Below are 121603 nucleotides of genomic sequence, written 5' to 3' on the forward strand. Positions count from 1 at the left end.
TAAACTCCCAATAGAGTTTGTGGCCAACATAGCGACTATTAAGTGAAGATAATGTATAAAGAAATAGAGATAGGAGAGGAAACACAGAATGTACGTGATTCACCATATTTTGCGCAACGTCTACGAGGATAAATGAGTTCTCATTAATTGTGCTGAGTTTTCATGATACAAAAGTTTACGCATAATCGTGACTGAGTTCTAATAATGGATTAGAGAATCTGAGATCATAAGAAACCTAACTGTGAAAGAATGATCTCTCTTTATAGTGAGGAGTCATCTGTTTTCGTCCACGGTCGACAGGGAAATTGCCCTAAACAGTAACTAAATTTGAAATTGAGGCAAAAAAATAGTGCCAAAACTGGTTTTGAATCAAGCAAATGAAAAATGAGTACGTGTTAATTTCTTTTATAATAAATCCCAGTTTTCTTTTCTTTTCTTTTCACTAATACATCAATCAGCTGCGCTTGTATACAATTTATACATAAACCATAACAATTTCACTTGGTTCTTCCATTTCTCCCACCTTTTCTGCTAACAGCTTCGCAGAGCCTGCATGGTAACGTGTCAAGGCTCAATGCTCGGGTTTTAACGTAATTCGCCATTACCCCGCATCTTCGCCAGGCATGGTACTCGGCATACGCAACTGGGTCACTGGCGAGGGACTTCACGTAAGATGCCAATTCCTCCAAGCTGCTAAATTTAGTGCCATCGATTATCGAATGGGGAGGAACAAAGTCCCAGACATTAGGGGCACCAAAATAGATTGGAACTGACCCAGAGTCTAGGGCATAAAATAGCTTCTCCGTCACATAACTCTCTGTCATTGTGTTTTCGATGGCAAGAACAAACTTATAGTGAGACATGGCACAATGTAAATGATCCCACCATTTTTGGGTGACACTAGTATCACTAGCACACTCGGGGTAGAAAGAAAGGGCCATGTCCAAGCCGCCGACGTTGTTCAAGCACTTGCCAAATGAATGGTGGGGTAGTAAGCTGAGAAGCTTGTGGGCAAGCTTATTTCTTTGAGGTAGGCAGCGCGATGATGACCAATAAACAAGTGTGTCCTTCAAATAGAATTCCATAGAAAGTCATGTAACTAGCGGTATATATTTGAAAATGTACATCATGCGACAGAGAGATGAACAGAAATAAGTATAAAGAACAGAGAGTCAAGTCCTTACTTTTTGTTTATAAGGAGACACGTTGTAATTTCGACCATTGTGAAAGAGTGCACCAGCATAGGTGGACTGCACATCATCTTCGGCGTGATAACTTATAAATATATCCTCAACACCAGATCGCTTCCTGCCAGCCTCAAGATCCATGTACACACGAAGTGGATCTCCAGTGCGTCTCTGTCAGAACCAATTTTTTTTAAGGAGAATGGAGTAGACCTTGAAAACGACATACCAAAACAATGTACATAGATAATGCGCAAGATAAGGCTGTAGCAAGATTACTGCCCAGGTTAGCTTTCTAACCCGGTACAATCATTTACAGAAGAAGGAATGCTATTGAATTAAATGAAGATGAACACAAATATAATGCCAGAAAAGGAAGAAAAAGAAGTCCAAAACCAAAGTAAGAAATGAAAAATGAACTAAAATAAAAAGGTCATTTATATTAAAGGCGTAAACCCTTATCAAAATTCCCCTTGAACATACCCGAAGGATCACTTTACCCCCTGCTTTTGAAATTTAATCACTTTCCCTCCCTGGACTTTCACTTTGTGTCTCACATTATTCCGGGTATGATGGAAAAGGGAATGAAATCCAGGTGAAAAGTGATATGGTTGCAAAAGCAAGGGCTAAAGTGATCGCTATGTGCACCTAATTCGCCTCACTGGGTTATGTCGACCCCACGTGACACTTTTAACTTCATAGCATGAGACTGCCACTTACAGCTAAATCACTTCACTGCTTTATGTCCCCACATGGCACTTCTATCCCTCAAATAACCCATCACTGAAGTTCTAATGCTTCATAAACAGTCTCAATACATCCATATATCAATCTAGATAAATCCCAAACCATTTGAATAGACATGTCTAACTTCCAATTGAGTGATATTTTATAAACACAAAATCCAGGACAAACGACGCAGTTTTCTTATTTATAAAAACATCAAAAGGTTTTTATAACACATCATATAAACCCATCACCTTGATGATATATGGATGTATTTCTATCTACCGCTCAAGTGATCAAACCCCACCGATCAAGTAAGTTTCGAAGATCCTCTTATTCAGCTCTACCAAATAACCCACAAGATTACATCACATCTCAGCCAACAATGACACACATCAAATGTTGATCCCAAATTAACTTTGCTTTCCTCAACAGTTTGCTTCATAAGATCAAAGCACAGTAACTACTAAAGGTCCAGTTATCTTTCAACCTCATTACATACATTCAGAGAAATGCTGAGCATAGTCTTATCTCAATCGTGCAGGCTACATGTACGGGTATCCGCTTGCAAGTCCCCCATTAATAGGTAATCGAAATTGATTGTTTGCACATATGTCTTTAGCAGGAGTATAGTGGGATGAAAACATCGAATTGATGATAAAAAAAATTCTTAGATAGCAAGCACTTGCTCCCAAGTAAAAGAAAGATCAGTAGGGCAACCCTTCAGCTTATAGAATATAGAATTTACAAAAGTTTCCAACCTACTGGACAATTTTGTATCCTTCCAATTTTACGAATACGACTTGTATTTCCTATCAGAAAAGAAAAACAAAGTATACACTTCCAGTTTTGAAGAATGTATTTCATTTATCAATTTTTAGAAAACGTATTTATCATTTATATGATTTTACAATTGGGACATTAATTTTCCTAGAGTATGAACATCTTATGGTAAATCAGTAGTTTCCCACAGTGAAGATACAAAGAAAGGCAGTTGAACAAAAAACTTTCCTAGAACACCACTCATCTAGTCTGATCAAAGCATGATACACTAAGAACGCCCTGTCTAGTGCGGTAATCCTTTTTTCATATGAACAGGGTTGGGCCTGTAATTCCCTATACGAGTTACAAAATGCGGTATAAACACAGAAAACAGGATAAATTATCTAGTTCCACTATAGATTCACAAGCGCACTCTTCAATCTATCATTAAGGTTCTATTGTATGATGAATCCCTCATCTTCTGGGAAAAAGCAAGAGGAGAAGCCTACTTATCCTAGTGTATTAAACAAGGAAAACATTGGTAAAGCGTTTGCAGAACTCAAACTCCTACTGCATTTACCAACAATAAAAAGAATCCTATTGCATAATCGCAAGACAATGGAGAGTGCCATTACAAACTGTTGCCTACAAGCACTCAAGGGAATTTACATAGCGCTATTGCAAGTATATCATGGAAGTGCAAAGTGCTAACGCAAGGCAGTAACCATAGTGGTCTAGCTCCTTTCCCTATCTTGTAGTAATAATTATATTGCTTCTTTCCAAGTTAAAGAAGCAAGTAGCTCTTAAATACAAGTTGTTTATTCACCCTGGAAAATTTCCAAATAGGAGTTAATCATGTAAAAGCATGAACCACAAGAAACTGAATACGTATATAGCTCTTGACCTGCATCAATTATAGACCTTTGCTCCTCCCTCCCATAACCCCAACACGGAAAAAATGGAAAGGCCGAGTCTTCTTCCTACTATCTGTGGCGGATAAAAAGAGGAACAGCGTGTAGTCAAGCTACCACACCAGTTCGATCTCTACCCATTAGACAATTTAGGTATTTTCTTTTTCATTGCTGTTGTGTTTCTCAACAATTCCCCCAAAAATGTTTGGGAAAAAAAAGTTCAAGGAAGCAACGTTCCAAAGGAGAAAAATTGGGGCATCATTTCGACCTCACGGAAAATTTCCTAGATCAGCCACTGTATACAATACTTCTGTTTAACATTCCATTTCCATATGCTCACTCTATAAATTAGTACTAAGGAAGAAATTCCTTCAAGATTTAACCACATTATATCAATAATCATGATCTGAATAATAACTAGCTAACCATGAACATGTAGAAACACACACACACATATATAACACGAAGAAATCGAAACCAATTACTGCCCAACATTAAGAAAACAAAATGCAGTACCTGAAGGGGAGGTGTAGTGGTCTCAAACAGCAAAGCATCAGGCTTGTCAGCAAGAACCGAAGATTTAGTCCACAAACAGCTCAACCCACACGGGCACGAATACAAATTATCCAAATTATCAGGAATCCAAGTCCACCCTTTCACCAACACGCTAACATGCTCCGGTTTCGCCTCCCCACATTCCGATTCGCCGCGAATTTGCTGCAGAGAAGAAGAGTTTTTCGGGAACAGCTGCTGGTTGTGCTTCTCTTTGAAACGGGGGCAACCCACCTGGGCATCCCACTTCCTGAACGCGCCGATCAAATGGGTAAACGGGTCGGGTGCGGAATTGGTGAGGGACGGAGTGGGATCGTTGGTGGGTTGGACTGAGGTCGATATGGGAGGGAATTCGAGGAAGCTGCAGAAGAAGAGGATGAAGAAGGCGCCGCTCATCATGAAGGCGATGGTGAAGGAGTTGAAGGGCTTTAACTGCATATTACCGGCGGTAATATTAGCAGTTGCTCCTCTCTCCTCCTGTAAAGAGAGACACCAGAGTCAATTTAAGTCAAAGGACACGTGTCTCACTCAATTAAGCAAAGCACAGAGAGGGCCCTTAAGCTTTGGTTGCAGAAGTTTCGAACTCCTTTCCAACAACATTCATGTTTAGCGGTGTATTCAATTAAAATTTTAAGGAATTTTAATTCTTTTAATAAATGAAATTCAATCCACGGTAAGTGATTATATAAATTTTAAATTATATTCAATTAGAATTTTAAGATAATTTATTAAAATTCTTAGAAATACGAATGTATTCAATTATGATTTTAAAAAAGTTTATAACATTTCAAGTGTTCTCAATTAAAAATTGATTCTAGAGAATTGAAAAAGTTGAGAAATTAAAGGAAATTTGAGAGATTTTGTAGTGTATTTTAAGTATCTACAAATCTCACATCTTCGTGTGAGATTGCAACAGAATTGAATCAAAATTTTATATGGAATCTGTTTACAAATAAATTAAACTCTATAAAAATCTATATATGTATAAATTCATTAAAATCCCTCAACTTTCTAATTGAATAATCTCGATATTGTCAATGTTTTCATAAAAAAAAATAAAAAAAATTAGAGAAATATATGGAAATGGTGAGTGATGTCTAACTTCAACTCATATCAAACAACTCTTAAACTAAAATCGATAAGTATTGTCAATATTTATGGTACATCAGTTAAATATCAAAATAACTCTTATATTTCCTCCAAACTAACTATTGACAACTCCTAATGTTTTATTTTAAACTTTAATTATTATTATAAAACACAACCGATGTAAAGTTTCAATGTATGCATTCATATTACCACAAATTTGTAATATCGATATTTTCGTTCATAATATTTTAACAAAAAGGAAAAAAAGACTGTAAAACTGAAATCAAATAAACAAGAAAGACGATGGGGAGGATGATGGGCATGCGCGTACGGGCGTTGTGGTGTTGGGCGCTTCTGATATCATTAGCAGCACTAGATTCGCCGGCAGCAGCAGCGGCGTCGTCGTGGGCGGTGGACGGGACGGTGTTGGAGCTCGACGATTCCAACTTCGATTCCGCCATCTCCGCCTTGGACTTGGTCTTGGTTGATTTCTACGCCCCCTGGTGCGGCCACTGCAAGCGTCTCTCTCCTCAGGTCTCCCTCTCTCCCTCTCTCTCTCTCTAAAATCATAATTTTCAACGATCCCATCTCCATCCATCCATGATCCATCCATGTTAATTTTGATGATGAATTCACACATGTTAATTAGGATTTATTTATTTATTTAGATTTTAATAAATTGAATTTATGTAGTTGGATGCAGCTGCCCCCTTGCTTGCTGGGTTGAAACACCCAGTAGCGATTGCAAAACTTAATGCTGACAAATTCACCTCTGTAGCTCGAAAATACGAAATCGAGTATGATCCTGTTTCTTCAAATCCCTTTTATGTCCATTGCCAGTCAGAATTTTACTTAATTTTAATTTATAATTTTGTTTTGATTATTGTTATAGTGCATATCCGACCCTCAAACTGTTTATGCACGGTGTTCCCATGGAATACAATGGACCCAGGAAAGTGGAATCCCTCGTTCGCTATCTGAAGAAGTTTGCAGCTCCTGATGTTTCCGTACTTGAATCAGACTCTGCTATAAGTGAATTTGTCCAGGCTGCTGGCACTTACTTTCCTATATATATTGGTTTTGGGTTGAACGAGTCTTTGGTATCGAAGGTAGCAATAAAGTACAAAAAGAAGGCATGGTTTTCGGTTGCAAAGGATTTCTCCGAAGATGTAATGGTGTTGTATGATTTTGACAAGGTTCCTGCTTTGGCATCCCTTCATCCAACGTATGATGAGCGCAACATCTTCTATGGCCCCTTTGAAGGTTAGCTTTTTTTGGTTGATCAGTCCTTGTTCTCCGCTAAGTATATTGAAATATGTATTTTGTACATCAATGTGACCTTTTTCCGAGTCATAATGATACATCACATTGCAAATTTACAAGCATTTCTTCAACTTGCATTGCTTATAGAATCCATCTTTTTGTAAGGAAGAATACATTTAGACATGAAGTCATAGGTGTGGTTGAGTAAGCTTTGTGAGAGTGCTTTTCATGCCATTTTGTTAGCACCCTATTCTTGCCTTAGTCACTTTTATGCTTGAGATGTGGACAAAAACCCAAGGACGCACCTTCTTCAAGCGAAAGCTTCTACTTCAAAAAACAAAGAGGTAAGATGAGTGTAATAGTTCCCTCCCCCCCCCAAAAACCACATACACACACAACCGTCCCAGACAAGATAATAGCGTTTTGCATCCTCACTTTAGTTTATTTACCTATTATATTTTTGCCTGTTAGATTATGCGGAGACAATGGCTATCTGTTTATTAAGAGTTAGACACATGGTGAGTTTAGAAGTTGCCCTCAAATTTCATTCCAAAGTTAAACTTTCTCTAATGTGAGCATACCATTTATGCCATGGTGTTGAAGGAACCTTCATTAAATGTTTTGTAAAGCTCAAACATGACTCATCTATCTTTGGCCATCTTCTTTGTCTCTTACTTTTTATTTTTTTGAATATGCAGAGGAGTTTTTGGAAGATTTTGTAAGACAAAGTTTGTTCCCTTTGGCCATGCCCATAAACTATGAGACATTAAAGTCGTTGAGTGATGATGAAAGAAAAATTGTTTTGACAATCGTGGAAGATGAGGATGAAGAGAAGTCTAAGAAACTTATCAATATTTTAAAATCAGCGGCATCTGCAAATCGGGACTTTGTATTTGGTTATGTTGGGATCAAACAGTGGGAAGACTTTGCAGATACCTTTGGAGCCAACAAGAAGACGAAACTACCAAAAATGGTTGTCTGGGATCGAATGGAGGAGTACATTACAGTAAGTGATTAGTTAAGACATGTATATTCTTTAGATCTCCATGCTAAATTTTGGTGAATCTATGTTTCATATCTTTGAGTAAATAATTTGTGATCGTCGGTGCCGTATGATATTCATTATATATCTAAGTTTAGTTTTGATGAAAAATTGTGATTGCTAATGGGAAGAGCGTTTGCTTTTGGGAAGATTTTTGGGAGGGGTTAATCGTCTTCCGTCTTTATTTCCTTCCTTGTATACAGCCTCTTTGAACAACAATTCCACCATCCACACCTTAGGCTCCTTTTTATTGATGGGTTCCATTTCTCAGAACAACAATGCTACAATCCACCAACTGGCCACCGTTGATGTCCCCCCATAGTACATAGATTAAATATATAAAATGGAAATATAAATTAGTGGCATGGACGTGCAAAGAGAAGTTGTTTTGGGTGAACATATGTGTATGAACTCTCTCTCTCTCTCTCTCTCTCTCTCTGGATTTTCATGATTGGACAGGTGCTCTGTAGCTCTCTGGGTTGATGTTAACTTTGGTTTTTCTTTGGGTTTTTGGTTTCTTCTGATGTTCTTCTTGTTTCAGCACGTCTCATGTGTATTGATGTTATGTTTGCCGCTTCAAGATTTCCTTGTTTCAGCTATTTCACTTGTATTTTTTAGACTTTTGCTGCTTTAGATGGTATAAATTCAAAACATGTAATGTTCCTTGACGTTATTTTGTAAAATAGGTAAATGGGTCAGAAAGCATTGATGAGGAAGATCAGGCATCTCAAGTCTCACAGTTTATACAAGGATACAAGGAAGGAAGAATAATAAAGGAAAGAATTGGCGGTCCATCATTTGCGAGCTTTATGACTTCATTTATAGGGATTGGAACTGTGTACATAATGGTTTTTGTGGTTATAGTAATGATGCTTATTCGATCAATCAATAAAGAAGACGAATCCCCTGTGGCTCGTACTGGAGACCAGGTTGATCACGCTACAAGCTCAACCGTTGAGGCTGAAAGCAGAGAGCACAGATCTGGAGAAAAGGAAGATTAGAGTTGGCCTTTTGGACTTCTAACCAGATCTGATTGGGGTAGCTGCCAAAGAAAAACGGAGTTTATTAAACGCAACTGTGCAGTGTGCCGGAAACAGTGTGGAGTATGAAACATCCATGATTTTGTAGAGACTAGAGAGCCATGAATTCCCGCGCACTGTTATGCGTACACCTTATAGAAATTCAGCTTTTGTGTTCACATTATCTTGGTTAGATTCTGTACGCTGTGTTGTTTTACTTTGAAGAGCACAAATTTGTGCCGAACCACGATAAACACTGCGTCTCTTTTTCGTTCTGTATCTGCTGATGCCATCAGTCATTGTCCAAGCAAAATTGAATTGATTTTGTTTGTACCACATATTTCACCAATCTTGAAACTACCAAGCATCGGTCAACTTCATATCTTCGGGGACTCACTGAAGGAGTCGTGCTGACGGGTTTGGGTCGGCTAGGGTAGGTTGTTCAAACCAGTTAACAGGGTTGAAATAATATCCGGAGAATAGGAATGTAAACTACAACAGTAAGTGGAAGTGGCGCTAACAGGAGCCCCTTTCACGACGCTGCCGTCTTGCCTTCTAACCACCGATGCCAACTCCGTCGGTCGGTTTTTGAGATTGCTTGTGGAGTTGGTTTGCCAATCAAATTGACATTGGAATTTGGAACCATTAATCGGTCATTTGGTCTCTTTGCAAAGGTATTTTGATCTTGTGATTCATTCGCCGTCTCAGATGCGGATTGAGTGGGACAGTGATGTTCTCACCACTGTCCTGATCAATTTGCATCTGGGATGGCGGAGGAACCACAAGATCAATTTTCTATCAACACCCTTGCAAAAAGGCCAAATGACCAATTTTGTTTCAAAACGAAAAGAAGTTCTTTGTGGTAAAAGAAAAATTAAGAAATATTTTTTTGAAAATGGGGGATTGGTATGATGCCAGCGACTGGTGTGAGGTTTCGTCGTTAACTCTACACTGATTAATATCAGCTACTATACTAGCGACTTATTAAAATAGTCACTACCTAGCTAGCGACGGTTGTTGTGGAATATTGGTAGGGAAGTATCGATCATATTCTTTTCTATTTTATTTATTTATTTTCCCTTTTTTTTCTTTTTTCATTGAATTTTTTTTCTTCCTACATTACTTTATCTAGATTCAAATACCTTTAGATTTATATCCTTGTTTTCGAGTGTTTTGACATGAATTTATAAGAAATTTCACCGAAATAAAAAAAAAACATAAAATTTCTTTATTATAATGAAAGATGATGGTAACTTCAAGCAATCCAAACTATATTAGAGCATATTTAAAGACAACAATTAAAATATGAAATGATCGTCATCTCCATAAAATTAGTTAGTTTATGACAATTGATGAAATGAAATCAACTACTTGAAATTAAGCTTGGCAAACGGGTCGTGTCTGTCGTGTTTGTGTAACACTTGTTATCTTAATGGGTCGTATCGTGTCACATCCATTATCTTAACGGGATCCTTAACAGGTCGGGTTACCCAACGGGTAAAATGACCCGACCAGTTATGACTCGTTAAGAAAAATATATTTTTTTCTTAAATTTGCACATACCATACATTGCCACATAAATATTACTTCAAAACATTAAAACACATTTTCAAGTGTAGATGTAGTACTTAAATGAAAAATGTATTGGAACTTTGGCTTGATCTATTGCCTTCAAGAGTTATGTTGATGATGTTTTCAGTAAGGTTTTCCACGTCAGAACTCTCTTCCGCATAAACTAAGTATAGAAAAACCAAACATTAAAAACCAATAATTATGAAAAGAAATACAATAATAGTATTATACCATATAAAAATATATTAGCCTCCAACCTAATGCACAATGAACGGTTGAGATTTAATCTCAGCCGATCCAATGGTCACCAATTTTTTTAATTTAATTATATATATATATATATATATATATATATAATTATTATAGTTTTTAGGGGTATAAAATTGTTAAATTAATATATATAATTATTGTAGTATTTTTTTAGGGTTATAAAATTATAAAATTAATATTTTGCTTATCGTGTATTGTGCTACCCACGTGTATACTCGAATCAACCCGTTACCTTAACAGCTGCTTATCGGCTTACCAGATAACGACCAGATTCTTTATCGTGTCGACCTGAACACCTGTTAATTTCGTGTTATGTCGGGTTATCGGGTCGTGTCAGGAATTGTCAGGCCTACTTGAAATGCTCTTAATCCTTCTCTTACACAATGCCCTCATAATCATCAGCGGCGGTGGCAGCAACAGGATCAACCACCGACCTGTTCTTGACAGAAATGACAAGTCGATAGTTGATGTCTGCCACCACCTGAGTGTCGCCACAGATGACTGGGCGAGGATCGATAGTGTAATACCGATCTTTCCCTATTCGAATTTATTTATTTATTTTCTGCTTTTTTTTTTCATTTCAATTTTTTTTCATACGTTATTTTATTTGGATAACCACTATTAAACTCAAATATTTTTAAATTCAGGTTTTAAATCATTGATTTCAAGTGTTTAAATATGAATCATAATAGATTTTGCACGGAAAAATATATTTTGAAGAACAAAAATATGATAGTTTGTTGTTATGGTAGAGAAATAAAATAAACGAAGGAGTTTATTAAACGCAACTGTGCAGTGTGCCGGAAACAGTGTGGAGTATGAAACATCCATGATTTTGTAGAGACTAGAGAGCGATGAATTCCCGCGCACTGTTATGCGTACACCTTATAGAAATTCAGCTTTTGTGTTCACATTATCTTGGTTAGATTCTGTACGCTGTGTTGTTTTACTTTGAAGAGCACAAATTTGTGCCGAACCACGATAAACACTGCGTCTCTTTTTTGTTCTGTATCCGCTGATGCCATCAGTCATTGTCCAAGCAAAATTGAATTGATTTTGTTTGTACCACATATTTCACCAATCTTGAAACTACCAAGCATCGGTTAACTTCATATCTTCGGAGACTCACTGAAGGAGTCGTGCTAACGGGTTTGGGTCAGCTAGGGTAGGTTGTTCAAACCAGTTAACAGGGTTGAAATAATATCCGGAGAATAGGAATGTATACTACAACAATAAGTGGAAGTGGCGCTAACAGCAGCCCCTTTCACGACGCTGCCGTCTTGCCTTCTGACCACCGATGCCAACTTCGTCGGTCGGTTTTTGAGATTGCTTGTGGAGTTGGTTTACCAATCAAATTGACATTGGAATTTGGCACCATTAATCGGTCATTTGGTCTCTTTGCAAAGGTGTTAGTAGAATTTGATCTTGTGATTATTTCGCCGTCTCAGATGCGGATTGAGTGGAATAGTGACGTTCTCACCACTGTCCCAATCAAGTCGCATCTGGGATGGCGGAGGAACCACAACCAAATGACCAATTTTGTTTCCAAACGAAAAGAAGTTCTTTGTGGTAAAAGAAAAATTAAGAAATTTTTTTTTGGAAATGGGGGATTGGTATGATGCCAGCGACTGATTAGAGGTTTCGTCGCTAGCTATATACTGATTATTTCTTATTCGTCGCTACTATACTAGCGATTTATTTTCTTGTAGTCACTACCTGGGTAGCGACGGTGCTTGTGGACTATTGGTAGGGAAGTATCAATCATATTCTTTTCTATTTTATTTATTTATTTTCCTTTTTTTTTCTTTTTTCATTGAATTTTTTTTTCTTCCTACATTACTTTATCTAGATTCAAAAATACCTTTAGATTTATATCCTTGTTTTCGAGTGTTTTGACATGGATTTATAAGAAAATTCACGAAATAAAAAAAAAACATAAAATTTCTTTATTATAGTGAAAGATGATGGTAACTTCAAGCAATCCAGAGTATATCAGAGCATATTTAAAGACAACAATTAAAATATGAAATGATCGTCATCTCCATAAAATTAGCTAGTTTATGACAATTGATGAAATGAAATCAACTGCTTGAAATTAGGTTTGGCAAACGGGTCGTGTCTGTCGTGTTTGTGTAACACATGTTATCTTAACGGGTCGTGTCGTGTCACACCTGTTATCTTAACGGGTCCTTAAGAAAAACCCATTTTGTTGTTTTTCCAAAATAAGAGTCAATGCATCAATTTGATCCATAGGAGAAAGACCCATTGCACTAAGTTCGTTAGCTATGTCGCTATGATCTGCAGTACCTTGAACTATAGCTTCAGTTACCATTTGCATCATTTTCCCACTTTCAACATAAAATTCTTTCAGTCCACTGATAATTGCCTTAGTTCCATCACTTGAACTTCCTCTTTTCCTCTTTCTTTGGCTATTTTCAGATGGGGTGCTTTGTTGGCTTTGTTGGTTCATTGGATAAACAACATTTTCATCTCCAATATCACTTGCACCAACCTGATCATGACTTTATTCCTCCATCATTTCAGCAGGGGTTTCGCCTACATTACCCGTAGCCCGATCCTTTCCAAATATATATGCAAATCTATCATACAGTGGAAAATGTTTGCTTCTCCATCCATCGGCTTCTTTATTTTTCTAAGATTATATCAACATAGCAAAACTAAAATTTAGCATGCGTAACAAATATAGCTGCAAGAATATAACTAATGTATAAATAAAATAGGATATGAACCTGCACATAAGTTTGCCATGTGTCATCACTGTTAATTTCAACACACTTTTTGACATCATTCCATGCAAATCCACTTGTGTTTATCATGTCAAGGACCAAACTATATGTTTTTTTTCCATTTCTTCAACTTTGACTCAATATGTGGAGTTGCCTTTATATTTGAATTAGGACATAAAACATCGACAACTTTCGCTATTTCAATCAAAGTACCTTGTTTGAAAGCATCTGTGTCACACCGTTGCTTCCGAGCAACAAAATCCTCAAGAACGGTAGTAATACTTCTTCCTCAAATGCTTCCCATTTACGCCTTCTTTCTTTTGGCTCTTGAGCAGCACTCAAATTATTGTCGTTATCTATACCTAAACAAAAAATATTTGAATGTACTAAAGTACAATACAAAGAATCAATTTGCATAATATCCAATTAATTTGCATACTATCCAATCAATAAATCGAATTACATTCAATGATGAGCAATCTAATCATTTTGCTAATATCCAACATATGGATGATAAAAAGGAAAACTAAAATAAAATGTTATCATTAACACATATAACTAGTTCGGTTGCTGGTTCCTAATTGTTCTCCACTCATTATACATTTCCTGAGCCATGGCATTCCTCTTTGCACTCCACTGGTCAGATGTTCCAACACTACCAACATATTCACCTTCTTCTGTATTTTGTCCATCTTCTATTATTGGCAAATTCTCTATTGGATCTACAAACATCTCTTGCCTAATAAGATTGTGTAGTAGGCAACAAACGAGTTAGGGGACATGCTATCCACCACCAAATAATCATGTAAGTATGTTATGTTTCATTCAAATCCCTTTTATTTCCGGATGAAGATGCTCAAGTTGGCTCACTGTTAGAACACAACCTATTACTCTTTCTTACGTAGTATGTTAAGAGAATGGCGTTTTCAACTTAACTTAGTCTCTAGCATGCAATCTAGAATGGTGTGTTCATAGATTTAACAAGTAGAAATCATTAAGAATAAAAAGAGTTTGAGTCATCACAAGGCATCGTAAGTACTGGCGTTGTCTTACTTATCCTAGAAATCGGTTCACATGTTAACCACAATTAACAAGTGCTACTTTAGAACATATGAATGTCCTCATTCAACAAGGGCAGGCATACATATATTCATAACATTAAAATCCTAGATATGCTCATTATGTATGCATCCATAGAAACACATAAAGAATTTATCAATGACATAAGTAGTGAAACAATTTTCATCCTTTCATAAAAGTCATTCAAACAAAATATCACAACAAACTTACAATCATATTCGGGGCTTCAAAACAGCCCCTAACTACTAAAAATTAGTTACACATTATTATCAAATTAAACCAAAAGTTAAACATGGGTTTGAGAAGATAAAACCAAGAAAAATGGAGTGAAGCTTCTTCTCCCTGCTCTCTGCCGTTGTCTCTCCCCTCTCTCTACGCTTCTTCGCACTGCACTCCTGACTTTCTTTTCTCTTTTTTTATTTTCTTTTCAGTCAGCCTGCCCTTCTTCCCAATCAGTGCTGTTGTCTCTCTCTGACCTGCGTCTTATTCCCCCATTTCCTGCGCCTCTCTCCCCCTCGGTTTCTTCTATTTTTTTTTTTATCTCTAACAGTTTTTTTTTTTCTTTCGTTTCTGTTCTCCCTATCTTCTCTCTTGTCCGAGTCTTTTTATTCATGCGAGCTGCCTTGCTGCAAGAGGCAGCTTTCCTTTTCTTTATTTTCTTCCACGCTGCCAAGCAGCTGTTATTCCGCACCTTTCACGTTCCCTGCACCTTGCTTCTGCTGCTTCTGCCCTCCCATTATTCTTCTTTTCCTTTTCTTATTCCTTCCACTCTTCCTTTTATTCTTTCTTTTGTTTTGTTTTTGTATTCCTTCTTTTCTTTTTGCTGAGCCTCACACTGCAAGAGAATAACAAAAGTTCTTTTTCTGCTGCCCAAGGGCAGCTGCACTGCTCTTTTGCTTTCACATGCACGTTTTCTGCCTTTTGCTTTCATCGAAAACCTGCAAATGCAACCTCATAAAATAAACTGGCAGAAGGAATAAGAAATCATGGCCAACTTATAAAAAAAATGTTACACATTAATACTGAAGGTTAGAAATTAATGAAATACAAGACCCTTAACAAACTCAAAGAAATTAATGAAATACAAGACCCTTAACACAATGTAAGGTAAAATGCCACAATTTTAACACAAAAACATCACAAAGACTTTAGAAATGGATGATATAAATGCATGAAATATATGAGTGATCAAATACCCCCAAACTTACATTTTTGCTAGTCCTCGAGCAAAACAAAGAAAACATGAAAAAGTAATAACATGAAAAACATTAGTTTCCTCCTATGTGACCCTCATAGAATTTTATTCAAGAAAACAAATCATCAAGAACCATAGCTAGCATCAAGGAACTAACCCAAGTTCATCTTCCTTATTCAAATATTAGCAGTAATCTTTGAATCATCCTTGAAGTGTAGTGTGTGAGATAGCCATGCTAATGCAATTTCAAAATTTTTATATTTTTAAAATCATCATATGCAAACTAGCAACCTTCTCACGGGATATACACTCAATCACACATGTGTTTAGTTTAAATGGGTTTCGCTCAAAGAATCAAATGTGAAATTTCTACCATAAGCTTGCATAAAGATCTCATCTCCACAATCGTAATTGCAAAACTTAAATCAAGAGGACTTTTATTGGATGTAATGAGGTTTAGGGAGAGGGTTATTGAAATGAAAGAATAGGTAAACACAAGTTCCAAGCTACATTGCAAGCAATTCTTTTTTTTAGATTTATAAGAACTCAACCTTTCCAACGATTCTTTTAGCACCTCCAACCACACCCTTAAACTGAAACTTGAACAACTTTTTATTTTCTTTGTGTACAATCTTTCTTTTTCTTTGTTTTTTTTTTTTTTTATATATACAAACATGAAATACCCCCACGCTTATTCTTTTGCCAAACACCTTCAAAGTACTTCATAAACGTTTCTCATAAGACAATCTCGCATTGCTCACTTGGAAAGGGTAAGGAAAAAAATGTTTCAGGTACAAGGGTAGACATATCTGGTGATAAGAAATAAAAATGCTCAACATACACGGCTCAAATTGGCAATCTAATGATATCATTTTTCTTTGGGAAACATTATTTGGGCCATAGTGGTAAACCTAATGCCTCTATCATTTCCAAATTCATGCAATCAATGACAAACATTTCGAAAGATCGTTACGCAAGTTCTAGAGATGTATCTCACATAAGTTCATCACACATGAAAGAATAGGAGTGTATGAAAAATGCACACACTTTCAATAGGCTCAAAAACTCACATAGGATGTATATGGTCACTAAATTCACATATGAAGCTTTAAGTCATGCTTTAGTTTCACATCAACAAGGCTATGTGCATTTGGTTTTTCAAAGATGATCAAACATGTACAAAACTAACAAGAGAATTATGAATTTCACAAAACACATGTTAACTAAGTTCTTGATGATCATGGTTCAAATTTGATCCAATTATATCATTGGGTCGGGAAACTAACAAAAATCTAATTTAAAACAATAAGGGAAACAAGACAATATTTTTGGATTTTTAAATTTTCCGATTTTTTAAATTTTTTTTTTTATTTTTTTAAAAGAAAACAAAACTAATTAAGAAAACAAAAAGCAACAACATGGAAACAAATGAAACTTGTTGGTAGTTGAAGGTACAAAAAATTTCAATTTGGTCATTTTTTATACTCTTTACCCCCAAACTTAAACCGGACATTGTCCCCAATGTCAGAAAACACTATAATGCAAATAAAAATAAAATAAATAAATAATAAGAAACAAAATAAAGCAATTGGACTGAAAACTTCCCTAGTTTGCAGTAAAACCAAGCGATGACCCCCCAAGCTAAAATTCTGCAATCAACTTCAAAGGTGGAAATAACCAAAAGTTCCTGCAAAGAAAAGAAATAATTCAGTTAAGTAACGCAAAATGTAAATTAAGAAATTGCAAACGAAAAATTGAAAATCACGATAAAAGACAATGAAAAGAACTAATAAGTGATCATTGGTCGTGCTTGTTGACTTTCCACAGCTTTCCTTTTGAACGGGGTGACACTTAGCTTTTTACTTGCAAGTGATGATTTGATGATATTGTACGGCGAAGCTTTGCTCTTTGGTGATGTTGCAGTTCCTTATTTGTTCTCCAAGCAGATGTGGCAGCTTCTCTAGTTTTTCATCTCAGACTCCTTCTGCTGGGATGATTGTGCAAGCTGCATTCTTCTCTGCTTGTTTCTTCGGCACATTGTCTCCACATGCTGCTGGTATCATTTTCGTTTGCCTTATCTGTTCTTCAGGTAGATGTGGCAGCTTCTTTGGAAGTACATCAGCAGTGGAAGACGAGTACTCGAGAGCAATTTCTCCATGTCCTGCAGGTTAGAACAAAGACAAGGAAAAAGACATGGAGAATGCATGATATGAGATACTCTTGCTTTCAACCTTTATGATATGAAATACTTTTGCTCTGGATGGGTTGTTTGCAGGGGTATCCCAGGGAATGAGGAATACAGAGTGACTCGAGAGGGTTCTTTGGGAATGCATTCTCGGAGATGAAGAAGTGCTGAGAGGGTGTGCCTTTGCTGTGGAAGGCGAAGGTAGATACTTATAGGACTTTTCTTCACAACCGGAACTATTCCCTCACTCATTGTCGGCAGCCGGTGGATGGATGAATAGTACAAATTACGCGCTTTCTGACAAAGCAGCCCGTAATTTCCGCAAAGCTGCCAGTTGCATGTGACGAGTGACAACACGTCTGGACAATTTGATCTTTTGAAATCCGGGGTTCGGCTCGTGGTTTCTGAGCAAGCCCATTTTTTGAGAAATGAAACGCCTCTTTTGAGAAAAGAATCCGGCTTTTGAGAAAGGAGCCCCGACTCTTCGATTTGCGAGAGGACGCCTCTCTGAGGAGCGCCTCTTTGATTTCTTCTTTTTATAGATGCGTTAATTTTGTTCCACAACACACTTGAGCTCCCTCCTGTAAACACTCCTTCCTTGCACTTCCAAAATCTTAATCAGCCCGACTCTCTTCTTTCTTCACCACCTCTGAAAAATGTCTGGCCCTTCCGATCGTCGTTTTGACTTGAACATTGGTGAAGAGGCAGCTCCGCCTTCACCAGACAACATATGGCGCCCATCTTTCATATCCCCTACCGGTCCCCTTACCGTGGGGGATTCGGTGATGAAAAATGACATGACCGCCGCGGTGGTGGCCCGGAACCTTGTCACCCCCAGAGATAACAGACTGCTCGCTAGACGGTCTGATGAATTGGCGGTTAAGGAGTCTCTGGCTCTTAGCGTGCAGTGTGCGGGTTCTGTGTCCAACATGGCCCAACGCCTATTTGCTCGAACCAGTCACGTTGAATCGTTGGTGGCTGAAATACAGAGTATCAAAGATGAGGTTAGAGGACTCAAGCATGAAAATAAACAATTGCACAAGCTTGCACACAATTATGCCACAAACATGAAGAGGAAAATTGACCAGCTGCAGGAAAATGATGGTCAGATTTTACTTGATCACCGGAGGTTTGTGGGCTTGTTCCAACCGCATCTGCCTTCGTCTTCTGGGGCTATACCTCGTAGTGAAGCTCCAAATGATCAACCTCTGATGCCTCCTCCTTCTGTGGCCCCGCCGACTGCTGAAGCTCCGCCGACTACTGAAGCTCCTCCTAAGCAGCCTATGTGAAGACTCCCTCTTGTATTTATCTGCTTAATGTTCCTTTTTTTTTATGAATGTACAAGTACTTTGCAAGAAGTTGTGGTCCAGAACAAAATCGCGCTAAAGCTAGGGCGTCACCCGTAAGTGGCGCGCTGTGTGGCCCGAGCATAGTGATAAGTGAGCAAGGGTCGCTGTATCTCCATCGGCACCCGGATGCAGTGTTAAATGAGCAAGGGGGCCATAGAAACTTCTTTTCGAACGACTCCACTCAAAGTTGTTTGGGAGCATATGCTCCTATCAACTTTACCCGGGACACACAAAAGAAGTACTTTGATCCTATTAGACGGGGGAGGGTGAAGAAGCTAGGACAGAAGGGTAGAGTTCAAGAGAGCAAAATGCGTTTAGGAACGTGGAATATAGGAACCTTAACGGGAAAATCTATGGAAGTAGTGGAAGTTATGGTGAGGAGAAGGATAAATATTATGTGCCTATAAGAAACTAAGTGGGTTGGTAGTAAGGCAAATGATCTAGAAAACTCAGGGTTTAAACTTTGGTATTCGGGCACAAATAGAACGAGAAACGGTGTTGGCATCATCGTGGACAAGACCTTGGTACAAGATGTTGTAGATGTCAAGAGAGTAGGAGATAGAATCATGGCAATCAAGATTGTAATAGGACAAGAACTTATCAATGTGATTAGTGCGTACGCACCTCAAGTAGGGTTGGATACGAGTTCGAAGGAGAAATTTTGGGAAGACCTTGGAGACTTGGTGCAAGGAATTGCTCAGACGGAGAAGTTATTTATATGAGGAGATTTAAATGGACACGTGGGCAGGGAGACAGGCAACTATGGAGGTTTTCATGGTGGCCATGGTTTTGGGGAGAGAAACGAGGATGGGGAAGCCATCTTGGATTTTGCAATGGCATATGATCTCTTCTTAGCCAACACCTTCTTTAAGAAGAGAAAAGAACATGTGATCACCTACAAGAGTGGGTCGTCAAAAACACAAATAGATTTTCTTCTAATGAGGAAAGGGGATCGTATAACTTGTAAGGATTGCAAAGTTATACCAGGAGAGAGTGTGGCTAATCAACATCGCTTATTGGTGATGGATGTACATATCAAAAGAGTAAGACAAAAGAACAAGACTTGGAAGTGCCCAATGACTAGATGGTGGAATCTAAAAGAAGAAAAACAAGCCATTTTCAAAGAGAAGGTAATCACCCAATGTGTGTGGGATAGAGAGGGGGAAGCTAGCCAAATGTGGGATTCCATGGCTAGTTGTATCCGAAAAGTAGCAAAAGAGGTATTAGGAGAGTCCAAGGGCTTTGCCCCACACCAAAAGGAATCTTGGTGGTGGAATGAGGAGGTACAAACAAAGGTGAAGGCTAAGAAGGAATGTTGTAAAGCCTTATACAAGGAGATGACCGATGAAAATGGTGAAAGGTATAGAAAAGCAAAGCAAGAGGCGAAGAAAGCTGTCAGAGAAGCTAAGTTAGCGGCTTACGACGATATGTATAAACGACTAGATACCAAAGAAGGAGAGTTGGATATCTATAAACTATCTAGAGCAAGGGAAAAGAAGACAAGGGACCTAAACCAAGTGAGGTGCATCAAGGATGAGGATGGAAAGGTTCTTGCTACAGAGAACGCGGTTAAAGACAGATGGAGAGGTTATTTTCATAATCTTTTCAATGAAGGACATGAAATGAGTGCTTCTTTAGGGGAGTTGAGTAACTCAGAAGAGTGTAGAAACTACTCTTTTTATCGTCGAATCCGGAAGGAAGAAGTGGTTGTAGCTTTGAAGAAGATGAAGCATAAAAAAGCAATAGGCCCAGACGATATACCAATCGAAGTGTGGAAACTTTTGGGAGAGACATGTATAACATGGCTCACTGACCTTTTCAATAGGATTTTGAAAACGAAGAAGATGCCAAATGAGTGGCGAACGAGCACTTTGGTGCCTATCTACAAGAATAAGGGCGACGTACAAAATTGCATGAACTATAGGGGTATTAAGCTAATGAGTCATACAATGAAGCTCTGGGAGAGAGTCATTGAGCATAGATTGAGGCAAGAGACACGGGTTTCGGACAACCAATTCGGGTTCATGCCAGGGCGCTCAACCATGGAGGCAATCTATCTCTTACGAAGATTGATGGAAAGATATAGAGATGGGAAAAAGGATTTACACATGGTCTTTATAGATTTGGAAAAAGCGTATGATAGGGTCCCAAGAGACATTCTTTGGAGGATTTTAGAGAAGAAAGGAGTACGAGTAGCATATATCCAAGCTATAAAGGATATGTATGAAGGAGCAAAGACTGCCGTAAGAACTCATGAAGGACAAACCGAAAGCTTTCCCATAACTGTAGGATTACATCAAGGCTCATCCTTAAGTCCTTACCTTTTTGCGTTGGTAATGGATGAGTTAACAGGACATATTCAAGATGATATTCCTTGGTGTATGCTTTTCGCAGACGATATAGTGTTGATAGATGAAACTCAGGAAGGGGTAAATGCAAAGCTTAACCTTTGGAGAAAAGTGTTGGAATCTAAAGGTCTTCGCCTAAGCCGATCAAAGACAGAATATATGGAGTGCAAGTTCAGTGCAAATGGAGGCCAAAACGAGTTAGGGGTGAGGATCGGAGATCAAGAAATACCAAAGAGCGACCGTTTTCGTTACCTAGGATCTATCTTGCAAAAGAACGGAGAATTAGATGGAGATCTCAACCATAGAATACAAGCTGGATGGATGAAGTGGAAGAGTGCATCCGGCGTGTTATGTGACCGCCGTATGCCACTGAAGCTCAAGGGAAAATTTTATAGGACGGCAATAAGACCGGCGATGCTGTATGGCACAGAATGTTGGGCGGTGAAACATCAACACGTACACAAAATGGGTGTAGCGGAGATGAGGATGCTTCGTTGGATGTGTGGGCACAGGAGAAAGGATAAGATTAGGAATGAGGATATCCGGGGTAAAGTAGGAGTAGCCGAAATTGAAGGAAAGATGAGAGAAAATCGGTTACGGTGGTTTGGACATGTGCAAAGAAGGCCTACTGACGCTCCGATTAGAAGATGCGACTATGGGACAGAGGTTCAGGGCCGAAGGGGTAGAGGAAGACCTAGGAAAACTTTGGAAGAGACTCTAAGAAAAGACTTAGAGTACTTGGATCTAACGAAGGACATGACACAGGATCGAGCACAATGGCGTTCTAAGATTCATATAGCCGATCCCACTCAGTGACTTAGATTTTCCAAGTCTCCAACCGAGAAGTTTTCCTCACTCGGAAAATTAAGGGAACACTACCCCAACCTACATGCTCCACTCAGAAAGCTTCAACATACAAGCTTCAACAAAAGAAAATTCAAAGAACTTAGCGAAGAAGGCTTTGGTGTTTTTAACACAGTACGTTGAAATGAAGGAAAGCTTATTTATTGATATCCCCAATAAGCTACAAATATGTACATATACATGAGTCAAAATAAACACACAAGAGGGAGCCTTCATAAAGGTTGCTTAGGAGAAGTCTCAGCAGTCGGTAGAGCCCCAGAAAGAGAAGGCACCGGAGGGGGATCATTTGGAGCCTCAGTACTGGACAGAACCCTAGAAGGAGGAGGCATCAGAGGTTGATCATTTGGAGCTTCATTACGTGGTACAGCCCCAGAAGACGAAGGCAATAAATGCCTTTGGAACAAACCCACAAATCTTTGATGATCAAGTAAAACCTGACCATCAGTTTCCTTCATCTGGTCAAGCTTCCTCTTCATGTTTGTAGCATAGTCATGTGCGAGCCGGTGCAACTGTTTATTCTCATGCTTGAGCCCTCTAATCTCCTGTTTGAGACTCATCACTTCAGCCGCCAATGATTCAACTTGGCGGGTTCGAGCAAATAGGCGTTGGGCCATATTAGACACAGAACCTGCACACTGAACACTGAGAGCCAGCGAATCCTTAACAGCTAACTCATCAGACCGTTTGGAAAGTAGTCTGTTATCTTTGGGAGTGAGAAGGTTCCTGGACACCACCGCAGCGGTCATATCATTCTTCATCACGGAATCCCCAACGGTAAGAGGACCAGTAGGGGAGACGAAGGATGGGCGCCATATGTTGTCTGGAGAAGGCGGGGCTGCCTCTTCAACAAGGTTCAAGTCAAAACGACGGTCGGAGGGGCCAGACATTTTCAAAGTTGTTGAAGAGAGAAGAGGTCGGACAAATCAAGATCTTAGAAGTGCAAGAATGAAGCTTCTACTGGTGGAGATTCAAGTGTGCTTTGGAACTTAATGCCAGCCCCTATAAAAATCTGCACTCGACGGAGCTTCAGAAATCGAAGAGGCGCCTGCTCAGAAATCGAAGAGGCGTTTGCTTTCTCAAAAGCTGGGCTGCTTAGAGATCACGAGGGTTGATCTCAGAAATCGAAGAGGCGTTTGCTTTCTCAAAAGTTGGGCTGCTCAAAGACCACGAAGGCCGATCTCAGAAATCGAAGAGGCGCTCGCTTTCTCAAAAGCTGGGCTACCCAGAGACCACGAGGGTCGATCTCAGAAATCGAAGAGGCACCTACTTTTCCAGCCTTGTCAGCACCTGTCACACGCACACTCAGCTTTGCGGAAATTATGGGCATTCTGTCGAAGACTTCTGAGGAAGTAGAAAACACATGAATCTTACTGTTCAATCACCCACTTCCCACACGCAACAATAGCTCATGGGTACCACAGATAACTTTGCCAAAGTTGAGCACGTGAAGCTTGCAGCTCCCACTACATCGCTCTGACCAAGAAGGGTAAAAGAATAGCAAAGAAACAGCACTAACAAAGTTTAGACCCATAAATTTTGAAGGTCTAGCTACCATATTATTACCCACAAGGGTAAAGGAACAGTACCACTGCTGGATAATTGGAAAGTCCCTGTGTGTCAACCTCTGTGCTTCGTGGCAAGGTAGACTAGCAAACATGCCCAACCTTTACTCACATTCGAGAAAACACTCCCAATAAGATTGCTTGCTCCAAAATCGAAGAGGCACCGTCCTCCGAATCTCGAGAGCCAGACTCCCAACATGACTACTTTCTTAAAAATCGAAGAGAGGGTAAAGGAATAGTACCATTGCTGGATAATTGGAAAGTCCCTGTGTGTCAACCTCTGTGCTTCGTGGCAAGGTAGACTAGCAAACATGCCCAACCTTTACTCACATTCGAGAAAACACTCCCAACAAGATTGCTTGCTCCAAAATCGAAGAGGCACCGCCCTCCGAATCTCGAGAGCCAGACTCCCAACATGATTACTTTCTCAAAAATCGAAGAGACTGCTCCCCGAATCTTCGAGAGCCAGACCCCCAGCATGATTGCTTTCTCAAAAATCGATGAGACATCGTTCTCCGAATCAATCGAAGAGGGGCTCGCTTTCTCAAAAGCTGGGCTGCTCAGAGACCACGAGGGCCGATCTCAGAAATCGAAGAGGCACCTACTTTTCTAGCCTTGTCAGCACCTGTCACACGCACACTCAGCTTTGCAGAAATTATGGGCATTCTGTCGAAGACTTCTGGTGAAGTAGAAAGCACATGAATCTTACTGTTCAATCACCCACTTCCCACACACAACAATAGCTCATGGGTACCACAGATAACTTTGCCAAAGTTCTCTGCCAAAGTTGAGCACGTGAAGCTTGCAGCTCCCACTACATCGCTCTGACCAAGAAAGGTAAAAGAATAGCAAAGAAACAGCACTAACAAAGTTTAGACACATAAATTTTGAAGGTCTAGCTACCACATTATTACCCACAAGGGTAAAGGAACAGTACCACTGCTGGATAATTGGAAAGTCCCTGTGTGTCAACCTCTGTGCTTCGTGGCAAGGTAGACTAGCAAACATGCCCAACCTTTACTCACATTCGAGAAAACACTCCCAACAAGATTGCTTGCTCCAAAATCGAAGAGGCACCGTCCTCCGAATCTCGAGAGCCAGACTCCCAACATGACTACTTTCTCAAAATCGAAGAGAAGGTAAAGGAACAGTACCATTGCTGGATAATTGGAAAGTCCCTGTGTGTCAACCTTTGTGCTTCGTGGCAAGGTAGACTAGCAAACATGCCCAACCTTTACTCACATTCGAGACAACACTCCCAACAAGATTGCTTGCTCCAAAATCGAAGAGGCACCGCCCTCCGAATCTCGAGAGCCAGACTCCCAACATGATTACTTCCTCAAAAATCGAAGAGACACTGCTCTCCGAATCTCGAGAGCCAGACCCCCAGCATGATTGCTTTCTCAAAAATCGAAGAGGCATCGTTCTCCGAATCTCGAGAGCCAGATACCACAGACCACTTTTTTCAAAGTGCTCTGACAGAGTTAAAACATGTGAAACTGGCAGCTCCCACTACTGTGCTATGACCAAGCAGGGTAAAGGAATAGCATTACTACTTGTTGTTAGGGAGACTCCTATATATGTCGACCTCCATCCCCAACGGACATGCAGACCTGCAAAAATGCTCAACCCTTCATCATATCTGAGAGGGCACTCCTAACGAAGCCTTTCGAAATATTCAGCTTTCTTTCCCCCCGATAATACCTCTGCAAACAAGCTATACTAGAGCAAGAATATCTCATATCATCAGGGTTAAAAGCAAGAGTATCCCATATCATGCTTTTTCCCTGTCTTTTCCTTTGGCCTTATTTTTACCTGCAAGACAAGGAGAAAGAGAGCAATCAGTCAGCACTTGGAATCAAGCTTCCAGCCAGGAACTGACTGCCTGGAACCCCTTACCTGATTACTTACCTGGCATTGCTCTCGAGTACTCATCTTCAACATCTTATGTTTCCAGGGAAGATTCCGCATCTGCTTGAGGAACAGATAGGGCAAGTGCGAATGATACAAGGAAGCATGTGGAGACAAGCGTAACAGCACACGTGCCGATACATCTATTACTCTGTCAAAAGCAAAAGTATCCCATATCAGCAGGGTGGAACGTACTCTAGATTTGATGGACTTGTTTTGACCCTCAAATTCTCCAGTCGGCCTTATACTCTGGAGGAAACCATAAAACCCTTCAGCTCAGTTCAAGAATAAGCCTGTGGAAAGTTACTTCTTCAAAAGCAAAAGTATCTCATATCATCTCTTCTCATTTTTCTTCTCTTTATCCTTCATGCTGCTGCAAGATGGGGAGAAGGTGAACAATCAGTCGGAGCTCTGATTGCTTACCTTGTCTGTCACCTCTTTCAGCAGACCCCCTAGCTCGGCGACTTGGGGGACTCCTACTACATGGTTTGTATCGCGCTTGACCAAGCCTGAAACTACAAGTAAGCTTCAAGTGAAATTGATACATTACCTTGTGCATCTCCACCAGTTAAAGATACCACCCCTGGATTGAGGAAGAGTACTTCCAGAGAAGATGCCACATCTACCTATGAGACAGATAAGGCAAGTCAAGACGACACCACACTCCGATACTTAGAAGTTTCGTGATTACGAGATCATTCTCCCATAATATTTCCTAATGTCATTTGTAATAAATCATTCACTTGTACTCACTAAAGAAGAGCTTGAACCTATGTACTTGTGTAAACCCTTCACAATTAATGAGAACTCTTTTATTCCGTGGATGTAGCCAATCTGGGTGAACCACGTACATCTTGTGTTTGCTTTCCTATCTCTATCCATTTATATACTTATCCACACTAATGACCGGAGCAATCTAGCGAAGATCACAAAAAGCGACCGTTTTCGCTACCTAGGATCTATCTTGCAAGAGAACGGAGAATTAGATGGAGATCTCAACCATAGAATACGAGCTCGATGGATGAAGTGTAAGAGTGCATCCGACGTGTTGTGTGACCGTCGTAGGCCACTGAAGCTCAAGGGAAAATTTTATAGGACGGCAATAAGGCCAGCGATGTTGTATGGCACAGAATGTTGGGTGGTGAAGCATCAACACGTACACAAAATGGGTGTAGCGGAGATGAGGATGCTTCATGGGATGTGTGGGCACACGAGAAATGATAAGATTGGGAATGAGGATATCCGAGGTAAAGTAGGAGTAGCCGAAATTGTAGGAAAGATGAGAGAAAATCGGCTCCGGTGATTTGGACATGTGCAAAGAAGGCCGACTGACGCTCCGGTTCGAAGATGTGACTACGGGACAGAGGTTCAGGGCCGAAGGGGTAGAGGAAGACCTAGGAAAACTTTGGAAGAGACTCTAAGAAAAGACTTAGAGTACTTGGATCTAACGGAGGACATGACACAAAACCGAGCGCAATGGCGTTCTAGGATTCATATAGCCGACCCCACTTAGTGGGAAAAGGCTTTGTTGTTGTTGTTGTTGTTGTGTCCTTATCGGATAGAAAGATGGACTCCTTAGTATCCCCCACCTTCTTTTTAGCAAGCCAAAACAACATTCAATTACATTCCTTGCCTTAGAATGCTTTATGTTAAAATATTCTTCCTTATTGGAAGGTGTTCGTCCCTCCCATTCAAATAAATGATAAGGTATTCCTCTATAGGGTGCAAGGAATCCTTCACCATTTGTATAACCACCATCTACAAGGTAATAATAACCTAATAAAAAAAGACCTTATTAGTATTTTGTAGTTCACAAACAAAACTAGACCTAATTTACAAAGTTGAGACTAACTAGTAGCCTTACCCGCTGGTACCTTTAAACCATTAGGCCTAGTAATTGCATCATATAGCACTCTAGAGTCTGATGCGGAACCTTCCCACCCCGAAAACACATATATGAACTGCATATCTCCTGAACACACACCTAACACATTAGTTGCGACTAGACCCTTTCTTGTTCGGTATCTTGATTTGTCAATTTCAGGTACATGTACATCAATGTGTGTTTCATCTAATGCTCCCAAGCAATTCTAAACAAAAAATAAGCTTTTGTTAATTTATACAAAGGGAATCTTTAGTTAAAGCTTAGGGAAAACGAAAAAAATTATCAACATACCTTAAAACATCGCCACTTAGGATCTGTAGAATCAATAGGCATAGGCTGAGGGACTTTTAGTAGGATACCATGTAATCGTAAAATTCATTGCAATACACTATTGAAATACCTACTTATAGTCTCTCTCGACCTATAAAATCTATCACCAACACTACGATTCTTAGTATGATGTGCTAGTATTTGTAAAGTCATACACACATGCTTCTCTACAGACACCAAACCATCAGTTTTTACCCTCCCATCTTGACGAAGTAAGTCACATAATATGCCAAAAATCCTTCTATCCATTCTCAATTCGTTGACACATTCAATATCAGTATTCCCTATTATACCATTCAGATAACACAAACTAATTTCTCGTCTAACAAGTGAACGGTTAGTCAAAGTGCGTCGTTCAACATGTCTTTGTTTGGCCCTTAGCATCAGCAACACAAGAATCGTACAAATGAAAATTGTCTCTAAATGAGACATCTCTAACAATAAGATCAATAAAAGCTTCCATTGATCCATATCTATCCAAACAAAAAACAAAAGGGAAAAAAAATGAGGACATTATATATGTAATATTTACTGTAATTTAAGGGTGATGGAAATGAAGTGATTATAATATCAAATGAACTAGATCAAAAGAAAAGGTATACAAAGAATTCTGAGACAACTAACTGCATCAACAGCCCCAAAATAAGCAGCTAAGTCACAACTAACTGCATCATTACAGTTCATGAGCCCGAAATCAAATTATACCAATTTAATAGTTTGTTTGTGCTTGTAGCGTATGAACCAATGTGTGTAATCACTATGGTGTGATTATTTTTCTTCATTCTTATGCTGCGTGAAGTGATTCATTTGTTTTAATATTAGGCCTAGAAACTTAGCCATAGATTGCACTACTATAGGTGCTTTCCAACTTCCCGCTCATACTTTCTAACTATTAAGCTTTACTGGACCTTTAACTTTTGTTTGCTTGGATATCCAGGGTATTGAGATCAGTAAGCGTTTCCAAATGGAAATTTCGAGTTGCCAACTCAGTTGCGCTTAACGTTAAGTTCAACCGAGGAGAGAATGCTCCATTTGACGAGATTAAAGAGATCCAATCAGCTTACTGAAAATCCTCGAAAGCTAAAATTTTCTTTCATCAACAGCCGTATTTTTACATTGCCTAAACAATTTGGTTTTTCTATAATATCATAGAAGTCATATTCACAGAGATGCAACGCAGACTTTCACACATCCAAGGACTACATTCAATAGATTCATGTCGAAAATTGATGTATGGGTTTAAGAATTATACCTTCTTCTAGCCTCGAGGGTTTTGAGTCGTTTGTTACTTGTTTTCCCTTGGGTTCTGAGCACTGGCCACTTCCATTTATGCTCCTCTTCTCTGCACCCACAGAATATTGAAGTTCAGTATCAACCCCACACGGTACAAAACATTCATTGTAATATCATGGTTGGGCATTGACGGGACATATGGAATTGATTCCTGCCTATCTCCAATGCCATTCAAACAAGGTAGTCCGAGAAAGTTCCATGGTAAAAGAAAGCCATCACCTTTAACTACTCATCTCCACTTCAAATTTCTGAACAGACGACATAAAAAAGGATTGATTCGAAGAGAACTTGGAAGAAAACCTCTCTTAATTTTCTCCAGTGATCACATTTATTCACATGATTGATTATTTAGGGTACAAGTTTAAGTTTTATTTTCTTGATAGGGTTTGTCTTTAAGAGCGATAGAAGGTCCTCCGAGGAAGGTAAAAGGAAATCAAAAAATGCATAAACAAAACCAAACAGAGGATACGACTTTCAACATAACCACAAACCATTTAAAGAGTGCATAACAAAAATTTCTTCATCTCACATAATTTCTCATCCAAACAATTCACAAACATCCAACCCTACATGCAATTTAATAAAATAAAAAGAGAAACTGGTAAAGATTCGTGAACCAAGAACATAAAAACGAAAAACCACACAGATTTATGCTAACATAACAGAGATGGAAGTATGTGTCCCTTCTGCAAAAGAAACTTGTCGATTTTATGGTCAAGCATGGTTTCTGAGTTCGGATTTGAAAGAAAAGTTGAAATATGAAAACCCCAAATTCTAATCTCAATTTGACCTAAAAATCAAAACCCTAATTTGTTCAAGTGCAGAAGTCTATGATTGAAAATTTCTCAAACCCAAAACAACAAAATCAAATAAAGCTTAGTAATATCACGATCTGCAAAACAAATCGACAAAATAAATCGAAGATTCGAAGTTTACCAGACAACTCGGAGCAGATGAGGACGAGCAGATGCAGATGAGGGAAGACGCAGAGATGAGGGTGAGGAGGACGGCGATGAGGGAGCAGGGCAAGGAGGGAGCGATGTGCGACGAGCAGGACGTGCGACGCTGGGGTTCTTGGACAAGCGATGTGAAAGGAGGGATAAGGGCTTATGAGTCCAGCCGAAATTGGGGATCCTCGTTAAGAACTCATAATGAGGTGTATAATTCGAGCGAGTCCGACTTAAGCTCATTAAACCTAATCCTTGTCCAAACCAAACAAGGAACTACAGTCTAATCTAATCTAGTCCCCTCTAATCCGGTTAAACAAACGCCCCTTAAAGGGTCAATTAGTATTGTTTTTGGTCAACAACCTTAAACAACTTAGTAATGTCCACGCCCCCTTAAAGGGGCCATTAGTATTGCTTTTGGTCAACAACCTTAAACAACTTAGTAATGTCCGCCGTTCTCATAAACAACCTCGTTACTGTCGTCCTTCGTCTTAAATGCTCCCCCTCCATTCACTTTCTTAACACAGAGACAGAGAGAGAGATCACCCCTCCTAAGCAATGTCGACCGCAGCTTCCTCCACCTCCTTCACTTGCCACTCCCCGCTCATTCACCGCCCAAATGCTCCATCCCGAATCTCTGTCGCCGTCACGATTCCCAGGTGTCTGCTGCCGTTGCCGCATTTGAAAACTAAGAGGAGGAGTTCAACCACCACCCATTGCTCCGCCGACGCTGCGAAAGATAAAGATTCCACCCCCATTGAGCTCAGTAAGAACTGAACTGATTTTCTCTTTTCTGTTCTTTTATTTCTTTGATCATACCCCACTACAACTTCCATCTGTGCAGGATATGAGGCTTTTCCTACCGTCATGGACATCAATCAAATTCGTGATATTTTGCCTCACCGGTCAGTGCCTTTTTCTGCACCATTTCCTGCGAAATTTTGTTTCTTTTTCAAATAAAAAGGGGCGATCCTAAGCCAACAAGGCTCCGCATTGCGAGGGTCGGGGAACGGATGCAGTCTTACCCTTGCAAAGAGGCTGTTTCCACGATTCAAATCCGTGATCTTTCGGTCACAAAGAAGTAACCTTTCCGTTGCGCCAAAGCTCGCCCTCGGTTTCTTTTCCAAATCATTTGAATTAGTTTGAGTCTACATTTTGTTTGATCGGGTTTTGGTGGTGGTTTAGGTTTCCGTTTCTGTTAGTGGATAGAGTGATTGAATACAATGCTGGAGTTTCAGCTGTTGCAATCAAGAATGTCACCATCAATGATAATTTCTTTCCTGGGCATTTCCCCGAGAGGCCGATTATGCCTGGTGTTCTCATGGTTGAGGTAATCCTTTTTTTCGTTATCAAACTAAACGATAGGCCGCTCTTTACATGCATTATCCTCAAACAATACAAATAATAAGGTACATTTGTGTGTGCTTGTGTATTATATAAGTATATATTAGCAGAAACATGCTTTCATTAATAGAAGCAGCGTATGAAACAACATAGGGACATGATTTCCGCTAATCTATCTAGAGTACTGATCTACAGCTAACGAAAATAATAGCAAGATTAGTGATATGTTACAACAACAACAACAACAAAGCCTTTTCCCACTAAGTGGGGTCGGCTATAATTAGTGATATGTTAAAAGTGTAAAATTAATAGTGAATGTTAGAAAACTCCCGTGCAAAAACACGCATGTCAAGTTGTTGTGCATGGTCCACTCTGCACAATTTTAAGCCTTTTCTTTTTCCTAAGTCAAGGACATGTCAATGCTACTGAGATGGTGTCGCTGAGTGACAGTAAAATGAAAACATGGGAGTAGATTTCACTTTTTTATTTCTCGAGTTTTTTGTGTTGTGTGAGTGTATGTGTTTTAACATGTAGTTATTGTAAACGATAGAGGACATTTGTGTAAATACCATATTTACGTGACTTGTCGGATACAACTGAGTGGCTAACTTGTATTGGCATTCTGTATAATGTTTGGGGATTGCCTGGTGGCTATGCTGGTTGATCATCAACTGAAATGTTGACCAAGCTATCTTAATCCCAACTAGTTCATATAGGATTCCAGGATAGTTGCAGATTTTCTTAATCCGAACTAGTCAAGAACTCAAGATAGTTCTGAATGGCTCAAATTGTAGTCCTCGGAAAGATATTTCCCAGGGTTATATTCTTATTCGGGGTGTTGTCATTTTGTCCTTGGACGGGAAGATGACATTGAATTTAGGGTGGCTGGGTGAAAACTCTGTACAGAATCTATTTCCCAGGCTTTCCGATATATCTAAGGTTTCATTATAAGACTATTTCTAGTCTTTGAAATATCCTTGAGTTGGGATTTTGGCTTTTGAAAGAATTTGGAGCGTGTTTCTAAACTAGAGCACGTAGATTGGAGTCCTATAAATGAGAAGGAAGCTTGGTAAGAGCGATCGTTTGAAGGAAGAGTTTGGTAGTGCAATATTTGAGTGTGGCAGTTAGAAATCATCTGCACTGGACAGCATCTATTTGGCGGTTTTTAAGGATTGCAGGGAAGTGGTTATGGAAGATCTCAACGTTTCCATGAGTCTTTGCAATAGAATTGTGAATTGATTGTACTACTTTGACCTATATAATTTGATCCCCAAGAAACCTTGTTGTGAACTAGTTCTGTCCTATCAATTGGTCTGGTTTGTGATGCGTTATTAATGTTGTCTTGCATCCTCTCTTCTTGATAGAAGTTTATGTGCTATCCAAGATTCTGGGGTTTTTCTTGCAAGTTTTTCTGTCTTTCTTTACTCTATAACCCATTTCATCCCACCTTTGGTCCTTGCAAGTTTATAGTTGTTCTTCTTTGGCTGATAGCTCATTGCAATATCAATTCATGTGATGTCCTTCGGAAGCTCATTGCAGTATCGATTCATGTGATAAAATCCTGTAATCTTAACAACATGATAATGCATATTGCTGCAGTTGACTAAGTTTCCTGTTAACACTTGGCTGCTGTGTTTGATTACTAATGATATATGTCAATGCTTGTTGTATCTAGGCAATGGCACAGGTTGGTGGCTTGGTTATGCTACAACATGAAGTGGGAGGTTCTCGTGACACTTTCTTTTTTGCCGGAATTGACAAAGTTCGATTCAGGAAACCAGTGATCGCCGGTGACACATTAGTGATGAGAATGACGCTTATTAAGTTGCAGAAACGCTTTGGAATTGCAAAGATGGAAGGCAAGGCCTACGTTGGAGGTGAAGTCGTATGTGAGGGAGAATTTCTGATGGCTACCGGTACCGGTGGTGACTGATCTCAATATTTTCGGTAATTTCATTGCTAAAATTGGTTTCATGTGTTCTCACTTGACTCATACTATTTTTTCTTCTCGCTTTATTTTTTAGAATAATACTTAGCTATTCAAAGATGAGTAGGAACTCTTACTCAAAATTCTTAGTATTTTAATCATAAAGCTTTGTGTTTATGATCAGAACCGTTCATAATATAAATCACATTGTAAAGATCATTTCTGCAAAAAATAAAGGGAAAATTAGTATCCGGTCCCTAGTTCTTACTGTTCATTGACTAAGACCTTATTAGTTCTCAAATTTTGATTCAAGTCCCTATCATTAATGTGATAATGAATTTACATGTTTATTATATAATTTTTAATATAAAAATTAGTAATTAATTTAGGGTTTAATACTCACACCTCTATTAAACTTCTAATTAATTTTCAATTCAAACATTTCTAAAATAATAAAAAATTAAATTAAATTAAGTTTGTACCTATTAGTTTTTTATATATATATATAAAAAGATTCTCAATTTTTTAATCTTAAATGTACCCATTCATATAATTTTTCAATTTTTTAAATCTTAAATGTACCCATTCTCAAATATATCAATTTGTTATATGTAAAATGTACCTTTTTTTTAATATAAAATCCATTCAAATTTTTTAATCCATGTTTAAAATTATATGGGTACATTCTTTTTCGTTGATTTGAGAATGTATCCATGTTTTGGTACAATACCTTTTTTTGTTAATTTTGGTTAATGTACCCATACATATATGTATACACACACACAATATAATAGAGAGTATAATTTATATTTTATTATTTTTAATCCCATAAATTATGGGTTTTATTTAAAATCTCATTAATATAAACAATTACAAATTTCAATTTTTAATTTTTAATTTAAAAATATAGTAACTTACATTATTATATTAATGTCAGGGACCTCAATCAAAAACTAAAAACTAACAAGGTTTCAATCAAAGAATATTGATAGCTAGGGACCGCATCCAAAATGTCCCTAAATTAAAACTAAGGTCATTTAGTCAATCTATTGTAGCAAATACATAAACGGTTTGTAATACTTTTACCAATACCGTTCATTTGTTTTTAAACAGTTTGATAACTAAACAACCGTAGTTTTAATTGATTTTTTGAGGCGATCTTTATAGGGTGATTTATAATATGAACGGTTCTGATTATAAATACGAAGTTCTACAAATTGGCAACGAACAATTTTGAGAAATTTTGAGGAGTTCTTACTCATCTTTGAGTAGCTAAGGATTGTTCTATTTTTTATCCTCTCTTGCGTGTAAACGTTTTGGCAGTTTAAATTGTGTTTAAGAGATTTTTATGGTTAATTCACGCCATGATTACGAAGACAAGATGTCGTTAACAAGAAATTTTTAGTTGTGACGGGAACACAAGTGGTACACCACGTGTTTTAATAAGAGTGGTGGGAAATTTTATTTTTTAAGTTATTAACTTTTTAGCACACATATTCCACCAGTTGTATAGTGACACGTGGTGTACCACTTCGTGTATCGGTCACACTGAAAAATCTCTCGCCGTTAACAACACTTAAGTAGCAATTAAATTGAAAAGGATAAAAAAAAATTGGGTAATTAGTTATATCTACATATTGAAAAGTAAATGCCAAATGGTTTACAAGCCAAGAGCACCAAGGGGCGTCTTTCCTTGCCCAGCTTCAAAGTAGAAAATGAGCATAGCCACCATAGCAAGCCTTGCATGCTTAATCTCAGCCAGTTTCAGTCTCTCCAACTTTTCGCTATCTGGAACGTAAACCCCGTCCTGGATGGAGCCGGCGAAGCCCAAGGGGTCGAAGAACTTGCCACCCGGGTATCCTTGCTCTCCGGTGGAGTTGGTGAAGTTCTCCGAGGTCTTGGACCAAGGTGTGGCCCACTCGACGGACTGGGACTCAGGGTTGTAGAAGTCCACCCATCTCTTGCTTTCCACCCATCCCATGAGCAAGAGTTGAGTGCCGAGCAGTGAGCTGAAGGAGAACGGTGAGATGGCACTGGGGTCAGCTCCGGCTTCGAACCATGGGATACCACTCCAGGCCTGGCCAACAAAGATGCCAACGACTGCCGCCATTGCCCACCGGCCGTGGATGAGCTCCGCCTCTCTGTACCACTTGAGGAACGCCGGGTCCTTGCCAAGTCCTAGTGGGTCAAAACCGTAGTCACCTGGAAGCCTGCACGCGTATATCAGATCAGATTCATACATATATCTGTGACAAACTTAGAACAATTATAATGTGGATGATAATATATGAAACTCACGAGCCATCGAGCCACTCGGGGTCGATGAAGTTGCCGCCGCCTTTAACCGCCGGGATCCAAGACTTCTTTGCCGCAGCAGTAACCACAATGAACCTCTTAGGAGTAGGAGAAGCACCGCCAACCTTGCTTCCAACGGTGGCAGCAGAGAGCAAGGCCTGACTTCTCTTGCCTCCGCATAAGAAGGCCGCCGAGCTCAACCCGTTGAGCACTGCACCGGTGGTTGCCGCCATCTCTCTCTCTCTCCCCCTCTCTCTCTCTCTCTCACTAAGCAAAAACAGAGACTCGAGAGTTTTTCTGGTGGCAATGAATGTTTGAGGGTTGTTTGGGTGGTGGTGTTTTATCTCCGTGAGTTTTAGAGAGAGAGAGAGAGAGAGAGAGAGAGAGAGAGAGGAGAGGAGAGGAGAGGAGAGATAATCTAGAGGGTGGCGTTGGGAGGAGCCAGCTAGGATGAAGAAATCTGACTAGGTTGTGTTAGATAGATTTCGGACCAATGAGAACTAGCCCTCCATCCGCATGCATGCATTGCCTCCAACCACGTGGACTATCACTTTGTCTTCGTGCCACTCCCTCCACAGGCTAAGGTTACAAAATATCATTAAGGTCCTTGCAAAATGACGGAATTATATCATCCACGATAATGTGCTAAAGTATAACCAAATGGTCCAAAACGACAGCTACTTCTGATTTTTTATTATTTTCTTTCTCCTTTTCTACCGCGCATTTTGTTGTTATATTAGATTAAGCCCACATTTAAACTTTGTAGCGTGTGTTTGTAACCAAATAAGACCGGAGACACAGCATGATGTCTCTATGTGCGTCTATAGCTTATCTCGATACCAATCGATACACCACTAGTATTAGGAATAAGCATTTCTGATGTGTCATTGTCTTGTGTACAATGTCACGTGACGCTCTATGCTAATACAATAAGAACATAGGAACAAAAATTTAAATGTAATTTATTCTATCGACACAAAACGTCGTTGAACCCACATATCTAAGTTTTTCTCCCTTAAACATCCGTGCCACGTGAGCACATGTGACTTGGCGAGAGTCATTCTCACCCATTAATTACTACCCAAGCAACATCCACAACAGATAATGTCCTTCAGTCGCTACCCCTCTCTCGAGGTATTGTATCTCAAAATTTATCGTCGCGTGATATTCTGTACTAATTATGCAATGATTTATATTATTGGCACAAAACATTATTGTGATAGTAAATTCGTATCATACAAGCTGTTTTCTTTTGTCTCAATGTCATGAAAAAACCAATATTAAAAGGAGAAAAAAAAAACTGACATAATGAATTGTGCAACATGCATTTGGGACTTTTGGCACTATAAATAAACAAATGTATGTACAGATTGCCTAATATGATCGACATAATAACAATAATATAAGAAAAATGGGTAATCCGTTCGTGAGAAGCGGGTTGAGCTTCTCCGCCATGTTTCCAACCCACATTCTTCCGCCGCTTAAACCCTTGCACGAAACAGTCCTCACTAGAATTCCGATTGGATTTCCGAAGCTCCGGCCGACGCTTCCGCCGCACTCCTCCTCCTCCTCCTCCTCCTCCTCCTCCTCAAACTTTGATATCATTTCCACAAGCGGTATGTGGCTTGCCAATTTTCTCAGGAAACAAACAGAGTATTAATTACTAGTGTTATTTATTTAACTCCTTTGTGAATTGTGTGTGACAGAGTTGCGAGATGGTAGCTTTCTCTTCCGCTTTGGGGACGAGAGCGAGAAATCTGTTGCCACTGAAACAGAGATTGATGCTCGTAGTCATCTGGAGGATCCTGTGCAAGATTCAGAATTGAGCCAAACATTGTTGGGAAGCACAGGAAGTGGGGCTGGTGGCGGTGCAGGTGCCGAAGAGAATGTTATTGATGCGGTTTCAGTGACGAGCACCGACAATTCGACTCACGGTGGTGTAGGTGAAGAAGCCACAACCACAACCACAATCACAATCACAACCACAGCAGATGAAACCCAGGTCAGCAATATAACTCATGCTTATCCAGCAATTGGCGGCGCCACGGAGGCCGAGAATGGTGTTAATGTGGTTTCATTGACGAGCACTGGCAGTGCGACTGCTGGTGGTGGTGGTGGTGAAGAAACCACAATTAGAACCACAACCACAACCACAGCAGATCAAACTCAAGTCAGCAATGAAATCCATGCTTTTGGAGCAAGTGGCTGTGACGGAGCCGCAAAGGCCGAGGAGAATGCTGTTGATGCGGTTTCAGTGACGAGCACCGAAGATGCAACTGGCGGCAGTGGTGGTGAACAAACCACAACCGCGAGCACAACCACAGCGGATGAGACTCAAGTCTCCTTCGTGGTTAGTAAAACTAATTAACTCTTGATTCTTGCATTGCCTCACTTGTTTAAGAACTTTTGAATTGGTCAGCTATTTCGCAATCCTAGTCGAAATATAGACTATTACACCCACACCACATATATATTTGTAGATAAATAGATACATGGATAGATGGATATGGAACACAATCATGATATTGATAAATCTAACGAGTGCAGCATTGTTTTGCCGAGAGCTGAGATCAATGTTAAAGTTTTCAGATGGTTATTTGAGGGGATCTTCCATGCTGTTTTTAAACCAACTGGGTATCTCAAGTGATTAAGGTCATGGAGCTAATTTCTAATTTGGATTTTGGATTCAGAAAGCTTTCAAAGTCCTACAATCTTTCATTTCATCTTTGTTACATAAATGAAACTTAATGAAATTTATTTTCCAAATTTTGTCTGCTTTGTTCCCTCTTTTATACTTCCAGTTCTTTTGGATGGCACCTGGTTTGTGCCTTTTTGCGAATTAGTCATTACCGTAAATGTGCACATTAGACTAGTAGATATATGGAAACTCAGCTGTGGGGGGAGCTGTATTTTGTTTTATAAGACCTCAATACAAGAGATGTCTGGATTAAATCTAAGCCTTCAATTTGCACATACACGCACACCTGCACACATGTTATACATGTTTTCTTAATTTATAGCCTGACTCAAGTTGGCAGCTGGATCATTTGGCACATGTTTGTTTTGTTTTTTTGGTCTGGCACATCACACAGTTCTTTCATGTTAAGGACCTCATGTGCTTTTGTTTTATCTTGTACATAGTTAGCTGAGAATGCCCCTTCCACAAATTCAGAAGATGAATTCGCAGAGGGTGAAGCACATAGAAGTGACGTTTCAGGAGTATCAACTTCTAAGATAGTGGAATTCCATACAGTTGAGGGCGCTTCTGATGGGTATGCTAGTTTTTCTCTTGATATACCTCAAATAAATAATATCCATATATTTTTCTGCTTTTGAAGTTCATCTTCTTCTAAAATCTAATATTCTGTATGAAAAATGCAAGGACAGTAGAAATCACCAGAGGAGTTAAAAAATGGTCCAGCTGTCTGTGTACAATAGGTGCAAGGAAAAGGATAGCATGAGTTTATTTGTTGTACCAAATCGGTTCTTGGTAATGTTGGTGGAGGGATTAGGTTTTTGGAAAAGCCTGGCTTGATGTTTTTGTTCATGCTTTGTTTCCTACACTATGTTGTTTGTCTATTGGTGAGGATTTTTGCCAATAAAGCACACTGGGACAGCTGACCCTTTCTTTCTTCAACAGGGAGGACGTACCTGCAGCTGTTCTTCAACTATCTTCTAGTGCTGCTTTATTACCCCATCCCTCAAAGGTATCTTCTCAAGTTTTAAATGCAGTCTTAGTACACATACTTTATATAACTTTTCGATAGTTTAGAGTGGTTCATTATATTGAAAACTCTTATTTTCTTTTTTTGATAAGAAACTCAAAATGAGCTTTATGTTTGGTTTGTCTTGAATTCACTCTCATCTATTTATACGCTGCTAGACACACACACACATATACTTGCAAACCTGTGTACATAACCAAGTACTATTTGACCTTTGGCTTGCATTTAGTATAACTGTGAATAATTCAAGAATTAATAAATTCCAGGCATTGACAGGTGGGGAGGATGCTTACTTTGTTGCTGGCCAAAACTGGTTAGGTGTGGCTGATGGAGTGGGTCAGTGGTCGCTAGAAGGTATCACCACCTCTAAGTTTAATTTTGCACTATAAATAGTGTTAGGAATATTGGATGGCCATACCTATATCTCAGTGTGTTAGACTACCAGATTCTTTTCTAAACACTACCACTAGTTAACCCACTTATTTCATTGCCAAAGCCAAATGGTTTTACTTATTTATCAAATATATCCGTTAAGTTATTCACCGCTGGTTACACAATATGAAACCTTTTTGTATGTGGGTGCATCCTTGTGTCTTTTTGTGTGCATGCTTTTGGTTCAGTGTTCCCACTATTTTTGAATAATTGATAGCCTGATAGCCATACTTACATCTCAATCTCCCTTTGTTAAATAGTCTTTTTTTCCATGGTTTGACAAGCAGAGTTTTTTCTAAAATCTACTGCTAGTTGACCCGCTTATTTCAAAGGGAAGGCAAGGGGAAAAGTCAAAAGTTTCTTCTAATTTATTCAATATGCCTGTTAAATTATCCATCTAACGGAGGACGTGGCACAAAATCGAGTGCAATGGCGTTCTAGGATTCATACCGCCGACCCCACTTAGAGGGAAAAGGCGTTGTTGTTGTTACCTGTTAAATTATCTACCTCTGTTTAGACAAAATCGAGGCTAAATTTGTTATACATTGCTCCTGATATGTTTAGGGGTTAATCCTGGACTATATGCTCGTGAACTCATGGAGAATTGTGAAAGGTTCATATCCGATTGCAAAGGTTTACCATTGACTGAACCAGAAGAACTCCTTATTAGAGGCTCATCAAGAACAAAATCTCCTGGATCATCCACGGTGTTAGTCGCTTATTTTGATGGTCAGGTATGAACTTTTCCTTACCTAAGATTATTATTTCTGGGTCTTTCCTAAAGGAAGTACCCATGAGAGAGGAACTAAAGGGGAGAATTGGACAAATCCAAAATTAACGTGCTAATACCTTAAACAAGTGCTTGTTTACTTTTATACGGGCCCAAGTATAAAAGGTCATGCATAGATTCTATTTTGTGTTATATGCTAACATTCATGCAGTTCTCCTTTTGGTATAGATACTTTATATTTATTCCGTGTTTCTCTACCTTTGTCATAGTATTTCCAGATGTTTATGATTATTTTCCATCTGTGGGCATGTCTACACATCCGCCGCCCTTAATGCTTACACAATCTATAAAAAGACATTCTACAACCCAACCCATTTTGACTTTTCAACAAGCTCAAACTAATTTTAGTACCATGCAAACACTAAAAATTTATAGTTGGGTTTTTTTCTCCCATGAGGGTGATGTTACTAATTATCGATAGTTTTTTTCTTCCTCCTATAGCATTTTAAGTTGTTCTTTTTTAAACCATGGTTTGTTTATTTGCATATGACAACCTTGAAATGTAATTTTTGTAAATTTTGATTTTCAAGGGTAATGAAAATTGCTTTTGCAGGCTCTCCATGTGGCCAACATTGGAAACTCGGGATTTATTGTAATTAGAAATGGTGCTGTCTTTAAAAAATCATCACCAATGGTTCACGAGTTCAATTTTCCAGTAAGGGTTGAAAGAGGTGATGATCCCTCAAAACTTTTAGAGGTACGGTTGCATTACGTGCCCAACAAATTTTTCCAAATTGCTGACGGAAACAGAATATTTTAAATTTTTACTATACCAACTATTCTTGCAACTTGACTGTCTTACATGATGTAAGAGATAATGCTAACAAGGATAATCTGTTCTCAGAAATACCGAATTGATTTGGATGAGGGAGATGTGGTTGTCACTGCAACAGATGGCCTCTTCAACAACTTGTATGAGCAAGAGATCACCTCAATTGTATCGAAGTCACTGCAAAATAGATTGGAACTACAGGTGCACAGTCTCAATTGTTTCTTGTCTGTATTTCTTTTTCGTAAGAGCTTATACGGCTTGATAATGGTGGTGCCACTTCTTTTCGTTCAATAACTTTAATACTTCTAATTACCCATTTTATCAGCAAAACAGAATATTATTTAGAACAAAACCCTGTGACTGCATCTTGAGCTAGGAAAACATGATTTCTGGCAAAACAGATAGCTTTATTTGTTGTAGGGGCTTCTTATGTCCATTTTCTTTTGGTTGTCTGTGTGTGCATCTATTCAAAGGACATAGCAGAGGTCTTGGCCACTAGTGCTCAAGAGTTGGGGCGATCTAAATCTACAAGGAGCCCATTTGCTGATGCAGCCAAGGCATCTGGGTATGCCAGATATAGTGGCGGCAAGCTTGATGATGTGGTCGTTATCCTGTCATATGTAGAAAAGAAACCCATCGGTACTCTACGGTAAGTACATATGTATATGTATATATGTGTGCACACGAGTACGTGCTTGTGTATTTATTTATCTGTGTTTTGTATTTGTTTCAATTGCGAAGTACCGAAAGGAAACTAATATCATGTGTATCTTCTATATAAAAAAAGTAGTGTGTCTAAAGCAATTGTGGTGTCAAAGTTCCGGTCCTTGATTATTTCAGTGAGTAGCTAATGTGGAAGCTTTGAAGTTCTCTTTTAAATGAAAACTCTTGGCTTGTGCATATATGGATATAGAGTGGGAAATTGTTTCATGCATTTAATTTATGAAAGAAAATGATTTCCGCACGTCATTTTTTTTACCAGTATTGGAACTGGGGTGCAAAAAAATGTTTTATGATGTAGATTTATGAGATTTTAAAATTTAGCTTGATTTTGGAATTATTGTCATTTTTTGGAAACATGAAATTGATTTGCTCAAAATCTGCCCCTCTTCAGATATCAGGCTCAATAAGGTTGAGTAAATCTTATATGCCGGAATTGTGTAAGCGTGCAACTACGAAAATGAATAGTATTGGACTGTAAAAGTTATTTAGCTGGTCAGTTTAACGTGTTTGATAACCATTTTGATTTCAGTTCAAATATCAGTTTTCGATTTTTAGTTTAGTTTTTATTATTTTGAAAATTGAAAATTCGCTTGGTCTACTCTCACTTTTGAAAAAAAGATGAAAACTAAAAATAAAAAATAAAAAAACTGAAAATTAAACTAAAACGAAATGATTATCAAACAATGCTATAACTTTTAGTTTTTTATATTGCTTCTCTAACTTTTAGTTTTTTACTAGAAATAGTGTCCGCACGTTGCTGCGGGATTAGAAACTGTATGAAAAAATGCCTCAAATGGATAAAAGATTGTTACAGAAGGTTAATGTTATTTGGACTGAAAGATGTTTAAGCTTTTTGAAAGAATTTTTACATGAAAAGGAGAAATTGGGTGAATCAAGCTCTTGGAACTCTTCAAGCCCAAATATTTACATGAAAAGGAGAAATTGGTCAGTCGTTCACCAAAAAAGCAAATCCACATTTTGATTAAAAAGTTGGGAAACTATCTCGTATTTGGTTCAGAAGACATCATTCCCAAATATTTATAGAAGTTGGGGAGTTTTGGACGCAATTCTCGTATCCTTGCCAGAGTAAAATGAGTTAAGAGGTGTTAACATTTCACATACTGGTAAAGCAGCACATGCAATATTGAATCTGCAAATCGAACAAAAAAGCATCAGCCTTCAAATCCTTTTCAGTTCAACAAATATTGCAGCAACAAAAATTCAAAAACAAATTCCAAAAAAAAAAAAACTTTATAAGGCAATTAACAGCTAAAACATACAAAAATATCAGAAAAATCACCAAACCCAATTTTCAATCACTTAAAATTAGATCGAGAAAGACTGAAAGAGTATACCGTGTATATTGCTTCTTTGGATTTAGCGTTGGCGGCACAAAAACAGTCCTTTCTTGGCGGTTCAAGCTGTTTGAAAATTTGACGAGTGTGATCATTGGGTTTTAGGAAGTTGTGTAGGATGATTTTATTTAGGAGCTCACAATCAAACACAATTCTGCTGAAGAATGCCATGCTTGCGAGAAATTTTTAGTGTGCTGGAAACATAGTTCATACACCAAGTGTTATAATATAATTAATTGAATTTTTCTTGAAGTTTTCAATCAATACTAGCATTACACTTGGTGTGCGGGGCCATATATCCGGCCAGTGGCGGATCCACCTTGGGACAAGGTGGGTCAGCTGACCCCCTACTCATAAATCCTTTATGAAAGAATTGGGTGTTGCCTTTTGAAATTTTGAAATGCCCTTGAAAGCTGCCTCTCGACGAGTTGCCTCTATAGACATTGGGCAGGGTAGCTGCTAGTCTCATGCCTTTGTATGTGTTGCTATGACATATGTCAATAGGCTCACTTGGCATAATTGGCCTCTGTTGGCATGCTCACTCAAAATCTTAGACAAAAAATGTGCAAGTGAAATGATATCCACACATTTTATTTTTATGCGTATTTTTGTTGATTTAACGTTTTTTCTTTGAATCATTATTCAATCTAACCACAAGGAAATGGAGAGAAATGTGTGAATTTCATAAATGTCAATAATGAATATGGTCAATCATCATTGAATTTAATACTAAAAAATGAATAATAATTTGATTTAGTATTCTAATCTCAACTTTCAATATCGAATTTAAACTATATACAGATTGCATTCATTGTAGTGGCGAAAAAAAAATTATCATTTTATATATTATGTAAAAATACAATCTCTACCAATTCCATTCTTCATAACAATTAACTATTTAACCTACTATTGATATCCTAATATAACAAAAATCTACCCGCAGATGATCAGGGAAAGATCCTTTTCTTGGGGATCCTAGGGATCCCGCAATCGTTACAGTTCATCGTATATCGTGCGATCAGTTTTCGTTAAGTACTATTTATATTTAATTTTAAATTTTAAATTTTGAAATGATTTTTGACCGAACGATCATAAAATCCCAAGAATCCCCAGCAAAAGGATCCGGCGAGGATCCTTTCCATATATATCATCGGTGGTACGTGGACAAGAAGAAAATCTTATTTAAGTAAGAGAAAAAAAATGGGGCGTACAAATAATTTCTACATAGAAAAAAGAGGTTTTTCCTACAATGGCATGAAACAGGAGCACGCGATGCGAAACACGTATAGAGCCCCTCCATCCCTCCATCTCTCCCCAACTCACAACCTACTTCTGTTGCTTGTTAGATTCTTGAGTTTTAACAGAAACACAAGAAAAAATGGGAGGTGCAGGGAGAGTTTGGATCAGTATTGTGGTGGTGGTGGTGGTGGCGGTGCTAGTGTGTGGACTCGGGGACTCTGCGTCGCCGTCGCAGCACGCGGCGCCGGCCCCGTCGGTGGACTGCATTAGCCTGATCTCGACCATGGCAGACTGTTTGCCGTTTGTGTCGAACGGGAGCACCGCCACGAAGCCAGCAGAGACTTGCTGCAATGGCCTCAAGACTGTGCTCGAAGCCGACGCTTCCTGTCTCTGTGTGGCCTTCAAGAGCAGTGCTCAACTCGGCGTCGTTTTGAACGTCACCAAGGCCACCTCCCTCCCCGCCGCTTGCCAAGTCTCCGCTCCTTCCGTCGCCGACTGTGGATGTCCGTCTTTCTTCTTTCTTGTCTAAATACTCTTTTTATGTATTTATTTTATTTTAGATTCTTTGGAAATTAAGATTTGATGAATTACAATTTTTTAACCCTTTGTTTTGTTATTTTTTTCAGTATCTGTCACTCCGGCCGGTGCCCCTGGTATGTTCTTAATATCATCTTAATGCTGCGATATTTGTGTTAATTCTTTTGCTTATTGTTTATTTATTTAATTTATTCTTTTGTTTATTGTTTATTTCTTTTGTTAATTATACTTAGGTTTGGACAGCACTCTAGAATATTGAATTTATATTATATTTATTAACCATTTTTTATTTATTTATTAACTTGTCTGATTGGTTTGAGGCATTCTTCTTCTGGACTTTGCCTGATCTACACGACAGGCTACTGTTTAGAATTAAACGCATGTTTTAATCTTGAATAATAATTTAAGAAATAAACTTGGCTTCTCAATTCACTTCGTTTTTTATTTACAGAATTTCATGCTTATAATCGGTACAATTTATATCATGAGGCACTTTGTAAAGACCATTTATGCAAAATAATCAATAAAATAATCATTTAACTGTATAAAAACAGAGAATGAGTTCGATAAAAAGATTACGAACTGTTTATCTATTTGGTATTTTTAGTTGACTAAAAGATCTTATTTTTAAATGATTTTTTTTCTTCATATAATGAACAGTTCCTACTATAAGCATGAAGTTTCGTGAATCGACCACAAAACATCTTGAGGAGGAGTACTCTCCTCCTTAATTTTAAGGAATCAAGCCTCTTTCATAATTTAACGACAGAATCTTCGATTTAACGAAAGGAGGCAATTTCCGCTTACCCCAGCTAGCTATTTTTGCATTGCGCTCTTTATTTCTGTGCCTTTTGGTATGTGGGATGAGAATGTGGAAAATGAGATCATCTCGAAAGGAGATATCAAAGGATAAATATTAATTTAATGACTGATGCGACAATGTTAGATTTTTTCTTTTCCCAACAAATATATTTGTTTTGTTATAAATGATATTGGTATGACTCATTTTAAAAAGAAATCAATTAAAATAAATTTTCAAGATCTATAATTGGTATATTAATGAGATCCACACAATAAAATAATTAAAAATTATTTGACATCATCTTTTCTCATATGTCAAATTTGACGTATGAAAAATGTATGTCAATAGGATTGACATATTAGTTGGAGCTTGCTTCTACCTTTAAATTTGATTACATTCCACTTAAGATTTGACATCTTCTTTGAAAATGATATGAGGCTTGGAAATGGGAAATCATTTCCTTCCCATGTTATATCATTATTCAAATTAAATATTGAAAAATCAATATCCCATATTAAATGTTCATACTCAACTTTTTTCCAATTTTATCCCTAATAATAAATACAAATACAAATTTGTCTTCAATTTTCACATTTACTATTTTATCTTTACTATGCATGGTAATAAGAAAATGTTTGCCCATCCTCTTAAGAAAAGACATGGGAATTATATGAGGGCATAAATTTGTTTTGATTTCAACTTTTGGTGGACTTGTCCGTTTGAGATTAGTGATTTGTATGTTTATAGGTAGTGGCGCTGGGGCACAAGAGTCGTCTGCTGGAGGGAATGAGCAAACAACAGCTCCGGGAAGCTCAGGTTCTTTTATGCTCGCCATTTCGGTTGGATCCCTGCTTGTTGGTCTTGTAATTGCATCATTCCCTTGTTTCTAATAGCTGAGTTTGGTGGTGACATTTTCTTTAGTTGAGAGGGATGATGATATAAGGAACTTATGATGTTTATTTTATCATTGGGTTAGTTCATTCTGAGGGGTGACTAAACTAGCTAGGTTTTAACGTTTGTTTTAGGGGTCACTCGAAACCTGTTTCGAGGGCTTTTGTTGGTTGGATGTGTATGTATTAATTGTTGAATAAAGCAGCAAGTCCCAAATCGGGCATGTTATAAGACAAATCACAACTTATATCAAATGATTCCACTTCTAATTGCATCGAGGCCTTTATCATAAAAACCCCCACCTATTGATTGCACGAGTGATTTAAGTGGAAACAATATCGATGTTGTTAGTGGTGGACTGTGACCTGTCTCTCTGAACATGGCATCGGAGCCTGCATGTGAAAGAGTTTCACCAGTGTTCCTCCTCATGCTATATGAATCAATTTTCACCACATTAATTTCCAATTCAGCAGTGCAAATCTAGATTTGAAAGCGAGCCAAAGCTAGTGTACTTTATACGCTCACTTTCTCGTTATGCATTTATCTCTTCGTTTTTGTCCTTTATGCTAGGTTGAAAACCCTTCTATAAAACCCACAAAATTGGAGCAAGCTAAGCTCTATTGGTTTGAGGGATTAAAGAGGTTGAGAAGTGAGTTTATACTTTTTAACCATTCTTCAGATGATTCTTCTGACCAAAACACAATCTGTTGCTCAACATTCTCCGACATTCTCTGAAACTTTAACATTAATCTCTATCCTGTTTCAGTATTTATGTACATTGGTGCTCCCTTCCCTTTCAATTTGAAGTTTGAACAAAACAGTTCTTGTGTTGTGACTGCAATTTGCGAAAAAGAGGGATTAGGAAGGGCGGAGTAGAGCATAAGGCCTAAGTCGCAGGGTATTTGCAAGATGCATGATGTAGCAGATGTTGAGAATCATTAGGGTGGTTCCACTTGACAATCAAGTCCCAAATTTGAATTTTGTGATGATGTATATATGATGTAGAAGCATTAGGTTGTGGTAGCTCCACAACCATGTCCCGATTTCAATCTTCTTAAGAACATGCCTGCGGTTCTCGTCAGTTTTTAGGAATTCAGCGTCCCATCATTCTGCTAGCAACGTCCCCGCCCAAAGCAGGGTGGGGAGAGCAAACAATTGGTCCTTGGCTTGAGTACAAGGATGATTCAGGAGTACAAACTGATTGTTTGATGTTTGTACAAGGGTAATGCAGTGGTATAGCTTACCAGCTCTTACCACCGCTGCCTATAGATAAGATGGGAGGTAAGCTGAGGTAGCTTGCTTCTCTTCTCCTAGGCTACTACACGTTATTCGCGAAGAAAAGGCTGCGAGCAGACTGAATACTGTAAAAAGTGATCCAGTCGCGATAATAAACTAAGTTCACTTATTTGAGAAGACGATAAAAACGAGGGAGAAGCTCGAGCTGAAACTCGAGGAAGAGGTTATTCGTGGTATCGACATGACCAAACCATAACAGCCACTACTATCAACATTGATATCATCGTTTTACTTAAAGATAAACTATTCATTGTGAAAATTTCAAAAGCGGTGTAACTTACCAGCTCATACCATTGTTGTCTCAGTAATGCACCCTTATGCACATACAAAGTCTCTTGATTCTTTGACGTAAGGTTTACAATACATCCTTAACAACAAGTTTAGCAAGCTTATCGGCTACCTGATTCCCAGTTCGAGGTTGTGAAAGAAAAGAATACCATGGTCAAGTCGGCTATGCGCATTGCGCGACGACTTTAGAAAGCCAATAAGTCCACATCAAAGCATATTTTCCTTTCGGCCGAGCGGTACCTTTTTTTTATTATTAATAATACTACCATGGACTTTTTTTAATCTTTAACAGAAATAAGAGAACTCCGCCTATGTCTTACATGGCCGGTCCCAAGCCCGGATAAAGGAGGAGGGGGAGGGCGTCAGGTAGTCGACAGCCGGCACTCCATGATCACGTCGAATCCTTATGAAAATGAATCCAGAACAAAATCGCGCTAAAGCTAGGGCGTCACCCGTAAGTGGCGCGCTGTGTGGCCCGAGCACAGTGATAAGTGAGCAAGGGTCGCTGTATCTCCATCGGCACCCGGATGCAGTGTTAAATGAGCAAGGGGGCCATAGAAACTTCTTTTCGAACGACTCCACTCAAAGTTGTTTGGGAGCATATGCTCCTATCAACTTTACCCGGGACACACAAAAGAAGTACTTTGATCCTATTAGACGGGGGAGGGTGAAGAAGCTAGGACAGAAGGGTAGAGTTCAAGAGAGCAAAATGCGTTTAGGAACGTGGAATATAGGAACCTTAACGGGAAAATCTATGGAAGTAGTGGAAGTTATGGTGAGGAGAAGGATAAATATTATGTGCCTACAAGAAACTAAGTGGGTTGGTAGTAAGGCAAAGGATCTAGAAAACTCAGGGTTTAAACTTTGGTATTTGGGCACAAATAGAACGAGAAACGGTGTTGGCATCATCGTGGACAAGACCTTGGTACAAGATGTTGTAGATGTCAAGAGGGTAGGAGATAGAATCATGGCAATCAAGATTGTAATAGGACAAGAACTTATCAATGTGATTAGTGCGTACGCACCTCAAGTAGGGTTGGATACGAGTTCGAAGGAGAAATTTTGGGAAGATCTTGGAGACTTGGTGCAAGGAATTGCTCAGACGGAGAAGTTATTTATAGGAGGAGATTTAAATGGACACGTGGGCAGGGAGACAAGCAACTATGGAGGTTTTCATGGTGGCCATGGTTTTGGGGAGAGAAACGAGGATGGGGAAGCTATCTTGGATTTTGCAATGGCATATGATCTCTTCTTAGCCAACACCTTCTTTAAGAAGAGAGAAGAACATGTGATCACCTACAAGAGTGGGTCGTAAAAAACACAAATAGATTTTCTTCTAATGAGGAAAGGGGATCGTATAACTTGTAAGGATTGCAAAGTTATACCAGGAGAGAGCGTGGCTAATCAACATCGCTTGTTGGTGATGGATGTACATATCAAAAGAGTAAGACAAAAGAACAAGACTTGGAAGTGCCCAAGGACTAGATGGTGGAATCTAAAAGAAGAAAAACAAGCCATTTTCAAAGAGAAGGTAATCACCCAATGTGTGTGGGATGGAGAGGGGGAAGCTAGCCAAATGTGGGATTCCATGGCTAGTTGTATCCGAAAAGTAGCAAAAGAGGTATTAGGAGAGTCCAAGGGCTTTGCCCCACACCAAAAGGAATCTTGGTGGTGGAATGAGGAGGTACAAACAAAGGTGAAGGCTAAGAAGGAATGTTGTAAAGCCTTATACAAGGAGAGGACCGATGAAAATGGTGAAAGGTATAGAAAAGCGAAGCAAGAGGCGAAGAAAGCTGTCAGAGAAGCTAAGTTAGCGGCTTACGACGATATGTATAAACGACTAGATACCAAAGAAGGAGAGTTGGATATCTATAAACTATCTAGAGCAAGGGAAAAGAAGACAAGGGACCTAAACCAAGTGAGGTGCATCAAGGATGAGGATGGAAAGGTTCTTGCTACAGAGAACGCGGTTAAAGACAGATGGAGAGGTTATTTTCATAATCTTTTCAATGAAGGACATGAAATGAGTGCTTCTTTAGGGGAGTTGAGTAACTTAGAAGAGTGTAGAAACTACTCTTTTTATCGTCGAATCCGGAAGGAAGAAGTGGTTGTAGCTTTGAAGAAGATGAAGCATAAAAAAGCAATAGGCCCAGACGATATACCAATCGAAGTGTGGAAACTTTTGGGAGAGACAGGTATAACATGGCTCACTGACCTTTTCAATAGGATTTTGAAAACGAAGAAGATGCCAAATGAGTGGCGAACGAGCACTTTGGTGCCTATCTACAAGAATAAGGGCGACGTACAAAATTGCATGAACTATAGGGGTATTAAGCTAATGAGTCATACAATGAAGCTCTGGGAGAGAGTCATTGAGCATAGATTGAGGCAAGAGACACGGGTTTCAGACAACCAATTCGGGTTCATGCCAGGGCGCTCAACCATGGAGGCAATCTATCTCTTACGAAGATTGATGGAAAGATATAGAGATGGGAAAAAGGATTTACACATGGTCTTTATAGATTTGGAAAAAGCGTATGATAGGGTCCCAAGAGACATTCTTTGGAGGATTTTAGAGAAGAAAGGAGTACGAGTAGCATATATCCAAGCTATAAAGGATATGTATGAAGGAGCAAAGACTGCCGTAAGAACTCATGAAGGACAAACCGAAAGCTTTCCCATAACTGTAGGATTACATCAAGGCTCATCCTTAAGTCCTTACCTTTTTGCGTTGGTAATGGATGAGTTAACAAGACATATTCAAGATGATATTCCTTGGTGTATGCTTTTCACAGAGGATATAGTGTTGATAGATGAAACTCAGGAAGGGGTAAATGCAAAGCTTAACCTTTGGAGAGAAGTGTTGGAATATAAAGGTCTTCGCCTAAGCCGATCAAAGACAGAATATATGGAGTGCAAGTTCAGTGCAAATGGAGGCCAAAACGAGTTAGGGGTGAGGATCGGAGATCAAGAAATACCAAAGAGCGACCGTTTTCGTTACCTAGGATCTATCTTGCAAAAGAACGGAGAATTAGATGGAGATCTCAACCATAGAATACAAGCTGGATGGATGAAGTGGAAGAGTGCATCCGGCGTGTTATGTGACCGCCGTATGCCACTAAAGCTCAAGGGAAAATTTTATAGGACGGCAATAAGGCCGGCGATGCTGTATGGCACAGAATGTTGGGCGGTGAAACATCAACACGTACATAAAATGGGTGTAGCGGAGATGAGGATGCTTCGTTGGATGTGTGGGCACACGAGAAAGGATAAGATTAGGAATGAGGATATCCGGGGTAAAGTAGGAGTAGCCGAAATTGAAGGAAAGATGAGAGAAAATCGGTTAAGGTGGTTTGGACATGTGCAAAGAAGGCCAACTGACGCTCCGATTAGAAGATGCGACTATGGGACAGAGGTTCAGGGCCGAAGGGGTAGAGGAAGACCTAGGAAAACTTTGGAAGAGACTCTAAGAAAAGACTTAGAGTACTTGGATCTAACGAAGGACATGACACAGGATCGAGCACAATGGCGTTCTAAGATTCATATAGCCGATCCCACTCAGTGACTTCGATTTTCCAAGTCTCTAACCGAGAAGTTTTCCTCACTCGGAAAATTAAGGGAACACTACCCCAACCTACATGCTCCACTCAGAAAGCTTCAACATACAAGCTTCAACAAAAGAAAATTCAAAGAACTTAGCGAAGAAGGCTTTGGTGTATTTAACACAATACGTTGAAATGAAGGAAAGCTTATTTATTGATATCCCCGATAAGCTACAAATATGTACATATACATGAGTCAAAATAAACACACAAGAGGGAGCCTTCACAAAGGTTGCTTAGGAGAAGTCTCAGCAGTCGGTAGAGCCCCAGAAAGAGAAGGCACCGGAGGGGGATCATTTGGAGCCTCAGTACTGGACAGAACCCTAGAAGGAGGAGGCATCAGAGGTTGATCATTTGGAGCTTCATTACGCGGTATAGCCCCAGAAGACGAAGGCAATAAATGCCTTTGGAACAAACCCACAAATCTCTGATGATCAAGTAAAACCTGACCATCAGTTTCCTTCATCTGGTCAAGCTTCCTCTTCATGTTTGTAGCATAGTCATGTGCGAGCCGGTGCAACTGTTTATTCTCATGCTTGAGCCCTCTAATCTCCTGTTTGAGACTCATCACTTCAGCCGCCAATGATTCAACTTGGCGGGTTCGAGCAAATAGGCGTTGGGCCATATTAGACACAGAACCTGCATACTGAACACTGAGAGCCAGCGAATCCTTAACAGCTAACTCATCAGACCGTTTGGAAAGTAGTCTGTTATCTTTGGGAGTGAGAAGGTTCCTGGCCACCACCGCAGCGGTCATATCATTCTTCATCACGGAATCCCCAACGGTAAGAGGACCAGTAGGGGAGACGAAGGATGGGCGCCATATGTTGTCTGGAGAAGGCGGGGCTGCCTCTTCAACAAGGTTCAAGTCAAAACGACGGTCGGAGGGGCCAGACATTTTCAAAGGTGTTGAAGAGAGAAGAGGTCGGACAAATCAAGATCTTAGAAGTGCAAGAATGAAGCTTCTACTGGTGGAGATTCAAGTGTGCTTTGGAACTTAATGCCAGCCCTTATAAAAATCTGCACTCGACGGAGCTTCAGAAATCGAAGAGGCGCCTGCTCAGAAATCGAAGAGGCGTTTGCTTTCTCAAAAGCTGGGCTGCTTAGAGATCACGAGGGTTGATCTCAGAAATCGAAGAGGCGTTTGCTTTCTCAAAAGTTGGGCTGCTCAAAGACCACGAAGGCTGATCTCAGAAATCGAAGAGGCGCTCGCTTTCTCAAAAGCTGGGCTCCCCAGAGACCACGAGGGCCGATCTCAGAAATCGAAGAGGCACCTACTTTTCCAGCCTTGTCAGCACCTGTCACACGCACACTCAGCTTTGCGGAAATTATGGGCATTCTGTCGAAGACTTCTGGGGAAGTAGAAAACACATGAATCTTACTGTTCAATCACCCACTTCCCACACGCAACAATAGCTCATGGGTACCACAGAAAACTTTGCCAAAGTTCTCTGCCAAAGTTGAGCACGTGAAGCTTGCAGCTCCCACTACATCGCTCTGACCAAGAAGGGTAAAAGAATAGCAAAGAAACAGCACTAACAAAGTTTAGACCCATAAATTTTGAAGGTCTAGCTACCATATTATTACCCACAAGGGTAAAGGAACAGTACCACTGCTGGATAATTGGAAAGTCCCTGTGTGTCAACCTCTGTGCTTCGTGGCAAGGTAGACTAGCAAACATGCCCAACCTTTACTCATATTCGAGAAAACACTCCCAATAAGATTGCTTGCTCTAAAATCGAAGAGGCACCGTCCTCTGAATCTCGAGAGCCAGACTCCCAACATGACTACTTTCTTAAAAATAGAAGAGAGGGTAAAGGAATAGTACCATTGCTGGATAATTGGAAAGTCCCTGTGTGTCAACCTCTGTGCTTCGTGGCAAGGTAGACTAGCAAACATGCCCAACCTTTACTCACATTCGAGAAAACACTCCCAACAAGATTGCTTGCTCCAAAATCAAAGAGGCACCGCCCTCCGAATCTCGAGAGCCAGACTCCCAACATGATTACTTTCTCAAAAATCGAAGAGACACTGCTCCCCGAATCTTCGAGAGCCAGACCCCCAGCATGATTGCTTTCTCAAAAATCGATGAGGCATCGTTCTCCGAATCAATCGAAGAGGCGCTCGCTTTCTCAAAAGCTGGGCTGCTCAGAGACCACGAGGGCCGATCTCAGAAATCGAAGAGGCACCTACTTTTCTAGCCTTGTCAGCACCTGTCACACGCACACTCAGCTTTGCAGAAATTATGGGCATTCTGTCAAAGATTTCTGGTGAAGTAGAAAGCACATGAATCTTACTGTTCAATCACCTACTTCCCACACGCAACAATAGCTCATGGGTACCACAGATAAATTTGCCAAAGTTCTCTGCCAAAGTTGAGCACGTGAAGCTTGCAGCTCCCACTACATCGCTCTGACCAAGAAAGGTGAAAGAATAGCAAAGAAACAGCACTAACAAAGTTTAGACACATAAATTTTGAAGGTCTAGCTACCATATTATTACCCACAAGGGTAAAGGAACAGTACCACTGCTGGATAATTGGAAAGTCCCTGTGTGTCAACCTCTGTGCTTCGTGGCAAGGTAGACTAGCAAACATGCCCAACCTTTACTCACATTCGAGAAAACACTCCCAACAAGATTGCTTGCTCCAAAATCGAAGAGGCACCGTCCTCCGAATCTCGAGAGCCAGACTCCCAACATGACTACTTTCTCAAAATCGAAGAGAGGGTAAAGGAACAGTACCATTGCTGGATAATTGGAAAGTCCCTGTGTGTCAACCTTTGTGCTTCGTGGCAAGGTAGACTAGCAAACATGCCCAACCTTTACTCACATTCGAGACAACACTCCCAACAAGATTGCTTGCTCCAAAATCGAAGAGGCACCGCCCTCCGAATCTCGAGAGCCAGACTCCCAACATGATTACTTCCTCAAAAATCGAAGAGACACTGCTCTCCGAATCTCGAGAGCCAGACCCCTAGCATGATTGCTTTCTCAAAAATCGAAGAGGCATCGTTCTCCGAATCTCGAGAGCCAGATACCACAGACCACTTTTTCAAAGTGCTCTGACAGAGTTAAAACATGTGAAACTGGCAGCTCCCACTACCATGCTATGACCAAGCAGGGTAAAGGAATAGCATTACTACTTGTTAGGGAGACTCCTATATATGTCGACCCCCATCCCCAACGGACAGGCAGACCTGCAAAAATGCTCAACCCTTCATCATATCTGAGAGGGCACTCCCAACGAAGCCTTTCGAAATATTCAGCTTTCTTTCCCCCCGATAATACCTCTGCAAACAAGCTATACTAGAGCAAGAATATCTCATATCATCAGGGTTAAAAGCAAGAGTATCCCATATCATGCTTTTTCCCTGTCTTTTCCTTTGGCCTTGTTTTTACCTGCAAGACAAGGAGAAAGAGAGCAATCAGTCAGCACTTGGAATCAAGCTTCCAGCTAGGATCTGACTGCCTGGAACCCCTTACCTGATTACTTACCTGACATTGCTCTCGAGTACTCATCTTCAACATCTTATGTTTCCAGGGAAGATTCCGCATTTGCTTGAGGAACAGATAGGGCAAGTGTGAAGGATACAAGGAAGCATGTGGAGACAAGCGTAACAGCACACGTGCCGATACATCCATTACTCTGTCAAAAGCAAAAGTATCCCATATCAGCAGGGTGGAACGTACTCTAGATTTGATGGACTTGTTTTGACCCTCAAATTCTTCAGTCGGCCTTATACTCTGGAGGAAACCAGAAAACCCTCCAGCTCAGTTCAAGAATAAGCCTGTGGAAAGTTACTTCTTCAAAAGCAAAAGTATCTCATATCATCTCTTCTCATTTTTCTTCTCTTTATCCTTCATGCTGCTGCAAGATGGGGAGAAGGTGAACAATCAGTCGGAGCTCTGATTGCTTACCTTGTCTGTCACCTCTTTCAGCAGACCCCCTAGCTCGGCGACTTGGGGGACTCCTACTACATGGTTTGTATCGCGCTTGACCAAGCCTGAAACTACAAGTAAGCTTCAAGTGAAATTGATACATTACCTTGTGCATCTCCACCAGTTAAAGATACCACCCCTGGATGGAGGAAGAGTACTTCCAGAGAAGATGCCACATCTACCTATGAGACAGATAAGGCAAGTCAAGACGACTCCACACTCCGATACTTAGAAGTTTCGTGATTACGAGATCATTCTCCCACAATATTTCCTAATGTCATTTGTACTAAATCATTCACTTGTACTCACTAAAGGAGAGCTTGAACCTATGTACTTGTGTAAACCCTTCACAATTAATGAGAACTCTTCTATTCCGTGGACGTAGCCAATATGGGTGAACCACGCACATCTTATGTTTGCTTTCCTATCTCTATCCATTTATATACTTATCCACACTAATGACCGGAGCAATCTAGCGAAAATCACAAAAAGCGACCGTTTTCGCTACCTAGGATCTATCTTGCAAGAGAACGGAGAATTAGATGGAGATCTCAACCATAGAATACGAGCTGGATGGATGAAGTGTAAGAATGCATCCGGCGTGTTGTGTGACCGTCGTAGGCCACTGAAGCTCAAGGGAAAATTTTATAGGACGGCAATAAGGCCAGCAATGTTGTATGGCACAGAATGTTGGGCGGTGAAGCATCAACACGTACACAAAATGGGTGTAGCGGAGATGAGGATGCTTCGTGGGATGTGTGGGCACACGAGAAAGGATAAGATTGGGAATGAGGATATCCGAGGTAAAGTAGGAGTAGCCGAAATTGTAGGAAAGATGAGAGAAAATCGGCTCCGGTGATTTGGACATGTGCAAAGAAGGCCGAATGACGCTCCGGTTCGAAGATGTGACTACGGGACAGAGGTTCAGGGCCGAAGGGGTAGAGGAAGACCTAGGAAAACTTTGGAAGAGACTCTAAGAAAAGACTTAGAGTACTTGGATCTAACGGAGGACATGACACAAAACCGAGCGCAATGGCGTTCTAGGATTCATATAGCCGACCCCACTTAGTGGGAAAAGGCTTTGTTGTTGTTGTTGTAACAGAAATAAGAGGGCAATTTATATGGTACAAGTACATTGTTATAATGACATTTTGCGTGTCAACGAGAGCAAATATATAAGGACACATGAGAGAATTAACACATGCCCTTGTATTATACTAACCTAGAAGACCACCATGACAGTGTACTCGTGCTTAGAGGTGGATGCACATTGGGACCTAGGTGGTTCCAGGACCACCTGGAGTTCAAAAATATACATGTGAAGGTCTTCTAAAGACCCTCCGAATGTTTTGTACAATTCCATTTTTACTTACTAAGTACTTGATGTAATACATGCTAGGTATATCTCAACAAGTTACATGAACAATACTCGACAAATTATTTTGATATCACTCATTAAGCGTTCAACAAAATACCTAATTAATGAATAAACTGAATTTTTTTTTTTTTTTTTGCATGCTTCGTACTCTATTTCTATCTAAAAAACTTAGAACCACCCAAAATTCAAATCCTAAATATGCGAATGCTCGTGCTATACAAATCCTCTCCAAGACAAGAAATTAAAAGCATTGCAAGGTAAGACGACAGTTTATGATTCAACGCTGACCAAATTACACACTAATAAACAATATCACATCATATTATATATCATGCATATTTATAACACTACCTCGATGGTTGTTATGGAGAAAACGCGTTTTGTTTAGGAGTTACCGCTACTTAGCAATTTATTTTCTTCTTTCGCTGACCGTTTCTTCCTTAGACACGTTCCCTTAATCCATTTTTTAATGGTTGGATTATGATATAATTAAATATTATACAAAGATGGGATATGTTACTTTGTATATATTAGCCTTAACCCACATAACTCTTTTCCCATGCATTTCCAGAATCTTCACATAGCCATGAATACTTCTCTGCTAACTTCAAGCTACGAAAACCCTAGCACCAGTGCTGCAGCTGCTAACCCTAAACCTTTTTTAACTTGTCATGCACGCAAAGTCACTAAAATTACATGCAGAGCCACAAATAATTACGAGAGCGATAGTACTAATAGTACCAATTTCTACAAACTACTTAATTTGAGTCCGAATACTAACACGAGCAAAGACGAGATCAAGCGAGCTTACAGAAGCATGGCGCTTCGCTATCATCCAGATGTATGTCACGATCAACATTATTCCAATATTTCCACTGAACGATTTGTTCAACTGAACGAGGCTTACAAGACGCTATCGGATCCTCTGTTGCGCGACGAATATGATTACATGTTGGGTTTGAAAGATTATTGTAGGAGCAGCACCTTCAACATGGATAATTCTATTAGATATGATCGAGGTGCAGAAAATAGATGGCGCCAACAAATTCTTGAGTTGAACAGAAGGTCACAAAAGGAAGGATCATGGGCCAGCAGAATAAGGAGAGGTCGCGATATTTCAACTATGGACTAGTTATTCCATCTCCTACTCATTTCATTCATTCAATCACTTATTTCCTTTTTACTAAATTCTTGGACCAGTTCTGTACTGGTATAGTAGTGTTTTTTTTTTTTTCATTTCGTTTGATTAAATTGATTCTGGAAAATTATGGGGCCGATCTACTTCTTTACGATTTTTTTTTTCATATTCATATTAATACTAATATTCTTGAGATTTACAAGTCAATGTATTAATGTGTGAGCTGACCTTACATTACATTACAACAAATTAATTTACAACACAGTTTTGCCTACACTTTTGTTTCATATGGCATAGAAGATGATATATACATTTCATCTATATATATATATGAATGAAATTAAAATAGACTGTTCGAATCGTTGTAAAAGATTGTGCATTTGGCCTCACAAGTAGTCCGCATTTCTTATAAAAAATGGGAATCTATTTCCTTAACTCCTCACACACATCCCAACCCCTAGATACATATGGTAGACTAAGGAAGATCAGCTCGACAAGCACAAATACAACTACAAAGTCCACCTGGTGCAGATTTGGACTCGGTGCTACGACTTAGGCCCATGACCACCAATTTCCAAGAGAACGACATCAAAAGTGCAGCACATTACCATGTTGTGATTTATGGGGGTTTAAGCGAAAGACTTGCGATGTATTTGCAGAGTGCTCAAAGGAAAACTTTAATATTCTTACATTGTTACTTTTAAATTCTTTACTGTAACCTGAAAGTGATTTTCCAAAAACCAAATGCCTAGCTACCTCAATTGAGAGAGAATAAATGTCATTTGAAGACAACGGTCTATCACAATATTAAAGTTTACAAACTCAAATTTAGGGAATTTGGATGTTTAGAAGTGTTTATTTGGTTAGGATCGGTGCATAATATCAACCAAGATCTTTAGTCCGTTACATCTTTAGCTAATAAATTTTCAATCATATATCTAATCGCTTTTCACATAATCTATATTGTGAGCAGGTCCACTCATGAATTTTCATTTGCCAGAACAAAGATAAAATGAAGAAACAGTACAAATTGTGCTTCGATTGTCAAACCATGGTACATCATCACTTTCAATTCGTGACCACGAAAATAAAAGGAAAAAATGAAAAAGAAAAAAAATAACATGTCAATATCAATAGGGCCATAGCTCACATGATCAAATGTGCACCCACATTTGCGTCTTTTTATTTTTGGAAGACCTACCTCTTGGAGTACTTACCCTAAACAGAAGCTGATGACGTATATTAAAATCGACCCATTTTCCTTCTATCTAGGGTAACCTTTGAATGGGATTCAACCGGTTAATAACTCTGCCTTCTTCACTTTTGAAATGCTCTCCACGACTCCAACTGGTGAAACGTGTCCCCTAACAGTTACCATCTTTGTTTCTAGGTCTATACTGAATGATGTAACCCCTGGTATATATACAGAATTCCAAAAGTATCAATCATCAACTTTCATGTCATTTAGTTTCCAAAATTTTGTTTATAAATTTAGTCTCTCTAGCATTACCCTTCTTGAAAATGTTAAATAATAAATTGCAAGGATAAACAAAAAAGAAACAAAAATTGTTTAGTGAAAAGTACGCTCAGTCAACCGACTTTAGGAGATTTTAGTGTAATTTCTCGAATTTAAAAAAGTTTTGAAAAAACATGATAAATTTTAAAGGGTGTCAACTGAAATGGACGAGGATCCTATCTGGATCCTCTTTGTGGGGATCTGGAGGATCAATCAATTTGTAACTGTTCATTGTACATCGTGCGATCAATTTTCGTTAGGTACTGTTTATATTTAATTTTAAATAAAAAATTTTAAATGATTTATAACCGCATGATGTACGATGAACGGACATGATTGAATAATCCATTGGATCCCCACAAATAGAATCCAGATGGGATCCTAAAAGAAAATTAAACACAATACAATTAAGGAGGACCACTACAAAAAAATTTTAAAAATTCAAAAAATAAGGTCTCATCGCCTATAATTTTGCCTGACAACATTCTGTCAGGCAATGTTCGTCGCACAAAACACGTCACTTAAACATTTGCATGACGAAAGCAGAGGGTGTTGACCGACTTGGCCCGATTCGTTGGGCAAAATTTCGTCGACCAAATGGTAAATTTTGATGGTGACCCTAAGAAAAAAAAGTCTACATATTATTAATGTGATATTCATTTAAGATTGATAAAATATTAAAACGTACCTTCCATTTTAGAGAGATGTTTCTTCAATTTACTAGCACATCCATGGCAATGAATAGAAACTCTCATAACAACCACCTGCATATATATGTAACCAACACCTTAAACTACATCATCCCATAATTGGTTTCTTATAAACTTGTTTGACTACTGATTTACTTTTTGTTTTCTTTTCTTTTTTGGGCAGAAAGGAAAGTAATTATGGTTGTCAATACAAGTCAAGATTTGTGAGAAACGGGTCACAAGACTCACAACAACTTACCAATGACGTTGATATAATTACTTCATAACTTGCATTTCACCGCGTAGGATTGGTGTAAGGGTATTATTTTACAAAATGCTTTGATTATATAATCATTGGAACCATTCGTTAGGTCATCTGTATTAAGTGATGATGTAACTACCGTTAATATATAATGTCCTTAATGTTAAGTGATGATGTGGACAAATATAGAAACTTATTTTCAATAACACGTCATTTTTGGAGTTTTAAATCCGCAACATGGACCCCTATTAGCAAAGACAAACACTAAACTTGTCTTTTTAATAGAGGTCGGTTTAGGGATCTAGAGTTCTATAGATGAAGTGACAGTGAAACTCGCTTCAATACTTGTTCAGGTCATCAATTAATGTTGTAGACCTAATCGATGTTCAAGTTGTCATACGTTAGGTAATTATTCAGAATGTTTTGAAAATGTAAGACTAATTTAGAATTACCCATTAAAGTTGAGTAGTTATCAGTACTTAACTCTATATTATACTATCTACAGATCATATAGTCATTGTCACCCAAAAAACAAAAGAAGGAAAATAAAGTTCTTGTGGAGGGCCTGGCTTTACAGTCTATGGCTGCTTGCTTTCAATTCAGTACTGGATCTGACTGTGGGCCTAATCTATTTCAACTGATTGATTGAAGTCTGGGATAAAGGTATTTGAGAATTATTGCGGAAGATTAGACTGTCTAAGACTCTACAGTTGGAAAAATATTAAAAGTTGATGATGAAGTTTGCAAATAAATATGTCATTTTACCTGGAAGACATTGTCGGCGGATGACGACGGTGGTAGTAAATCTGTATCAGATGATGGTAGTTTTCGGGTCGACTTTGACATTGGCCGCTGATCATGGTGGTTAAGAATACTGCTGGTACTACCAGCGCTTCGTCTGCGACTGTGGTAGTGGGACGTCTCATGGCTATGAGCTGAAGGAGTAGTATCGAGGAGCCTGGAGTAGTAGTAGTGACCACCGCCGCCGCCGCCACCATTATTAGTACTAGTTGATCTTCTCATCATCATGTAATTCACATGGCCAGCACTGTGATTGTGGCGGACAATGGTAGCTGCAGCTGGTCTTGTCGGCGGTGGCACGATAACTGAGCGAGCATCAGACATGCACACCGCAGTTGCTGCTTGAGACTGGCACATGAAGCCCCTCATCATCATCTTTTTCTTCATCTTCTCCTTAGTACTGCTGCTGCTTTTCATGTTCATGATGATATATAATTGGTTGCTAATTAGTAACGCAAACTAAAAGAGAGAGAGAGAGAGAGAGAGAGAGGGTGTGTGTCTGTGTGTATGATAACTAAGTTCTGTAAAAGGTATCAGTGAATAATAATATAGATGAGAGATGCGCGGAGGAAAGAGAAAAACTTACATAACACTACTATACCGTCATATATTAAATATAACGTTTGTTTCCAACAAAATATAAACATATACGAACAAAATTTACCTGCACTTTATTTTATTAGCATAAAACTCTACCCAGCGGTAAACTGGGCATTCTTGGGAGGAAGGTGGGGATTAGGGATGAGAAAGGAGAAAGTACTGAAACATGCTGTCTTTATGGGAGGCTGTCTGCCCTCCTGTTTAGGTACCATTTTCAACCATTTTTATTTTGTGCGGTCACGATTAAGCCACGTTAACATTTTATATTAATTTTTTATCAAAATAATAAGATAAAAAATAATAAAAATATAAAATGTTGACGTGAATTAACCGTGATCGCATAAATAGAAATGACATTCAAACAAAAAGACAGACAATCTGCCTCTGTCTTTATGACTTAGCTAACAGAGTTTGGCAGGCATTGCACTGCAAGTCTGCAACTGCCTCTGCCAGACAGTGTAATTTTATTTCTAGTACTAAATGTGGCCTACTAGGCACTGTGTTTTGAATGACTTCACCATCCTGTCATTTTCTCGTTTAATGTACTTCACAATTCACTGTTTATCTTAAGTTGTATATATATTTCGGGATTTTTTTAAGTGCTCCATATCCATAGTATAGTTTTCTGAATATTTTAACTATTAATTTTTTTTTTTTAAATACAAAAATTAAAATTTAACGTTTATAACATCTGAAGTATCAGATACCCTAGAATACTCAAAAAAATTTGTCATATCTCTATAGAGCTAGATGACTATTTCCTACATCGATCCAATACCCACATATCACGTATCCTTGCTGTGTAAACGTACCACATCCTCACTAAATGCTACCTGCATCAAAACCAAAATGGGCCTAGATTGATGACTACATATGGAATGGAAAGGTAAGCTAGTTACAGCCAACCCTAGGACAAACATTCTATGGTGCTCTAGCATACTATATTTAGGGATTGTTAACCGTTTTAAATATTTATTTTTGTATTTTTGAACAAAGTTCTAATGGTTAAAAAATCCGAGCACCACAGATAATCTCAACCGTAGTAGGTATCATTACCTTCTTTACTTCATAATACGTGCAAAGTTCTAATGGTTAACAAGTGACTACTGTCATTTAGTACTATAGTTTAGTGATATTTCTCTTCACTTGTGAGTGAGAGGTCTTAGGTTTAATTTTCATCAAAGGCGATTTTGAACAAAATTATTGCTAACCCATTGTGAGGCCTAAGCCCACCCCTCATCTTTAGTGTAGATAATATTGTTTGTTAAAAAAAAAGTGACTACTGAAAGTATAAGCATAATCTCGACCTAGTAAATATTAATTTTTGTATTTTTTAACAAAGTTCTGCTGAAAGCATAATATCAACCCCTGTGACAACTTAGTTTGCAAATTAAATATACGTGTGCTATCGGAGCAGTCAAAATACTTACCTTCAATCTGGATAAAGAAATTTAAAATTTCTATAAGGGCATGTCTGTAATTGTATTACAAAAAGATTTTCGAAAAACCGTTTTGTAAAATGAAGACGACAATTAGAGTTTTTATGGGAAAATATGTATATATGGTAGTTTAATCTGAGAATAATTTTATGAGAGAGTAACATTAACAACGTGTCTAGTATCAAAACCTAAAATGGAAAAAATTAACGAATTTTATGACGCTTAGCATCGTGAAGGGAAGAGGATGACGCATATGCGTCATGTACATTAAAATCTTTAGTAGTGGTTGGTTGCAATCGTTTTGTAATATAAATTTTAGCACAGATGCGCTTGTAGTGCGGATGGTGGTTGCAATGGCGGTGGTTCGGGGCAGTGTGCAGAGATGACACGCAAAAAGGAGGGAAGGGGGTTGGTGGTGGTGATGGAAATGGTGGTTGGGAGATAGTGGGTGTGAACACAAAACCTTTTCAACCTCATTAAATAAGGACATGTCTTCTCTGCCCTCCCAGTTCCCATACACTCTCATTCCCTCTTATTTGTGCAGTCACGCTTAAGCCACGTCAACATTTTATATTACTATTTTTTTTTGTCTTATTATCCCTATAAAAAAATTAATATAAAATGTTGATGTGACTTAACTGTGACTACACAAAATAGGAGGGGATGGGCAGGGCCAGCCCTGAGAATTTGGGGGCCCTAGGTGAGCTTTCGAAGTGGGGCCCTAAAATTCTCTGATCTCCATTTCTTTGTATATTGATGTGTATAAAAAATATTTCGCTAAATACATAAAAATTTCTATTTTCACATCAAATATCATTAAAAATTAATATCAAAAGAAGATAAATATACAAACATTATTTAAACATTGAACGATTCACATTTTTAGACACAAATGTACTAAATGTTTGCAGTCAAGACTTTAAGATTTAGAGTGAAGAACAATAAAACTTGATGATCAAGACAGTAAATAACAATAAAACTTGATTGATGAGTATAATAAATTCAACGCCAATTGTTTCTCTTGTGTTTTTTTAAGAAGTTATTGAAAAGAAAATATAAAATTCAAAGTTTTGATTACCTTAAAGTACAATCTTTAAGACCATATGATAGTTAGTTTAAACATTCAATAGAAATTGAGAGAATGAGAAGTTGGTTTAAAAATTCGATAGAAATGGAGAGAATGAGAAGTTGGAAGAAAAAAGATTGCAAAGAGACTTGAGTTTTATAACTTCATATGCATTTGGACAGATGGATTGGCAGTAAATTTGAAAAATAAGAAAAATTAAGAAAAATCTAATGACTGAAAGGCAAATTCGTGTTTTGAACTCAACATCCCAAAGAAGAATGAAGCCAACATTTCCACTGACTAACAAATGAATTATGATATTTCTTACTTCTTTTTTTTTGTATTTATATGTTAATTACAGGATATAAAAAAATTTTTGGGACCCTTCCGAAGTGGGGGCCCTAGGCGGGTGCCTACTTGGGCTACCGTCAGGGCCGGCCTTGGGGATGAGAGTGTATGGGAACTGGGAGGGCAGAGAAGTCGGGTCCATTAAATAATGCAACCGTGACAGACTAGCATATAAGGACCTCTTGAAGAAGTCCGCAAACAACGAATGAGGTGGAGACATAAGTTAAGACGTGGATTGCGTTACAGGGAATCAGATGAATTTGGACTCGAGTCGAGCGCACTACAACTAATATGCTCAGCTCGAACCCTTTCCGAGCGTTCAGATCGAGTGACGGACTGGATAAAAAAAGGACGTGCGTCACTATGGTAAATTGAATCGCGCCAATATATATTGAATTTTTAAGAGTAAATTGTGGCTATGGTCCTTTAACTTTAACTCAATTGGAGCAATGGTCCCTTAACTAAAAATTCATTACCATTGGTCTCTCAACTTTAATTCAACTGAAGAAATGGTCCCTTAACTTTAACTCAATTGTAGCAATGGTCCTTCCAACATAACTCGTTTTGACAAAAAAATTGACGTAGTTGACGAAAATGACCATAATTACACACTTTGATGAGTTGAGGGACTCTAATTGTATAAATAGTCATTCCAACATAACTTATTTTGACAAAATTTTGATGAAATTGATGAAAATGACTATAACTACACATTTTGATAAGTTGAAGGACCAATGGTAATAGATTTTTAGTTGAGAGACCATTACTCTAATTTGATTAAAATAGAGAGACCATTGCTACAATTTACTCAATTTTTAATGTGCATTGGCTCATGCCAACATGATCTAAACTCAACATACATTGAATCCTTATGGTACATTGACTCACGTCAACATGACTTGACGACGTTTCAACACAAAGTCTTAAAAGACGAGTCTAGTTAGATGTCAACTCCATGCTACGTGTAGATTATACTTAACCTAAAAGTTTATCAACATTTTCCCTTAATCACTTAAGTTATAAGTGATTTCTACACCCTCATTAAACTACTTTATAGAGTTTTCGAGAGGAGGATGTCATTAGCACTTCAAATTTATAAAAACACGAGAAAATTCTCTTTTGAATTGAGACGAGTGCACGATAACATTTTTAGAGTGCGAACAAAACCAAATTTTAGTTTGTACTTGGGTTAAAATTATCCTAAAGAAATGTAAGCAGATTATTTCGTAACCTAAGGCCATCTCCAACTGACCTGGCCAAAGGGCCATAGGCCAAAATATAGCCCATTTTGACACGAAAATTGTCTCTAACCGAGGGCTAGGCCAAAGGGCTTGTGAACTCCATCAGGCCATAATTCATCCACCAGCCCGATTGCAACAGTCTAAACCCATTCCAACGGTAACCTGACGTCAACATGATGCTAGCTAGCAACGGCTAGCTGACGTCAGGTTATCGTTGGAATTTGAATTTTTTTTTTTGACGAAATTTAAAATAAATAAAAAAAAATTATAATATTTTTTCCTATAAATACCTAAGTCATTTCTACACCATTTCTTATATCATTTTCACCATTCCATACCATATTACTTCATTTTAATATGTCCGAAAACTTTATTTTAATATAATAATTTAATTCAATTAACCATATTAATTCCATTAATATAATAAATTATTATGGGGGCTAAATACTCCCCTTCGATTGGAGATGGATTTTTTGTAAACGGGCTATGTTTTGGCCTATGGCCCTCTTAGTTGGAAATGATATATAAATATGGTCTGACATTATTCATTAAAAATAATTTCTTACTGGGCTATTAGGGCTAAATATGGTCTTTTGACCCCTTTTCAATTAGGCCTTCTCCAACTGACTCGACCAAAGGGTTATAGGCAAAAAAATAGCTAGTTTTGACGCGAAAACCGTCTCCAACCGAGAGCTAAGCCAAAGGGCTTGTGGGCCCCACCAGGGCAGCGGGCTGGCCATAATCAGCCAGCTAGCCTGATTCCCCTAGCCCAAACACATGCTACCTGATGTCATGTTACTGTTGGATTTTTTTTTTTAAGATGAAATTAAAAAAAAATTCTAATTTTTTTCTTCTATAAATACCTAAGTCATTTCTACACGATTTCTCACATCATTTTCACCATTCCATACTATCTTACCTCATTTTATTTCAATTCTACACCAATTTTTCACATCCTTTTCAATATATAAAGATAAAAATCCGGATGCTTATTCATTTAGCGACAAATGACACTCAAAATATGTCTTAAAATCTTATTTTAATATGGTAATTTAATTCAATTAACCATATTAATTCAATTAAAATAATAAATTATTGAAAGGGCTAAAAAATAGCCCCATTCGCTTGGAGATGAGTTTTATTGTCAAACGGACTATATTTTGGCCTATACCCCTTTGACCCCTTGTTTGAAGATGGTACTCCAACCGAAAGGAGGGTCGAAAATAGTCCGAAAATCGTATCCAACCGTGGGATAGGGCAAAGGGCTGTGGAATCTGAGAGGGCCTCACGGAATCGGAAATGGCTAAAGGGCTAGAGGGCTAGCCACTTCTAGCCAGCCAGCCAGCCCTGGGCTGGCCAGAATTTTTTTAAATGTGTCGGATTTCCTGTCGGTTATAACCGACAGGATTTCTTAAGAAAAAATTCAAATGCAACGGCTAGTTGATTAACCTTTGCATTTGAATTTTTTTTTTACAATTTTATTATTATTATTTTTTTACAAAATTTTTCATATAACTTATATTTTTTCCTATAACTTTTATTTTACAAAATTTGTTTCATATTTTTTTTAAATTCCATTTTTTCCTATAACTTCTATTTCCCAAAATTTGTTTCATTTTATTTTAAATTCTTTTTTTTTCCTATAACTTCTATTTCACAAAATTTGTTTCACTTATCCGTTGGATTTGAATTTAAGTTGTAGTTTTTAAATAATAAATTATGTTTGGCCTTATGGACTTCGGTTGAAGACAGTTTTTTATGATAGGGCTAAAACGAGCTCTCTGGCCCTCTAGCCCTCGGTCGGAGACAGAGGCAAATATGGTCATGTGCTGTTCATTAAAATATTAATATCTTGAAGGATCTTGGAGAGACAGAGGGCTAAAACGAGCCATTTGACCAGTCATCGGTTGGAGCAACGGTGGAGACATAAGCTAAAGAGCTGGACCGCGTTGCAGGGAATCAGATATGTTTCGTGGCGCACGCAAACAAAGAGACAAAACAAAGCAAAACAGAAGAGGGAGAAGAAACTGAGGGTTTCCAGTGACTTTTGCTTCACCTCACTATTAAGCTTGGGGTTGGAGGGAAGCACCCAGATTCCATTTCCCAGGTGATCCACCGCTCTCGATTCCCTTTCTCCTTTTTATTTATTTGATTTTTTTTTAATTTTTCTTCCAATTTTGTTGATTGTGTGAAGTGAAACGATTGAATTTTGATTCCAATTGCATCAAATTTTTTACTTTAGTTGGTGTCCGAGAAAAATTGGGGCAAACAAAAAGGATTGGGAATTTGTGAATTTGTTTGCGAATTTCGGCCTGAAAATTTGATCTTGTGAACCATTTTTCGGCCTGAAAAATCTTAACAACCATTGATATTGTCAACGGAAATATATCTTACATACATTAAGCTGACCTGTATGCCGGAAATCGGCACTTTCGATGATTTGGTGTCTTGAATTCAACGTGGCAATTTAGTGTTTTAAGGTCAAATTTTCATTTATCTGCATTGCATTTTGTTACTTACGATTATTGGCATTCGATATTGATTCTCGATTTCTCATGCCAAAGTTTTTTTATTTGTTTGTTCAGCGTGCTTGTAGTTGTAGATATATAGGATTGGTAAAACTGTAATTGAAGAGGTTGAAGGAAGGTACTCTAATGGGGGGTATATTGAGCTTGAACCATTCCAAGGCTAGGGTCGGTGAACCGTCTCAAGATTTACGTAGTGCATCTTGCAAGAGACCGAGGTTGTCCCCAAGCTTTTATGACGAAAATCCGAGATTGATTCCCTTTCTTCCTGACGAGATATCTATTCAGATTCTTGCTAGAATTCCTAGGATCCACTATATGAAGCTCAAGTCTGTTTCGAGGACCTGGAAAGCCACCGTTACAAGTGCTGAACTCTTCTCTTTGAGAAAAGAGCTAGGAACAAAGGAGGAATGGCTCTACATGTTAACAAAGGTCCAAAATGATAAGCTCATATGGTATGCACTTGATCCTATGGCCGGAAGATGGCAAAGGTTGCCACCTATGCCTAATGTTACTCTGGAAGATGAATCTAGGAAAGGTTTAACTGGCCAGAGAATGTGGAATATGGCAGGCTCCAGTATCAGAATTGCGGATGCCGTCATGGGTTGGCTTGGGAGGAAGGATTCACTGGATCGAATGCCTTTTTGTGGTTGCTCTATTGGGGCTATTGATGGCTGCCTCTATGTGCTAGGGGGATTTTCCAAGGCTTCGGCCCTGAGATGCACATGGCGGTACAATCCAGTTAAAAATACTTGGAGTGAATCAAGTCCAATGTCAATTGGTAGAGCTTATTGTAAAACCGGCATCTTAAACAATAAGCTTTATGTTGTTGGAGGTGTTACAAGGGGTCATGGTGGATTGACCCCTCTTCAATCAGCTGAAGTATTTGATCCAAAAACAGGTGTGTGGTCTCAAGTACCAAGCATGCCTTTTATGAAAGCTCAGGTGTTACCAACTGCATTTTTGGCTGATCTGCTGAAGCCTATTGCTACTGGAATGACTTCATACAGGGGAAGGTTGTTTGTTCCCCAGAGTTTGTACTGCTGGCCATTTTTTGTTGATGTTGGAGGAGAGGTTTATGATCCAGAGGCAAATTCATGGGTTGAAATGCCAATTGGTATGGGCGAGGGTTGGCCTGCGAGGCAGGCAGGGACGAAAATGAGTGTCACAGTTGATGGTGAATTGTATGCACTGGATCCTTCTAGTTCTCTTGACAGTGCAAAGATCAAGGTATACGATTACCAAGCTGATGCCTGGAAGGTTGTTGCAGAAGATGTTCCAATTCGTGACTTCACTGAATCAGAGTCTCCCTATTTGCTTGCTGGATTGCTGGGGAAGCTTCATGTAATCACAAAGGATGCAAATCACAAAATTGCTGTTCTGCAGGCTTCGGTGCAGGACCATTTTGCGTCAAGCTCAGTAGCTTCATCCTCATCACACAATGACCCCCATGAAGATGTTGAACGACCAGCAGAATCAGAACGAGATCTCTGGAAAGTAATTGCCACAAGAAGTGCACGGGCTGCTGACCTGGTTAGTTGTCTAGTCCTTGATGTTTGATGTTTTGGATTCCCTTAAGATTTTGAATATGGCTCAAGACTTGAAAAATGTTTCGGTTGATGTAATCACTGTAAGCTATCTTACTCTTTTGTTCTGTCGAAGTTTGAAACTAGTATCAGTGCATTGTGATAGCTCTTTACTGATGTAATCATTCTATATTTGACCGTTGTGTTCAAAATTATAAAGGTTCAGGGTATAGTGTATATAAGACCTGCTGTCTCAAGCTATTTTCTTTCCCGTTCAATGAATTTGTTTTGACTTAATTTCCCCAGACCTGCAGTTAGTTCAATTATCTCTAGGCTGCATTAAAAACACATTTTTAGCATTTTCTTTATCTTGATAGCGGTGCATCGGATTGTTGATGCATTTCTACTGACGTAGATTGTAAAGTTATTTAAGAAATACTTTATTTTGAGGTGCAGACCTTCATCCCCTGGCATATATCGTGAGTTGAAGTGATGTGGCCAGTAATTAAAATGGTGAGTGACATAAATATGTCAGCAAATCTTCGTAACATTTTCTTAGAGAAACAATATATGTGGTTTTAGTTGTTCATATCAGTCGGTTTCTTTTGTACGAAAGTAGGTAATGAATATTTTTGTCAAAGTTTTGCTTAACCATGTGCCTCGTTCCTTTGAGATTGATTGCTCTACTTCTGTGACAAGACTGTTTAATTCAAGGGTAACTGTAGCCAAGCAACTTAATATTTAGAAAAGCCCACACACACTCTCAAAGACATATGTAACTTTAACATTAGATAGAAAATACGATAAATCACATTCTCATGCAACTTTTTGCCCGTGCCACGAATCATTATTGGTTTAGTAATTATTCCCTCTTATAAAATGAACCCTCTAAGTTGTAACGTCGAACATCTAGTGGGCCTAGCCATCCCAATGGCGCTGTGCATACTTATTGTGAATAGATGAAGTGAGAAATAGGGTGTTCCTAATTCCTATAGAAATAGGGTTTTAAGCCTAGCTGCGGCCTCTAGGATACACTCTCTGTGGCCAAAAGCACTAATTCTCAGGAACCCTTCACCCGACGGACCAAATCCAGATCCCGGAACTGTAATTATGTGTGTTTCCTCAAGAATGTCTTTGCATACATCCCAAGAAATTGAACCTGGAAAGTGCACCCAAATGTAGGGAGCATTTGCACCGCCGTATACTTGTAAACCAACAGAAGCCAGTGCTTCACCCAGTATATTTGCATTCTCCATGTAGTAGTCAACCAGAGAATTCACAGCCTGAAACCGCAAAATGTGAATTTGCAGACATGTACCTTGTTTGGAAGTTATTTATTTATTTTGTATATATAAAGGTTTACCTTGAAGCCCTGCGAGGAAAGACAGGCGAGTCCACCAGCTTGAGCAACATTGGACGCCCCATTGAAGCAAGTGCAGACAATGCGATTAAAGTCATGTATAACAGGAAATCCATTTGAGTATAAGAGCTCGTCAGGCACAACTGTCCAGCCTAGACGGACACCGGTGAAGCCAGCAAACTTGGAGAATGATGATATTTCGATTGCAACCTGTCTAGAACCAGGGATTTCAAAAATGGAACGAGGGCAGCGATCATCTTGTACATAAGACGAATAAGCAGAGTCGAAGATGATAATGGATCCATTGTCCCTGGCAAACTTGACAAGAAGCTCCAATTGCTTCCTGGTTGCTGCATGACCAGTGGGGTTGTTTGGAGAGCAGAAGAAGATAACATCTGCTCTTGGAGTGGTTGCCAAGTCGGGAAAGAAGTTATTTTCGGGTCCACAGTTCATGTACTCAATGCTCCCGTACCTCCCGCCATCGCCCTTAAGATCTCCAGCCTGACCTATTATCACACTCGAGTCGATGTAAGCCTGCCAGTGCCATGTATCGGATCAGGTACCATTCGTTCATTCTTCCTTCGGAATAATTCAACTACGCATTCGTTGATTGTCAACAAGATTAACATAACAACTTACCGGAAAGGATGGATCCTGCACGGCTATGGTCACTTTGGAGCCCAGCAGCAACTGTAACACACAAACAATTCAATGATTCATAAATTTGTATTACTGCAATGCCCTTTGCTTCTAGCGTTGAACGGAATATGGTAACGAGCTTTCATCCACCGAACTTAAATGGTGATCGAGTACCTGAAGCCGAGTAATGTCACACTGCGCTCCATCGGATACGAAAACTTCTGTGTCTTTTATCTGCAGATCTTTATAGAAGGCTTTTACAATTGCCTTCCGCAATGCCTATATGTAGATATATACACAATTTAGGTAATTAGCAAGCGTGCGCGCAAACGTATATGTATAGAGTGAGACAAAAAGGAGCAACGTTTTCTCGTTAGACTTATATTTGACTCTAGTAAAAACTAACGTACCAATATTTGAGATTCACAATCTGAAAAGAGAACAACGGTCGGCGCCCGGGGCCGGAAAGCAAAAGAAAAAATGGTGAATGCAAGCAAGCAGTTTAGGGTATTAGTATAGTACCTTGTGGCCTTGCTCAGGTCCATACCCTGTATAGCCATCAGCGGTGGAAAGGGCATTTGCATACTGCAAAAACACCAAAAACCCCTAAAATATTAGGACATTGAAAATAAAGTCCACCCAAATCTTTTCTTTTCTTTTCTTATTGCTCCTCCTCTTCTGTAATCTGTATGATTCAGTGGAAATTACTAACATTAGCCATGGTCGACGTGATGATTTCGGGCACTGGTTCCGTTGTGTCGCCGATTCCGAGGCTTATCAACTTTGCATTCGGGTACTTCTCTATGTGTTCAAGTTCCAGCCTTGAAATCTAAATTTATACATACATATACATGTGTGTATATATTGTTAGCATGAAATTCTGACCGATGCAGTGTTTAAATATCGGTATCGGTAGAAATACCATACGCAAATTTGTAGAAATATCGAAGAATATATTGATACTGATATCTGGTTATCTTTGATAAAAATGATAGAAATTTGCTAAAAAACGTGGACATTTAGAATGAAATTGTAGGGAATCTCATATGATAGTTTGTCGATACTTGACCGATATGTCGAAAATATATACGAAATATGTTGATTTTAGCTGAAATTTAAGAGTATCCGATATCTTATAAAGTTTAGACTTCACCCCTTTTTCATATATTTGTCTAATTTTTTGTTTTTATATTTCTAAGAAAATATCGACCGTGTCGAAAGAATTTAAACCACTAAACTAGTGTATTTAGTAACTAATCCAATTGCCAAAATTAACAAGACTGAATGAAATAACATGAAACCACCTCAGGAAACAAATAGCCATTCCGCAGCTTCTCCATGTTTGCATTGCGAGGTACCTTCGTACGACAACCTGATTTTACAGCAGTTCATATTCGTGATCAGTTTCTGAAACTTCGGTCTGACAGTTGAGATAGATGTAAAGATTGAACAATCATAGTATGATACAAGGTGTGTGTGGAACAGATAATCGCGTAGTGTATAAATCGTAAAGTTCATACCAAATCGCTCCTTTTCGATCTTGAAACTGCGTAATAACAAAAAAAATGACAAACAAAAGAAAGGTTAAGTATTTGTGAATGCAGAAAAGTGAGTGATAGATAAAAGCTCAAAGAGCAATGCACCTGCAGGCCTGAATTCTCATCACAGGCTGCAATGTCATGGCAGCGGACATTGATGTCAAACTTGTAGGAAACTTGTACATTTTGGATTTGGATTACTGATTGCTCCAGTCAAACTTATAGTGAAATATGTGTTTACCAGAAACATAGTCTATCTAAAATTTTGACGTATATTTATATGGCAAAGGAGGTGACTAGAGCAGGAAAGCCTGCAGCAGTCTGCAGTCCTCATAAGCAATGACATGTGAGATCCATTGGTTCACACCACATTTCAACATCATCCATTATTTGTACGTACTCCTTCACACCCATACATATATGTGTGTGTGACTATGTATTATAACAGAAGATAGGATGTATTATAACAGAAGATAGGATTAAGAACGAGGATATCCGAGGTAAAGTAGGAGTGGTCGCAATTGAAGATAAGATGAGAGAAAATCAGTTTAAGTGGTTTGGACACGTGAACCGAAGACCTACAGATGTTGCGGTTAGAAGATAGGGTTACGAGACAGAGACTCAGGACAAAAAAGAGTAGAGGAAGATTCAGAAAGACTTTAAAAAAAGATATGGAGTACTTGGAGTTAAGGGAAGAAATGGGGCAAAACCGAATTGCAGTGACGTTCTAAGATGTATACAGCCGATCCCACTTTGTGTAATAAGGTTGGTTGTTGTTGTTGTACATATTATAACATAACAATAAAAAATCTATTTTCCACACCACACATAACAATACAAAATCTATTTTCCACATACAAAATCTATTTTCCACACCACCAACCACCAAAATTCCTGTTATTCCACAACTTTCTGCAGTGACCATATGGAAATTGACCTGTATAATGCATGGAAAGTGCATTTGAGGTTCTTTCCTTGATATTTACGTTGATCAGTTGTCTTTTTATTTAAGAGAAGATGAAGATGAAGAAATTTAAAAACTCTCAGTGCCAGTCAAAGCGTACGTACATGTTTTCTTCTTTACTATACATACATACGTATGTACTGTCGTATACATGTTTGTTCGGGTTGATCAGAAATCACTAAGACGAACTTTTACATACATACATACATACATACATACATAGGTGTGCGCGCATGTGTAGGGACGGATGGAAATAAGGACCAAGGAGATCACCCGAAGTCTGGAAAATATACATATGAAGGTCTTATGATGACCTTCAAATGTTTGATACGAATTCCTTTTGTGCCTATTATATGTTTAATGTAAAGCATACTAAGCACAACAATACTCGACAAATTCTCTCTTTATCACTCATCAGATTATTTGCATATGCCGATATCTATTGACATGTGCGCAACATGGTTTGACTGAATAAACTGAATTTTTTTTACGCTCACGTTATGTTCCTATATAAAAAACTTGTATTTAATACTGGAACTCCTAAAGTTTAAATCTTGAAACCGTCACTACACGCATGTATATATGTATATATATGTATAATCGACATGTATGAACATATGGTGAATTTATCGTGGCGGTCTTCGTTCGTCGTTCCGTAACTGTACCAGTTAATGTCATTCAAATTTAAGTGAAAGTCGCACAAGAAACATACACAGTTTTTCCGAGAAATTGTGAAGCAAGTAATAGCCAGGTGCATACGATATGCGACAGATCTCAAATATTGACCGGAATAATTCGCACTCACTTGACTCTTAAGAATGCTCTGCATCAAGACATATTATCGCTTGAAGTGAAACCCATCTACTTCAATTTTTGTTTTTAACAGAGTGATAACATAAATGGGTTAAATAGTTAAGGCTTGTTTGAAAACGTTCTTGAAAAAAAAAAAAAATTGGGTTTTAAAAGTACTTGAAATGCTTCATGTAAGGATCGTTAGTTATTTGATATGCTTCTTGTCGGAAACACTTAAAGTGTTTTTCTAAGATTCACTTATATTTTAAAAACACTTCCAAACAAGCCATTAGTTGTTAAGAAGGAAATGAATTGTAGGGATCAAACCCTTATCAATGTGCATCAATATGATTGATTTCCGCTAATACGATAAACGCCATCTACAATCCATCTACTACAATTGACTAGTCTAATTTTTTTTTTCCACAAAATTATAATAAATTAGTACGTACATCAATCCACCATATGAACTGCTGCAACTGCATGCGGAATAGGAGGAAATTACATGCATGGAAAATGACTTGGTCTCTCGTCTCGGGTATGAAATGGAAGGAAGGAATCGAAAAAGTAATGAGATTTTCCAACTAACCAAACAACTAAAATTAATGAAATCAAATAGGCATGGGACAGGGACGGAGCAAGATCATATTTTAGTGGAAGCGATCTTAACCTCTAGTTATACGTGAAAATTTTTTGTTTTTTTTAAGATAATAGAATATCTTCTATAATTTCATTGCTTTGTTTTGTTCTCAAATTTCAGTAAGTCAACTTGTTGCCATTTTTCTCATAATGATCGCTTATTATTATACATAATTATTTGAAAAACCGATCAGTTCAAGGAGAATGAATAATATGGCAAATATTTTATCTACCCCTTTTGTAAGCATATCATAATTTTTAACTTTCCACAAAATTTCATTGCGCGTAGCTGCTCTCAGTAAGCCTTAGCTGCCTATGTTCTGGCATGGGGACAAAAATATATCATTTGTACTCTTTTAAACAAGGACAAGGATTGTCTGCCTTCCTACTTTCGGTGTCCTCCCATGCCCTCCTGTTTGTGTGGTCACGGTTAAATCACGTTAACATTTTATATTACTATTCATTTTTGTCTTATTATCTCTATAAAAAAAATAATATAAAATATTAACGTGGTTTAACTGTGACCACACAAAATAGGAGGGCACGGGAGGACACAAAAAATAGGACGGCAGACAATCCTTGTCTTTTAAACAAAGCAGCATCAACTACAAAAAGAATTATTCAATTAAAGTTTCATTATTTTAATTTAATATAATCCTTCCACATTAATAGGTAAACTTAGAGAGCAAGCCAATAAATTTGATCTCCAATCCATTTTCTGGTTGAAGGTTCTCTTTGGCCTCGTTTATTATTGACGATCGGGTTGGAATTGGATAATTTAATATTTTAATGGTATGTTGAAGGAAAAAAACCGAAACATTGTGGTCAACTTAGAGAAAAGACAAAGATTAAAATAAGTTATCAATTTCAATCTTCTTAAGACTGGGGGATTAAAAAGAAGTTTAGAGTAAGCCTGACAATTTTTTAGACGATTCATTAATTTGACACGAAAATAATGGGTTTTAGGTTAACCTGTTAACAAGTCGAGTTGTTATCGGATAACCCGTTAACGTTTCGTGTCGTTATCGGGTCACATGCTAAGAATCTGATAACATTTCGTGTCGTTAGCGAGTTACCTATTAAGAATCCGATAAGATATCGTTTGCCAGATTTAGACGTTAGACATTGCATTGCATTGCACGACCCATTAACTCAACACGAAACAACGTAACTGTAGATATCGAAATTTCGGTAAATAAATGTTGACCGATAAATCAAAGTTTCAACGCTCATGTATTACATAAATTTTACACGTAGCGTATGTCTAAACAAAAAATCGAAATAAGTTGGAAAAGTCATCAAATAGGACACATGTCAACATCTGGCAGAAACGACTTATTTCATCTGGAATATTATATTCAAAATTAGGCATTGGAAAATTCTATAAATAGAAGCCATTTCATTAATTTTAAAAAAGGAACCAAAATCATTAGGCAAAATTCTTGAAGCTCTGAAGCTCTGAAACTCCGAAGCTCTCAAGCATCCAGGTTCCCGAAGAATCAAGAAAGCTCTCTTCGTTCTTCGTTCTTCGTTCATCGTTCATCCTAAGATCAAGCCCCAACGACCCTTTGGATCAACAATCATCCACCAATTCAAGATCAAGCCCCGACGGCCCTCGAAGAAAGTGTTCTTCGTTCTTCGTTCTTCGTTCATCGTTCTTCCAAGATCAAGCCCCAACGGCCCTTTGGATCAAAAATCATCCACCAATTCAAGATCAAGCCCCGACGGCCCTTGAAGAAAGTGTTCTTCGTTCTTCGTTCATCGTTCTTCCAAAATCAAGCCTTGACGACCCTTGGATCAACAAGTCACCGTTCTTCTAGATCAAGCCCAAAAGCCCTTGAAGATCCGTTCATCACTGTTCTTCAAGATTAAGCCCAAAAGCCCTTGAAGATCCGCTCATCACCGTTATTCAAGATCAAGCCTCAACGGCCCTTGAAGAAACACTCATCCTCAAGATCAAGCCCCAACGGCTCCTTGAAGATTCGCTCAAATCCACCTTCAAAGATCAAGCCCACGGCCCTTGAAGAAACTTCCAACAGTTCATCCAAAATCAAGCCTCGACGACCCTTGGATCAACGAAACATCCACAAATCAACACCTTACGGAGATCGAATCAGAGGATCAAAATAGAGAGAGATTGTAACCCAAAATCATCAAATACAAATATTTGTTTGTGCACGTTGTTCTTGTCTCTTTCGTTTCAGGAATTTTCCGTGTTCACAAATTGGCACGCCCATTGGGACAATCTCTCCCTCTCATCTCTTTCTCCGTTCAAGAAATTCATGCGCACTTCCAAAATTAATGGCATCAAGGAAAGCTCAAACTGTTCCCGCAACGGGCGCAAAGAACAAGAGCGTCCTCGTCGCAAGTGGTGTCACTTTGGGCATCATGACTCGAAGCAAGACAAGAGCTACTTCTGCCGCCTCTTTCACCTCTGCCAAGGGAACAAGAGCACCCAAGGCACGAGCCTGTGATCACCTTAGCCTCACTAAGGGCACTAAGGGGGGGAAGCCCAAGGAAATACTCCGAATCTATGCTCTCCGATGCCGATTCAAGCGGCAGTTCAGCCATGCAAGTCATGACCATTGGAGCAACTTCAATCGATGAGCAGCTGGCTCAAATGAATGAAGCAATCGCAAGGCTAACCCGAACTGTGGAAGAAAAAGACTTACAAATCGCTGCACTGGTCAGCCGACTGGAGCCACAGGACGGCGAGAACCCTAACCCAGAAGATGAGCCTCTGGTGGAGAATATCGATGTGAAGTCGGAGCCAGACCAAGCAGCGGCACTCATGGGATTTCTTTCTATCCAGCAACTGCAGGAGATGATCGCCAGCACCGTCAAGGCACAGTACGAAGGGGGCTCAAATACCTCCGGGTTGTACTCAAAGCCTTATTCAAAGAAGATTGATGCCCTAAAGATTCCGAGGGGATATCAACCACCAAAGTTCATGCAGTTTGATGGAAAAGGAAACCCAAAGCAGCACGTTGCACATTTCGTCGAAACTTGCAACAACGCGGGGACGGAGGGAGACTACCTCGCCAAGCAGTTTGTGCGCTCGCTGAAAGAAAATACCTTTGAGTGGTACACGGACCTAGAGCCTGAGTCCATCAACAGCTGGGAGCAATTGGAGCGGGAATTCCTCAACCACTTCTACAGCACCCGCCGCACTGTGAGCATGCTAGAGTTAACGAGCACAAAGCAGTGGAATGACGAGCCAGTCATTGACTACATCAACAGATGGCGCACTCTAAGCCTTGACTGTAAAGACAGGCTCTCGGAAACCTCTTCAATCGAGATGTGCATCCAAGGCATGCAATGGGGTTTGCAATACATCCTTCAAGGCATTAAACCACGGACCTTCGAGGAATTGGCCACTCGCGCCCATGACATGGAGTTGAGCATCGCCCATCATGGGAAGAAGGAACCGATCGCCGACTACAAGAACGACAAAGTTCTTGAGACAAAGGTAGAGAAGGCTGCGTGGAAATCCACCAAGAAAGCAATGACGGTCAACACAACTCCCGTCAAAATCCTTACACGAGGCAAGACGATTCAAACCGAAGCTTTTCGTGATCAAGAGATGCGTAGACGCACTTTGAAGGAGCTTGAGGAGAAAACTTATCCATTCCTCGACTCTAATGTGGTTGCCATGTTAGAAGACTTGCTGGAAAAGAAGGTGATCGGCTTGCATGAGTGCAGACGGCTAGAAGAGATGAATCGCACCGACAGTCCAAGGTACTGTAAATTCCACCGCTTCATCAGTCATCCGACAGAAAAGTGATTCGTGCTGAAAGATCTCATCATGAAGCTGGCTCAAAAAGGAATCATCGAGCTAGATCTTGACGATGTGGTAAAGTCAAACTATACCACCATCACTTTTGGCTCTTCCAACTCAAAGTTTTCACCTCAACCGCTAGGGGCATCCTCAAAGACAAGCAAAGTTGAAGGATGGACTCAAGTCACTCCTAAGAAATTGCACAAGAAGCATACGTCTCCTCCACAAGTCCGCCAATCGGAAAAGGGGGCAAAGCAGCTCTTGTCAACCTTCAAAGCAACGTGAACGTGTTGAAGATGATGAAATTGCGACACAAAGATCGTCCGTTGCCATCACGATGCGCGACTTCTTGCCCGAAGACTTCTTCAATCACGCGGTCAAAGCTCCTTGCTATGAAGATTGTGAGGAACGTCTTTCCAAAATTGCTTGATAAATTCACAAATGCTCATTGTTCGCACGAGCCTAAACTGCACGAACCAATGCTCCTTATTCGCACGAGCCTAAACTGCACGAACCAAAGCTCCTCGCTTGCATGAGCCTAAACTGCATGGCACAACGCTCCTGGTTTGCACGAGCATAAAAGGCGACACCAACGCTCCTGGTCTGCACCAGCATAAAAGACGACACCAAAGCTCCTGGTCTGCACGAGCATAAAAGGCAACATCAACACTCCTGGTCTGCACGAGCATAAAAGGCAACACCAATACTCCTTGTTCGCATGAGCCTAAACTACACGAACTAAGGCTCCTGGCCCGCAAGAGCATAAACTGTGTACGGCAAAGTCATCATCAAAATCACTGTTAAATTCATCACCTATTTGAACTACGTTATGACTTGATCTCTTCTTTGGAAGGGTACGTAGGCGGCTCGAACATTTAATTTCGAGTTCAGTCATATCAAAATAAAAAATAAATGTTTAATTAAAGAAAGTCAATTTTATTACAAAAGAAAAGGCCCAATGAATACATATGTTATTATGTATTTACAAAAAAAAAATAAAAAATAAAAAATAAAAATAAAAATAAACAAAACAAAACAAGACAAAAAAAACAAAAAAAAAACATATATATATATATATGTATGAGTGTCTCGACCCAACAGCAACAAAGGGCTCAAGCCAGCGAGGCCCAACTACAAATCAGGGCCCGGCTCTCAAAGCCCATCTCCCGTCTCTTGCAGTATTGCTCAAAGAGCCCATCCTCACTTGGCTCCAAGCCTTCATCTCTCCAGTCGCGCTCTCTCAAAAAACCCTAGCCCCCATTCTCTCTCACTTTCTCGCAGTTCTTCAATGGAGTTTTGGGGTGTTGAAGTTAAGGCTGGAGAGCCTCTAAAGGTGGTGCCAGAGGAAAGCTATGTTATCCATTTGTCACAGGCAACTCTGGGCGAGTTAAAGAAGGGAGGTGATCAGTGTGTTATCCATGTCAAGGTTGGGGACCAGAAGCTTGTTTTGGCAAATCTCTCATCTGATAAAATGCCTCAAATTCCCTTTGACTTGGTATTTGACAAAGAGTTCGAGCTCTCTCACAACTTGAAAAGCGGGAGTGTCCACTTTTATGGTTATCAAACTTACATTGCAAATGAATCCGACGAGGACCAATCTGATTTCGATAGTGAATCAGAAGAGGATCTCCCACTGAATTTTACTCGCAATGGTAACATTGTTGAAGCAAAGCCAGCTCCACCCAAGACTAATGCTGTCAAACCAGAATCTTCTGGAAAGCAGAAGGTTAAGATTGAAGAGCCAATCAAGGATGAGGATGATTCTGATGACTCAGATGAAGATGATTCCGATGATGATGATGAAAGTTCTGATGAGGACATGCTTGGAGCTGATAATACTGATGAAGATGGTGAGGACAATGAGGAAGTAGAGGACACCCCAACGCCTAAGAATGACTCCAAGAAAAGGCCCAATGAATCTGCCCCAAAAAACTCCTGTCTCTGCTAAGAAGGCAAAGCAAGTCACTCCACAGAAGACTGATGGAAAGAAGGGTGCCCACACTGCAACACCACACCCTGCAAAAAAGGGCGGAAAGACTCCACAAACACCCAAATCCAGGTCCGGCGAGCTCACGGACCTCAAGCTAGGATCCAGGCCCAGCTCCCCAAGTCTCTCTCTCAACCCATTTCTCCTCAACCCACAGTGCTGCTTCGCAGCTCTCCCTTCCCGTTATCCGACGCATCACCAAACGATGGGAGATCCGATCGTTCTCTCGTCGCCGGTTTCGACGTCTTGGTAGATGCGGTCTTCGTCAAATCAGCCATGGACCAGAAACCCATGACGGCCCCTTCCCGCGTTGTCCCAGGTACAACGGAACGGGTCGGGTCACCTGCTTCTGCTCGCGTTGGCCTGGAGGCGACGTCGGGTGCCGAAGTTGTACCAGCTCAGGTTGGACGTCTTGTAGCAGCTGTGACAGGTCAGGCTTGCTGCGCAGTCGGTTGCTTAGCCAATTAATTACAAATTATTAATGGCTGCTCCTACGCCCGCCATTATTAAGCTCTGCAGCCTTCTTCTTCTTTTAGTTTTAGTTTGGGGTCTTTTCGAAACAAAAAAAAAACTTACGAAGCCAGTGAGTTCTTCGCTTGCAACCCAAAAGATGCGGTGACCAAGGACTTAACGTTTTACCGTGTGACATTGCCCGTACAAGACAGAGTGAGGGACCTTCTCGGAAGGTTGACATTGGAAGAGAAGGTTAAGCTGCTGGTGAAAACTGCTCTGCATGTCCCACGCCTTGGCATCAAAGGCTACGAATGGTGGTCTGAGGCACTTCACGGCGTTTCCAATATGGGCCCCGGGACTAAGTTTGGTGGGGACTTCCCTAGCGCCACTAGCTTCCCTCAAGTCATTACAACCGCTGCTTCCTTCAATGCTTCTCTGTGGGAAGCCATCGGACGGGTCGTGTCAGACGAAGCAAGAGCGATGTACAAAGACGGTGATGGTGCCACCAAAGGCTCTGTCTCTTTCACTGCAGCTGCAACTTTACTTGACGATGAAGAAGATACGACTCTGGGAGTTGGATACTGTCTTCCTCTTCCATGGCTACTGCCTAAAGCTCCCATCCTCGCCCAGCGTTGCTCTTCGTCTTCACTCCACTACCTCTGACCCTCCAAGGCTGCACCGCTCATCTCTTGGACTCTCCGCCCTCTCTGCCTTCTCTCCGCCCTTCATCCCATGCAGCGAACATACATATATATATATATGTATGTATGTATAATAATATTAAAAAAAAATGGTGCGGTATGAGTAGTGGTGAGTGTGAGCACCACAGAAAGCAAAAAAAAATAATAATAATAATAATAATTTTAAAAAAAAATTGATGACAGGCATCATTGATTGAAGGATGGTGGTGTGGTATGAGTGGTGGTGAGTGTGAGCACCACAGAAAGCAAAAAAAAATAAAAAAATGATGACAGGCATCATTGATTGAAGGATGGTGGTGTGGTATGAGTGGTGATGAGTGTGAGCACCACCGAAAGCAAAGAAGAAAATATAATAATTTTTTTTTTTGACGTGGTATGTGTGAGTACCACCGAAGAAAAAAAAAATATATATATATATAAAGGGGTTTTATCTTTGGTGCGTCTGGCACCATGATTAAAAAAAAAATGTTTGATGTTTGGTGCTCTGCAACCATGAATAAATAAATAAATAAAAAATGGGTGCACAATGATTAAAAAAAAAAAAAAATATATATATATATATATATATATAATAAAAGGACGGTGCATTAGGCACCATCTGCAAAAAAAAAAAAAAGTTTCTTTATGCTTTTGGCACTAAATAAATAAATATATATATATATACACACACACACAAAGAATGAAATAAGGCTCATTTATTGATTTCTTTGAAAATTTACAAAAATGTACATTTTACATCAGTCAAAAAAAAAAAAAAAAAAAAGAACAAACAGGAGGGAGCCTTCACAAAGATTGCTTGTGTGAAACCTCACCACTCGGTAAAGCTCCAGGAAGAAGAGGCGCCGGAGGTTGACTGTTTGGCACCTCATCACTCGGCGGAACCCCAGGAGGATGAGGCATCGAAGGTTGATCATTTGGAGCTTCATTACGCGGTACAACCTCAGAAGACGAAGGCAAATGCTGTTGGAACAAACCCACAAACCTCTGATGATCAAGTAAAATCTGACCATCAGATTCCTGCATTTGGTCAATCTTCCTCTTCATGTTTGTCGCATAGTTATGTGCAAGCCTGTGCAACTGTTTATTCTCATGCTTGAGCCCTCTAATCTCCTGTTTGAGACTCATCACTTCAGCCGCCAATGATTCAACTTGACAGGTTCGAGCAAATAGGCGTTGGGCCATATTAGACACAGAACCTGCACACTGAGAGCCAGAGAATCCTTAATAGCCAACTCATCAGACCGCTTGGAAAGTAGTCTGTTATCTTTGGGAGTGACAAGGTTCCGGGCCACCACCGCAGCGGTCATATCATTCTTCATCATCGAATCCCCAACGGTAAGAGGACCGGTAGGGGATATGAAGGATGGGCGCCATATGTTGTCTGGAGAAGAAGGGACTGCCTCTTCACTAAGATTCAAGTCAAAACGACGGTCGGAGGGTCCAGACATTTTTCAAAGTGTTGAAGAAAGAAGAGGACGGACGAACCAAGATCTTAGAAGTGCAAGAAGGGAGTTTCTACAAGCGAAAATTCAAGTGCGCTTTGAAACGAACTGCGTGCCTCTACTGCACGAGCCTAAACTGCAAACGAAACCAACACTCCATGCCTGCACCAAATGGCTTCTATTTATAGAATTTTCCAAGGCCTAATTTTGAATATAATATTCCGAGTGCGAGAGATGAGAGCTAGCTGAGAGATGAGAAGAGATCCGAGTGGAGATGGGCTTTGAGAGCTGGGCCCGGATTTGTAATTGGCACAAAGCTCTTGGTCTGCACGAGCATAAAAGGCAACACCAATGCTCCTTATTCGCACAAGCCTAAACTGTACGAACCAATGCTCCTTGTTCGCACGAGCCTAAACTGCACGAACCAATACTCCTTGTTCGCACAAGCCTAAACTACACGAACCAAAGCTCCTTGTCCGCACGAGTCTAAACTGTAGGACACGAGGCTCTTCGCCTGCACGAGCCTAAACTGCATGGCACAACGCCTCTGATTTGCACGAGCATAAAAGGCAACACCAAACGCTCATTGCCTGCACGAGCTGAAACTGCAACACGGCACTAAATGCTCATTGTCTGCACGAGTTGAAACTGCAAACGAAACCAACACTCCATGCCTGCATAAGTTAAAACTGCAAACAGCACAAAAAGAAATACCAAAAAATATGTATGTATTTGAACTACGTTACGACTTGATCTCTTCTTTGGAGGGATACGTAGGCAGCTCGAATGTTCAATTTTTCGAGTTCAGTCACACCAAAATAAGGAATAAAGATTTAATTAAAAGTTTTGATGCTATTAAAAGTTTTGATGCTATTACAGCTCATATGTTTTATGTATTTAAAAAAAAAATGTATATATGTACGTCTCGGCCCAGCAGCAGAAGGACACACAGACAAACAACGGGTTCGTTATCGAGCATAGGCCCCCAGACATTTGTAGACATCGAAATTTCGGTAAATAAATGTTGACTAGGGGTGGGTTCAAAAAACCGAAAACCGAAAAAAACCGAAAACCAAACCGAACCGAAACCGAAAAAACCGAACCGAACGAAAAAACTGAACCGAATTGAAAAAACCGAACCAAACCGAACCGAACCGAACCGAATCGAATTAATTAAATTAATTTTTTTATTTAATTATTTGTTTTGGGTATTATTTTCTAAACCTAATTTGTAAGTTAAAATGTACTAAACCCAATGTGTTGCCAAACTTTAAGCTCAAAATATTAAAAAATGCCTATAAAAACTCTAAACCCTAGCCTATTATTTCTCCCTCATATAAGGTTCCGGAACCAAACCTCCTCCTGAAGTACCTACATCTATCTCCATAGCACTGTCTGCTTCTGCCCCAGATTTCTTTTCCAAATCTACTCTCATATAACATGTAACAAAATCCATAAACATTTATTTCAGGTAGATTACTTGGGTAATTTGTGATGGAAAAGAATCCAACACACACTAAATTAATTCACCCACGCATTACTTTTACTAATCAAGTTGTCAACATGAAGTTACAAGCAAACAACCCTGATCTTTGAACAACATCATACAATTTAACTTTTCTAAGTCATTTGTACGATTTTTGTGTTGTGAGGTTGTTAGTTTGGACTTTGGAAGATTTGATTGATGATTTTAGTTCAACTTTAAATGTTTATTTTCATTGTCTTTGATTCTAGTTAGAATGCTTATGTTATGATTGTGTTGGATATGTTAAAATTTAAAATTTCAATGTTTTTCATTTTTTGAAAGAAAAAAAAAAAAAAAACCGAAAACCGAACCGAAAAAAAAATGAACCGAACCGAACCGAACAGAAATTTCGGTTTGGTTTCTGTTTTGGCAAAAAATCGAACCGATTTAAACTGAACCCACCCCTAATGTTGACCGATAAATCAAAGTTTCAACGCTCATGTATTACATAAATTTCACACGTAGCGTGTGTCTAAACAAAAAATTGAAATAAGTTGGAAAAGTCATCAAACAGGACACGTGTCAACACCTGGCAGAAACGACTTATTTCATCTGGAATATTATATTCAAAATTAGGCCTTGGAAATTTCTATAAATAGAAGGCTAATTCATTCATTTGAGAGGAGGAATTCATATTACACCTTGAAGCTCTGAAGCTCTGAAACTCCGAAGCTCTCAAGCAAATCCCGAAGGATGAAGAAAGCCCTTTTCGTTCTTCATCAAATCCTCCTTCAAGATCAAGCCCCGACGGCCCTTGAAGAAAGTGTTCTTCGTTCTTCGTTCATCGTTCTTCTAAGATCAAGCCCCGACGGCCCCTTGGATCAACAACATTAACAAATCCACACGTCCAACCGTTCTTCAAGATCAAGCCCAAAAGCCCTTGGAGATCCGTTCATTACTGTTCTTCAAAGATCAAGCCCAAAAGCCCTTTTGAAGATCCGCTCAAATCCACCTTCAAGATCAAGTCCACGGCCCTTGAAGAACGTTCATCCTTAGATCAAGCCCAACGGCCCTTTGGATCAATCGCACATCCACAAATACACACCTTACGGAGATTGAATCAGAGGATCAAATTTAAGAGAGATTGTAACCCAAAATCATCAAATACAAATATTTCTTTGTGCACGTTGTTCTTGTCTCTTTCGTTTCAGGAAATTTTCCGTGTTCACAAATTGGCACGCCCAGTGGGACCATCTCTACCTCTCATCTCTTTCTCCGTTCAAGAAATTCGAGCATACTTCCAAAATTAATGGCATCAAGGAAGGCTCAAACTGTTCCCGCAACTGGCGCAAAGAACAAGAGCGTCCTCGTCGCAAGTGGTGTCACTTTAGGCATCACGACTCGAAGCAAGACAAGAGCTACTTCTACCGCCTCTTTCACCTCTGCATCAACTCTGCCAAGGGAACAAGAGCACCCGAGGCACGAGCCTTTGATCACCTTAGCCTCACCAAGGGCACCAAGGGGCGAAAGTCCAAGGAAATACTCCGAATCCATGCTCTCCGATACCGATTCGAGCGGTAGTTCAGCCATGTAAGTCATGACCATTGGAGCAACTTCAATTGATGAGTAGCTGGCTCAAATGAATGAAGCAATCGCAAGGCTAACCCGAACTGTGGAAGAAAAAGACTTGCAAATCGTTGCACTCGTCAGCCGACTGGAGCCACATGACGACGAGAACCCTAACCTAGAAGATAAGCCTACGGTGGAGAGAATCGATGCGAAGCCGGAGCCAGACCAAGCAGCGGCACTCATGGGATCTCTTTCTATCCAGCAGCTGCAAGAGATGATCACCAACACCATCAAGGCACAGTACGAATGGAGCTCAAATATCTCCAGGTTGTACTCGAAGCAGTATTCAAAGAAGATCGACGCCTTAAGGATGCCGATGGGTTATCAACCGCCAAAGTTCATGCAATTCGATGGAAAGGGAAACCCGAAACAGCACGTTGCCCATTTTGTTGAAACTTGCAACAACGTAGGGACCGAAGGGGACTATCTCGCCAAGCAGTTTGTGCGCTCGCTAAAAGGAAACGCCTTTAAGTGGGACACAGACCTAGAGCCTAAGTCCATCAACAGCTGGGAGCAATTGGAGCTAGAATTCCTCAACCGTTTCTACAGCACCCGCCGTACTGTGAGCATGCTAGAACTGACGAGCACAAAGCAGTGGAAGGACGAGCCAGTCATTGACTACATTAACAGATGGCGCACTCTAAGCCTCGACTGTAAAGACAGGCTCTCGGAAACCTCTTCAATCGAGATGTGCATCCAGGGCATGCAATGGGGTTTACAATACATCTTTTAAGGCATCAAACCACGGACCTTCGAAGAGCTAGCCACCCGCGCCCATGACATGGAGTTAAGCATCGCCCATCATGGGAAGAAGGAACCGATCGCCGACTACAAGAACGACAAAGTTCTTGAGACAAAGGTGGAGAAGGCTGCGTGGAAATCCACCAAGGAAGCAATGACAGTCAACACAGCTCCCGTCAAAATCCCTACACAAGGCAAGGCGATTCAAGCCGAAGGCTTTCATGATCAAGAGATGCGTAGACGCACTTTGAAGGAGCTTGAGGAGAAGACTTATCCATTCCCCGACTCTGATGTGGTTGCCATGCTAGATGACCTGTTGGACAAGAAGGTGATCGGTTTGCCTGAGTGCAGACGGCCAGAAGAGATGAATCGTACCGACAGTCCAAGATACTGTAAATTCCACCGCTTCATCAGTCATCCGATAGAAAAATGCTTCATGCTGAAAGATCTCATCATGAAACTGGCTCAAAAAGGAATCATCGAGCTAGATCTTGACGATGTGGTGAAGTCAAACTATACCACCATCACTTTTGGCTCTTCCAACTCAAAGTTTTCACCTCAACCGTTGGGGGCATCCTCAAAGACAAGCAAAGTTGAAGGATGGACTCAAGTCACTCCTAAGAAATTGCACAAAAAGCATACGTCTCCTCCACAAGTCCGCCAATCGGAAAGGGGGCAAAGCAGCTATTGTCAAACTTCAAAGCAACGTGAACATGTTGAAAATGATGAAATTGCGACACAAAGATCGTCCATCCCCATCACAATGCGCGATTTCTTGCCCGAAGACTTCTTCAATCACTCGGCAAGGCTCCTTGCTATGAAGATTGCGAGGAACAACTCTCCCAGATTGCTTGACAAAATTCACAAATTCTCCTCGCCCACACGAGTCTAAACTGCATGGCACAAAGCTCCTGGTCTGCACGAGCATAAAAGGCAACACCAATACTCCTTATTCGCACGAGCCTAAACTGCACGAACCAAAGCTCCTGGTCTGCACGAGCATAAAAGGCAACACCAAACACTCATTGCCTGCATGAGTTAAAACTGCAAACGACACAAAAAGAAAATACCAAAAAAATATGTATGTATTTGAACTACGTTACGACTTGATCTCTTCTTTGGAAGGGTACGTAGGCAGCTTGAATATTCAAAATTTCGAGTTCAGTCACATCAAAATATAAATAAATGTTTTATTAAAGAAAGTCAATTTTATTTAAAAAAAAATTGATGAATACATATGTTTATGTATTTACAAAAAAAAAAAAGGAAAGGAATACACAAGTATTATATATATATATATATGTGTATATATGCGTAGCTTGAAAGCCCGGCCCTCGTCAGCAACCCATCCTCATTAGTGTCTCGGCCCAGCAGCAAAAGGGCTCAAGCCACAACGGGCCCAAACTCCAGCTTGTCTTCTTCTTCATTTCTCCTCGGCCCGCAGTGCAGCCCAGCAGCTCTCACTCTCACTAACCACTACTTATCGATATCTGCTGGGTGCCTGACTACCCAGATGGATGATACACGCTGCGTTTTGGCTCCCGACCCAGATTCTCAACGATGACGACGCACCGGCCATGGAGCTCAACTCAAAGACCAAGAAAAGTGGCGGGTATGGGTTTGACACTGATGCTCCGAAAGCTCTGTTCCCGTTTGAGTTTCCTTACGGCGGCGCTTTTGGGGTTTCGTCGGATTTCAGTTCGCCGGTCGAGTCGAGCGAGATTGAGAGTGACGAGGAAGACTCCCTCATTGGGTTAACCCGCTAAATGGCTCGCTTCACTCTCGACGACGAGTTCAAATACTCCGACTCTGCTTTCGCCTTCGAGAAGCCAAAGGGTTGGGTCGTTTCTGGTTCTCCCCAATCGACTCTCTGCGCAGTCGGGAGCGGTTGCGGTTGCGGACAGGGCTCAAGCCGTGGAAGCCCTAACACCCAGTCGCCGCCGGCCACCTGGGATCTGCTGCATGCGGCTGCAGGGGAAGTAGCCAAGATGCGCATCAACCAAAGCAGAGGCCTCCTGGGTCCTCCAAGAAAGCCTTCCCCAATTCGAACCCCGCAAGAAGCAAGTGCCTCAGCGGTAACCCAATCGACGACTGCTGGCGCTGCGAAGACTGGAGCAACAACCGCCAAAGGCTCGCCGATTGCGGCATTGGGTTCGGCATGGACGCCTTGGGGGGCAAAGGGGGCCTGATCTACATAGTCACCTCCAAATCCCTCCGAGGTCCAAACCCCATCAACCCTTTCAACGATCTCTTCGTTCTTCCCATGAAGTGCTCGGTCCGCCCATTATTCAGCATTCTCCTTCTCATTGTGTTCGCCGCCACGCTGACCTGCCGGAACGCCGTCCGCCATACCTATGAGCTCGAGAAGAATGTGCTAATCCAACCGCCAAAGCCGGTGTTCAATGCCACTCTGCTTAGATTCGCCGCCGTTGATGCAGGCGAAGCTGAAGCCAAGAAGGAGATAGAGCATCTGTTGGAAGGTAACCTTCTCGGATGGTACCGGACTTTTTCTTCGTGGAGGCGATTTAATCACCAGGATATCAGAGCAAGAACGTCCGCTGGATTGCCGGTAATGCTCCGCTCTCCTCAATTCTATCGTTATTGGTTGGATTTTAGGAGGGTTTTGAGTGATTGGTCGAGAAACAAATGGTTTCATGCTGATGTTATGTTGGATTTAGTGAGACTTGTTAGGCAACCCATTGACAGGCACAATGGCTCGGTGGGTTCAGAGCAACGGCGTTATTCGTTGTGTGCAGTTGTCGAAAACAGTGGAATTTTGTTGAACAGTAATCATGGAGCTCTCATTGATAGTCATGAGGAGAGATGGTTGTTTTTGCCACCCTTATGGACTAAATGTGCCAATGATCATGTACATTTGCCAACCGCTGCATTTCTTCGATTACACGATATGCAATGTGTCCCACAAAGAGCCTTTGCTGGTGACTGATCCGCGGTTTGATGTGTTGTGTGCGAGGATCGTGAAGTATTATTCGTTGAAACGGTTTGTGGAGGAGACGGGGAAGTCGTTTGAGGAATGGGCTGCTGTTCATGATGGTTCCATGTTTCATTACTCTTCCGGTATGCAGGCTATCATGCTCGCTTCGGGGATTTGTGACAAAGTTAGTGTTTTAAGGACTTTGATGACGTCGGAATCGTAGGGATTGATGGGTTCTTGGACATGACCTCTATTTCTTTGATGGCTTTTGACAATAGGACAAGAGCACCGCAATATCTAAACTTGGATGGAGAAAAGAGCTCGGTTGGGTTTGATGACATGGAGGCAGTCGTTCATGTCTGTGAGCTTGCCGCTGAATGGTGGTTACCAGACTTTCAATTCTAATGTTGTGGTGGGTTTAGTGTGCTATCGTCAATTTGGGCATAATGAGATTGATGAACCATCTTGATTTTGAGGCGAGGGGCAATAGCTGGGAACTCGCTGCTATGGCTGTGTTCTGTGGCTGTGCGATGGCAGCAGTGCAAGGCAACAAGAATGCAGTGGCGATGCAATGGTTGTGTAGTGGCAGTGGCAAACAGCAACGGCGAAGAACTTCAATGACCGCCGTCAAACGACTAGCCGGTCATGAAGCCTCGATTGCAACTCTCCGTCTGTCTTCGTCCTTCCCTGCAAATTCCTCAACCCGTCATCCAAATTTATATAAAAAAAATATAATAAAAAAATAATGGGCACCATTCTAAATATATATATATATATATATATATAAATATATATATATATATATATATATATATGTGTGTGTGTGTGTGTAAAAAAAATGAAAAGTTGTGAAATGGTTTTCAAATGGTGTCCAGCCACCGAAAGTAAAGAATAAAATATAATAAAAAAAAATTTTGATGTGGTAGGTATGAGCACTACCAAAAGCCAAAATATATATATAAAAATATAAAAAAAAGGATGGTGGAGTAAAGTGGTGTTGGCACCATGTGATAAAAAAAGAGGGATGGTGCGGATTGCACCATCTGAAAAAAAAAAAAAAAAAAAAGAGAAAAAAAGATATAATAAAAAGATATATAAAATATATATATAAAATAAATAAATAAATAAATAAAAATAAAAAAAGGATGGTGCGGATTGCACCATTGAAAAGAATAAAAAAAAGGGGGGGGGGATGGTGCAGATTGCACCATCTGAAAAAAATAAATAAATAAAAATAAAAATAATATATATATATATATATATAAATAAATAAATTAAGAAAAAAAAAGAAAAAAACAAATGCATTGAGAGAAATAAAGTCCATTTCATTGATTTCTCTGGAAAAAATTACAGACGGAACATTTACATAACAAAAAAAAAAAAAAAAAAAAAAAAAAAAACAAACAGGAGGGAGCCTTCACGAAGGTTGCTCGTGTGAAGCCTCACCACTCGGTGAAGCTCCAGGAGGAAGAGGCGCCGGAGGTTGACTGTTTTGCACCTCATCACTCGGCGGAAGAAGGGACTGCCTCTTCACCAAGATTCAAGTCAAAACGACGGTCGGAGGGTCCAGACATTTTTCAAAGTGTTGAAGAAAGAAGAGGACGGATGAACCAAGATCTTAGAAGTGCAAGAAGGGAGTTTCTACAAGCGAAAATTCAAGTGCGCTTTGAAACGAACTACGTGCCTCTATAAAAAACACTCGACGGGATTTCAGAGATTGAAGAGGCGAGCTCAAAATTCGAAGAGGCCAATTCAAAAATCGAAGAGGCAAGCTCAGAAATCGGAGAAGCATCTTGCTTTTCCAGACACGTTAGCACCCGTCACGCGTAAACTCAGCTTTGCGGAAATCACGGGTAATTTGTTAAAGCGCCAATCCCAAATATCGAAGAGGCGCCAATGTTTTTCAGCCTCGTCAGCACCCGTCACGCGCAAACTCAGCTTTGCAGAAATCACGGGCAATTTGTTGAAGCGCCGATCCCAGATATCGAAGAGGCGCCAGTCTTTTTCAGCCTCGTCAACATCTGTCACATGCACACTCAGCTTGACGAAAATTTCGGACAATTTGTCGAAGATTTCTGATAAAAAAGAAAGCACGTGAAGCCATACTGTTCAATCATCCAATGGTTGCCGACAAGAGTGAAAGAATAGTACCGGTTATTAATCCATATAAATGTCCGCCTTCACCCTTCATAGCAAGGCAGACATACAGAACCTTTCTTCATCTCCGAGAATGCCTTCCCAACGAAGCCTCTCGAGTCACTCAGTGTTCCTTATTCCTTGGGGTACCTCTGCAAACAAATGACACCAAAGCAAAAGTATCTCATATCACCAGGGTAGAAAGCAAGAGTATCTCATATCATGCGTTATCCCTGTCCTTTCCTTTGTCCTTGTTCTTACCTGCAAAGACAAGGATAAAGAAAGCAATATGCCGGAACCTCCACTCAAACTTGGGTAAGGAACCGACTGCTTGGAACCCTTCCCTGATTGCTTACCTAGCACTGCTCTCGAGTACTCGTCTCCCACTGCTGCTGTACTTCCAAAAAAGCTGCCACATCTGCCTGAAGAACAGATAAGGCAAGTGAAAATGATACCTTGCAGCATGTGGAGACAACGTGTAGAAGAAACAAGCAGAGAAGAATGCAGCCTACACAGTCAACTCAGCAGAAGGAGTCTGAGATGAGGAACTCGAGAAGATGCCACATCTGCCTGAGGAACAGATAAAGGAAATGAAAATGATACCTTGAAGCATGTGGAGACAAGTGCAACAAAGCACGTGCTGATTCATCCGCTACTTCTTCAAAATCAAAAGTATCTCATATCATCAAGGTTGCAATCACTCTGGACGGTGAACTCGTTTTGACCCTCAAATTCTTGGGTCAACTTACTAGGCGTTGTGGACTGCATGTGCCGTTTCACCACCCTTGAATCAAATCCTTAAAGATCAAGTCACAAACTGGAAAAAGAGCCCATCAATCTTGAAGATCATACCGTTGACCAAACTGCTCAGGTGCGAATTAGAAAGATTGAACAGAGCAACAAGTCGTAACCTTCACCTCGTGCCTGCTTGTCATGTGTTCGAGTTAACCTTCAAGAATCAAGCCTTAACGGCCCTTGAAGAAGCTTCCAGCCAAATTCAAGATCAAGCCTCGACGACCCTTGAGGAAATCACAAGTCCGATTCAAAATCAAGTGTCTACCACCCTTGAATCAAATCCAGTTCAAGAATAAGCTGTGGAAAGTCAACAATTGGAGGAAACCATAAAATCTTCCAACCCAGTTCAAGAATAAGCTGTGGAAAATCAACAATTGGAGAAATCCAGAAAATCCTCCAACCCAGTTCAAGATCAAAGCTGTGGAAAGTCAACAAAGCGCAAAAAAACAAATACGTGCCGATTCATCCACTACCAAAGCCAAAGATCATCTACCACATGAAGCTCATTGTGGTCCAATTTCAACCTTCAAGATCAAGCCTCGACGACCCTTGAAGAAATTTCAAACAAAAGTTCAAGAACAAGCCTCAACAGCCCTTGAAGAAATTTCAAACAAAAGTTCAAGAACAAGCCTCAACGGCCCTTGAAGAAATCTCAAGCCCAATTCAAGATCAAGCCTCAACGGCCCTTGAAGAAATTTCCAGCCCAATTCAAGATCAAGCCCCAACGGCCCTTGGATCGACATCTACAATAAGGGACTTCAAAACACATCTCCTACACATGACAAGCACATGTATACGACGCGCCTTGAAGTGGGGGCATTTGTAGACATCGAAATTTCGGTAAATAAATGTTGACCGATAAATCAAAGTTTCAACGCTCATGTATTACATAAATTTTACACGTAGCGTATGTCTAAACAAAAAATCGAAATAAGTTGGAAAAGTCATCAAACAGGACACATGTCAACATCTGGCAGAAACGACTTATTTCATCTGGAATATTATATTCAAAATTAGGCCTTGGAAAATTCTATAAATAGAAGCCATTTCATTAATTTTAAAAAAGGAACCAAAATCATTAAGCAAAATTCTTGAAGCTCTGAAGCTCTGAAACTCCGAAGCTCTCAAGCATCCAGGTTCCCAAAGAATCAAGAAAGCTCTCTTCGTTCTTCGTTCTTCGTTCATCGTTCATCCTAAGATCAAGCCCCAACGGCCTTTTGGATCAACAATCATCCACCAATTCAAGATCAAGCCCCGACGGCCCTCGAAGAAAGTGTTATTCGTTCTTCGTTCTTCGTTCATCGTTCTTCCAAGATCAAGCCCCAACGGCCCTTTGGATCAACAATCATCCACCAATTCAAGATCAAGCCCCGACGGCCCTTGAAGAAAGTGTTCTTCGTTCTTCGTTCATCGTTCTTCCAAAATCAAGCCTCGACGGCCCTTGGATCAACAAGCCACCGTTCTTCAAGATCAAGCCCAAAAGCCCTTGAAGATCCGTTTATCACTGTTCTTCAAGATTAAGCCCAAAAGCCCTTGAAGATCCGCTCATCACCGTTATTCAAGATCAAGCCTCAACGACCCTTGAAGAAACACTCATCCTCAAGATCAAGCCCCAATGGCTCCTTGAAGATTCGCTCAAATCCACCTTCAAAGATCAAGCCCACGGTCCTTGAAGAAACTTCCAACAGTTCATCCAAAATCAAGCCTCGACGGCCCTTGGATCAACGAAACATCCACAAATCAACACCTTACGGAGATCGAATCAGAGGATCAAAATAGAGAGAGATTGTAACCCAAAATCATCAAATACAAATATATGTTTGTGCACGTTGTTCTTGTCTATTTCGTTTCAGGAATTTTCCGTGTTCACAGTAACTTGTTAATGATTTGGATCGTTATTCGACCACCTGTTAAGGACTCGTTAACGGGTTTAACACGACACGACCCGTTAAGATAACGGGTAAGACAAGAATACCACAAACACGACCCATTTGTTGGGCCTAGTTTAGAGAGCTATCCAATCCTACATACCAATTGGGTTTTCTCGGCCCGGATAAGTAGTTCGGACCAGTCTACTTTGTCTCATTATTTTGTGGCCCTTGGTTCCCACTTTTTTTTCCGTTTGAAGTGAAAGTGGGCAAAGACTATCCGGCCCAAGCCCAACAGACTAAAGTCCAGCTCGGCCCGTAGACTTGAGCTTATGTTGATCAAGAGAGGAAAACTAGTGACGGGATGTCTTTCTTTGCATGATTCTTCCCGCACTTATTATTTAGCAAGGGTATTACAGGTAGGGATGGGTTGAAAAAACCGAAAGCTGAAAAAAATCGAACCGAATATCGAATCGAAATAAAAAAAAATCAAACCGAACCGAAACAAAATGTTTTGATTTGGTTTTGGTTCAGTTTGGTTTCAAACCAAATCGAATCGAATTAAACATAACTACTTTTATTTATTTATTTATGTTGAATATCTATTTTTGACCAAACCGAATTGAATTAAACATAATTATTTTTATTTATTTATTTATGTTGAATATTTATTTTCTAAGCCCAATTTCGAATCAATCACTATATAATTCAAAGCGTAGTAAGGAGAAAACATGTGTTATCATTTTTGTATTGGATCATCAAGTGAAATGATTGAATAAGCAGGGGCAAATTTCTTTAAGGTCACCTTGAAAACTGAATAAGCAGTAAAAGTATACAAGAGCTTATCGAACATATTACCTTCATATTATAGTCACATCCATAAGTGTAATGAATTATGAACTTCTCCACTCAATCGATTTATTTTCACCTTCTCCTCACTGGGAAGTTTTGAAAATTAAAATGAGGCTTTCCGTGAGATTCTTGAGTGTAGAACCCCATTTGACAGTGTTTTGGGCCTCACTGCTATACTTTTCACTTATTTTTTTTAGCTTTCAGCTTAAATATTCTACTAAATATACATTTGTTGCTCAACAAATCATAAAACTGCTTCCAAATTCCTTAAAAAGTTTAACTTAATACTTAGGAAGAATATTTTGCGAAAAAAAAAATTCCATTTATGTCAAAAAACATAGGTGTTAGGTTGGCTCAACGCATGCAAAACGAGCCAGACTCAGCTCACGAAGAACGAGATGAACCATGACACACAAAACAAGGCGGGCTTAGCTCACAAAAAAAGGGGCGTGGTGAGGCAATTCCTTCTGGTAGTGCATGCGGGTAAATCACAATATAATATTTATAAATGGTGCGGACATAGGTTACGCAGAACGAGGTGAATCATGTCTTGCAAAACAAGACGGGCTCAGCTCACAAAAAACGGGACGGACTTTTGGCATGCAAAACGAGGCGAGAAAGTCACGTGTATGTTAAAAGAATATTTTGCAAAATTAAAAAAAAATCATTTCTATAAAAAAAACAGGGGTGTTACATACAAATACGTATACACTACGAGCATTAAAAAAAAAAACAACCTCCATAACATCCGTGAGTGCTTAAGACATACGCCGTGCGTAAGATCTACGACGGTCTTTATATATAAATACTCTCCTTTTTCCTCTTTTCGACGAAAGTTTCAAGGCTCGGTTTCTTCTCACACATTCCGCTCAGTTTCTTCTCCTCTCTCCTCCTTCAGCTGACGGTATCTCTCTCTCTCTCTCTCTCTCTCTCTCTAGGGTTAGGGTTTTACAGTTGTACTTCTCTGATGAATGCTCGCTAATTTCTTTATTTACAATAATAATAATTAATATTGTTTTTAATTTTGAAATTTGGAAAAGCGATTTTCATTTTACAGCTTTGAGTGCGAGTTCAATGTCGAATTTCATGGCTGCTTCCAATCCGAATACGAATCCGAACAAGTCCTTTGAGGTGAATTCGATTAACTTGCAGTTATTCTGCAGTTGTTCTTCGATTTTGCTTTTTGTTTTGATTTTTTTTTGGATTTTCTTCGTTAATTTAGTTTTGTTTTTCTTTTAATTTGTAATATTTTAGGTCACCCCTCCACCGAACGACTCGATATCAAGCCTAAGCTTCAGTCCCAAGAGCAACATTCTGGTCGCCACCTCCTGGGATAACCAGGTATGTATGTATGTGCCCTTACATTCTGTTTGGTTGCTGAGAAAGTTTTTTTCTTTAGGATTGGATTGGATTTCTGTCATCAGACTACACTATGCTTATGCTTATTGCTTATGTAGATACACCGTTGGGCATTGGATTGAATTTTACAATTTCTTTTCTTATCTTTGCAACCAAACAAACAGTTTATTGGTAGGATTAACTATTAAGTAATGACTGCTGGTATGCCCGTGTTAGGTGCGATGCTGGGAGATACACCAGAGTGGACAAAATCTTGCTAGTGTGCCCAAGGCATCCATATCCCATGACCAACCGGTATCGTCTCTCTCTTTCTCTCCATATTACATGAAACTAGTTCGGTAGTCAACTTATTTTGTTTTGCGAGTTTGAATTCCAACATCTTGTGGAATTATGGATATGTACACAACAATGTGTCAACTATAGTTTTTAATTATAACTAGGGTATGAATTAGAAATACCTGTTGTGGTTATAAATGCTAGATGGCCTGCCTTTACTTGTGGAATTTGAACTTGTAACTTTTGTCTGCTTCCACTGGCAGAGTTAGGGGAGTTTGCATCTGGCCATGGCCCTCTGATATGATTCTTAACTTCTACTCTGCATAGTGACTTAGGGTTATTCTGGTTGAATACAAAACAAACAAAAGTTTTGCTTTTTGTTTCCAGATGTATTACTCAGGAATTGAGATAAGAGTAGTTTTATGTGATACTAAATATAAAAAACAGGGAGATATATATTGGTCACAAATTTTTTTTAAGGTTACAATTGGACTCAAAATTTTGTTTAGGTAAAAACAGTGCAATCTCTTTGTAGAAGGTCAAATTATGGAATTGTAATTATGGGACATCTGAGACATGTCTCTGCAATGAAGATATCAAGGTCAATTGCTTTTACAATTGTTATATGTTGTTGATTTTAAGCAAGTAATTTTTGTACTGTTATTATACGATCTGATTCAAAAAGATAAAGTCCTTAAGAGTAAGGATCACCACTATTTCAAAGATTTATCAATAAATACATATGTTTGTACATGCACAAGCATGTGCATTTAATTCGAGACCACATGAGATCAATGTATGTCAACTAAGGAAATTTTGTGATATAATGTGGAGTGATGTATGTCTATCTATATAGGTTTTGTGCTCAACCTGGAAGGATGATGGATCAACAGTGTACTCCGGAGGGTGCGACAAACAAGTTAAGATGTGGCCTTTGGCTGGTAACCAACCAGTGACCGTTGCCATGCATGAAGCACCCATAAAAGAGATTGCATGGATCCCGGAGATGAACTACTTAGTCACAGGAAGCTGGGACAAGACTTTGAAGTAATTTAAACATACCCGTTGAATTTGTACACCAGAAATTTTAGTGGGGTTCTTGTTAAAATTAATTTCTTAAAGAAGTTTTTTTTCTTCTTTTAATGTATGACCTTTGCTACCAATATTCAGGTATTGGGATCTGAGGCAGCAAACTCCAATCCATACCCAACCTCTACCTGAGCGCTGCTACACTCTATCAGTGAGATACCCTCTAATGGTTGTTGGCACTGCAGACAGAAATCTGATTGTTTTTAACTTGCAAAACCCACAGGTATCTTTTTATATGTAAGAGTTATCAGATAGCATTTCTTTTATCAATTTGATGCAACAAGAATACATTGACAAATTAAAGCAGCTTAGTTCTTCAGTAACTTTGTTTACTCCTAGACTCCTAGTTTCCAAAATTAACATTTGTCTAGGCTTTTAATTATTTTTTGCAGTACCCTGAGGATAAGCTTCTTGTTCTTTTTTAAGTTTTCAAGTCCAGTCAATGGATTTGGGATTTGTTATCTAAAACATTCTAATATTTGACTGGGTCACCTTCATTGACATGCTATTTTTTGCTTCTGATTTCAATTATTTCCAATCACCAACAGACAGAATTCAAGAGAATTGTTTCACCCCTAAAGTATCAAACAAGGTGTGTTGCTGCATTTCCTGATCAGCAAGGATTCTTGGTAAGTATTTGATCTTCCCTTCAAAATTGTTCTTTACTTATTTTTTTGTCCTTGTAGTTTTCTGTTTAGTTTCTCTCTGAAAGTATAGTTATTCTCTTAGTTATCTAGGGGAGGCAGAAACCATGAAAAATATGAGCGCTGACAAGTTAATTTAAAAAATTTTGGCTTCGATTATAGTGCTATAATTTTTCAGTATGAGATGGGTGTTTTTGTGCTTCCACTAAAGCACAGGGTGTAATTTATTTGCTCAAATGCATTATAGCCTTTTTGAAAATTTGATGTTGATATCATTGGTCATAAGACTCATAACTGATATACCACTTTGCCATCAGTTCTACCGTTTGCCATTGTACTTTCTGTTTTGACTATCATGATTATTGAACATGACATAGTATCAGTCATACTCTCTTTTTATTCTTTTGATTCATAACCTATTTATCTTGTCTGAATAATTATTGAATTATATTAATTATGATTCTGACATTATGCTCCGACCAGGTTGGTTCTATTGAAGGGAGGGTTGGTGTACATCATCTGGATGATGGACTACAAAGTAAAAACTTTACCTTCAAGTGCCATAGAGAGGGCAATGAGATATACTCAGTCAACTCTCTGAACTTCCATCCGGTAAGATTCCTTTATCTTTTTCCTTTGTTTGTAATTATGTCTGGAGAGTGTCTTGAGGGTCCAACGTATTTATTTTAGGTTGTTTATATTCTTGTTTTAAAATTTAAGATAAGAAACAGGAAAGGACATTAAGAGGAGAGATGGTGGGGTGAAGGAGAGAGAAATACATTAGAGTTTGAAACTCAAAAGTCAAAACACTTTGAAGGGAAATGTTTGTGTTTTTCGCTACATGCATTCTTCTTCACCTCTGTAATGTCTCATCTTGCTCTTTCCTTTTTCCTGTTTCTTTTCACTCTTTTCAATTCTGAAAGATAAAAAGCAAAATGTTTCTAAATAATCCTTGAATTACTATTTTCTTTTGTTTTGAAGTTTTCTTTTATATCACGTACTGTATTAAATTGGTTGTTGGATTGTCATAGTGTATGAGAATCTGTAAAGTTATATTGCTATGTTTACTGGATTATTTTGTCTGAATGGCGGCTTTGGTCAAGTTAAATCTTACCTTCATGTTCGAATTTGTCTTCTTTTAGGAATGAGTTTACTTCAGAATCAATATTTGGAATGCCTATTTATTTGACAGTTTCCATCCAACTAGTTTATACAACGTTCACAGTATGTTCATTATGGTTATTGTTAGGTTGTTGGGTGAGATGTTGGATAAATTATGAGACTTCATTTTTGGTTTTCTATTATTTGTCAAACATTAGAGCTTATTTTGTGTTCCTCGATCAGGTCCATCACACATTTGCTACCGCTGGTTCTGACGGTTCTTTCAATTTTTGGGATAAGGATAGCAAACAGAGACTAAAGGTTTCTTCCACATCTATTTTCTACTGCTTTTGTTTTTGTATTATGCTTAAACTATGAGCATCTTGACTGTTGGGTTCTGATCAGTTCAAGTTACCGCTAATCTGGTGATATATTTGGTTACTGATAATTTGTTTTGTATGCGTACAAGTGTCTAATAGAGGGTTTTCTGATTTTTTTCAGGCAATGGCAAGGTGCAGTCAACCTATTCCTTGCAGTGCTTTCAACAGTGATGGTTCCATATTTGCATACGCAGTAAGTCTCTTTCTTTGTGATTTTGCAACTAATACGAGGGTTCTGTGTCTGAGGTTTGTCGTTCAAACTTTCATGGGACTGACTCATGGTGTACAACTTGTTTAGGAAAAGGAAAATACTATCCTTACTTTTATGGTTTTCCTCTTTTAAATCTGGGTCGGAAATGAATGGAGTCTGGAAGTTGTATACATCCATAGAAGTTGTGTTCTTCAACTGGTATAAAGTGGTAGAAGTATGTTGTATCCACTGCAACTTCAGGCAATACCGTTGTGTATGCATTTTTATTGTACTTCTTGCAATGATGACAACCTTTATGCAATTTCGATTATACCTCCAATGAACCTTTCGCTCTATTGACTTGCTTGTCTTTCACTATTGTTTCTGTCGAGATTATACTGCTGGTTTATGGTTCTAATCTTTGAGAACCAATTTGACTCGAAAACTGGTTGCGCAAATTCCATATAGTTTTCTCATAATTTTTAAATATTTTAATGAAGATCCTTTCCGACGTATGTTTCTAGGTTTGCTATGATTGGAGCAAGGGCGCTGAAAATCATAATCCTGCTACTGCAAAGAACTACATTTACCTCCATGTGCCCCAGGTATGTTTCTGACCGTACGTTTCCAGTAATTTTGTTGATGAAGGCCTGGAAATACCAAAACTGCATTGTTACCCTTTTCGTGGCTGCAGGAAGCTGAGGTTAAAGGCAAGCCAAGAATCAACGCTGGAAAACGGTGAAGCTGTCATGTCGGGTATGAGCTATTTTGTGCATACGACGTTTTTTAGTTGGCAAACGTGTGATCAAGGCGGCATTCGGTATGTCTAGTTTAGATGGGAAGATTGTTGTCTAGTTTAGATAGGAAGATTGTTGTTCTGGTGCTATTTTGAGTTGCCATCTCCGAAGAGGCGGCTAGTTTGTTCTTCTTCACTAGCTACTAGGTTGTCGACAGGATCTCGTTCTTGTTCCGTTGTGCTGAGAATTCAAAACATATAAGTTTCAATGAGCTTGAGGTTTCTTGTTATTCTGATGCGATCTTAAATGTTCTATATTAGGCATTTACTCGACGTCGTTCCTAAAACTTAACGGCTTCAATTGCTAGTGGTTACGGTTAAATATTAAGAGTCATTTTTCTCTTAAAAGCATGGAAATAAAACTAAAGTTAGTTTCTTTCTTAAATACAACGATATGTATTTAGGTAGAAGATAAATTGATATCAAACTCGTCATTAAAGCAAAATACTTTAATTGATCTTAGAAATACTTTAATTGTTCATACTATTTAGAGAAAACCAAACCCAGACTCAGACAACCGAGTACGGTTCATGTGATGGCCCCAAATTAATTAACGTCATCCACCGGTAATTGTCTTTTCCTGTCGGTTCGGTTTATTTTTGGAAGAAAATCAAACCAATTGAGTTGGATTGGCTTTGATTCGGTTTTATACATCAAGAGAATACCAAAATCGAAATAAAATAACAAGAGAATACCAAAATTTCAATCAAAAGAGACGTAAATGAACATTATGATTCATTGTTCAAATGAAAACCGACAACAACCTTCAATTATTGTCATCCCTAAATGTGTACCTTGCTTATATATATTACCAATCGGGATGTGTGATATGTCATGAGAAAATTTGGGTTAGAAATCAGGTTGGGTTTGGGTTGACATTGGATGGTAAAAACTCAACCCAAATCTAACCTAATAAATGAACAGGTTGAGTGGAGTAGGGTCTAAGCGAGTTTTTACTTCATATTAACTTGCTTGATTGGGTTTGAAATTGAGTTGGGCATGGGTTGATTCGAGTTGACTGAACTCAAGTTGCATCACTAGATGAACATCGCATGAACAATTTCTATTCTATCACAATATAATATCTATAAATGTACTGTTATCCATACATCTACTTTTACTTTTCATATATTTGCCTTAATTTTCGGCTGTCAGATCAAAGAAATTGAAAAAGATGAATGAAAAAAAATTAACAAGGGTATGTGAGACGTAAAAATGAGTGAGTGAATAACACTATCTTATCTATAATTCTCGCGTCGATCTTTCTACTTGAGCAACATAAATTTATAGAGTAATACTACAGAGACTAAATTTGTAGACAAAATTTGCAAACAAAATGATATGTCAGTGTCACCAATAAAAATTGAACACGTTTATCAACGTTTAAGTAATAATTTAATCATCAATTTCCATATCATTTTATTTACAAAATTTTATCTATAAATTAGTTTTACTACCATTACTCATATTTATAATATATATTCCAATTTCCCAACCATTTTTGTACTCCCTGGTCGTGTTTACTCAAGGTGAAGAATAATGGTGTGCGTGCAGTCGACTGTCATCAAGTCAATAAGGGCATATGGTGGGGCCGGGAGACAAATCGTGGTTGAAGAACAATTTTCACCCAAAAAATAATATACAGTAATTGGAAATGAAGAAAAAATAAATATAAAGAAAAGAAGAAAGGAAATTTCCAACGTGTGAATTGTCACAGTGAAGAAAATTTTCAGTAACACGACTCAATATATTAAGTGCTATATTATGAGTAGTTAATTTTTTTTTTTAAATATTCAACCACTTATATTATAACACAAAATATTAAACTTGTTCTCGACACGCTGAATAATCTTTCATTCTAATAATTAGTGTCTTTCTATTTTAATTTAACTCATCATATCTCGAATTTTTTTTAATACATTGATATTTTTACACTAAGAGGATAAGGAGTTCGGCTAAACCTCACAATAGATAATCTAATTTGATATCAAATTGTCATCGACGAAATTCAAACCTAATACCTCTTACTTCCAATCGGATCTCGAATTTAAACCTATCACTTTCCCACGTGTAGAATAGAATATTGCTAGTTTTCAAGGACTAGAAATTTGAAGAAAAAATAAATACAAAGAAAAGAAGAAAAAGGAAATTCCAACGTGGTGGGCTGCGACTTTGACTGAGAGCCCTCCTCCCGCAGCTCCTCCACTCTTCCCCCAAACCTTTTACTATTCTTTCCTTCTTCTCCAAAACTACTGAGGCTCTGAGATTTCACTCTCTCTCTCTCTAAGCTCTCTCTCTAAGAAGTGAGAAGCATGCTTTGCCAAACGCAATCTGCAATTTAATCAACAGCCAAAGCAGAAGCAAAGGCCACCGAATTTTCTGGAATCCGGTCAACGCAGAGATGCTCCAGATTTTGATCGGTCAACGCCAGCTGCTTCCCCAATTGTTAGAATTGGAACTAGGGATTCGTGTATGAGCTGAGCTCAGCTCCAATGGACCCAACACTGATGACGTCCTCCGCCTCTGCTTCTGCATTTTGGCTGATTCTGCTGTTTGGCTTCTTTCACCTCCAGAAGCTTGCTGCCAACGTCGAAGGTACGTCTGTGTCTGTGAATTTGGGCGTGTTTGGTTGCGGGAATTGGAATGAACTAATGAATGAATGAATAATTGGTTGGACAGGTGACGCATTGAATGCTTTGAAGAGCAATCTAGCTGATCCAAACAATGTTCTGCAGAGTTGGGATCCGACTCTCGTCAATCCCTGTACCTGGTTTCACGTCACTTGTAATAGCGAAAATAGCGTTACTCGAGTGTAAGCGAACCCAACAAACACCTCCGTTTCGATTCAATTATGTTGAATTCAATTCAGTTCAATTCACTTGTAATAGCAAAAATAGCGTTGCACGAAATTTCTAACATTTTTGCTCCACCCAGTGATCTGGGCAATGCCAATCTCTCTGGTCAACTGGTGGCACAGCTTGGTGTGCTTTCCAAGTTGCAGTACTTGTAAGTGTGTTTTTCGCTCTGCTTTTTTTTCGTGTCTCTTATCCAACTGTTCCATCAGTATGTATTCGAATTGAAATTGGTATAGATACACTGATGAATGAATTCACCTACTGCATTTGACATATCGAAACACTCTTTCTTGACAGGGAACTTTACAGTAATAACATAACCGGAACCATTCCCCCAGAGCTTGGGGGTTTGTCAAACTTGGTGAGCTTGGATCTTTACTTGAACAATTTACATGGTAACATTCCAGAGACGCTTGGCAGCCTTGCAAAACTACGTTTCCTGTATGAACCCCTATCCTTTGTCTTTCTTTTTTATTCGATATGCTAATCTACTGTTTTTAATTGCTCCGTTGGAGTGACTTTCTTCCTTAAAGTCCACGATAGGATTTCGGTTGAACCCAAAATATTACTTAGGTTGACTATGATCTCTGAATATTAACGTCAAGGCATATAGGCTATAGCGTGAGTTTTAACAATTTTGAAGAAGGAACACAACAATAAAAACAAGTGATAGAACAATAAACGTCAACAAAATATAGGAAAACACGTAACTGGAACCTTGAAGGCAAATATTCCTTATGCCCGATGCATATAATTTATAGTATGATCCCTGATTTCAAGATTCACAAGAAGGGAGACTAGTTCACTTGGTGATCGGAATTTGGAACTCTAATGCAAAGATGCATTAAGCTATAATCACCAGGTTAAAAATACTAAAGATCTAACAGGAGCTCCAATATTTGTAGCTTCCCGTTTCTGTTATACCACATATCTTTCTTTTATTTCTCCTCTTTTATAGATCCCCTATCCTAAAAGGGGGGAAAAATAGGAAAGGAAGAAAAATTTAAGTTTCCATAGCTTTTACCGTGACAATTGTGAAATCCCAGGTTGCATGGTATATAATAGCTCGAGCCTTGAAAAGGCCCTTTCATTTATCTTTTAAGTATTTTCGAGTGCCGTGCTTCTGAATACTCTATATAGTTAAGACTGCCTCGAAAAAGATTAATTGTGCTAGTAATCATGTTCATGAGGTTTTAGTATGAAGTGAGACTATGAAGTTTCTATTTATTATGATTGACACTATTCTAGTCTATGTACATATCAAATTACAACAACAACAAAGCCTTATTCTACTAAGTGGGGTTGTGGCTGTATGAAACCTAGAACGTCATTGGGCTTGGTTTGGCGCCAAGTCTTCTGTGGGCTCCAAGTACTCCATGTCTTTTCTTAAAGTGTCTTTCCAAGTCTTCCCAAGTCTTCATCTCTACTCCTTTTGCTTTGAGTCTCTATCTTGTAATCACATTTTTTTAACCGGAGCATCTGTAGGTGTTTGATTGACATGTCCAAACCACCTTAACCGATTTTCTCTTGATCTTTTCTTCAATTGTAAGCACTCCTATTTTACCTCGGATATGCTCATTCTTAATCCTATCCAACTCGTGTGCCCACACATCCAGCGAAGCATTCTCATCTCCGTTATTTTCATTTTTGCACGTGTTGATGCTTGACCACCTAACATTCTGTGCCATAAAGCATTGTTGACCTTATTGCCGTCCTTTTAACATTCCCCTTGAGCTTTAGTGGCATACGATGGTCGCACACTATACTTGATGCACTCTTCCCCTTCATCCACTCAACTTGTAGTCTATGGTTGAGATCTCCATCCAATTCTCTGATCTTTTGCAAGATAAATCTAAGATAATGAAAGCGTTCACTCTTTGATACTTCCTGATCTCCAACCCTTACTCGTATCCCATTTGGACCCCCTTTCCCACTACAATTGCACACCATGTACTTTGTCGAAGACCTTTAGATTCTAACACTTTCCACCAAAGGTTAAGCTTAGCATTTACTCTCTCATGAGTTTCATCTATAACACTATATCATCTATGAAAAGCATACATCAAGGAATATCATCTTGAATATGTCCCGTGAGCTCATCCATTACCAATGCAAAATGGTAAGGACTTAAAGTTGAGCCTTACTGTAACCCTATGGATATGGGAAAGCTTTCAGTTTGTCCTTCATGAGTTCTTACTGCAATCCTTGCACCATCATACATATCCTTTATTGCTTGGATATATGCTACTCACACTCATTTCGTCTCTGGAATCCTCCAAAGAATTTCTCTTGGGACTCTATCATACAGTTTTTCCGAATCTATAAAGACCATGTGCAAATCCTTTTGTATATCTCTATATTGTCCCATCGATCTTCGTAAGAGATAGATTGCCTCCATAGTCGAGCACCCTGGCATGAACCCGAATTGTCTGAGACCCGTGTCTCTTGCTTCAGTCTATGCTCAATTACTCTCCCATAAGCTTCATTGTATGACCCATTAACTTAATACTCGTATAACTCATGCAATTTTATATGTCGCCCTTATTCTTGCTGATGGGCACCAAAGTGCTTTTTCGCCACTCATTTCGCATCTTCCTCGTTTTCAAAATCTTATCGAAAAGGTTTGTGTATATATATATCTGATTGCACTCATATATAGTGCAAATGGAAGTATAACATTAAGATTTAATAGGAGAGTATTATTGTTTTCTTTTTAATTTTCGAGCCACCCTTGTAACATCTTCTTAGGGTTACCCTAAGTAAACTATTTTGCTCTCTTTTTTGCTTCCCTGAAACTTCATGTGGAATTTTAGGGAGATTTATTTAGATGAATACTGAGTCTACGTTACAAAGAGCACATCTTGAATTTCCAGAAATTTTGAGAATTATTCGTTTGTATTTCTAGCAGTAACAGTTATGAGATCCATATTATGTAAGGTGCTGAGCTAGAATGTGTGTGTTCAGGAAAGGTTTTGACTTTTTCGAGGAGTGAGTCCTAAACAGTGAAGGGCCTCAACACGCGGATGTTAATATCGACAACAATGAAATTTATAGTAAGAGGAAAATCCGTCGACTCTTATTTGCAGAAATATATTTTAGGGGAAATAGAAAGGAATTCTGTAACCAGAGTGGGTGAACTCTCATATCTTGTAGGATGTCTAGAAAGTTTCCTAGCTCATTGTTCGCTTGTCTATTCTGTCCATATGTACTTTATGCACACTTAGAACTCACATACTCTTCTGTTGTTTATATGGCGACTAGAACAGTGGTAAAAGAAAATGAATTATCACAAAACTACGTTCACATTTTATTAATTGCGTCCCTTATTGTTTGAATAATTATGTATTGAAAATATAATCTGTTATTGCGATTATTTGTGATTTAACACTTTCTGTTCCATGAAACAGGCGTCTCAACAACAACACCTTGGCGGGGAATATTCCCATGACTTTGACTAAAATCGAATCATTGCAAGTCCTGTGAGTTTCATATACTTTCATCTCAATAAGAAGGGTGTAGAGAGAAAAGTTACTAATTTATCTGCCATCAAAGATAACATGTAGTTTTCTCTTTTCCCATGGAATGCAGGGATCTTTCAAATAACAATCTGACAGGGGATATTCCTGTCAATGGATCTTTTTCACTTTTTACTCCCATCAGGTTTGTTGAAGCAACTTTATTCTCTTTCTTTACCTTTTCCCTGCAGTGGCCGTCCCAGCTGATGATCTAAATGAGGTACTGACTGCTATTCTTCATTTTGCAGTTTTAACAATAATCCTTTTCTGAAACCACTTCCAGCCTCTCCACCTCCTCCCCTTTCTCCCCCACCAAGTTCTCCAGGTTTTTACAACTTATAGTGTTCTGTTCTTGTTATATTAACTCAAATTTATTTTGAGAGCTGGCTCTATTTTGTTTCGCATACACTTGTGATATTGATAGTTAATTTTTTGGGTGTTTTTCTGTTAATTTTTTTAATAATATAACATTATTGTTGGAATCACTGCTGTAAAGATTCTAAGAAGATGCTAGTTAGGAAAGGAAGCGGTTGAGGATCTGAGAGGATACTCCTAAATTTGTATTGTACTATTTCATAGAGAGAGAGAGAGAGGGAGGGAGAGAGAGAGAGAGCATCTGACTCTAAGGATTTTTCATTTAAATCTGGTTCATGTTACGCAAATAACCCTTCCATTTTACCTCTGGTGAATCATATTAGGCACCACTGCTACTGGGGCTATTGCTGGAGGGGTTGCTGCTGGTGCCGCTTTGCTGTTTGCTGCACCTGCAATTGCACTTGCTTATTGGCGACGAAGAAAACCACAGGATCATTTCTTTGATGTACCTGGTTAGTGAACTATTAAGAGTAATATAGCTTGATCGTGTTGTAGTATGGGATGTAGGTTTCACTCATCTACTGTATTTGCAGCTGAGGAGGATCCAGAAGTTCATTTAGGACAGCTCAAAAGGTTTTCTTTGCGTGAGCTACAAGTTGCAACGGATACCTTTAGCAACAAAAATATTCTTGGTAGAGGTGGATTTGGTAAGGTTTATAAAGGACGTTTAACTGATGGAACTCTGGTTGCTGTAAAAAGACTTAAAGAGGAGAGAACCCAAGGCGGGGAGCTACAGTTCCAAACAGAAGTTGAAATGATTAGCATGGCTGTCCACCGCAATCTGCTTCGTCTACGTGGTTTTTGCATGACACCAACAGAAAGGCTGCTCGTATATCCTTATATGGCTAATGGAAGTGTGGCATCATGTTTAAGAGGTACTCTTCTAAATTATTTGCTGCGTTGATGAAATATTTGTTTCACGACATTAAAAATTATTTGGATTACATTAATAAAATTTTATACACCTGACCAACTTGGTTTGGAGTATCAACACAGATATTTTTTTAATGATCTTTTTTTCTTCAATTTTAAGTTACCTCGTTTATGTTGATTTTATTTCTGTTTAATTTGAAAGGGATAACAAGATGACCTTTTTTTGGGTAGGATGGGTGGTATAATATGTGTAAAATGAAACTACCTGTTGCTGGTAATTTAAAATTCTAATTCATAATTATGTCGATAAATTATTCTAGATCGTCCAGAAGAACAAGCTGCACTTGATTGGCCAAAAAGACAATGCATTGCATTGGGTTCTGCAAGAGGCCTTGCTTATTTACATGATCACTGTGATCCAAAAATTATTCACCGTGATGTGAAAGCTGCAAACATATTGTTGGATGAGGAATTTGAAGCAGTTGTTGGAGACTTTGGATTGGCTAAACTCATGGACTACAAGGATACACATGTTACAACAGCTGTACGTGGCACAATTGGTCATATAGCACCAGAGTACCTTTCAACTGGAAAGTCTTCCGAGAAAACTGATGTTTTTGGATACGGAGTCATGCTTCTTGAACTCATCACTGGGCAGAGGGCTTTTGATCTTGCTCGGCTTGCGAATGATGATGATGTCATGTTACTTGATTGGGTATGTATTTATGTCTTTCTGTCTGTTTATGTAGCTAATTTGTTGTTATATGCAAGGTTATTTCCCAACAATATTTGCATTAGGTCCACTTCTGATTAAATTTTATCATTCTATATTCCATAATATCTTTCATATTTTATCAAAAAGACATAATGTTGTTGAAATTCAGCAATATTCTTGCTTCACTTTATTTTGTGTCCCTAAGTCCAAACCTTGGAAATTATCAAAGTTTCAAACCTCAAAGTTATAAAGAAATGTTATATAATATACTGTTAATTAGGTGTATCTCCCGTTACCAGTGTTGCTATTTATTTTAGCCGAAAATAATGGGTCTCCACACTTATTGATTTTATTTCAGATCGCTAATCTCTTATGACATTCTTAATCATTCTGCATGGAACATTTCTGTAATCATTTTAGTTTGTTCTTTGTAAGGATACTTTAAAAACCTGTTACTCTTTATGCGGCTGGCAAGTTCCTTTTTGATTACTGTAAAAATCACTTGTCTTTTTTGGTCGAAATGTAGAAAACAGTTAGAATCATGGATCGAAGAAACAAAATTATAATTAGCGTTAGAAAATAAGTTTGGTTTAATTACCTTTTATTAGTTAGAGTTATGATTAAGCTGCGAAGATTTATTTATCTTTATTTATAGCAGCCTAAGGTTTAAATTGTTAAGAGATTAATTTATTACATTATCTTAGTAATTATTGTTACTATTGTTGTTGCTTCTTTTGCCGATATATTGGCCTTACTGTGATTTCTTGAAGAATTTGGCATGTGTTTTGTGTCGATCTATCTTGGCCTCCTCGCTTCTTTCTTTTCTCTCTATTTTCATTTGTCTTATCTTTGCATCATATCAATATTTGAATGATGATACATTATTGTAAGCAGTTTGATTTTCTGGAGAGAACTGCGGCCCTTCAAATTTTGAACATTACAACACATTTTTACTCTCCTAGGTGCCCTCACCTTTTGTTTCAAATCGTAGAACTAGCTGACATTTTCCTTTTTGTTTTAACGAAAAACATTAGGTCAAAGGACTACTGAAAGATCGGAGGTTGGAAACACTTGTTGATGCTGATCTAAATGGAAATTATGTTGAGGATCAAGTGGAGCAGCTGATCCAAGTAGCTCTACTGTGCACACAAGGCACCCCAGGGGATCGGCCCAAGATGTCAGAGGTTGTCCGAATGCTTGAAGGCGATGGTTTGGCTGAAAGATGGGAGGAGTGGCAGAAAGAGGAGGTGTTCCGCCAAGATTACAACCCTATTCATCATCCAAATACTAATTGGATCATAGACTCAACTTCTCATATTCCTCCGGATGAGTTGTCCGGTCCCAGATGATATGGTCCTTGGTTCCGTCCCCGGATGCACGTAAGAAGCCTTCCAAGGACGTGAGAAGGTCCATTTTGTATTTCAATGATACCACATTTGTGTACATGTTTCGTCTTTGTTTTCGATTTTATTTTTGTCTCATGTAATTTTTAGATCACAAAACGGAGCTGGTGCTGTTGTAATTTTTATAGGGTCAACTGGCATTACGAAGTTGTATGGTGCTAGCAGGAATTAGCAAGGGCCATAAAAGCACACCCCCATTCCTTATAATTTATGTACCTATCCATCCAGAAATTAGTCAATATTGTCAAGTAAATAACATCACGAAATAATTGTCTATTTATTCTATATACTTAATGTTTCAAGGGGAAGGTTACTTTTAAAATTATCTCTGTATGATTACGGCTTCGTTTGGTATTGATTTTTTTTCGTCAGAAACTGCTTTATTTTGAAGTTAAAGTTAAGCTTTAAATAAGTGTTTGGTAAAAACAAAATATCTTGCTTATTTTAAAAACAATGGTCTTCAGACAACAATTTTTAAAAACAACTTGTAAGTTGTTTTTAAAAGCTACTTTTATATATATATATATATATATATATATATATATATATAAACTTTTTATGAACACCCCCAGTCATTACCACCACCATTGTTGCCACCATCACTACCACAATCATCACCAACCCCACCACCAACACCACCACAAACACCACCACCATATCCACCGCCATTGTTGTTGCTAGCGCGACCGCCACTACCATAACCGACACCACTGCCATCACAATCATAACCGTCACCACTGCCTCTACCATTGCCCATACCACTATTGTGATATTTTCACCCGAACCAACACACCCCAATATTGTCACCACCATCATACTGTCACCATTGCCGCTACCATCACCGCCCCTACCCTCGCTATCGCTATCGCTTTCGCCGCCCACCACCCCTTTACCATATCCATTTTTGTGATCACGGCTCACATTCACATTACCAGGCAATTCATGCACGATATCACAATCGAGATTCAACAACTGTACTTGTGATACACTTAACCCTAAAATTATAGAGCACAAAGCAAATAAAAAGTCTAGAAGTTGATATGATGCACGCTGATTCTCTGAGTAGTTAGAGCAAGCAGTAGGAAAATTTTGGGTGCCAAGTCAATAAGCATGTCTTATCCAACACCGCGGGTCCCTTACACAATCTTTTTTATTTTTAATTATTTTTTTCAAATAGAAAAAAATTAGACGAGATTAACTATTCAGCAATAGTCATGTGGAGACACCTACCTTCAGGGTGAGGATCACTTTACAAATTTATTGATAAAGATGAAAGTAAATGAAAAAGATACAAGCGAAGAAACTATGCCAAAATCTCTATGTAAAGATAGAACGATCAACGAAAATGATAATAATGACAAATCCCCGACGTATACTTATTTTGGGAAGGAAGACACCAACGATAGCACGCTAGCTACTACTTGCATTGGTCCCCCTACCGTACTCTGCAGACAACAGCCTGTAGCCGCTACTTATATAGATTCTAATTCTCTCTCTTTAAACCTCTATTCATCATTCATGTTTGATATTTCACGCCTAAGCGTTCTCTCTTATGCCTTTACTTTGAAGCTACATATAATTGCAAATTATTGTCTTCTTTAAAATTTTTACACTTCATGTTTGCATATCTTACGTATGTATTCATGGGAATTCGTATTGAATTATGTTTGTTTGTATCATATTTCATCAATCATAAAACTAGCATCGGTCAACTTTATACTTTCAGAGTCTCACTTGAAGAATTTGTGATGAGGCACCCATGCCGAAGCACAAGAGCTTCTCTCCAACAAGGAGACCAATCATAACGCGACACGTGTCAACTCTAGAATAAACTAGGTGACCGAAGCAACCTCACACCTTGACACTTTGCATTGTTCCAAAGTCAACTTAATTTTTTACATCAACAAATTATATATGTACATATGCGAGATTCCGTGCATGTTGATTTTATAGGAGTTCTGTTTATAGTAGTTGCGAGAGACGTTGACTGTAAAAGAGTATTTGCCAGTTCTTGTTCTATGAACGAGGGTATAACTAGTTCACAATGGAATCATAAGCCAACATCGTTAGAAATCTCAAAGAACTCTAATTTCTTAAATTAGTGAGTAGTTGTTTTCATACTCTAATTGGTATAATTTTTGACAGTTAAGTGCATCAAGTTTAGTGCAGTGACACAAAGAATCGGAAGTGTCAAAACTGTTACTCAAAACTCGTTACTTCACTTCCATTTAGTGCATATGTTTTAGTTCGAAGTACTTTTTGGGGTTGACACACTCGAATGCAGCAAAGCTGCAACAACAATCAAGTCTTAACTCACTAAGTGGGGTTGGTGTATAGATTTTAGATCGTCACTATGCTTAATTTTGTATCAAATTTTCCATTAGTTTCAAGTACTCCATATATTTTCTTAAAATCTCTTTCCAAGTCTTTCTAGGTCTTCGTCCACTCCTTTTGTCCTGGTCCCGTCTCACAGAGTCGCATTTTTTAATCGAAACATTTGTACGTCTTTAATTTACGTGTCTAAATCATCTTAACCAATTTTCTATCATTTAATCTTCAAAATATACTCATCTAGCTGGCATTGATAAGAATTGGAAAAAAAAAAAAAAAAACTGGATATATAGTCCAAGATATGGAAACTGACCTTCCAACCATTTAAAAAGCTTCAAATATCCAAAACCAATGATTCTTCCATTTCGGCCTTCGAGTGAATGGAAAGCAAAGGAAAAGGCCATCATGTATGATGAATAATATGCCTGCCGCCATTTTTGTCTCAAACCTAATTATATCCTCCTTAAAAAATTGGCTTCCAATTTACTCTTTAATTATCAGTAGCTTGTGATCATTTGACACCATATAATAATAGCAGAACTGCTTATAAACAGAGAGAGATTTTTCAATGTGTCGAAAACCCAGTCAGGTACACCAAGTACCATGATATAAGTGGTTGAATTTTTTTTATTAAGTATCCAAACACTTGTATTATAACATTTTGTGCACTGAATCCTGTTTCAGGCACACTAATAGCAACATTTTTAAACAATTTAACCTTTTTTATTTTTCAACACTGAAATGAAATGACAACGAGGATCCTATAAACGGATCCTAATTTTGAATATGTCAAAGTTTAACCTAGACAACAATAAAGAAGAAAATTAATAAACGAAATACGTATGGTCATATGAATATCCTACGAAAGCTTATCTATCGACAACTATATTTTGTTCTGGATAAACATAGAGTCATCATATTTGGAATTATGAGTACTGTTTTTTTCAAACTTTTATATATTGTGTTGATTGATTGATTGCTGCTTTATGAGTTTGATCGTATCAAAATACATACACCCTTATTGTTTTAGTAATACGCATGTCCAAATATAGAGAAAGTGACATGCAAATCAAGTGTATATTCAACGGAGTACAAATCCTCTCCGGATCTAAAAAAAATTGAGCCTAAGGATCAAATGATCCGAGTCGTTGAAATTTGATCCAATGGTTACAAACATAGGGCCTCTCTAAAGTTATAATAATTGTAGCCGTTGGATCAAATTTCAATAGTCCGGATCATTTGATCCTTAGGCTCAGTTTTTATTAAATTCGAAGAGGATATGTACTCATTCAACGGCACCAAATCGTATAAAGTTAATTATCATCTTCTTCATCTATCTATACTATTCTATTAAGAGAAGAGGGCTTGTCAACTTTTTGCCCCTTTTTTTTCCAATTTTGCCCTCACTTTTGAATACTCAATGTTGACACGAGGAGAGCAAAATAGTAATTTTGTATCTTTTGACAAAATGACAATCATATCCCTGTTTTTCCTATTTTGCCCTCATTTTTGACACACAATATATATATATATATATATAATTTGCATTAATCTTCTGGCGAGGGGCTGGAAAACGTGATTCGAACGGCGAGCGACGAAGACTTGCGGTCAATAGTCTACATAAGGCGCTTTTTGAACATCGTCTCTAGGGGGTTACAAACAGCTTTTAAGTTTGTTGGGTGCTTAAGTAATTTTTTTAATTTCTCTTTTTAATTTCTTTTGCAGCTAGGGTTTTCCCAATGACTTTATATTCGACTGTTAGGGCTGTATTCAGTCTACTTTCATCGTATTATCAATTTAAACGAGAACTTCTCTGAATTTTCATAATTCTATATTAAAGGAGAATCGTTCGTGAATCCTTAACAAACTACTTTTGTTTGTGTCATCGTACTATTATCCTCGGCATGTATTGCAGACTGTCCAAACGAACCAACAAAGTTGGATGTAAGAAAAAGAACAGATAAGATTTCATCCAAATGAGAATATCCTTTTTATTTGTTTGGTCGAAAGCCTAGTGACAATCTAATCACGGCTAATTGACACTGACGTGCATGTTATGTTCGTATATGATCTTCTTAACTGCATGCATATGCCACTTTCTTCATATAATTAAAGTTTTTTAGTACTCATTACTTGGAAAGTAAAGTAGGCTTCAGCTTGCAATCTGATCAACTGCTCTACCGTGTTTGTTCCGTAACATAATATCTAGAGATGTTTTTTTTTTTTTTTTTTCAATTGGAATATAATAACTAGAGCCTAGAGATTTATCAATAGTGGTATATATATGCATCTTAGTAAGTTGATACGGTGCTAATAATCGTTTCTTATACAATTCAAATCTTAAAAAAAATTATTTAAAGATCATCTCCGTAAAAGTTGATCAAAATAAAAAATTGATTGTTGTCATAACCAATTTACCATGTATGGAAAATATTGTGTTGATTCATCATATTTGAATGAATTATTCTAAAGATGGTTTTTACTGATAGTTAAAAAAAAGAGCAATTCAGATCATAAAATACATTTTGAAGTGGGTCTAGACTAGTGAACGTCATATTATCTTACAAACAGAGCAGACACATAATAAATTCTTTTACAAAGATATTCTCATCATTGGAAGAAACTAACTATATATATTTTAAAGGGTTAAGTACGAATAACTACCCAATTTAAGTCACAAATTTGCTTAACTAAACTGCGTCGATTTGAAAATTCAAAGATCCATATACAACTTGAGAGTAAAACCCGTTTTAATAATTGTCCACATCATTGCCACTTAGTACTATGGTCTATTGATATTCCTCTTCATTTGTAAGTGAGAAGTCTTTAGGTTTGATTCTTGCCAAAGGCGAATTTGTATCACATTATTGCTAACCCATTGTGAGGATAAGCTCACCCCTCTCCCTTAGTGTAGATAATATTGTTTGTTAAAAAAAATAAAAAATGATTGTCCACATCGTCACTTAACACTAGTGAGCCTAACAAATGTCTATTTTTTAAGACGTTAGATAGTTATTTACAACGTTTTAAAAGGAGTCAACTTGGGGAATTAGAGCTCTAAAGACGACGATTAGTGGAGATCAACTCTAGTGTTTGTCCACCTTGTCATTTAATGCTAGAAATATCATCACTTACTGTTAGTAATTAAAGTCATCACCTAACGCCGTGACCTAACAAATATCTAGTTTTTAAAATATTAAGTAATTATTTAAAATGTTAATTAACTTTATACGATAATTAATTAACATGAAGAAGAAGATAATTAACTTTTAACATGAAGAAGATTTTCTAAAGGTTTTTAACTTTATACGATAATTTTTTAAGTGGTTGGAAGATTTTCTGGCTGTCGATAATTATTTGATCATTGCTTTTTTAAGTGGTTGGAAGATTACGACCAATTTGAAATCACACCTAAAGATTAGGTACGTATCCAGACTTAATCCTATTTTAAAAGTACAAAAAATAAAGATCTCACTTATAAGGGTGTGCTTAAAACTTCAACTTCATAGTGTAAATCAAGCAGTGTTTGAAATATCCTTGATATGTTAAATATTTCGAAGGAAATATCCAAAAATTCAGGGAACGATCTGGAAAAAAGGGGTGAAGTCTAAACTTCATCCCATATCCACGTTATTTTCGGAAATTAGTCAATTTTCTAGATATTTTCAATATTTTCAGGAAATATCTAGTGTTTGCAGACAATTTGCAAAAAGTTTGCAGGAAATATCTATGAGCCTATGCATTCTTTATTTTTTAAATTTATTTCTTTATGGTATTAGTTTACTTCAATAAAATTTGTGCTGCTTTCATGACGAAAATTTCAATTAGGTTTTTTATATTAGCACCCCACATTAAAATTTAATATTAAATAACTTATTTACTCCACTATGTAATGATAATTTTGACCTTATTAGGTTTAAAAAAAATTTAAAAAAATTCTAAATACACCCCAAATCACCTTTAGCGTATTATTTCTCTTCTCCAACTATCAAAACCCCTCTCACCCTCCATTGTTGAACGAAACCCTAACCAATGAAACTACAAACATATTGATTGAGAAAAATTATTTTTGATTAATGGAACACGAAATCGATATACCTTCCACATGTATTGAGAGAAGGTAATTTTGAAGGTCTAATGGAATCATTTGGTGCCAATCCCCATCAAATTTGTTGGTTCTTTTATGTTATTTGTATTAGAAAGATGGAGACCTAGTTCTTTTCGACAAAAAAAAAAGAAAGAAAGATGGAGACCTAGTTCTTCAATAAATGAATGACAACATATGTTTGGGAAAACCCACCTTATCATCCCCAAGAGAAAAGTTTAGCGATTAAGAAAGGCAACATTTTCTGTGGCCACCCTTGAGAAAAGGGGTAGCAACTATAGGAATCTATTTCAATTGAATGTTAGACAGCCACACGCATGAAATTGAGTTGCATCTGTTCATATAGTATTAAATATCAATGGCTCTCAGATGATTTGAAATCATTTAGCAAACGAAACGTTTAAATGTTTAGATTCAGTCCATGAAAATTAAAAATGAGTGTTATAAGATTTGAGAAATGTGGGGTGTATGTAAAAAATATAAGATGTATATTGAGAATGTAGGGTGTGGGTGTATTATAGAGGAGTATGTGGGCTTTATTCAACAATTTATGGGGTGTTAATATAATAAGCCTTTTAATTAAGTTATGTATAATTTATTCTTTCTAGTAAAATGCTTTATTTTATTACTTGTCATTATAAGGAAGTTTTTCTTCTCACATATCACATACTTATTGTTTACACAGTATATAATCATTAATTCTTGATTCATATGTGTGTTGTGGCTTAATATGACATTCCCTAAAAAATTATTTTAAATTTCCTTGTTTTTGAGCAAATTTCCATCATTTACATCGAAGCTAATCGATATCAATATCGACATACAATATATCCATTGATATTTCCACAAATTTGCTTATCGACATTTTCACCGATACCGATATTTTAAACACTGAAATCAAGTTAAAGTTTAAATCATTGAAATCACATCAATTCATAAATCATGTAGTTTAAATTGTTTTCTTTATGCACATGGAATTAATTTTTGCATAAAAAGAAAAAGAAGTTGCACTGCAGCTATATACTTGTTAATATCCATCTGGATCCGTGGCTGGCATCAAAATATTTAGCCTCATGCCACAAGACGAAGTTCAAAGTCACGAGGTTTTGTACCGAATGTCCATATACATGCACATCTAACTGAAGCAAAAACATTTGGAACTTATACAATTACACATATAGTTAATACTCAGTTATTCAATCTGTAATGTACGTGTAAATTAATACAACGTGAACAAAGCTTTATTTTATCAAATGGGGCCAATTTATGAATCATAAAACGTCATTACACTCGATTTTGTACCAAATTTTCTGTTATCTCCAAATATTGTATATATTTTCTTAGAGTACGCGTAAAGCGTAAACTAATCAAATAAATTTGACACAAACCAAATTGCCTGCCTCACTCGATAATACTTGGTTGTTTCTTTTAGGAATTATAAGTAGCAAGTAGATTCCACGCGTCGATGGATAATGCAAATGTGGGGAAGCCTACAATGGTTTATTATATAATTGCCGCTCGATGATTGCAACTTATAATATTCTTTTACAAAAAATAGGTCCAATATTATAGTGCACTGCACTTTTTAGCTTGTAGCATGGAGCCATATTGGAGGAGAAAATGATTTGAGACCAACTGTTTCTCACCAATGAGAATTGTGCTGAATAATTTACGAATGGGACATCGAAAAATTAACAAAGTTAAATATGAATTACAGTGAGTTGTTTCATTTTTAATTACATTGAAGCCAACCGAAATTTTAATAAGAAGGATCAAGAACGTATATTGGACATTCATGTCAAACATAATCAAGAACCCACACACGTCAACAAAACATTACGATTTCACAATTAAAAACTCATTAAAGATACGATACATTTCTTAATCACAGAGGACCCACGTCCAACCAACATGAAAAATAACACCCACAAAGATTATACCACGCAACCTATGAAACTACCTACAGGTACCTCGAGGTACCCTTTGAGGATCTTCCAACCACTGGCAAAGAAGCATTGCTGAGTTGCCTCTAAAAAACTTAGAGCTTCCTCATCAAAGTATTTTCTCATCCACACAAATTACAAGAAACACAAAATTCACCACGTCATTCTTGGACGACAGATGCCTCTCAAAGTTTTTCACAGCTGCCCTATTATGCATGTGATAATTAAGAAGCGGGTTGAGAGGTACCATATCAGTGTAATTAATAGTGGGTGATTGGCGGGTCTCTTTACTCCAAAGAGAGAATGTGGTTGATAGTGGGCTGTTAGCGAGTCTCTCTAAACCCTAAACCCTTGATCTCTTCAGACT

General features: G+C 38.8%; 13 protein-coding genes, 1 long non-coding RNA gene and 2 pseudogenes across 19 annotated transcripts; 9 read left to right on the forward strand and 7 right to left on the reverse strand.

The window, feature by feature from the left end:
• Positions 1 to 362: 362 nt before the first annotated feature.
• Positions 363 to 4705, reverse strand: LOC126631936 (alpha-(1,4)-fucosyltransferase-like). The gene is made up of 3 exons (XM_050302149.1): positions 4100 to 4705; positions 1185 to 1358; positions 363 to 1067 (listed from the first exon to the last, which is right to left on the reverse strand). Exons 1-3 carry the CDS (start codon positions 4571 to 4573, stop codon positions 498 to 500), a joined length of 1218 nt encoding a protein of 405 aa, XP_050158106.1. The 5' UTR covers positions 4574 to 4705; the 3' UTR covers positions 363 to 497.
• Positions 4706 to 5413: 708 nt separating this feature from the next.
• Positions 5414 to 8827, forward strand: LOC126631935 (protein disulfide-isomerase 5-2-like). Its single transcript, XM_050302148.1, has 5 exons — positions 5414 to 5758; positions 5918 to 6021; positions 6117 to 6487; positions 7186 to 7493; positions 8216 to 8827. Exons 1-5 carry the CDS (start codon positions 5528 to 5530, stop codon positions 8528 to 8530), a joined length of 1329 nt encoding a protein of 442 aa, XP_050158105.1. The 5' UTR covers positions 5414 to 5527; the 3' UTR covers positions 8531 to 8827.
• Positions 8828 to 12313: 3486 nt separating this feature from the next.
• LOC126631949 (uncharacterized) lies at positions 12314 to 14196 on the reverse strand. Its single transcript, XR_007626512.1, has 2 exons — positions 13141 to 14196; positions 12314 to 13043 (listed from the first exon to the last, which is right to left on the reverse strand). It is a non-coding gene; the product is annotated as an uncharacterized LOC126631949 (long non-coding RNA).
• An 8081-nt stretch (positions 14197 to 22277) lies between these two features.
• LOC126631943 (uncharacterized) lies at positions 22278 to 56141 on the reverse strand. 4 transcript variants are annotated; one of them, XM_050302157.1, is made up of 3 exons: positions 55277 to 56141; positions 24694 to 25308; positions 22278 to 23998 (listed from the first exon to the last, which is right to left on the reverse strand). In XM_050302157.1, the coding sequence occupies exon 3, from the start codon at positions 23043 to 23045 to the stop codon at positions 22371 to 22373; it is 675 nt and encodes a 224-aa protein (XP_050158114.1). In that variant the 5' UTR covers positions 23046 to 23998; positions 24694 to 25308; positions 55277 to 56141; the 3' UTR covers positions 22278 to 22370. The 4 variants fall into 4 exon arrangements, with proteins under 4 accessions (XP_050158114.1, XP_050158115.1, XP_050158116.1 ...); XM_050302158.1 differs by lacking the exon at positions 24694 to 25308 and having other exon boundaries at positions 54883 to 56141; XM_050302159.1 differs by lacking the exon at positions 55277 to 56141 and having other exon boundaries at positions 24911 to 25353.
• LOC126631944 (uncharacterized) lies at positions 30541 to 34713 on the forward strand. The gene is made up of 4 exons (XM_050302160.1): positions 30541 to 30852; positions 30931 to 30991; positions 31272 to 31416; positions 33106 to 34713. Exons 1-4 carry the CDS (start codon positions 30645 to 30647, stop codon positions 33361 to 33363), a joined length of 672 nt encoding a protein of 223 aa, XP_050158117.1. The 5' UTR covers positions 30541 to 30644; the 3' UTR covers positions 33364 to 34713.
• On the reverse strand, positions 34924 to 36020 carry LOC126631942 (chlorophyll a-b binding protein CP24 10A, chloroplastic-like). The gene is made up of 2 exons (XM_050302155.1): positions 35656 to 36020; positions 34924 to 35567 (listed from the first exon to the last, which is right to left on the reverse strand). Exons 1-2 carry the CDS (start codon positions 35883 to 35885, stop codon positions 35018 to 35020), a joined length of 780 nt encoding a protein of 259 aa, XP_050158112.1. The 5' UTR covers positions 35886 to 36020; the 3' UTR covers positions 34924 to 35017.
• Positions 37011 to 42175, forward strand: LOC126631931 (probable protein phosphatase 2C 71). Its single transcript, XM_050302140.1, has 9 exons — positions 37011 to 37268; positions 37359 to 38002; positions 38794 to 38924; positions 39293 to 39359; positions 39644 to 39731; positions 40374 to 40543; positions 41153 to 41296; positions 41444 to 41572; positions 41845 to 42175. The coding sequence occupies exons 1-9, from the start codon at positions 37064 to 37066 to the stop codon at positions 42022 to 42024; spliced, it is 1758 nt and encodes a 585-aa protein (XP_050158097.1). The 5' UTR covers positions 37011 to 37063; the 3' UTR covers positions 42025 to 42175.
• On the forward strand, positions 43052 to 47172 carry LOC126631946 (non-specific lipid transfer protein GPI-anchored 31-like). The gene is made up of 4 exons (XM_050302164.1): positions 43052 to 44481; positions 44554 to 45191; positions 45315 to 45341; positions 46775 to 47172. The coding sequence occupies exons 2-4, from the start codon at positions 44828 to 44830 to the stop codon at positions 46915 to 46917; spliced, it is 534 nt and encodes a 177-aa protein (XP_050158121.1). The 5' UTR covers positions 43052 to 44481; positions 44554 to 44827; the 3' UTR covers positions 46918 to 47172.
• A 3431-nt stretch (positions 56142 to 59572) lies between the features above and the next one.
• Positions 59573 to 62388, reverse strand: LOC126631945 (protein SODIUM POTASSIUM ROOT DEFECTIVE 2-like). Its single transcript, XM_050302161.1, has 3 exons — positions 61792 to 62388; positions 60764 to 60839; positions 59573 to 59972 (listed from the first exon to the last, which is right to left on the reverse strand). The coding sequence occupies exons 1-3, from the start codon at positions 62248 to 62250 to the stop codon at positions 59851 to 59853; spliced, it is 657 nt and encodes a 218-aa protein (XP_050158118.1). The 5' UTR covers positions 62251 to 62388; the 3' UTR covers positions 59573 to 59850.
• A 6104-nt stretch (positions 62389 to 68492) lies between these two features.
• LOC126631933 (F-box/kelch-repeat protein At1g22040-like) lies at positions 68493 to 70869 on the forward strand. Its single transcript, XM_050302145.1, has 2 exons — positions 68493 to 68628; positions 69107 to 70869. The coding sequence occupies exon 2, from the start codon at positions 69176 to 69178 to the stop codon at positions 70604 to 70606; it is 1431 nt and encodes a 476-aa protein (XP_050158102.1). The 5' UTR covers positions 68493 to 68628; positions 69107 to 69175; the 3' UTR covers positions 70607 to 70869.
• Positions 70870 to 71335: 466 nt separating this feature from the next.
• Positions 71336 to 74377, reverse strand: LOC126631934 (aminotransferase ALD1, chloroplastic-like). Of its 2 annotated transcripts, XM_050302146.1 has the most exons (9): positions 74215 to 74377; positions 74092 to 74117; positions 73876 to 73943; positions 73284 to 73400; positions 73094 to 73156; positions 72746 to 72850; positions 72572 to 72622; positions 71936 to 72466; positions 71336 to 71855 (listed from the first exon to the last, which is right to left on the reverse strand). In XM_050302146.1, exons 1-9 carry the CDS (start codon positions 74292 to 74294, stop codon positions 71562 to 71564), a joined length of 1335 nt encoding a protein of 444 aa, XP_050158103.1. In that variant the 5' UTR covers positions 74295 to 74377; the 3' UTR covers positions 71336 to 71561. The 2 variants fall into 2 exon arrangements, with proteins under 2 accessions (XP_050158103.1, XP_050158104.1); XM_050302147.1 differs by lacking the exon at positions 73284 to 73400.
• A 7145-nt stretch (positions 74378 to 81522) lies between these two features.
• On the forward strand, positions 81523 to 82522 carry LOC126631497 (histone deacetylase HDT1-like; annotated as a pseudogene).
• An 8330-nt stretch (positions 82523 to 90852) lies between these two features.
• LOC126631939 (beta-1,6-galactosyltransferase GALT29A-like) lies at positions 90853 to 92359 on the forward strand (annotated as a pseudogene).
• A 5675-nt stretch (positions 92360 to 98034) lies between these two features.
• Positions 98035 to 103351, forward strand: LOC126631938 (protein RAE1-like). Of its 2 annotated transcripts, none has more exons than XM_050302151.1 (12): positions 98035 to 98190; positions 98327 to 98417; positions 98541 to 98627; positions 98862 to 98939; positions 99778 to 99968; positions 100092 to 100233; positions 100559 to 100639; positions 101138 to 101266; positions 101999 to 102076; positions 102257 to 102328; positions 102850 to 102930; positions 103020 to 103351. In XM_050302151.1, the coding sequence occupies exons 2-12, from the start codon at positions 98361 to 98363 to the stop codon at positions 103065 to 103067; spliced, it is 1044 nt and encodes a 347-aa protein (XP_050158108.1). In that variant the 5' UTR covers positions 98035 to 98190; positions 98327 to 98360; the 3' UTR covers positions 103068 to 103351. The 2 variants fall into 2 exon arrangements, with proteins under 2 accessions (XP_050158108.1, XP_050158109.1); XM_050302152.1 differs by having other exon boundaries at positions 98037 to 98190; positions 98344 to 98417.
• A 1936-nt stretch (positions 103352 to 105287) lies between these two features.
• LOC126631930 (BRASSINOSTEROID INSENSITIVE 1-associated receptor kinase 1-like) lies at positions 105288 to 113179 on the forward strand. The gene is made up of 11 exons (XM_050302139.1): positions 105288 to 105716; positions 105801 to 105933; positions 106056 to 106127; positions 106274 to 106417; positions 109384 to 109455; positions 109565 to 109636; positions 109740 to 109816; positions 110190 to 110318; positions 110400 to 110741; positions 111060 to 111454; positions 112489 to 113179. Exons 1-11 carry the CDS (start codon positions 105614 to 105616, stop codon positions 112801 to 112803), a joined length of 1854 nt encoding a protein of 617 aa, XP_050158096.1. The 5' UTR covers positions 105288 to 105613; the 3' UTR covers positions 112804 to 113179.
• A 234-nt stretch (positions 113180 to 113413) lies between these two features.
• On the reverse strand, positions 113414 to 115623 carry LOC126631498 (uncharacterized). Its single transcript, XM_050301618.1, has 3 exons — positions 115614 to 115623; positions 113651 to 113852; positions 113414 to 113567 (listed from the first exon to the last, which is right to left on the reverse strand). Exons 1-3 carry the CDS (start codon positions 115621 to 115623, stop codon positions 113414 to 113416), a joined length of 366 nt encoding a protein of 121 aa, XP_050157575.1.
• Positions 115624 to 121603: the final 5980 nt, after the last annotated feature.

The sequence above is a fragment of the Malus sylvestris genome, chromosome 8, assembly GCF_916048215.2.
Source record: "Malus sylvestris chromosome 8, drMalSylv7.2, whole genome shotgun sequence".
Classification (NCBI taxonomy): domain Eukaryota; kingdom Viridiplantae; phylum Streptophyta; class Magnoliopsida; order Rosales; family Rosaceae; genus Malus; species Malus sylvestris.

What these genes read in the sequence shown, in the direction of transcription:
- LOC126631931 (XM_050302140.1), top strand. Translation starts at nt 37,064, where the DNA reads ATGGGTAATCCGTTCGTGAGAAGCGGGTTGAGCTTCTCCGCCATGTTT. An exon ending in GTTGAGGGCGCTTCTGATGG is followed by an intron (nt 38,925 to 39,292) that starts GTATGCTAGTTT and finishes TTTCTTCAACAG; the next exon opens with GGAGGACGTACCTGCAGCTG. An exon ending in ATCCCTCAAAACTTTTAGAG is followed by an intron (nt 41,297 to 41,443) that starts GTACGGTTGCAT and finishes ATCTGTTCTCAG; the next exon opens with AAATACCGAATTGATTTGGA.
- LOC126631933 (XM_050302145.1), top strand. Translation starts at nt 69,176, where the DNA reads ATGGGGGGTATATTGAGCTTGAACCATTCCAAGGCTAGGGTCGGTGAA.
- LOC126631936 (XM_050302149.1), bottom strand. Translation starts at nt 4,573, where the DNA reads ATGCAGTTAAAGCCCTTCAACTCCTTCACCATCGCCTTCATGATGAGC. An exon ending in CCACTACACCTCCCCTTCAG is followed by an intron (nt 1,359 to 4,099) that starts GTACTGCATTTT and finishes TGGTTCTGACAG; the next exon opens with AGACGCACTGGAGATCCACT. An exon ending in TGTCTCCTTATAAACAAAAA is followed by an intron (nt 1,068 to 1,184) that starts GTAAGGACTTGA and finishes TTCTATTTGAAG; the next exon opens with GACACACTTGTTTATTGGTC.
- LOC126631946 (XM_050302164.1), top strand. Translation starts at nt 44,828, where the DNA reads ATGGGAGGTGCAGGGAGAGTTTGGATCAGTATTGTGGTGGTGGTGGTG. An exon ending in TTCCGTCGCCGACTGTGGAT is followed by an intron (nt 45,192 to 45,314) that starts GTCCGTCTTTCT and finishes TATTTTTTTCAG; the next exon opens with TATCTGTCACTCCGGCCGGT. An exon ending in CACTCCGGCCGGTGCCCCTG is followed by an intron (nt 45,342 to 46,774) that starts GTATGTTCTTAA and finishes GTATGTTTATAG; the next exon opens with GTAGTGGCGCTGGGGCACAA.
- LOC126631945 (XM_050302161.1), bottom strand. Translation starts at nt 62,250, where the DNA reads ATGAACATGAAAAGCAGCAGCAGTACTAAGGAGAAGATGAAGAAAAAG. An exon ending in CCGCCGACAATGTCTTCCAG is followed by an intron (nt 60,840 to 61,791) that starts GTAAAATGACAT and finishes ATATATATGCAG; the next exon opens with GTGGTTGTTATGAGAGTTTC. An exon ending in ACATCTCTCTAAAATGGAAG is followed by an intron (nt 59,973 to 60,763) that starts GTACGTTTTAAT and finishes TATATATACCAG; the next exon opens with GGGTTACATCATTCAGTATA.
- LOC126631942 (XM_050302155.1), bottom strand. Translation starts at nt 35,885, where the DNA reads ATGGCGGCAACCACCGGTGCAGTGCTCAACGGGTTGAGCTCGGCGGCC. An exon ending in CCCGAGTGGCTCGATGGCTC is followed by an intron (nt 35,568 to 35,655) that starts GTGAGTTTCATA and finishes ATACGCGTGCAG; the next exon opens with GCTTCCAGGTGACTACGGTT.
- LOC126631938 (XM_050302151.1), top strand. Translation starts at nt 98,361, where the DNA reads ATGTCGAATTTCATGGCTGCTTCCAATCCGAATACGAATCCGAACAAG. An exon ending in CCACCTCCTGGGATAACCAG is followed by an intron (nt 98,628 to 98,861) that starts GTATGTATGTAT and finishes TGCCCGTGTTAG; the next exon opens with GTGCGATGCTGGGAGATACA. An exon ending in GTTCCATATTTGCATACGCA is followed by an intron (nt 102,329 to 102,849) that starts GTAAGTCTCTTT and finishes GTATGTTTCTAG; the next exon opens with GTTTGCTATGATTGGAGCAA.
- LOC126631498 (XM_050301618.1), bottom strand. An exon ending in ATGGTGGTGACAATATTGGG is followed by an intron (nt 113,568 to 113,650) that starts GTGTGTTGGTTC and finishes TTGTGATGGCAG; the next exon opens with TGGTGTCGGTTATGGTAGTG.
- LOC126631944 (XM_050302160.1), top strand. Translation starts at nt 30,645, where the DNA reads ATGTCGACCGCAGCTTCCTCCACCTCCTTCACTTGCCACTCCCCGCTC. An exon ending in CGTGATATTTTGCCTCACCG is followed by an intron (nt 30,992 to 31,271) that starts GTCAGTGCCTTT and finishes GTGGTGGTTTAG; the next exon opens with GTTTCCGTTTCTGTTAGTGG. An exon ending in CTGGTGTTCTCATGGTTGAG is followed by an intron (nt 31,417 to 33,105) that starts GTAATCCTTTTT and finishes TGTTGTATCTAG; the next exon opens with GCAATGGCACAGGTTGGTGG.
- LOC126631934 (XM_050302146.1), bottom strand. Translation starts at nt 74,294, where the DNA reads ATGTACAAGTTTCCTACAAGTTTGACATCAATGTCCGCTGCCATGACA. An exon ending in TCACGTCGACCATGGCTAAT is followed by an intron (nt 73,157 to 73,283) that starts GTTAGTAATTTC and finishes GTGTTTTTGCAG; the next exon opens with TATGCAAATGCCCTTTCCAC. An exon ending in TTTCCTCGCAGGGCTTCAAG is followed by an intron (nt 71,856 to 71,935) that starts GTAAACCTTTAT and finishes TTGCGGTTTCAG; the next exon opens with GCTGTGAATTCTCTGGTTGA.
- LOC126631930 (XM_050302139.1), top strand. Translation starts at nt 105,614, where the DNA reads ATGGACCCAACACTGATGACGTCCTCCGCCTCTGCTTCTGCATTTTGG. An exon ending in CTTGCAAAACTACGTTTCCT is followed by an intron (nt 106,418 to 109,383) that starts GTATGAACCCCT and finishes TCCATGAAACAG; the next exon opens with GCGTCTCAACAACAACACCT. An exon ending in TCATTTCTTTGATGTACCTG is followed by an intron (nt 110,319 to 110,399) that starts GTTAGTGAACTA and finishes CTGTATTTGCAG; the next exon opens with CTGAGGAGGATCCAGAAGTT.
- LOC126631943 (XM_050302157.1), bottom strand. Translation starts at nt 23,045, where the DNA reads ATGTCTGGCCCCTCCGACCGTCGTTTTGACTTGAACCTTGTTGAAGAG.
- LOC126631935 (XM_050302148.1), top strand. Translation starts at nt 5,528, where the DNA reads ATGGGGAGGATGATGGGCATGCGCGTACGGGCGTTGTGGTGTTGGGCG. An exon ending in CTTCTATGGCCCCTTTGAAG is followed by an intron (nt 6,488 to 7,185) that starts GTTAGCTTTTTT and finishes TTGAATATGCAG; the next exon opens with AGGAGTTTTTGGAAGATTTT. An exon ending in GAATGGAGGAGTACATTACA is followed by an intron (nt 7,494 to 8,215) that starts GTAAGTGATTAG and finishes TTTGTAAAATAG; the next exon opens with GTAAATGGGTCAGAAAGCAT.